This window comes from Bubalus bubalis, chromosome 1 (genome assembly GCF_019923935.1).
Source record: "Bubalus bubalis isolate 160015118507 breed Murrah chromosome 1, NDDB_SH_1, whole genome shotgun sequence".
NCBI lineage: Eukaryota > Metazoa > Chordata > Mammalia > Artiodactyla > Bovidae > Bubalus > Bubalus bubalis.
Genome location: NC_059157.1, coordinates 134894507 through 135038685, shown reverse-complemented (window position 1 = coordinate 135038685; position 144179 = coordinate 134894507). Strand labels below are relative to the sequence as shown.

The 144179-nt window shown below is 41.0% G+C and overlaps 1 long non-coding RNA gene across 1 annotated transcript; it reads left to right on the top strand.

Annotated features, from left to right (window-relative positions):
* Positions 1–132622: 132622 nt before the first annotated feature.
* LOC123334027 lies at positions 132623–134225 on the top strand. Its single transcript, XR_006551760.1, has 2 exons — positions 132623–133667; positions 133764–134225. It is a non-coding gene; the product is annotated as an uncharacterized LOC123334027 (long non-coding RNA).
* The last annotated feature ends 9954 nt before the right edge of the window (positions 134226–144179 follow it).

Sequence of the window (144179 nt, the reverse complement as noted above, 5' to 3'; positions counted from 1 at the left end):
GAATGAGTGAATGAGGAAAGAGTGAGTTATTTCCTATTAGCAGCTGCCTTTCTGAGCTGCTCTCTATCACCATGGAGACCCTCAAAATTTGGTGTTAGGGTGATCATCTCAGTTCAGCATAGAGTCAAAGCACTGCTCTGTCCCATGATCTACAGTGAGGCTGTAGCTGCAAAGTTGCAAGCAATCTATACTTACAGCCTTTTTCACGAGGGATGGAGGTGAATTCCCCCCTCACTTAGCAGTCCATGGGGCATGGCCAGCTGGCTTGTCACAACCACAGCCTGCAGTGAGGCTTGGCTGCATCTGCTCTGTGACTTGGAAGGTCCTGACCCCGTATGCCACATCCCATGGAGACCTGGAGCTGTTGGGTCATGGATGAAGGAGGCAGCTTTGGGAGATGAAAGGGTCGACTCTTCCAGCTGGCCCAAAAGAAGTTTGAAGTTCATAACTAACCTAGTACCTCACCCTAACAGACACTTACTGAATGTCTTAGGGTGAGTGAGTGAATAAATCCCAGTTCCAGACCGCTGACCTCATCTTAGACCAAAGCAAATTCATTCTATCCCACAGAGCACTCCAGACCCCCTGATGCTTTTGCTGAATTCTTGGCTGTTATTAACTATAGGAAACTAGTGTTCAACTTGCTCTGATATAAAACAGGTTCCAATGTGCTTTATGTGGGTAATGATACTGGGTATCAGGGGAAGCCTGACTTTACCATGTAATTTCCCCTTGGGTTTCTCATGGACTCCACTCTGTGCAGGCGTATCTTAGAGAAGGTTACGTCAGGCCTCTGAATAATTTAGAGAGTGAGTGATGCCAAGAGACGTTGGATTTTGTTTGGTGTCTCACTTAGGGATACTGTGCAGCTCAGCAGGGAACATCACAGACATGACGCAGGCCTAGCCTGGATCCCATGATCATTTTAGACTTTGAAACAGCTCTTCTGCTCAAAGTTCTGTTTGCTGCAGAAAATTCCTCCTCTGAACCTATCCTCTAGTTGTTTTCGACTCAAGGTTAGATGTTTTTGTGACATTTATTTATTTTTTAAAAAGGGTGTCCTCTCTATTATTTAATGAGAATGGCATGTTTAACGAAAAACTTGTCTTGTTTGTGTTAGGCCTTGAAGAACACCAAATGAAAGGGAGAAAATCGTACCTTGGGGCAAGTAACCCTGCAGATTTTCTCATAAGGTTGAGTTTGTTAATTGACTGGCTCATTTATAGAGAGCCTGTGTACAAAGCGCTAGGCAGGAAATGGGGATGCGGTGAGCGCTGGCTCTGGACTCAGCCCTCAAGGGCTTCATTGTTTAATACAGCAGATAAGGCATGGATATAAGTGACTATTTTACAGAACAGGTCATAATTGGGGCCAAAGACAAATATAAAATACAATGGAATTACAGAGAACACAGACAAAGCTGTCTGCTGGTAAAAACAGGGATGAGCCATGGAAGATATGGGCCTTGAAGGATGAGTAGAAATGGTAGGCAGGACGTTCCATGACAAAGTGGAAAAACAAGAATGCATGTTTTCATTTGGCTTAAGTTATAGTTTGATAGACCAGAGGGAAGAGGCAGAGAGAGAAAGACAGATGCACACACAGAGACAGGGTGAGAGAGAGAGAGAGAGAGAGAGAGAAATAGGGAGAGAGACAGAAATGAATCAATCTTAGGGCCCTGGGACCAGAACTACTGGATTAAACTACCACAAAACCCATCTAACTTCTGTTCTTCCAGTTACATGAGAAAATGTTTCCTTCTGTTTAGACCAGTTTGAGTTGGGATTTCTGTTAGTTGTTACAGAAATTATCCCAACTGATGATAAAATTTTATTGGAAAGAGAGATTGAAGGCAGAATGTTGAGGAATGTAGACAATATTTCAAAGGCTATGTGGAGCCATTTACGCTTTTGCAGCTGAGGAATGAGGTAATTAAAATTTTAAGAAGATTAATCCAGCAGATGTACATCGGCTAGTTTAGAAGAGGGAAGAGAATATCCATAAGGAGGTGGTACCCTCACTTAAAAAGTCTCCACGTGGAATTATAGTGATTAGAGAATCTAGTCTTCATCTTGCATCAAGTGAAATTTTGCATATGAAAATATAAAATGAATAAGGAGAGATCCTAGATAAGCAAACTTCCATTTCACCCTTTTCATACTGTTTGTGGGTTCTCAAGGCAAGAATACTGAAGAGTTCACCATTCCCTTCTTCAGGGGACCACGTTTTGTCATAACTGTCCACCAGGACCCATCCAGCTTGGGTGGCCCAACACGACATGGCTCATAGTTTCATTAAGTTACAGAAAGCTGTGGTCCATTTGATCATTTTGGTTAGTTTTCTATGATTGATGCAAAGAGCTGATTCATTAGAAAAGACCCTGATGCTGGGAAAGATTGAGGGCAGGAGGAGAAGGGTGCCACAGAGGATGAGATGGTTGGATGGCATACCCACTCAATAGACATGCGTTTGAGCAAACTCTGGGAGATGGTGAAGGACAGGGAAGCCTGGTGTGCTGCAGTTCATGGGGTTGCAAAGAGTCGGACATGAGTGAGCGACTGAGAAACAATAATGAGGATCAACGTAAGCTCCAATAAATTTAGTTGCATTGGTATTTGCTACTTGTTTTAATTACTAAGAGGCTTGGAATGGGAGATTAAAACATGTTTCCATAGGCAGCATGAGGTCTACTAGCTTGAATAGACTGGTGATTTTAGATACTGATTCAGTAGACACTGAGAAAACAAACATTATATATCTGATTCTGAAAAGGCAAACAAAAGAAACAGGTAATAGGTGGCTCAGACTGTAAGGAATCTGCCTGCAACACAGGGTTTGATCCATGGGTCAGGAAGATTCCCTGGAGGAGGAAATGGCAACCCACTCCAGTATTCTTGCCTGAAGAATCCCATGGACAGAGGCGCTTGGAACACTACAGTCCATAGGATCACAAAGAGTCAGATACAACTGAGCAACTAACACTTGCACTTCACTTTCAAAGACACTTTTGGAAATATTTAAAATATAAAGGACTTTGATCTTTAATTTTTGTTGACTTATGACTTGAAAAAAAAGATTGTTCAGATAAAAAAAGGAATTGAATGAATGAATTAGAATGGGGAAACTATGCTTTTGAAGAGTGACAATTCAAAAGAAAAATGTTGAATGTTGATAATATCTGTGAATGTTATCTGTGGCTGTGTGCTGAAAACTGGTATGCTATGTTCCCCTATGTTTGCTTTAATCTAATTTTAACATAACAAGTTGTAAAAGTAGTATTTTCTATTCAAATAGGAGAGGGAATATAGGACTGAGACTTTTCCTGCCTGGGCTGCTTTGGGGACTTCCCAATAATGCCAAACCCATGTACCTCAGCTTATCCCGTCTTGCTTTATTTCTAAACTTTTTATTTTTGAATGATTTTAGATATATAGTTAAGTTGCAAAATACTAATAGCATAGAGTCTCATATGCCTTTCACCCAGCTTTCTCTATATCAGTTTTTATCTTATATAACCATATAACAATTATTTAAACTGAGAATTTAATGTCACAACAATCCCATTAGTTCAGCTGCTAACTTTATTTGAATTTCCCCAGTTCCTCCACTAGTGTTCTTTAGTTCCTTGAAGAGCCAGTCCAGGAACCCCATTATCCTTGCTGTCATGTCTCCTTTGTCTCTTGCAGTCTACGAAAGTCCCTCAGTCTTCTCGTCTTTCACGACCTTGACACTCTTAAGGAGAACTGGTAGCCTACAGACTTTATCTTTCAATTTGAGTTTGGTGTGTTGCCATGGTGAGATGGAAGTCGTGCCTTTTTGGCAAGAGTACTGCAGAAGTCATATCGTGTCTCTCACATAGGATATCACATCAGAGTTCATTCATGGTATTCATGTGTCTCATTGCTGATCATGTTAGCTTTGATCATGTCATTAAAGTGCTGTCTGCCAGTCATCTCCATGGTAAAGCTACTGTTTTCCCCATGGTGAAAAGTGCAAGTGTTAGTCAGTTAGTGTCCTACTCTTTGTGATCCTATGGACTGTAGTCTACCAGGCTCCTCTTGTCCATGGGATTTTCCAGGCAAGAATACTGAGTGAGTTGCCATTTCCTTCTCCAGGGGATCTTCCCGACCAAGGCATTGAACTCAGGTCTCTCGCATTGCCCGCCGATTCTTTACCGTCTGACCCACAATAACTATTTTGAGGGATATCCTTTGAGACAATGCACCTGTTCTATTCTTGAGATTTCACCCACAAATTTGAGCATCCAGGGTGGATCTAGCCTGCAGCAGTTATTATTGTATTTTTCTGATTGCGACTTTTCTCTCCTCCTCATTTCTTCTGCATTATTACTTGAGATTCTGTTGTAAGGGATGATATTGATTTTTGATAATTACCTGATAAAATTTACCTACGACTTCTCAAGGGGCATTTGCACTGAAAGTAACATTATCATGATTTTTTTTTTTTTTGCTTATTGCAAACACAATATAAATTCAATACAAAAAGCCAAAGATACACAGGTTAAAAAAATACCTCACAAACAACAATCTTAATATATTAGAGTCCATCTTTTCACATGTTTTGCTATATATCTATGCACATGTATAAACAAAAGTAGATTATGCTGTGCATGCCAGTTTATAAACCTGCTTCTTTCCCTTGATGGTTCAGTTCAGTTCATTTCAGTCGCTCAGTCATGTCTGACTCTTTGCGACCCCATGAACCACAGCACACCAGGCCTCCCTGTCCATTACCAGCTCCCGGAGTCCACCCAAACCATGTCCATTGAGTCGGTGATGCCATCCAACCATCTCATCCTCTGTCATCCCCTTCTCCTCCTGCCCCCAATCTTTCACAGCATCAGGGTCTTTTCAAATGAGTCAGCTCTTCGCATCAGGTGGCCAAAGTATTGGAGTTTCAACTACAACATCAGTCCTTCCAATGAACACTCAGGACTGATATCTTTCAGGAAGGACTGGTTGGATCTCCTTGCAGTCCAAGGGACTCTCAAGAGTCTTCTCCAACACCACAGTTCAAAAGCATCAATTCTTCGGTGCTCAGCTTTCTTTATAGTCCAACTCTGACATCCATACATGACCACTGGAAAAGCCATAGCCTTGACTAGACAGAACCTTTGTTGACAAAATAATGTCTCTGCTTTTTAATATGCTGTCTAGGTTGGTCATAACTTTCCTTCCAAGGAGTAAGTGTCTTTTAATTTCATGGCTGCATCATGAATATCCTTCTATAGCAAAATGTATATATTTCCCTAACATTTTTAAAGGACAGCTTAATATTCATTATATGGATGTGTCATAATTTTTTAAAGGTATCACCTAGTATTAGTTTCATTGCATTTTAGCTTTTGCCTTTTACAAACAGTTGTATACCTTGCAGCATCATCTTTCAGCATCATGCTGCAGGCATTTCTATACTTGAGCTCATTTTTTTCTTTGTAACAGCCTTTTGCAATGGCTATTACCATTATCCCCATTTCACATCCAGGATGTTGAAGTTCATTTAGAAATTTGTCCAAAGTTTCATTCAGCCCATCAGTGGAATCAGGGCCTGAATCCAGATTCTATTGATTTGAAGGATTGGCTCTTAACTGCTATACTCTATTGATCTATTTAATACTACCTTATGGAAATTTTGAAACCTAAAATTTCTAGTTAAGAAGGTATGCACATTTTAAAGACTTTTGGTACATAGTATATAATTGCCTTCTAGAAAAGCCACTCATGTTTACTTCTATTCCCCATACAGGGGTCGGTGTGTGTGCTTATGCACAACGCCTAAGTACACATAAGTGCACAATGGCAATACTGGCTTTTATAGTTTCCAAAAAAAACTTCTTTGTTAAGGAAAAGTGAAAAAGTGAAGTTCTCAGTTGTGTCTGACTCTTTGTGACCCCATGGACTATAACCTGCCAGGCTCCTCCATCCATGGGATTCTCCAGGCAAGAATACTGGAGTGGGTTGCCATTTCAAAGTTTTGATTTATTTATTTATGGCTGTACTGGATCTTCGTTGCTGTGTGGGTTTTTCTCTAGTTGTGGCAAGCAGGAGCTACTCTTTGGTTGTGGTGTGCAGGCTTCTCATTGAGATGGCTTCTCTTATTGTGGAGCACAGGCTTTGGGGTGCAAGGGCTTCAGTAGTTAGCATGTGGGCTCAGTAGTGTGACTCCCGGGCTCTAGAGCAGAAGCTCAACAGTTGTGGTGCACAGGCTTAGTTGCTCCACAGCACATGGGATCTTCCTGGATCAAGGATCGAATCAGTGTCTTCTGAATTGGCAGGCAGATTCTTTACCACTGAGCCCCCACGGAAGCCCAAGGAAGTGTTTTAAAGGGGACTGTCCACTTAGAGGAACGTCTGGTGTGGTTGTTCTTGGCTTCCCAAACTTCTCCTTGGCTGCCTGATCCAGAATCCCAGGCTTAGAGGCGTGGAGCACAAAGAAGACAATTGTTGAGCATGTAAGTGAATGATGGAATGCATAGGTACACCTGCCTCTGCTGGTGGCCTCAGCTGGGCCATTTCCCACTGCAGTGGCTTTAGAGGGAGCGCTCAGGGAGTGGCCATTGCTTTTGGCTTGGCCTCAATGAAAGGAGGGACCTTGTCCACTTGAAGAGAAGAGAATAAACAAAGCCCAAGAGATGGCTTTTTCTTTCCCAGTCACACACTCAGATGTGCAAAATTGTCTTATCTTCTTACAATAAATGTAATTTCTGACGCAGCAGAAAGTTTTGAGTTTAGTCATTTCTGTGTAAACTCAGTCTAATTCAGATACTTCTTAGCAAGTTCCGGTTTGTAATTCAGTCACGTTCAAATTAGAACCCCTCAGAATTTTTTTTCATCTTCCTCCTTGTTCTCCCTTGGGTGGATTCCAATCACTTAGATGTTTGTGCAACTGCCTTGGTGATCTTGGAGCAGGATACTTCTGCCTCTTCATTTCGACTTCGTCTCAGACTTTTGCTGCCCATTCTCTACAGACACACCCCTGGATGACCCTGGATTGTCTGTCAGGTCCCCAGGGCTCCTGGGCTCTTCTTGCCCAGATGCAGTCTTATGTGCACCTAAATGTTGTATGATCCAGACCTCCCACCTTCTTCAGATGAACTTTCCTCCTTCCAGCTTTAGCACTTCCTGTCAGCATCTGTAATTTTGTAGCTTTTTTGTCCTCCTAGGAGCCCAAGGCATCCTTCCTTATAAATACATTTACAGCGCAAAGCGCAGAAAAAATATTTTCTCAAGTCACACGCTCTGATTTTGATTCAGAAAAATCTGCTCATTATACCTATCACTGACTTTGAAATATAGGGGGCTATAGAGATATTGTTTCAGAGAGTCAATGGATAGATTTTTATCCATCCAATTCACACATAAATGCAGCTGCACGTTTCTCTCAGTTGGACTCATATTGTCGGCACAAATATTCATTTTGATATATGAGTGCATCCTTGGCATTCATGGATTTAACATTTCCAGTTTGAACTATTTGCAGATGACCCAGAAGATTTATGACGCATAGAGCAGTTTGTTCTTCTGCTCAAGCGCAGATTTGAGGCACATGCTGTCTGGCTGCAGTGACCCAGGAGTCGCTGAGCTGATGTGTGAACTTTGCTGGTGGCCCAGCGTCCCTCTCTTGCAGGTTTACTCTTTCCATTTCTCCTTACGTACTCCATGATTTTCATTAAGCAGCTGATTACAATGTCTTAGTTCCTTTCACTGAATTTAACCGAGAAATTGTTATGTGCTGTGGTAGAATTCATGGATCTAGGTACTCGGTAGGTACGCGCATGAATTCCTTAGGGAAATAACTATGGGAGTTGGGGGGGGCTTCTGCACTATAGTTTACCCCCCACTGTCAACACAGCCCTCCTTCGGCCAGGAATCCTGGTGTGCTTGCAGAAACGCCCCCAGGAATGCAGGAATGTAGGGATGCAGGAGAGGCCAGTCTGAGCACCTGGGAGTGGCCAGAGATCATTTCGTGCTTCTGTGCAAGGTGAGGGGGCAGTCTGGGAACCCCACAGCCTGGGCTTCTCCCCTCTGAAGCCAATAAAGTGCCCAGAAGCCTGAGTTGATAAAGTGAACAGATGAGGGGTTGAGGGGACAGCCTGCAGACTCTAGCCTCCCAACCAGGAAATTCTGGGTAGCCTGTGGCCAAGGCAGAGCTTCTCAGGTGGCTCAGTGGTAAAGAATCCACCTGCCAATGCAGGAGTCACATAAGACGGGGTTCCATCCCTGGGTCAGAAAGATCCCTGGAGAAGGAAATGGCAACCCACTTCAATATTCTTGCCTGCTAAATCCCCTGGGACAGAGGAGCCTGACGGGCTACAGTCCATGGGGTTACAAAAGAGCTGGACATGACTTAGCAACCAAACCAAACAACAACAACAATGGCCAAAACCAGCTTTCTGTTCACCAGGACCCCACCTTTGACTCTCACTCCTGGCTCCTAGAAGGTACCCAAGTATTTCAGTATAACAGAGTGGGGATTAGAAAGCCCATCTTCACTTAGAAACATCTTGATTGAAAAAATTGGGGAGGATGACAACAGGGAGAGCAGTCTGCTCCCAGGTATCCACAGAATGCTTTCTAGATCTGAACCAAGACAGCTGAGAAGAGTCCTAATGGAACCTGCCTGCAGTGGGGAGCAGACGCTGTGACCTGAGCTTGTCAATGTTCCTCAGTGATTATATGCTGCTGAGAGAGCAGCTGTTTTATTTTAAATATATGGGGGGGGTGGGTGGGGGGGTGGAGAACAAAAATGTTTTGGCAATTAAAATACATGCTTCAAGGAACTGTTTCAAACCATATTTTCGGCTTCTCCTTTTAACTGAAAATATTAGAAATGATTATGAATTCTCACTAATGTCATTTTCCCATACTCTGCTCTTGACCGTCTTTTGTTTTAAATTGAATTAGGCAAGCTGCTGATTCAGAACAACACCTAATTATTTTTGCAGTCCTTTCATTCTATAAACATTTATTAAGCACTTATTAGTTGCAGGGCACTGTGCCAAGTATAAGCGGGAGGAAACCAAATGAATGAAATGAAGTCTCAGCCCCAGAGAGATTTGTGGTTCAGTAGGAGAGATATAAAATATGATTAAAAATAACAAATATTTAATACTGGGTAGAAACCATATGAGTATGTGTGGGTCTTAAATGTAAATCTGTTGAGATACTTGGGTTGTGGAGTGAGAAGCTGAGCCTGGATAATGCAAACAAAATGAACCTTCCTCACAGCTAGCAATGTGCCCCAATGAAAGGACCTTCTGAGCGTTTTTCAAAGTCTGGTTGGAAGAATACCCTCCCCATAAGAATAACATGGGGTGCTTGCTAAAAGGCACACAAGCCTCTCCATAGCCTGAAAGGGGATGTCCAAGGCAGGACCCAATGCTCTGCCCCTGCCTGTGGGTTTTTCCATAAAGTGGACTGTGGTGTCCTCTATTGTTCAGTCACTAAGTCGTGTCTGTCCATGGGATTTCCTCCCAAGAATACTGGAGTGGTTGCCATTTCCTTCTCCAGGGGATCTTCATCTTCCTGACCCAGGGACTCACGTCTCCTGCATTGCGGGAGGATTCTTTACCTCTGAGCCACGTGGGAAGCCCTTTTTAGACCCATGTATTTGGGTATATGGGATTTGGCATGGCAAAAGGTCTGCAGGCATCTGGAAACAATGCTCTGAGCATTCTTATCTGGAAACAGCCCCTGAACTTTGTCTGGTATACAAAGATTTTAAAACTTAAGATGCATCCCTTAAATCTCTAAATTGAATATAAATTTTTCTGAGCCCCCTCTACTTTGCTGGTGGAAGACTCTACCTCTGATTGCCTTTTCTCTGAGACTGCACAGAAATGGAGTTTATTAGAGGCTCACGGGGCAGAAGAGGTTGGCCATTGGTCCACGTGCTATCCTTGTTACTTCTCCGTGCTTGGGGCTTATCTTCTGGCTGTTTATACTAGGAGTTCAGGCATACATTTTCCTCCTAACTGCTTGGGGTTCCACTACCTGCTGAGCTCTCAGACTGTGTCTCTTCTACAGGCATACTGTGACGTAGGAGTGATGTATGAAGAAGGGCCTGTCTCTACACATGCATGAATTCCCTACCCCCGAACAACTCAAATCCAAAGAAAAAAGCCTTCTTCTTATGCTCCTCAGCTCTCATCTCCAGAATGCTGAGTCTTGCTGCCTCAGCCTAAAAAATATTAAGCAATTTTCTCTCTTTCCAAATCTTATCAACCCCTCTATATTGAGGGGAGATATCAGAGCAGTTTCTCTTCCTGAATGAAATATACAAGACCTGACACATTCAGAAGTACAGTACTCTCCTCTTTGGGGGACTAGGACTGAGCTGGGAGGGGTTAGGAAAAGGAGATGCAAATATCAGTGAATTTCTTTTGTAATAACACACCCATTTGTTTCCTTCTGTACCAGTTCCTGCAAGGGAATGCCCCAGCTGCTTCCTGGTTGACCTGAGTCCATCCTTCTTTAGAAACTAACTAGTTCTCTTGCTGCAGACAAAAATTAGGAAGGGATGAACCCTGCAGAAACAGTGGATGTCCATACACTATTTGAAGAACTGTATTGGAATCCTTAGTCTTTTCAAGTGAAATCTGTTTTTTTCTTGCCCATTGTTCTCCAGAGTGTTATTTGGATATGACAAGGTAGTTGACGGAACATTGAAGGGCCTTGCACTTAGGAGTCTGGACTGGACTGTATTTTCTAAGCAACAGAGAGCTTTGTGCAGGAAGTGAAACAAGTGGACTTTTATACTGGGTAACTAACTCAGGCAGCAGTGAGGAGGATGGATTAAAAGAAGAATCTGGAGGTGGGAGCCTGTTGTTAGCGACGGCAACAATTTACACAATCCTGGTTCAGATTCTGTAGGCACATCCCTGCCTATCTCTCTAGATTGGGATCTCCTCAAAGATAGGGATTATAAGGTTCAATTTTTATTTCCTCCTCCCCCAACACCTTAAAGTCTCAAATATATTTTCACATTTTTTGACACAATGCATATTGATTGAATTAGATTGCCCCCAAATGAGCTCTTTGAATAAGAACACTGAAAAATAGAGCATTTCCGTTTTCACAAAATTATCACAGTGGTGTACTGTTGGGGTGAAAGGAGGGCCCTTTATTTTGGCAGTAAAACGGATGACAGTTGTAAACCTTTCTTCTCCTCCCCTTGCTACTGCACCTAGAAACTAATTCTCTACTCTCTTTTATAATATATATTCATGACAATAGAATATTAAATCCACATTCCAAAGTTGTAAATATTATAAACCACATTTTTACATGGTATTGCATAGCCACTGTCTTTTGTAGCAATTTGGCATGGAATTATAAGTAGTGTGCATTAAATCTCATATGCTCTATAATTTTTTATCTCTTCATTTGTATGCATATATTTTATAATCATTCATTCTGGTAATAAACCCCACAGGATTTTAAATTGAGCTGAAGTCCCAGATGCTTTAAAAGAATTTATGTTGCATAATTGTACTGGTTTGCCTGAAAACAAACAATAATGTATGACTTAAATATTCTGCCCAGGAGGGGAGTCAAACTCTTCCTTAAAATTCCCTGCCTTCTATTGACTTGTGAGAAAAGATCCCACAAGCCAAAGTGAGTATAAAAATGATGGGGCAGAGGAAAGAGAGACAGTAGTGGCTTTTTGACAATTCCAATGTCTAGAACCACATGCATATTTCAAGTGAAAATATTTGTGAATTAGCTGTAGAACTTACTCCCCAGCTGGGGGTGAGGGGATTAGCATATTGACACAAATGTTTATGGAAGGCAAAGGAGGAAAACTGTTCTTCCAGTGGGAATATCTGAGTGGGCCAAGGTAGAAGAAATGTTTGTACTTTTGAATTTGTATCTATTGCTGTACAACATGGAGAAGGAAATGGCAACCCACTCCAGTGTTCTTGCCTGGAGAGTCCCAGGGATGGGGGAGCCTGGTGGGCTGTCGTCTATGGGGTCGAACAGAGTCGGACATGACTGAAGCGACTTAGCAGCAGCAGCAGCTGTACAACAAATTATACCTAAACACAGCAGCTTAAAATAACATTTTTTTTTTTCCCTGTGGGTGAGGAATCTGGGAGCAGTTTAGCTAGGGGTTTCTAGTCTTGGGTGTCTAACAAGGTTGCATACAAGTGTTTGCCAGGACTGCAGTCTCAATCTGAACACTCACTTGGCGAAGGAGTCTTTTCTAAGCTCACTTGCATTGTTGTGGATGGACTATTTCCTGGTTGGCTGTTGGCTGGAGACTTTAGTGCCTCACCACCTGAGCCTCTCTGTAGGTACCCAAGTGTTTTCATGACATAAAAGTTGGCTTCCCCTGGACTTTATGATCCAAAGATGGGGGAGGGGGCTAGTAATGCACTTAAGACAGAAATTGCATTTTTAAAATAACTTACCCAGACCAACTCAGGTACAGTGGGAGAGCGTACAACACAGGAATACGAATACGAGCAGGTGGGAAGCATCGGTGGCCACCTTAGCAGCTGTCTACCCCAGTGCTGGACTTGGCAGGGGCAGTGACTCAGGACCACATCCTGAAGATGGCTCTGAATCATGTGCTTGGCTGATGAAGGCCAGAGAAGAAGGGAGAAGGTTGAGGTAACAAGAGTGCTCTCAGCTGCCCTCCCTTCTCATCATCTATCCAGTGCCACACTTCTACGGCTTTCACTGTATGCAAGGTCTTGAAAATTTCATCACAGGCTGACACTAGTTGATGGGTTGGTATTCATCAACTGATTTGCATTTGGGAACTGTTGGTACAGTTTAATAGGAACACATAGGTCATAGAAGGTCAGAGCAAGTCATCAAGTGATAAGATGAGAAATCAGCATTATTTGATCATTCATTCATTAAACAAATATTTGGTGAGCAGGACTGTCACCCAGAGAAGGCAATGGCACCCCACGCCAGTACTCTTGCCTGGAAAACCCCATGGACCGAGGAGCCTGGTAGGCTGCAGTCCATGGGGTCGCTAAGAGTCGGATACGACTGAGCGACTTCACTTTCACTTTTCACTGTCATGCATTGGAGGAGGAAATGGCAACCCACTCCAGTGTTCTTGCCTGGAGAATCCCAGGGACGGGGGAGCCTGGTGGGCTGCCGTCTATGGGGGTCGCACAGAGTCGGGCACAACTGAAGTGACTTAGCAGCAGTAGTAGTAGGACTGTCACCAATTTATAAATATCAAACCATTTGTTCAAGATTACTGATTAATAAAGTTAATATTATTAAAGTTAGTTAATTGCAGAATTGGGTAAACAAAAGGCAGTAATCTTTCTATGTATACCCCTTTGCCTTTCAAATTGGACAGATTGTGGGAAATTAAATACAGTTATTAAACATGTAGAAGCAAGACTTCGTGAATTTTTCAAAGAAGGAGTCATGGCCAATTTAAACCTATAGCGGTAAAAAAGGTTAAGCTAGCTATGGCTATTCAAATTTTAAAAAATTGCTTTTGCCAAGGTACTAAAATATAAAACTTGAATCATTTTCATTAAATTAAATCTTTAAAATTTTTTCAGTGTTTTCTTCTTATAGACATGCCTTTTATAAATGCAGGTATATGGAAAACCCTTTTATTTCAAGGAAGACTGCTTAGATAGCTATGTTTCTGGTCACAGCAATTTCTCCCCTCATTCTTCAAGGCATTGTATCATTTCTGTGGGTGCCTGGAAATTTTCTAATTCTTAGGATTTCTGATCATGAACAAATTTCATTCAGGTGCTGCTCCTCCTCAAATAAAAAAGTTTGAATAAAACCTTTATCTTGGTTTGACAGAGAGGAAAAAGTAAAGGGAGAGGTGTCCCAATTCTCTCGGTTTCTATTAACTTGAAGCAGAAGCTTTGCCTGTGGAAAGGAAGATATTCTGATGGCAGAGACTGGGGAGATTAAGTGGCTTTCACAACACCATGTGGGATGTCATTCACCGAGTATCTAGATAACCCAATTTCCAGATGTGCACCGAGCTCTGTGCTCTACTCTGGGCTGTAAGTATAGCGCTGGTGTCCTCTGGGGCCCTCCCCTACTTACCGGCAACTTACAGTGCAAGTGATTTGCACTTTAATGGAGCTGCAGAGTCTGTGAACTTCATTCCTCTGCATTGCATTCCCATTGCCTATAGCTTATGTTTAAAGTTGTCAATGTGTCTCTGGGTCATTTCCTCCTTCTTCAATGCATTTATAGGATTGGAGGATTTACATGAATTATATTTGGCTTTAAATTATGAAAAATTTAACAAATACAGAAAAGAACATAAATACAAACTAAAATGACCAGTAGTTCCATTTCTCAAAGAAAACCACTGTTAGAATTTTGGCATATGCCCTTCTCCCTACTAAGACATTTCAGTCATGTCTGTCTCTGTGCGACCCCATAGATGGCAGCCCACCAGGCTCCCCTGTCCCTGGGATTCTCCAGGTAAGAACACTGGAGTGGGTTGCCATTTCCTTCTCCAATGCATGAAAATGAAAAGTGAAAGTGAAGTCGCTCAGTCGTGTCCGACCCTCAGCGACCCCATGGACTGCAGCTTTCCAGGCTCCTCTGTCCATGGGATTTTCCAGGCAAGAGTACTGGAGTGGGATGCCATTCCCTTCTCTGGCCCTTCTTCTCCCCACAGCTCTGCAAAATGGAAAGAAAAAAAAATGCTATTTAGAATAGCAGTGACTACAGAAGCTTCTGCATTCTATAGGAGTGGCATAGTTCATCTCTGGTGAGGGTTTTTTTTGTGTGTGTGTGTGTTTTTAAAATAGGCTAGCAGTAGTTCAGGAATAATTCTGATTCTGGACATTAGAATCCAAATCAGCCCCATATGTAAAAAAACTAAATTTAAGACTTGATATATGGTGGTATTGAGTTGGCCAAAAAGTTCATTCAGGTTTTTTTGAAGGAACTTTTTGGCTAATCCAGTATTAGTCTACAAACAACTTGCAAGAAGTAAAAATTAGCACTCCATTCAAGGGACAAAAATGAGGAACCAGTAATTCATTCAAATTGCAATATTGTTTCTATTTAAATTGCACTATTCTACAGCAGCTACCTCTGTTTATGGTCATGCCCATTCAGGCTATAGCAATAACGATGTTATTTTTTGTTGTGATCAAGAACTGAGGGGGGGAAAGGAGAGAGATTTACTGAGCTATGACACAATTAAGATTTTACATTGTAATGTCTCTTTGGTTTGTTGTGTTTTGTCAAATATGTCTCGGGTATCTATTGTTTTTATTATTTCCAGCTGTCCTAATTATTGCTCTCATTTGATTTTAATTCAGCTTTCAAAGAGGCGCTGGCTTGCCAGGTGGTTATTATTTTTTTCTAAACTCTTTCAGCTCTAATTAAAAACGATGTCCAAAGAAAGTCATTATTTCAACATTTACTTGTACCATGTTTATGACCCCATTGAAGAGGGGAGTCACGTGTTCCATATGCTGATTTCAATTGTTGGCACTGCCACCCGTGCCTAAGGAGTGAAGAAATAATACAACCTTTCAGAATGTATGTGCCTTTTTTCCTAAAAGAAAAATATTGTCTTCTTAATTGGAAATAAACTATTGAAGTAAGACGAATGTTGCCTATGAGTACCCTTAGAAAAATAATTCCAGCTGACATTCAGTGTTTGCTAGTACTTTTAGTTTTCACAAACTAGAGTTTTCTCTTGGTTGCCTTTTAATAATCAACAAAGTTAGTGAAAGAGGAATAAAAGACTGAATCTTGAGGCAAAAGGAATATGAGGCCAAATTCAGCTCCATAGGCTTTGATGGGTCAGTTATTTTTTCTGTGGGACGTGAAGCAAATGAAATGGCTGTTCTTCTTTATTTTTAAATAACAGAAAAATTAAAGTCCACACAGCAGTTCTCCTTTGGAAAACTTTGCTCCATCAGCATTCTTCCCAGACTTGCCTTGTTGGCAGGAGGAACCTAGGTCACCTCAGTCCCCTTTGGAGCCAAGTTCCTCGCTCTTTGCTCTGGGCCCTGCACGCCCCTTCACCCACTTCCTCTGGCCGCTCTGTCTCAATCGAGGTCAAGTTACCTTTCACCCCTCCTTCAAGGGATTTCCAAAGCTGGTTGCTCAATGGTGGGTGGGACTCTGAGACACGAGAATTATTCCTTTGAAAGTCAGGCTGCAGCTTCTCTGTGTGGGCAAACATTTTACGATGAAGTCCACAGCCATGTTACTCAAGAAGGGCAGAGTCTGCAGGACACATCAGCACTGCTTCTAATAATTAGACACATCTGAAATCTATCCCAAGCAGGTGAAAGTGAAAGTGAAGTCGCTCAGTCGTGTCTGACTCTTTGCAACCCCATGGACTGTAGCCCACCAGGCTCCTCCATCCATGGAATTTTCTAGGCAAGAGAACTAGAGTGGGTTGCCATTTCCTTCTCCAGGGGATCTTCCCGACACGTGAAAGAGCCAATCACATTTCTGATGCTTTCTGTCTGCCTTTCTCAGTGCACACATAATAAGAACGCTTTGCAAGAGGGATGTGTGTGAAGGTGGAGGCCCTGAGTCCTGGTGTCCTCCTCTGAACACCCGGCTCCTCTCAGAGGGGTGGATGTAATGGCTCATTGCATTTTCCAAAGTGCTAGTTACAAAGTAGTTGTCAATAAATATGAGTCTGCTGCCCTTCCCCCTTAGCTAAATATTCGAATCCCAGATCTCTAGGGCAGGCCAGGGAAGAGTGCATGTGAGTCTGTGTGTATGACTGTTGTCACACGATGCCTGTTCCGTGTGTGCTTAGTTGCTCAGTTGGGCTGACCTGCTCCGTGAGGTCTCTGCTAGACTCATCATTAGAAATGGAAGTCATGATTGAAAAAAAAGAAAAAACGGGCAGAAAGAACAGTTTTCTAGGAATGCTTGGGCTGTAGTGGCCATTTTATCCTTTTAAAAAAGAACCCTAAGGCTAGATTGGACTTCCCAGGTGGTGCATTGTTAAAGAACGTACCTGCTAAAGCAGGAGACCGAGGAGGCATGGATTTGATCCCTGGGTGTGGACGATCCCCTGGAGGAGGGCATGGCAACCCACTCCAGTATTCTTGCCTGGAGAATCCCACAGAGGAGCCTGGCAGGCCACTGTCCATAGGGTCTCAAAGAGTTGGACATGACTGAGCGACTTAGCAAAGCACAGCACAAGGCTGGGTTATGGGCGTGACCTCTTTCCTCTCTGAGAAATAGGAGCAAGTTTTCTGGAAGAAGCAGGGCAAAGCATAAAAATTCCTAGACCCAGAATTGTAAAATATATTTCAGAACTGGTCTAGATCTAGCTTTCAATACATGCCCTCTGACACAAAAAAAGTGTGCCTTCACTTCATACCTCCCAGACACAGCACAGCCATGAGCATCCATGGACACCCATATTTCCTGCAAGAGCAAGGCCAAAGTTGACCACCTCATCTGATCTCTTTGCTGTGTTGTGACCAAGAAGGTCTCGAAACTCTTCTTAACTGTAGAACTGAGAATCCTGCCTGCTCTCCCTCAATGAGCACCCACCACCCGGCCTAATGGATGCAGAGAAGGCCATAGTTGGGTTGGTTCCTGTTATTCTTCATTTATAGAACTTGGATCCTCTATATACAGAATAGCCAAGCACTTTGAAACACCTATCTCTTTAGCTTCCCTACTCTCATCATCTGGAAGTGAGGGTTTTTTTTTTTTTTACCAGAGTCTCTGGTTCCTGGCCCTGTGATCCAGGAGTGAGTCTTAGAGACTATTTCTATAGCACAGCCTGGGGAGAAATGGTTGCCTAACCCTGAATTTACATAAAAAGATAATTCTGTACTCCCTTGGGATTACTAATTTTTTAAAAGTGTGCTTAAAGCTATTTTAGCCCATGTTAATGGTACAACAGCCTTTGTGAATAAAAGTGAAGTGTAATTATTTAATAATCACCTGAAGCAGCTTTCCCCTCTGCCTGCTTACCTCCAGCACATCTTCAGGTCTCAGCTCTCATGTCCCCTCCTCAAGGAGGCCTTCTCTGACTCCCTAGGCCAGGTTACTTCCCTCTGCAGCACTTACCTTTATTAACATTAAAGACTTCCCTGTGTCAAAGAGACAGCAAAGAGACTTCAGAATCCTCTGATTCACGTTGGAATCTTGGCTCTGTCTCTTACTTGCTTTGTGATGCTGGGCGATTTATTTAACTTTGCTATGTTTCTGTCTTAGTCCATTCGGGCTGCTAGAACAGATCCCAGACCGGGTGACTTACAAACAACAAACATTTGGTTTTTGTAGTTCTGGAGCCTGGAGGTGCAACAGCAGGATGACGGCCTGGGGGTGGTTCTGGTGGAGGTGCTTTTCTGGGCCCTCCTCTTGCCTTGTCTTCCCAAGAGGAAGCAAAAAGATGGCTCTCCTGGGCCTCTTTTATCTTTATGCACTAATCCTATTCAGGAGAGTTCCATCCCATGACTTGATCACCCCTGAAAGGCCTCACTTCCTAAGGCCATCACACTGGAGTTTATAATTTCAACATGTAAATTTTGGAGGGAGAAAAAATAGTCTATAGCAATAGGCAGTCACTTCACTGTGTAATGGGGAATCCCTATTACATGTCATATGAGATCATGCTCGCCAGCCTGGCTTATACCAGAGACAAATAAACACATAAAGGACAATACAAGTTTACATTAAAAAAAATGCTTGTTTACTGGCAGGTATAGATTTCCTTTTTAAGAATTTGGCAATATGAATATATTATGATCTGAATTCCTACTGGACATTATTTTTCTTTTTTTTCTACTCATACTAATTAGCAATATTTTCATTTTTGACGTGCTCTTTTCCTCATACATCTCTGTCTTGTTTGTCAATTTTATTTCCCATATCTTTGAAAATGGACTTTGCCCTTAGCTATGGTGTCTCGGATGGTAAAGAATCTGCCTGCAGTGTAGGAGATCCAGATTTGATTCCTGGTTTGGGAAGATCTCCTGGAGAAGGGAATGGTTACCCATTCCAGTATTCTTACCTGGAGAGTTCCGTGTACAGAAGAGCCTGGTGGGCTATAGTTCAAGGGGTTGCACAGAGTTGGACATGACTGAGTGACTAACACTTTCACTTCTTTAGTTACTTTTCCAGGTCTGTTCTTTTCTTTTTTTTTTTTTTTTTACTTGTTTTATATAGAATTGTGTCTGCTTTTCTTTTTCCACTTCTTGACTTGTATTACTTTTCTTCATCAGAGCTCTTGAGCCCAATATACCATCTGTCTCCTCCTCCTATTTTAGCCATCTCAGATCTTTTATAGACTCATAGCCTCAACATGACAGAGTTGAATGGGACCTTAGAGAACCAAGGCTAGTGCCATCATTTTACAGATGAGAAAACTGAGCCACAGAAAGAGAAGTAATTTGCCCAGCATGGTGGAACTAGTTCTTGGAAGGGCTGGGGTCAGACCTCTGGACACTTAATCTAGTCCATTCTGCAGTGGGCCACGCCACACCACTTTGCATTCACATCACTCAAGTCTTTCCTTTTCTGTAACACATTATAAACTCTCTTTTACAAGAGAACATTAACATTTCCTTTAAGAAACTAAGATCAGCAAGATTTTTCTGCTCTCTTTTCTCTTAAGGAATATATTTAGGTTGCTTTTTAGGTCTGAACTGGGTCTATAGACTAAATTGTTTGGTGCGGTTAGACTCATATTCTGCTAGAAAATAGGCAAAGCATATTGTGCAATGCTCTACTCAGATAGTTGGCAATGATGCCCCCAGTTTCTAGACTACATGGAAACACTGAGATCCAACATTTGGCTTTTCTGAAATGAATTTTAGATAATCTTTCTCTGGGTCATTCTCTCAAAGATTACTTTTGTAGTTATATGGAAAAAGAAATGGTACAATGTTACTGATTTTAAGTGGAAGCTGGATTAAAAATCTGAGGCCTCATCATATATTTTGGCAGGCCAATTCACAAGCAGAGTAAGTTTGCAAATAGAATTAACTAACTGAAACGGATAAGAAACATTTACGGCTTTGTATCAAGCCTGCTGTGGTATAAAAGACTAGGCTGGCTGCCTTTTAGAGAAGTTATATAAATATATGGATGGACAAGGTCATTCATTCTCTCTGAAGGCTGCATAGTGGTCCATTCAAAAGGAAAAAGTCATCCTCCGCTTATGTATACAATATATCAGGAAGACGTTACATTTGTTAATCAACCCCAAATAATCACTAATGCATGCCATTATAAAAACCTAATGAATGAAACACCAAATGTGTAAAGAAAAAGGGAGCTTTATGTTCAAAGCATAGAATATGGTGCAAGCCAGAGATTGCTAAATTTATGTAGTAGCCATTTTTTAAACTTATCTAAATGTCACTGCAAAAACACTGTATCACAGCAGAAACTAGTCTTTTCCCATGCAAAATGTGGCATCGTCTAAGACTCCTTTATTAAGATCCCTGCTACTGGAGGCACTCGCTGATATTGTGGGTGTCTTCTTAAAGACTAATGAAAGGGGCACAATTCCAAGCCCTCTTATCATCCGATTGACACATACGTTATTTATTACAGATTTCGTCAATAGGCTGAAAGATTGGAAGGCTTTTTTTTTTTAATTGAACAACTGGTTTACAATAATGTGATTCAGTATCAGGTATGGAGCAACCCAGGGCATACCTCTCTTTTTATAGTTTCAGTTAGTGCAGTAAACAAGGTGTCAAACTCATGTGATGAACCAGATGGGGAAAGAACCTGCCCCTTTAACGGCTTTCAATAGTGGTTTAGCTAGTTACTTAAACTAGAAAGCAAGCATTAAAAAGGCTACTCTTGTCAGATTTCTTGTTCTTATGTGGCCAAAATTTATAGCTATGGGAAAAGAAAATAAGCCGGCTGAAGGGGATGGCTCTGTGGCTTTTATCAGAGTCATTTGAACTCTTCTCCATCTTACAGCAATACTTTGCTCTGAACAGTTGCAAATGTTGCCACTTGCGAGTGTAACTGAAGTGGTGGTGTGTGTTCGTGCAGCAATGCTCTGATGCCTGTAGGAACTCCCAGAAAGCAGGGGTGATGGTCAAAATATCTAACAACTGATAGCATCCAGGTTCTGACCAATTCAGCTGTACCCTGGCTGGGATGCTTTACGTGCAGGCTAAACAGAAGCCCTGTTGTGGTATCTTGGAATTCATGGGGGGACTGTCCGTAGCAGTAGCTGGGAGTCCTCCTTTCTGGGTCCACCAAATTTGTGATGATGCTCAGATGACTCAGAATATGGGGATTACCCAAGAGTTGCTTATTTACTGTGTAATTTTGTTTTATGATTAAAAAAGACACAGGGATAGCATGACATGTTGGCAAGAGCTCTGTATGAGATGACCACAAGATTCTGAATTCATGTTCTAATTCTGCTCCTCACCAGCTGCTTGACAGTGGATGATACACATGGTCTCCTACTTAACTGTGGAATGAAGGTGCTGGCCTAAAATTCCTTTCTGTTCCATGGTTCATTTCAGCTTAGCACTCATGCCTGCTCATAGATCATTAATAAAACCTTCCAGCTTTTTGAACTGTGAAAGTGCACAGTCTCCTTTTAGTGGAAATTTGTTATGCAAGTCACCCCAGAGATGTAACTTTTCCCTACCTTCATGTGATCCATAGTGTTGGTTATTGAGTACTATTAAGATTATAAGTAATATTATCAGGTTAGCCATTTAGAGTTCTCCTACATCTTGAGTCCTCAATATCATGCCACATGAAATCGGCACAATTTTTTTTTTTCAGTTGTACTTTTTTGATGTGGACTATTTTAAAAGTTTCTATTCAATATGTCACAATATTGCTTCTGTTTTGTGTTTTGGCTTCCTGGCCAAGAGGCATGTAGGATCTTAGCTCCCGGACTGGGGATCAAACTCGCATCCCTAACACTGGAAGGTGAAGTCCTAACCACGGGGCTGCCATGGAAGTCCTGACTCAGTTTCTTAAATACAAACTGTTGTATGTCTGGGGTTCAAACCATGTCTCTAGAGGAGAAATGACACATGGGCAGAAAGCTTTGAAGCCAGCGTGCTGGAGTTAGTTATCTCCTTTATATGCTGGGGTCTTATTGTGCAGATTGTGAAAGAGGAATAAGTAGACTAATTTCGTAATGTTTCATGCATCTCTTAAAAGCAGCATGTTTATCTTTTACTATAAGGAGGGGGATGCAGAGACTTCTGTTATTAGTGCCTTTTGTCCTGTTGCCATGCTGGCCACCAACAACCACCTCCCTTGCCCCTTCCTGCCACTACATTTACTGAGAGTTAAAAATGCCCATTTCCTAAAAATCGTGGCAAGGAAGAAACCTTGTCCCTGCCTTATTCACACGTGGGTAGGTAGACAGGACTTGCTTGCCAAGTCCAAATCTTTGTGTGGGGTAAATTACTCCTTACGCTGATCATAAAATAAGCATCTGACATTTCCTGCAAATGCTCTATTTCTTCATACAGAATTAACCTGCCAAAAACATTGTGTTTACAATCTAAATATTTGGATCATAAGCCAAAAGGGTGGGGGAGTCTGTCTTCCTCCATGTTTTTGCACAGTAATGTGTCCAATAAATGTTAATTATGATAATAATAAATAATCAAAAAAGAACATGTTGAGGGGGAAAGTGTGAGGAGTCAGGAATGGTAAATTGCATTAGTTTTGAGAATTATTTAAAGGAAAAAATGAAAAAATGCCTCCTGACTGCCCGTTCTACTGCAGACATGTTCCTAGTTTTTGAGCCCAGAGAACAAGAGAGGTGGGGATTGAAAAGACAACCAGAGGGCTTAGGCAGGCACTATTACAGTCAAGGGGTGTGCAGCCTCCTAAAGGTCTAATGGGTGTTACGTTTGGTCCAGAGACAGATCCCAGAGCACTGTCTCTGGAATTGGGAAGGCTTGGGTTCTGATCCCAGGTTCTAATAAATCTAAGTGCAGATTCAGATCCCAGAGCACTGTCTCTGGAATTGGGAAGGCTTGGGTTCTGATCCCAGGTTCTAATAAATCTAAGTGCTCTCTCTCCAAGCCTACTTCCTTATCTATAAAACAGGGTTGAATGGCTTCTGTCAGGGCTTTTATGGGTGTTCACTGAGGTTGTGCACAGAAAGTACTTGGCATGACCCCTGATCATAGTAAGCACTCAAGGAATGTAGCTGTGACGGTGATGGTCATTGGAATTCCCCCTTTAACTGACAGCTATGCTGGGCCTGCTCTGCTGCCCTGGGCAAGCCTTCTGTCACGCCTTCGCCCCTGTGGAGGGATGCCTGCTTCACTTCTGGACCATACGTCTCCTTTTCTGAGACAGTCTCAGTTTCAAATATTCTGACCCATCAACTCCACAAATCAATAAAAATAACTGAGAAATCCTAGTATTTGATAAATAGTAACTGAATGACTCAGGGCAAGTAATATAATAACAATATATGTGTCACAAAAATTGAGTCATAGTCTGAAGGAACTCAGGAACTAATGAGGATACATGTGCATGCTAGCCCACATCTCATACAGTTATGTGTATACATGTGCTGGTATTTTCAAGTTGGGGAATACTGTACTTATAAAATCCTGCTGACCTGGGGGCCATGGAAGGGTGAAGGGAGGGCAGTGGGGGTGGGCGACAGTGTCTCTTCCCAGATGCTATTAAATGTGGTTAGGAAACTTAAGTCAGTTCAAAATTGTTTCAGAGGGCTAGAACTATTTTCTTTTAAATTTACATTTTATTTTAACATCAAAACAAATGTGTAGTGAACCAACAAGGACTTACTGTATAGTGCAGTGAACTCTGTTCAACCTTATGTGGCAGCAGGATGGGAGGGGAGTTTAGGAGAGAATGGGTACATATATATGTTCGGCCAAGTTCCTTCACTGTTCACCTGAGACTGTAACAACATTATTAATCAGCTATATTCCAATATAAAAGAAGAAGTCAAAACAAATGTGAAGTGATGGCCACAACTTGATTGGCTAAGACATTTTATAAGAAATTATAAAATCAGAATTTTATAAAAAATTTCATCTCAGGAACTATGTCTGGAGTTTTGATTTGAAAATTATGGTTCACATATTGATAATCACATATTGAGAATTCACCTGGCTCAGACGGTAAAGCATCTGCCTACACTGTGGGAGACCTGGGTTGGATCCGTGGGTGGGGAAGATCCTCTGGAGAAGGCAATGGCACCCCACTCCAGTACTCTTGCCTGGAAAATCCCATGGACTGAGGAGCCTGGTAGGCTACAGTCCATGGGGTTGCAAAGAGTCGGACACGACTGAGTGTTCACTTCACTTCATTGATAATCAAAATTCCTGAAACAGAGGAGTCTGTCAATAACAAAAAAGAAGATGCAACGTGTTTATTTCTGCACTGATGGCCACAAAGTATGGGTAACTCATGTTCAACAGAATGATAATGGAGTTGCCTTCTTAAGCCAGTGACTAATTGCAACAAGCCTTAGAAAGCCACTTAAAAAGCTGTGCTTTGTTTATAGTATTTATTTCTTTGATTTAAAAATGGTTCTAATTGCAAAACTCTCCCAGGGCACATGTTCAAATTGTTAATACATCATTTATATGGAAAGTAAGCTAGGATAGCAACTGAATAATATTAAGAGCAAATAATTACCTTAGTACCAACCCACTGTTCCAGACCAACTAGAATAAAAAGAAGTTGAACTTGAGGACTTCCTTCTTGGCTTTGTGTTTACACATAGTGATAAAGGTAAGGGATCCATAGAACTTTGTGCTATGGCACCTCTCTGGGGGTTGAGGTAGAAATTTCATTAATAATGAATGAGACTAACCATCTTTAGTAGTTGTTATTGTTGTTTATTTGCTAAGTTGTGTCTGACTTTTTGCAACTCCATGGAGTGTAGCATGCCAGGCTTCTCCATCTTCCACTATTTCCTGGAGTTTTCTCAAATTCATGTCCATTGAGTTGGTGATACTATATTACCATCTTGTCCTCGGTCGCCCCCTTCTCCTCCTGCCCTCAATCTTTCCCAGCATCAAGGTCTTTTCAAATGAGTCAACTCTTCACATCACGTGGCCAAAGTATTGGAGCTTCAGCTTCAGCATCAGTCCTTCCAATGGGTATTCAGGGTTGATTTCCTTTAGGATTGACTAGTTTGATCTCCTTGCTGTCCAAGGGACTCTCAAGAGTCTTCTCCAACACCACAATTTGAAATCATCAATTCTTTGGCTCTCATCCTTCTTTATGGTCCAACTCTCACATTTGTACATGACTACTAGAAAAACCATGGCTTTGACTATATGCTATCTAGGTTTTTCGTAGCTTTCCTTCCAAGGAGCTAGTGTTTCTTAATTTCATGGCTTCAATTACCCTCCACAGTGATTTGAGAATCCAAGAAAATACAGTCTATCTTATTGGAAAATAAATAGACTAACCAAATAAAACCAGGGCCTCCAAAATATTGCTGTTTTATTTTTTAAATTTATTTTCATAAAAGACTTCAAAGAGTGGCTCTAATCAAAAATATTTAGAGACTATATCTTTTCCAATAGTTTTAGAATCACTAGCTAAGAACATTTTTCTGTGCTTACTTTACCTATTTACTAAAGTAAATAGATTTCTATTGCTTAATCGAAACTAAAAACTACTGGCATTTTAAATCCCAGTTCTACAGGTTTTGGAGATTTATTGAACTATAAGCTTTCTAGTTAAAAGGGACCTTAAACATCTTCTCTTTCAAATGAGAACAAAAAGAAGTATATTTTATACTGTAACCCAGTTCACACACATGTATATACAAACACAGATAGACATGCACTCATACACATAACTGAAATAAAGCTGAACAAAATAATATTTTACTTTCTGCATGATGTATGTGCTGATATTTCCTATTCTATTTTGTGAAAAATATTACTGGTCACTAACACACTAAATTGATTTTCTAGTCGATAATGGAGGGGTGTATGTGCCACGTGCTGAGTTCAGCCCTTATCCTCTGCTTGACCCATCTCCAATCCCTTGCATCCCCCAATTGTAGGAGCAGTGATCCAATGGGATGTATCCAATTATCTGTCACTGAAGCCGGGGTATTATGACGATTCAAGCAGGAGGGCACAAAGTAAGTTAGGAAGGCTGGTATGGAACCAGAAGTGGAGTGAGTGCCCGAGGGCAGAGGGAAGCCTGGTAGACAGCGATGCAGCCTTAGGCTGGGTTGGGAAGAATGTTTTGAGCATCCTTAGAGGTCTTCAGTGCTGGCAGTTTTCTGGGTGTCTTTGAGCTCCAATTCGCTCACCCTGAGCAAGACTCTCCAAGGGAAACCAATGCTGCTGCCTAAATGTCACGGCTGAAACCATGGTGTTCCCTCACCCCCAGGATCATATTCTTCCTGATATAGTAATTAATAGCAGGGATAATAGTAGCAATGATGATAAAAGCAGCAACAATAATAAAAACAACAAAACCTCCATGATTTCTTGGTTGATTTTGTTGTACAGTATGTTATATATGTCATCTAACTTAATTTTTGCACAAATTCTTTGAATTAAGTCAGGGGTCCCTGACCCCCTGTTAGGAACCTGACTTCACAACAGGAGGTGAGCAGCGGGCAGAAACCAAAACCTTCCCCACTCCCCTGGTCTGTGGACAAGTTGCCTTTCATGGAAACAGATCCCTGGTGCCAGAAAAGTTGGGGACCACTGAATTAGGCAGTACTTCCTCCATTTTACAAATGAAGACATGGAGGTGGGTAAAGATGAAACCAGCAAGGGGCAGAACAAGGATGTGAGCTTCAGTTTGTGTGATCCAAGGTATCTATTCCACCTCAGCACATTTGTCTTAAGGAACTGGCCGGGTGACCTTTTGATCTGAGGGAGTGTGTTCCGGAGGAAGCGTGTCTCCTTCTCATTTCAGAATTTCCTGTGTTTTCTGGAGTACTGCATCTAAAACCAATTTATATATCCTGTTTTTCCAGAGACATGTAGAGAAAGCAGACTAAAGATAGTAACCCTTCTTTCAAAGAATGTTTTTTGAATAGAGAAAGTATAGCATTTTCTAAATTGAAAGCACCTGTCTTTCTATTTGCATATCACCAGCAAAGATACAAGCTGATGTTTATGGGGGTCAAAAAAATCCATGCATTTTGTTTGCATGTCTATTTTCACAAGATATGATTTAAGAAAAATCTTCAGTAAATCAGAGTGTAAACAGAACAGAGCTTTTATTTTGAAAATGAAAAATGGGAAATTAAACATAAATTATGAAAGGCAGACATACTTTTATTTACTTAGTGCAGTATTATAATCACTGTGATTTAGGTCATAGGCTTTACTTAAATGAAAAACCTTGGGAATATAAGTGTAAGTTCAACTCTTTAATTTGCTAATTATACTTTCCCTTGATAGAATGAGGCTTATCATTTGTGTGGGTGGTGTTTTATTATGCTACTTTATTAATATGAGAAGAAGAGGCTATAAAATGGTGCAGTATTCCTGCTTCATATACAGATATTTTAAGCCTGGAGTTAGTAATTATGAATAAAATTAAAACCTATTGCAGATTAGTTATAGAAAATAATATATAGACTTAATTATATCTTCTTCCAGGTAGCAGTTGTTTATTCTGTTCCATACTATTCATCATTAGAAAATGAAATACTTGACAAAGCAGTAAATTTGAAAAAGAAAGATAGTAGTAGAATTACAGGCCTTTAGAGCTGGGACAGGGTATCTTAAAGGTAACCTACTTTTTGTTGTTGTTGTTTTATAAACAGGGAAACAGAGGCTGAGAGAACTCAGGTAATTCACACAGCTCACACAGCAGGAAAATGGAAAGCCCCTGCTCAGAGGGCCAGCATGTCCTTATGTCCAGGCCTCAGGCAGTTGTTATTCAACCAGTTAGCTTGGGCAGACTCTGGATCATAAAGCAAAAAAGGGCTTTGATAATAGCAATCAAGAGACAAAAAAGCAAAATCACATGTCCTTCCTGATGGAATCACACAAAGGTGTTTTCTCCAATGTTTCAGTTTACATATATCCTCTGGCACTATGTAAATCCAATATATTTTGGGACCTGAGAGGCGTTTCCTATGCCACACATCATAAGAATACCTGCTAATCCCATGAATTAATCGTGAAAGGACTACTGACCTCAGGGTGGCTTGACAATAAGAACCATTAAGCACCCCAACTCTTTGTAGTTATGCATATGAGCCTGGAGTTAAAATAAGGACCTTTTCTCTCTAAGCTGATGACCTGCTTGTAAATAAACAGAATCTCTAACAGTGAGCTTCAACACATGGTTTTCTAGACATGTGAGCCACTTGTTTTTGAAATAGAGTGACATACTGAAAGCCTCAGGGGAAAATAGCACTTAAAACATAAGAACACAGCAATTCCTGTTGAGCAATCCATTCCTATCCGTGAAGCAGAGCCGGAACCATATGTGTTAACGGCCTACGTCGTGCACATGGGGCTGTGATGGATGAGATACTGAACGCAAGTGCCGCTGAAAGAAATTAAAGATGAAAACACCAAGCCAACCCTGTCCTCCTAAGACACTCAGACCTTAAATGCCCACTGACTTTTTTTTTCTTTCATAAATGCCTCAGAATAATAGCTCCCTTTTTTGAGCAGTCTTCACTGTTCAAAAACTACCAGCATTGTGCTCCCTTTAGCTTGTTAAGTGAGCCTCTGAGAGAGTCTATTACCCCAATTTTACAGGTGAGACTTGAATAATTTGCTACAATGCTATAGAGCTGACTTAAACCCCCGTGTACTGAGAAACAGAATTATCCATTTGAAACAAATGAAAAGTAGCATTTTCACTATTATTATTATTACCTTTTAGATAGAGTTAACTTTATGACCATGGTTAGTGTTTTGCCTGACATTAGCTCACCAGCCTAGTCAGCAGCAGAGGAATTGATGGGATCTGGAAATGTGGCATTAATTCTAGACCTCTTTCTGAGTTGAAAAATGTTGACGCTCAGGCAGCAACCTCTATTTAGCCATTTGGATGAATGTACTGTTATTTTATAATAAAATGTTTATGTGCTTTTTTATGTCAGAAATGTGCTTAGTTATTTGGTGGCTTTCTGACTAGTGGATGACATAGTAGCTCTTCAGCTGGTTAAGGCTGATTATCTCCAGTTTATAGCTCTAGAGCCTAATTAATTTGCACATTCCATACAGAATTTGGAGGAGAAAATTCTTAAAAGTTAATGGGCTGGTTTTACATTTAGTCAATATATCTTTAGTACAATGCTGGGCAACAATGTTTCATGTTATATAGCTTAGTGCAATAATAATAGTAAAAGAGAAGTTGTTGATGGCTATAACTAAGGTTTACATTCTAGCTCAAAGCTTTTTCTTTCTCTTTCTTTATAATGAGCTTGATCTTCCTGAATAGAGGTGGGGGCGGTGGGTAAATAAGCTAGAAAAGTAGGTGATTAGAGTCTGATTGAGAAATTTGGTGTTGGAGTTAGTTCTGTGTTCAAATTCTTACATCGCCACTTTTTAGAGCTATTTAACCTTGAAGTTTGAACTGTCTGTGCCCAGGTTTCCACATCTCTAAAATGGGGATGACAATGACTATCAGGGTTTTGCAAAGCCTGAATGTGCTCAGTTTGGCCTAAACCAATGTCTCAGGAGCTTATATAAAAAATCTGGAAACTGCTTCTTAAAAGGGAGGTTCTGCCTTTGCCTGCTCCAGCATCTGAAAGCAAACAGCTTGGCCAAGAGTCCATGGTTGTTCTTAGGCTGTTTCCCTGGCCCCCTGCTCATAGAGCTCATTGTTTGGGCTGTACTTATCAAGGATACAAGGAAATACGATGTAGATTTTAAATTCTGTGATTTGGGCACAGATTTTTTCATTTTCATATCAGCTTGTGTTATATTGCACACACCATGGTTGCATGGTAAATATGTATTGATTTTATTTAGCTATGGTACAAGGCAGAGTTTTTGTTTCCTGCCTATGTGTTAGGGATGGTAATAGGTAGGTGAGTCTGCATGGTGGAGAACATGGGGCATATGGGAAGGGAAAAAGAAATGAATATTCCCAAGAACATGCTTGTGAAATAAGATTTCCCTATAAACCTAATGCTGTTATAAAAAGTAAACCTAATAAACATTAATTCAACTAACATAAATTTGAAGCTTGTGGAAATTTGATGTAAGTTGAACTATATTGTACTTTGGTAACTTTTAGCCTGTCCAACAGAACGAAGCATTTTTGAAGCAATTAGTTTCATATTAAAGCTGGGCTAATTGCACATCACTTTTATTCATTTCTCTCTACTTGGCAACACTCAAACTAAGCTAATTTGAGTTAGTGGATGCAGGATGCTAAAAACTTCTAAAGCTAAGTTTCTTTAAAATCCTAAAAATTATAGAGCCACATAACTTACAGTTTCTCTGTCAAAAATGAAGAGAGCCTAAAATCTTTTTTTAAAAACACGCTGATGGTTCAAGACAAAGCTATGAACACCTTTAGGGAAAAGCCAACAGATTGGGTGGAAGCCAGTGGATTTTACAAGTTTTTGTAAAGACTTCTTCAGGTGACACTTTATTGGAAATGTGTTTTTTTTTTTTTCTCTGACTAACAGCAGTGATAAGTTTGTAGATAAACTGTAGCTCAGATGCTTATTCATAGTTTAAACAACTTCTTGAGATACTATGATTGCCTTGAGAATAGATTTCTCCACTATGACATACTGAACACTTTCTGTTTTAGATTATAACTACCTTGAAGTGATCTATTAGAAAAATTTGGATTCTTCTAGTGCCAGAGGAAAGGACGAATAAATTAAACATATACACAAATGTGGAAAGAAATTGAGAGAAAAAGGAAAGAAGAGTAGATAAAGAAGAACCTGACAACCCCATTTTGAAATATACGAAAATGATGTTTTAGATTTGAGTGTGGTTTTGACTGAGCTCAAAGAGTTCTCTTATTCTTCTTAACAAGTAACCACTAGTTTTGGTTCTGCTGATGTTACTGCCACACACATGGGTAAGAGTTTGCAGAAAGAAATCATAGGGATTTCCAGGAAAGGTGACCTCACCACAGAAGCCAAGAGGCTGAGAAAGACTTCAGGGCTGGGCGGCTAAGTTCACGGCATGAATTCTTGTGGATATCCTTAATACTTAAAAAACAAAGCCAGACTTGCAACAGAACGGAAGCAATGAACAAAGGCAAGTAGGAGACTGTGGTTGAGTCCTGTTAATTGTAACTTTGGATGCATCATTTTACTTCTCAAGGCCTCAATTCCTTTTGACACAATGTGGCAATTGGACTTAACAGATGTCTAAGTGCCACTCACCTCCCACCTGCTGTGCTCTGGGGTGGCTAGGCCAGTAGTAACCCCATCACCAGTATGCAAGATCAAAGCTTAGAGTCTTGCACCACCACTTGCTGGGGCAGCCCCTTTGACTGTTAACCCTGAAAAAAGAGAATATGGAGGGAGAATTGCATAGCAATTGAGAAAATTTTGAATTAGACCTCACCCCTCTTCAATAAATTAGAGGATTTTTCTTTTATCTCCTTGTATACTTGCATCAGCTAAAAAAATAAAGTTCTTTATTATTAATAATAAAAGCAGTCAACATCTCTTGAGTGGTTACTGTGAGCTAGGAGAGATGCTATGGAATTTATGTCCTCCGTCTCATTTGTTTCTTTCAATAATCTTTTAAAGGAGACACTAGCTTGTCCCCATTTTTATAGACAGATAAATTGGAAACTTAGAGACAGAATGGTCAACCCAAATTCCCTTGACCATTAATGGCAGATCTCATGTTCAAACTCAGTTTATTTGCAGAGCCTGTGCTAGTAACCACTTGTTTACACTGCCTTTCAAAGTCTCCTGGTCTTATTTATATTTCTATTATATTCATTTTGATGTTGTGATACTACTAATTCTTAATAAGCCTACCGCTTTCAAGTCAGCTTTCTTTTTCTTGAATTTAAAAGTAGGACATATGTTTATTGAAGAAGATGTGGACATTATGGGCACATTAAAAGAAATAAAGATTGCTTGTAATCCAAAAACAAAAATAGTCTTGTGGTCCAACCAAATGCAAGTTACATAAATGGAGGTATGAATCACCTGACGCAGTTCCATCGCTTCCCACAAATGGGAAGATCATGTGTCCTATAAAGAAAATGCCTTTGTTAAGTGGAAAAAAAAAAAAAAAAGAATGGCGATGAGAAATTATATCTCAGCCCCAACAGGGCCTATGGAAAAATAATGCATGGGCACAAGCAAATGGAAATTCTTTAATTCATTAGATGGCAGGATTATGGTCAATGACCCTTTTCTCTTCCACTGGGTATCCCATTAATGTTGTTTATGTACTGAGAAAAAAAATAGATAATAATTAAAAAAAAAAACAAAGAAATGGAGTTCTTCATCATTGTATTCCTTGTAAGAATTGGGTTTCCTCCTGCTGAGGAAGAGCAGAGAAGTTGGAGTTACCTGTAACACACAAGACGGTGCTCATGTCAGAGAGGAGCTAATTCATGTTTCTCAAAGATCCCCGTGTGCCACGCTTTGTATGAATAAGAAAAGGAAGTGCAGTATTTGGATTACATTGCCTCGATTACTCCTTGTGTAAGCAGTATGGATATTTCTGACTGTCCTTTTGATTCTAGTTGAAGCTGCTTGCCACAGGCATCTCTTAGGAGATTGCTTTGTGATTTATGCAGGTCTAAAGGAGACCAAGGATCATTTATCTTCAAACCAGGAAAGAGATGAAAGCAGCTCGGTAGTAAAATTTCCTGTGGAGTTAGATGAGAGCATCAAAGGGAAAAATGTCATTGTTTCATGAAAAACTAGGAAACGTGAGTCAGTTTTTAATGTCACAGATATTTTCCTGTGAAGAGTTCACATTTTAAAAAATTCTCCACTGAAGGATAGAAACAACTGAAGCAGTGAATTAGCATGATTCAAAAGCTGCACAACAAAACATGGCCCTTTTCAGAAAGTTAAAATGAAAAGAGAGGATAAAGTGGTGAAAGCCATAAGCTGCCTTAACTCATTTATAATTATTTTTCCCATAGTTAAATCTATTTTCTGCCTTTGCTTAAATATTTGAGTAATGTTCTTACTTTAAAAGGAAGAAAATATTCCTCAAAAATGGATGCTTCCTGTAGCTTGCACATTCTTTGTTCCTTCACATTCCTCTTACTTCATGGCGCTGTGCGCATTGACAGCCTCTTTAAAAATGGTGCTTCTCCGACTGGTCCATGCTGTCTGCTAATTTGTACCATGGTCTCTGTGTTTGGTATGTTGAGGCCTAGGCTCTTTAAATGCATTCCGCAGATTCAGAGATATTTAAAACACTATGATGTCTGGAGAAAAAAAAAATGTTGTGATCAGGCCGTTTGTCACTGTGCATAGGAATATTAGATTCCCACCAGACAGAAAAGATATTATGGGTTTTTCTCTGGCTACTGTACATGCCATAAGTAAAACAACGATGCATGAAGTTGAACAGACTGCCAAAAATAGATCAGGAGGAAAAATTTCTCCCATGACAATTGGCTGTGATCCTAGGGATTTTCCCTTTTACTCTGAAACCTTGCATAAGAATATTTCTTTTTCTCTCTCTCTTTTCTCTTCCTTCCTTTCTTCTTTTCTTATTTCCTCCGCTCCTCCCTTCTCTGCCTTCATTCTTTCATTTTTTCTTTCTTTCCTCCTCCTTCCCTCTCTGTCTCTTTATCTTTCCTTCCTTCTTTCTTTCCTTTAACACACTGTGACTTTTGCTTTGAAATGTTCAGCAAACTAATAGCAAAACTGGAGTGTGGGTTCATCCACTTAGAATAAAGAATCACTGCATTGGCTTTCCAGGGAAACACGTTCTTCTCACTCCTAAATCTCAGATCTCCATTCCTGACTCAGAAGAGCCTGGCAGTCTTGGGCTGATGCCATTTCTAAAAGAAATAGAAATAATTGAGAAGAGAAAGGAGTTCTTCCAAATGTATATGCTCTGGCCAGAAATAGCATTACTACACAGCTCGAGATTTACAGCTAAACTCAGACATCAAGAACATCGAGAAAATACCACCACTACACCACTGTCATAACCAAAACCTCAAAACCAAAAACTCTAAAACTCCTCGGAGCATCAGTATAGGTCAGCTAGGCTGTGCTGTCCACACAGTTATCATTCATAAACATGTGGAGTGTCTAGAAGTTGACACCACCTGGAATCGTCCCAGCTATAGTAGAAATGTAGGAATTTGGGTGCAGTACGATATGTGGACTCTGGCAACCAAGAGAATTCTGACACAGCATGTTAACTTTTAAGCAAGTTACTCTTTTTTTTTTTTTTTTTAAAGCCTCAAGCTCCTCATCTGTAAAGTTCTTCACCCCTGCTCTGAAACCCTAGAGAAGTTGTGGTTTATACTATCCCACTGGCTCTCTTTTCCTGCTGGTTAGCTTTCTTTGCATTTATACCTTGTGTTTCAACTCATATTGTGAGAGCCTGTGTTTTTTGTACTCTTTAAAGGGCCTGGCATGGTCCTTTTTATTTAGAATGACAGTATCAGATGAGATCTAGGAGAGCATGGCTTTCAGTAATTTTAAATTGGGTTTGAAACTTCCAAACTGATGAAAAGGTGGGGATAGAATGTGAGACAGTGTATTTGTGTTTCTCCCCAACAGTGGCAGCCCCAGGTGTGCCTGGAGAAATGACGGAAAGGAGGTCAGAGGCCTCTATGAAGTAGTAGATAGAGAATTGACAAGTTGCGTAAAGGGCATGAAGGAAGAAGTGGGGAAAGATGTGTGCTAGTTTAGATCTGGACAGGGAAGATGCTAGTACCTTGAGCAGAAATAAGGACGACGGGTGGACACACAGGTTCTAGATTTGCAGTTCTCAACGTGGGGGTCAGGGATATGTGTGTGTGTTGCTGGTTGACAGAGAGTTAAGAATGCAATTAGGAGCTAGGGAAGAGACCATGGTTAGAGAGACTTAGGACTGACATGTATCAGGTGGGTGTTGAAGCTGTGGAATTAGATGAGATCACCTAGGGAGAGAGTAGGAAGAGAAGAGAGGTCAGAGAAAAGACTTTTGGGTGAGGCTTTTGTTTCACCAGCAAGAAGGAAAATAGAAGCCAGCAGAAGTGGTTTTGTAGAACAAAAATCTTGTAGAGATTTTTCTCTGTCTCTCTGGAGGGAAACTTAATAAATCCTTGGAGAAATGGTTTCTCTAAATTATTGTATGTCTCACTTACATACATGCATGTATGCATTTGCCTAAAAGACTATTTTGCAGGATGCAAATGTCAAAAGTGCAAAGATTGGGAGAGGCCTTGTGGTTAACTTGTAGAAACAAAGATAGTGCTGAACAATTTTTCAAAAGGCAAGAAAAACCAAAGGCAGAGCAAATGACCATAGAGGCATGGACACTTCCTACAAGATCTGGCTGTCATTGGCAGGCAGAGTTAGCCATGGACCATCATCAGGCACTTAAGTTCAGTTGAAGGACACTTTTTTTTTTTTTTTTGCCATTCCAAAACTACTTCCCACTTTTTTAGGGAGGAGGTTTGACTTTGGAACATTCTCAATTGTTGAAATGTTCCTTTTTTGGGGTACTGGGTATTGGGATTTTTTTTTAACCTACACTATTCTCCTTACTTGGGTTTAGTGTTACATCATCCATGTGAGAGAGGTGTCGCCACTCCTTTAAACAGGTGAAGAAACTGAAGTCTGGACAGCTGTCCAAAGTCTTATGGAGTTCACAGGTGGCTGGACTAGGATTATTCCTGATAACAAACTGTAGGTCCTTCTTTCCACCACACTTTCCTGAGATTCATTAGTGATAGCCCTTGGACTTGAGCATCCATTCAGGGTATTGCTAAGGTACAGACTTTAGTGCAAGTGAGAGATGGTTGGAAGCCCAACTTTCTCACTTATCAGCTGTTTGCATCTCTTGACCTCTTCAGGTTTCATTTTTCCATGTGTGTAAAACAGAATGATATTTATTTTGCAATGCTATTGTGAGAATTAGAGGTCATGTTTATGAAGCTCGGACAGTATAGCCCAGCAGGCTCCTCTGTCCATGGGATTCTCCAGGCAAGGAGACTGGAGTGGATTGCCATTTCCTTTTCCAGGGGATCTTCTCGACCCAGGGATCTAACCCAAGTCTCCTGCATTGCAGGCAGATTCTTTACGCACTGAGCCACCAGGGGAGCCCATTAAAAGGATAGGCACTTGTTTAAGGAAAAAGAACGAATTGGAAGGCACAGTGATGGTTTTCAGGGCAGGGAGCACTTTTCCCAATGTTTTACTCCCTCCGTGCTGTTTTCCCCCCTCCGTGCTGTTTTCCCATTTTTCTCATGTGCCAACCATCCACACGCCACTGAGGGCATAGTAGGTGCTCTGTAAATAATTAAATTCCATTAAGCTTCAATTCTATGCCATGGATGCAAGCAGGTTCTGCCAGCCATGGCCTTGAGTGTGGAAATTTCAGTGTGGCACAGGGTGGGACAAGGGGAGGGGGGAGGAGGAGCTGGCCTTGTTTACATTTGCAGCAGAGGCGACTGTGAAGAGGGAAGCACTTTTATTTCCCCTGTGAACTGGCCGTGCATTTTGCTGGAGCAGCTGCTAATGGAAAATAATAAAACCCATTTTCGTCAGGCAGTATCTGGAACACTTACAGGTCAATTCAATGCTCAAAACAGATTGTTACAGAGCACATTAGTTCGTCATCAACATCCACTTTGGTCAAGGGATTTTTGCCATTGGAAATTGAATTTATAGGTCATGGTCTGTTATGATTCCTGAAAATCATTGAATCTTTGTAAGTTAGGGGAAGCATATAACCAATTATTATAAATGAGCACACACAATCTTTCCATTTGTTAAAGTCACAAAGGTAGCAAATTAAGCTGTGGAAGAATTGAGAACTAGGGCAGCTGCAAAAATATGACTTCACTAATATTAAACCTATGTTCTGCCTATTAATTAAAGAATTTGGTCTCAGTTCCATAGTAAAACCCATCCCAGTCAGGAGGGAATGTCAGCCCTGTTTTTTTTTTTTTTTTTTAAACACTAAAGCCAGTGCATGAGATGAAATTCAAGGTGTGTTTTTTTGCTGCTGCTCCCATACTTAAGTGCACTTGTATTGTTTCCAACCAGAGTTAAATGAAGTCAGCTGGAATTTCTAAACACAATACCTATAATGTGGTTGCCTGGTCTGGTGGAAAGAACTCTGCCTGGTCATGAGGTGCTAACTTGTCTAACTGTTGGACTGTGGGCAAGTCGCTTAACTTCTCTGGACCTTAGTTCTCTCCCTTCAACGTAAGCATTTTGGACTGGATGTTCTCTAAGAACATTTTTCTGTCTATTTCAAACATTGTTCTTGTTTTCTTCTAATTACATGAAAACATATATGTATTCATGGTGAACCAAAATAAAGAACAAAAGAGAAAATCAAACATATAATGCTATAATGCAGAGATACATACAGTTAACATTTCAGTGTATATTCTAGCCTTTCTATGTTCACACACATACATGTACATATAGTTGTGTACATTTAAATATACACTAAAAATGAAATCATTCTCTGTACACACCATTTTGATATCTCCCCTTTTTCATTTAACAACGTGAACATCTTTGTGTCATGATTTTTCAAAATGAAATTCCAGTGTCTGAATAGGCCATTAAGTTCTTTACCAATCCCCTATGAATAGATAGCTCAGTATTTTTCAATCCCTTGCAGTTTTGCACAGTGTTATGATGAAAATCTTCATGGCTAAATCTCTGTAAATACTTCTTGTCTTAGGATAAGTTGCCCCAAACAGAAGTGGTGGCTTGAGAGGTACATGTTTCTTAGGTGTTGAATACATTTCTGAACTCATGTCAAGTTTTAATTCCGTGGTGCGCTTTGTCTTTGGAGACAATGAATTCCAGCTAGACTCAGGCATCCTCTGAGCATGAACACTCCCTTATAATTAGGCACGTCTGGGTGCACTCACACAGTTACATATTTACAGGTGGGCACTGTTGATATGCCATTTGGTGATTCCTGGGAAGAACTGCAGTGTACATTTATATGGCCATCTTTCTTGCTTTCTCCCTGGGGTTATTAAAGAAAAAAATGTCACTATACAGTTCTCAGTTTCCAGAGACTTTCCAATGGACTCTCTAAGACCCTTAGCTCCAATAGTTTGAGAGTATTCAGTTTCTCTTAACACATTTACTGAGCACCTACTATGTGATTAGTGATGAAGTCTTTGACATTAAGAAGCACAGTGTTTGGGAAAAAGAACTGCATAACTGACCCAGCAGACCTACAGGGTCAGTGTGAGTTGTATAGCCTTAGCAGCAGCGCTGTAGGCATTGACAAAAGTCTGGATATCCTGCAGAGAAGGGAGAAAGGGAAATGAATGAGGCCTCCAAAGATGCTGTGTTAGCCAGAAGTCTTTGATAGCCCTTGACAGAGAAGAACCACCTGACAGAGAAGAACCACCTCAAGTTAGCATAGCAAATAGGGTTACATTTACTGACTACTATTACCTGGAGAGGGCTTTCTTCTGCCTCTAATGCAGGAGATGGGGGTTTGATCACTGGGTCAGCAAGTTCCCTGGAGGAGGGCACGACAACCCATGCCAGAATTCTTGCCTGGAGAATCTCATGGACAGAGGAGCCTGGTAGGCTACAGTCCATGCTGTTTCCAAAGAGTTGGACACGACTGAGTGATTATCACTTTCACTTTTTACTGAATCAACGCCTAGGAAGACCAGGGATTCTTTTGTTTTCTTCTCTCTGTAGGTTGGCTTCCTTCTCAAAATTCTCTTAAGTTAGTGGCTGGAATTAGGGCTGCTAGATGCTTGTGCGTACATCTTTAAAGTCTTAAGTTCAGAGGGAAAAAAAGGCTCTTTCCCAGTTCTAGTTTGAAAAATCCTAAGCAGCACTCTTATTGGGGTGATGGGCCTGTGTGGGAAGAGGCATGGGGACAAGAGGAGAAATCATGATTGGCCAGCTTGTATCAGATGTCCATACCTGTGGTCAGGAGTTGTTGCTATCATCTTAAGTGACGGACAAAGGTCATATGGTGTAGAATCTAAAAAAGCTGAGTTCACAGAAGCAAAGTAGAATGGTGGGGCTGGAAGTTGAGGAGAGGGGATAAGTGGTGTACAGACTCCAGATGTAAGAGGAATAAGTTCTAGGGATCTAACATATAGCATGGTGGCTATAGTTGACAATACTGTACTGCACGCTTGGGACTTCCCAGGTGGCGCTAGTGGTAAGGAACCTGCCCACTAATGCAGGAGATGTAAGAGACCTGTGGTCAATCCCTGAGTGGGGAAGGTCCCCTGGAGGAGGGCACGGCAATCCACTCCAGTATTCTTGCCTGGAGAATTCCATGAATAAAGGAGTCTGCAGGGCTATAGTCCATGGGGTTACAAATAGTTGAACATGACTGAAGCAACTTAGCATGCACGCACCATATATTTGAAAGTTACAAAGAATAGACTTTAGATGTTCTCACCATAATAATAATCAAAATGGTAGTTAGGTGAAGGGTATGTTAACCTTATTGTGTAAACACTTTGCAATATATATTGATACATGTATCAAATCATATTGTAGACCTTCAGTTCAGTTCAGTCACTCAGTCGTGTCCAACTCTTTGCAACCCCATGGACTGCAGCACTTCAGTCTTCCCTGTCCATCACCAACTCCCCAAGTCTGCTCAAACTTAGGTCCATCGCATTGGTGATGCTATCCAACCATCTCATCCTCTGTTGTCCCCTTTGCCTCCCGCCTTCAATCCTTCCCAGCATCAGGGTCTTTTCCAGTGATTCAGTTCTTCGAATCAGGTGGCCAAAGTATTGGAGTTTCAGCTTCAGCATCAGCCTTTCCAATGAATATTCAGGACTGATTTCCTTTAGGATTGACTGGTTTGATCTCCTTGCAGTCCAAGGGACTCTCAAGAGTCTTCTTCAACACCACAGTTCAAAAGCATCAATTTTTTGGCACTCAGCTTTCTTTATAGTCCAACTCACACATCCATACATGGCTACCGGAAAAACCATAGCTTTGACTAGACAGACCTTTGTTGGCAAAATAATGTCTCTGATTTTTAGTATGCTGTCTAGGTTGGTCATAGCTTTTCTTCCAAGGAGCAAACATCTTTTAATTTCATGGCTGCAGTCACTATCTGCAGTGATTTTGGAGCCCCTCAAAATAAAGTCTGTCACTGTTTCCATTGTTTCCCCATCTATTTGCCATGAAGTGATAGGACCAGATGTCATGATCATCATTTTTTGAATGTTTAGTTTCAAGCCAGCTTTTTCACTCTCCTCTTTTACTTTCATCAAGAGGTTCTTTAGCTCTTCTTCACTTTCTGTCATAAGGGTGGTGTCATCTGCATATCTGAGGTTATTGATATTTCTCCTGGCAATCTTGATTCCAGCTTGTGTTTCATCCAGCCTGGCATTTATTTCACTTGATGTACTCTGCATATAAGTTAAATAAGCAGGGTAATAATGTATAGCCTTGACGTACTCCTTTCCCAATTTGGAACCAGTCCATTGTTCCACATCCAGTTTTAACTGTTGTTTCTTGACCTGCATACAGATCTCTCAGGAGGCAGTTCAGGTGGTCTGGTATTCCCATCTCTTGAAGAACTTTCCACAGTTTGTTGTGACCTATACAGTCAAAGGCTTTGGCATGGTCAATAAAGCAGAAGTAGATGCTTTTCTGGAATTCTCCGCTTTTTCTGTGATCCAACAGATGTTGGCAATTTGATCTCTGGTTCCTTAAAGTTATACAATATTGTGTCAGTTATATCTCAGTAAAACTGAGAAGAAAAAGAGGGAAAACAGTGCTTCTGCTGCTGCTGCTAAGTCGCTTCAGTCGTGTCCAACTCTGTGCGACCCCATAGACGGCAGCCCACCAGGCTCCCCCATCCCTGTGATTCTCCAGGCAAGAACACTGGAGTGGGTTGCCCTTTACTTCTCCAATGCAGGAAAGGGAAAAGTGAAAGTGAAATCGCTCGGTCGTTTCCGACCCTCAGCGACCCCAGGGACTGCAGTGTACCAAGCTCCTCCGTCCATGGGATTTTCCAGGCAAGAGTACTGGAGTGGGGTGCCATTGCTGGCCAGGCTAAAACATGAATAGCATTTAAGATGGGAAGACTTTATATGGAAAAAAATTTTAATAGACCATGTCAGTAGGAGGTGATCAAAATATATGAATTGAATAAACAATTCAATGAAAGGACGTGCAAAGAAGTAGAAGAGAAAGTTTCTTCTTTGATTGGCAGAATTTTACATTAGTTATTCATTTCATCTTCATGCAATCTTTCAGAGGTATGTTCACATTTTGCAGATAAAGAGAGTGAAGAGGTTAAATCAAAGCACTTCATTAATATGTAACATGATTCTAACATAACTGATAAAATTCTTCTAAAGCCATGACCCATGGAGCTGTCTTAGGCAGAGTTAGGTTAAAAAATCAAAGGAAAACAAAACAAGCAAACAACAATAAGCTAATATATAAGCAAAAAAAGAAATAGTTTCACAATAACTGAATCTTGGATTTCTCGAATGCCACAAAGATGAATCCCTGTGATGTTCTGTGACTTCACTGTGCACTTACTTGTTTTGAGCCTTGTCTCTCTCAGTGCTCCTGACCTAGTTTGTGGGCACTAGTCCTTCTCTGCCCTGCCCCCATGCTGAGTCTGCATTCTAAAGCCCCAGATAACTAGTCTTGAAGGGTAAGACTTTCCCTGGACTTAGCTGGAAGACAAGCTAGAATCTGTTTTAATGGGTGAGCAGGGAAAGACCGAAAACTTTTGCATTTCTAATTTGGTCATAGTACACTTTTTAGTGCAACTGTGATTCTGACTCAGATCTCTTTCCAAGATTTGCGTGCATGCGTGTGTGTGTATGTGTGTGTGTGTGTGTGTGTGTGTGTTTTACTCCCTTCCTCCATTTCGTCTGGGGAGAGCAGTGGAATGACATGAGAAAAGGCTGATTATCCCGGTCTGGCTTTCTTGATCTCTGCTGTACTAAAATACATAATCCCTGGCACTTCAGTTCAGTTCAGTTCAGTCGCTCAGTCGTGTCCGACTCTTTGCGACCCCATGAATTGCAGCACGCCAGGCCTCCCTGTCCATCACAAACTCCTGGAGTTCACCCAGACTCAAGTCCATCGAGTCAGTGACACCATCCAGCATCTTATCCCCTGGCGTCCCCTTCTCCTGCCCTCAATCCCTCCCAGCATCAGAGTCTTTTCCAAGGAGTCAGCTTTTCACATGAGGTGGCCAAAGTACTGGAGTTTCAGCTTCAGCGTCATTCCCTCCAAAGAAATCCCAGGGCTGATCTCCTTCAGAATGGACTGGTTGGATCTCCTTCCAGTCCAAGGGACTCTCAAGAGTCTTCTCCAACACCACAGTTCAAAAGCATCAATTCTTCGGTGCTCAGCCTTCTTCACAGTCCAACTCTCACATCCATACATGACCACTGGAAAAACCATAGCCTTGACTAGACGGACCTTTGTTGGCAAAGTAATGTCTCTGCTTTTCAATATGCTATCTAGGTTGGTCATAACTTTTCTTCCAAGGAGTAAGCGTCTTTTAATTTCATGGCTGCAGTCACCATCTGCAGTGATTTTGGAGCCAAAAAAAAAAATAAAGTCTGACACTGTTTCCACTGTTTCCCCATCTATTTCCCATGAAGTGATGGGACCAGATGCCATGATCTTCGTTTTCTGAATGTTGAGCTTTAAGCCAACTTTTTTACTCTCCACTTTCACTTTCATCAAGAGCACTTAATAGAATACAAATGATTTAGAGTAATCTGTACTTCTCATTGTTTCTGTTTTACTTAGGTTAGCTCAGCATATTCGGTTCCCTCAGCCTGGGTACCCTCTCCCTGCTTGTCGTCTGGTGGACCCTTACTCATCCCTGAAAGCCTGGCTGATGTGTTGTCTGCTCTGTGATGCCTTTTCTTAGGACTCACAGAATGCCATGCGTTTGTCTTTTTTAAACATAATTGTATTTGTTTATCTTTGGCTGTGCTGGGTCTTCTCTGCTGCATGGGCTACTCTCTAGTTGTGATGCTGGGGGCTTCTCCTTGTGGTGGCTTGTCTTGTTGTGCAGCACAGGCTCCAGGCGCTTGGGCTCAGTAGTTGTAGCTCCTGGGCTCTAGACCACAGGCTCAATAGTTGTGGCACATGGGCCTAGATGCTCTGTGGCGTGTGCGACCTTCTCTGATCAGGGATCGAATCCGTGTCTCCTAAAGTTATTTATTTATTTATTTTTTAACCACTGAGCCACCGGGGAAGCCCCGTGCATGTGTCTTTAGTGTTGACTTATCACGGTTTATTGTAATTATTGTTTACTCATTTGGCAACTCCAAGAAGGTGCTTCTCTAGGGTGGGGACTGCACCTTATTCATCTATGCGTTCTCCAGTGTCCAGCATGGCTCCTGCCACTTAGTAGGTATGCAGACATTTTCTGAATCAGTAAAAATTTACTCGGTGGTTCCTATATGTAGTGGAGGGCTGTGGACCCAAAGGAATGTTCAGTAACATTAACTGATTTATCCTAGATCAGGAGAGACATGCTGTATGTCCTTGAGCAGGGGATGACATGATAAAATTCATGGTTCAGAAATGGACGTGGCAAGTGGCAAGTGAGATTTTCAGGCCTTGAGGGTAGTTGCCAGTGGTTTTGATGTTCTTCTGTAGCTTTTGGGAAACAAATAGACCTGATGGGAAAGAAGCTTTTCTGGAACCTTCTCAGAGGTAGCTGGTACTGATTCAGCAAGAAAAGGCTTTGGAGAAGACCCTCACACATTACCTCCCTTGGCCAGGTTGGGAGAATAAGAAAGAAGGAGCTCTTTTTTTCCTGAATGAAGTGCCAGGAACTCTGTACTGACCTATCCTCTCCTTTCGATTTCTTGTGCTGTGTCTCCCTTCTGCTTCAGGTGTGTACTGGCCTACACTCCATGACTGAAGGTACTATTGACAATGTCCGACTCTGCAACCCCATGGACTGTAGCCCACCAGGCTCCTCTGTGCATGGTATTCTCCCAGCAGGAATACTACAGTGGGTTGCCATTTCCTTCTCCAGGAGGTCTTTCTGACTCAGAGACTGAACCCAGGTCTCCTGCATTATAGGCAGATTCTTTACCATCTGAGCCACCAGGGAAGCCCACTGCTGACAGTAGGGTCTGATCTACCTTATATTTACAACCCCACAAATTTTTCTTAATACGAAACTAGTTCTTTTATAATTGGCGCCATTTGACACAATAATTTCAGCCGTCCTGTGAGGACACTTTAGAGTCTCTAGAGCTGGATTGCTGTCACCTGGATCATCACACATGAGTCTTGCCAGCCTGTCGTGGCACATTCTAGAGTTCTGTCTTTTCAGGTGAAACCACCAAGGCAAAATTTATAGATGATGAAACAGAGAAAACTGAGATTCAGTGATGTTAAATGATTGCTTAAGGTTGTACAGCTCTAGGAGAAACCCCAGATTTAAAAAACACATTTCAGGAGAAACTGGAAAAAGGGATACCAGTGAAAAAATGATGAGGTTAGAATTGTTTAGGGTTATTTAAAACTTCAGAAAGAGTCTGCATGTCTACTACTCAGTATGTGCTGAATGATGCCAACCACTGAAGTCACTCAAGAAAATTCTAGGACTTAAGAGTTTTTGTTTGACACAATTAACTCTCTTGGCAGGAATTATAGTTTGTTCAGTATTAATGGCCTTAATTTACACAATTTGGGGTTGGTTTTTAGCTGGATATTGTTGTTTGCAAATGTGTAGTTTCCTTCAGATTAAAACATTAACATGACATAATATGATCTTAAGTTCCAATTTGCACATCATTTATCTGAGCATTTATTTATAAAGATGAAAGATTCAGTCTGGGTAATCAAGCTTTTATGGGGTATCATTATGTGTTACATGTGTTCTAGGGGATAAAGATACATCAGAGATCTAGACCCTGTCCTCAAGGAGCTCATGGTTCAGAGGAGGGTCAGAAAGTTCTCCTGTGGTTGTGGCAGTGGAAGGGTTATGCACAGGGAGCTCAGAGAAGTGTGGAGGAGGCGGAAATAGCCCTCCTGGGAAATCTGGGAGAAAACCGAGTTATGTCTTGAAGAATGTAAGAGAGTTATTTGGGTAAAGGAAGATGGAAAGACTGTCACATAGACAAGAACAGGGAGATAGATGTAAACAGATGCTATTTTAACATGAGTCATCAACCAAATTAACAGCAGAATGTTTTATCCATTTTGGAGAAGTTTTCATCTACTTCTAATCATATAGTTTATATGTTCAGGAAAACCTCTTTTTCCCTTATTTCTCTGATCTGGGTGCCTTTGCTCTTGCCCTTTCATTTTATTCGTATTAGATGTACATCATCAATTCTCAACAGGGAAGATAATATTATAACCAGGAAAAAAATAAAGCCAACATTGATTAAAATTTCATGCTGGAAGGATTTGAAGAAGTTTGTTTCAGATTCATGTTAATTGAATGTATAGAAATGATGTACCACAATGTCCAATGTGAAAATTCAACTGGAAAATGCTTAGGTTTAGGTTTTGCATCTGATATTAGGTTATTTCTGTTTTGTGGCTTACCCACTTCCCAAAGCTCATATTCCACAATAAGTTGACCATGACTATTTCAATACTAGCAGCTACAATTTTAGAGACACCCATAGAGTTTTGAATTCAGATAGATGTGACTTGTAATCAGTTTTACCTCACTTCTGTTTTAACTTTGAACTTATAGCTTCTCTGAACTTTAGTTTCCCTATTCGCAGAATGGGAGAGACATACTTAAGTCTGTTTTGGGATTAAGTGAAATCTTAGTAATGCTAAGTACAGTACCTGGAACATAATAGGTGATGAATGAATTTATATTTGCTACCCTGATTCCCTCGAGTATCATATTGCTTAGGGAATAAATACATGACCTCCAGAGTGTCCAACTTCATAGTCGAAATTACAAATTAGTCACCAGGGTGAAAAGCTCAATTGCTCTGTTGGTCAGTAAGAGCAGAAAGTTTAGAAGTCCAGTCTGCCCTCTCCAATGACTCAATTCTTTCTCAGTTATATATACAGATATTTTCTGGGTTTGTCAATTTCTCACAGGCCATCTGGTCCAGCTTTGTCCTGTTGTGTTATGCTTGCCTGGTGGCTGTGGGTGTCGGCTAAAGCTACCATGAATACACTGAATGTGAAGTAGAGGAGGCCTGTGAGGTTGTCAGCTGATCAAGTGGCAGTGGCAGCCCGGGAGGCATTACCCCTGCAATAACTGCAGTACCGCCGTGGGGCAGGGGTCGCTAACAATTCCTCGGTGTTCCTGGCACTTCTCTCACCAAAGCAGAGAGACCAACCAACCAACCAACCAACCAAACTCAGTTTTCCTCCTCACTAAATAAACAATACATTGTTAAAATATTTTGGTGGGCAAACAAGGTGCTGTAGGAGTTGCTTGGTCCCCCATAGCTCATGGCATTCCAGGGCAGCATAATTCTATTTAGCAGGGCTGAGAATCTGTCTCTCATCTCTCAGAGGGGAACCAAGTGCTAAGATGGCAGGGCTTTTCAGCTACATGAATAGGAATCACCAGCCCCTCCCTTAGCATGGTCAAGGGTTGGGATTCAATAGCAAAATTTCCTGGCAGGACCTTGACTTCATCTTTATCTTGCCAGCCCAGGGGTTATAATTGGAGGAGCACTAGTTCTTCCCTTGGCAGAACTGGGGCTGGGGTCCAATCCTGGCAGGGTTGGAGCTGGTATGATATGGTGAGCTTAAACTATAACTCACCAGAGTTCATGGTTGGGGAAGTTTTGTCTCTCCCCTGGTGCAGTTGGTAAGGGTGGGGTCCATGTCTTGTGGGTGACTGAAATTGATTACTTAAGTGCCCAGCAGTGACTGGTTACTGTGGCTATATGTGGGTGACTGATTCCTTTTTAAGAAGCCAGCTTGCAAGTAACCATGGATAAGGGAACCCCTACTACTTTCACGTACATAAAATACTGACATATATAAATACATGTACATCAAATATTGGTGTTACAGTTTTATATTAAAACTAGAATTGCTTGGTTCCATTTTAATAGCCATTAAATATAAAATTTATTTTCCTCCCTTTAAGCAAAATATAACTGGGGAGTTTCCTTGGCATCCTGATTTTGATCCCTAGGCTTGTAGTAGGACCTTGGTAGCTGCAATGGTAATAGATCTGATAATAATTCATAGCATCTTCAATAAATATATAGAGGCAAGACCCTGTGGACTTTAAGGTAGTCCATCCATCCACTCATTCATTCATAAAACCTATATTTACTCAAGATCTACAGATTACTTGGAGCAGACTTATGGACAAATACTACTTGAGGAATTAATAGTCCGCTTGCAGAGAAAGGAAGTTGAGCCCACAACTGTAACCAGCATAGTAATACATGCTGCAACAGAAACAACTGCGAAGTTCTCCTGGAGTATAGAGGTGGGAGTAACTCATGTGGTCCTGAATAACTGGGGAACACTTCTCAGTGCATATGCTATTCAGGTTAGGCCTTGAAATGTGAATAGGAGTGAAGAATTCTCTGCAAAGGCAGCATAATTTGTGCAAAGGTCTGGAGGCTGGGAAATTGACGATTTAGCTTTCCAGTCATTATAGTCAAGGAAGTCAAGTATGAAACTGGTTGAAAATGGGTGTTGGGTTAGCCAACCTGGAGGGCCTAACATGGTAGGTGTTGTTATTCCCATAGAGATGACACAAAGTTCAGGAGGCTAAGTTAACTTGCTTCTGGTCTCATAGCTGGTGTCACAGCTGGATTCCAAGCTCACTTAATCTAACTCAAAAATCTATATGGGTTCCACTACTCCACATAGTCCTCTTCTCAAAATTTTAGAGTTTAATTCAATTCAGTCTGTCTACTGAGCATGTACTAATACTCAAAACACTATATTGGGATCACAGAGGGACACATAGATAAACAAAATATTGTTCCTGCTTTCCAGGAATCAATCAGCTTGATGGAAAGAGATGTTCATATATCACCTATTCAGGGTAGATCTTGATGACTAATGTCACTGGGGCATATGCAATAAGTTGTGGGCTGGGAAGGGAGAAAGGGATTCTGCCTCCGTGATTCTGAGAAAGCTCCCTGGAGGAGGAGAGATTTTATTTGGGTCATCTGTTTGTAAATATTTATTTTATGAAAATTGTGGGTTTTGTTTTTTAAACCTTAGTTAACTTTAACATCATGTCTCAGCTCATTTCAGGTATAAATAGTGAGCAGCCGTTCCCGTCTCCAGGGGATTTTCCCAACCCAGGGATTGAACCTGGATCTCCTGCAGTTCAGGCAGATTCTTTACCATCTGAGCCACCAGGGAAGCCCTTAACTTTAACGTCTTGTCTGAGGTTATTTCGGGTTTAGTTTGTGTCTGGAAACTAATGCAGAGACATAATCTTTGAAAATAAATCAACTGACAATGTTTTCTGTTTTTATTTTAATATCGCCAAAATACTCCATGATCTTGTACTTTAAGCCAAAACGATATCTAGTCTACCAGATTAAAATTCATGAAGTTAAACATTCTAAAACAGTAATGAACACAAGGCAATTTAATATAAGTGTAACCCATTATATATTTTCCTAAACAAGTTAGAGTGTCAGGTTGCATTCCATAAAGAAAAGTTTTTATATTTAATTACACAAGAATAAAATGACAGAGGAACCATTTTTTTTTTTAACCCCGACACCTAAGATAATGTAATGTATTGTTCTTTCAGTGGGAGAAAAATTAGTTATAATGAACTTGTAATGGAAGTGAAGTGAGAATATTTTAATTAAAGAACTTAGCAAAAAAAATCAAAAGATAGCAGAGCAAAGGACATGATCAGAATGTTCACAAAAGAGGCAAAACAAATGCATGTAAAAAAATTGAGCAATAGAGAAATGCATGGTAAAACAAGAAGCCGTTAGTTTCTTTTTGTCTGTTAAATTAGTAAAGAATTAAAAAGGAGAAATCCTCTGGCAAGAATTTGGTAAGACTGGGAGCTCATATGCTTGTTGTAGGACTGCAAAGTGTTTTTATCTTCCCAGGAGCAATCAGATAGTATATATCAAGAACTGAAAAGCACAATATTTAACCCAGTCATTCTGTATCTAGAAATAGAAATTCTCCTAAGGAAATAATTTGAAATGTGATGAAGATGAATGCACAAAGATATTTTATTACAGAATTAATTATAATAAAAATAAAAATGCAAATATCCGCTAATAGGGGAGTGGTTAAGTATATTACAATATTACATGATATAATGATCTAGCCATTATGAAAAACATTTTGAAAATTTCATGATGTAATGAAATATGGGGAAATTCTGATGTAATGTTATATGTATAAATAGTACCATTACAACTGTAAAAAAAAAATCCTGTCTGGAAGGAGACATCAAAATGTTATTAGTTCTTATTGAGTTGTGGCATTTGGCAAATTTTGTTTTATATATATTCTAAATTTTCTACATTGAGTACATGTGATATTTATGATAGAAAAGAAGAATGATAACAAGCCTGGGCTCTGAGTCTGTCAGATGAGACCAGTGTTCTTAAATTTCTCTGAGAAACCAGCTTTGCTGCCAAGCCTCATAGGCAGATGACAGTCGGGGCTTGAAGGTGTCTGTTCAGAACTTTCTGTTGGGGAGGCAGTGGCTGCTGCCATTCGTCTTTAGACATCTGCCACCACAGGGTTCTTGAAGAAATTCTACGAGGATCGCTTATTTGAAAGGCGAGGCAAGACAGTCTATGGCAGCCACTACTGAGACCTCTCCTGTTTCTCCCTGCAGTTAGCATGCTGGCTCTCCTGGTCTGGTCCAGCAGTGGAGCAGAGTTGTGTGCAGTGAGCTCGGGACCCAAAAGCGCTGTGAGGTCTCTGTGCTGTTTTAGAAGACAGCTTTGCAGAGTGTCAGCACCCACAGCTGGAGGAGGGCATTAGGGTCTTGATGTGACTATTGCGTCGTCGAAGAGCCCTGAATCCCACCAGCAGGCGAACTCGGGGCTGGCTCTGAGCAGACGATGCTACCAGGGAGGTCAGACAACCCAGGAGCTGTGACAGGGAAGCAGGCCTAGCATGGGCAGCCTTGACTTCTCTACGTTACCCAGCCCTCCCAAGTCAGTCCCCAACAAGTGTCTTCCCATGTCCATCAGGCCAATAGAATGTGTCCAAGTTCAGTTCAGAAGCAAAACAAATCTTTGATCAAATGATGGCCAAGTTGGAGCTGTCTCTCTAAAGCATGAGGTCTCCCTGCAAGCAGTAGCGGGGGGTGAACGCGCGCACGTGTGTGAGTGTGTGAGTGTGTGTGTGTGTGTGTGTGGTGGGGGGTGGGGTGAATTCTCTGGCTGTGCTGCTCACGTGCCAGATTGCAGTGCCCAGCACAGCATCTCTGCACACGGCCTGCCTCCAAGCTAGGTGTCGGGTGCAGCCTCTCTGCACACAGCCCCTGAGCTGGGGTGAACCAGGCACAGATGTTTCACATGAGGAACTGAAATCACTGGTGCTGAGGTGCCCTGTAAGCAAGTGAAACTAGACAAGGACCAAAGGAAAAGAGAAAAGGTTAGATAGAGTTCATTTTATTACTCAGGTTCAAGGTCAAGTCCTTCCAGTTCCAAAACCTATCACACTCATAACCAGTACACTCATGTCTCCCAATCTTAAGTCGTTTTAAATGTGTCACTATTTTTACCAAAGCCATGTATCATTAATTTTTCTTTAAGTCAATTTATTTTTGTTTTCCATTAAATTTAGCCTTATCCTAAGCAATAATGGGAATGGGATCAGGAGTTTAATGTACTATGTGTGTGTGTTGTGTGTATGTTTCAAATGCTTAGACTTAAAAAAAAAAACAATTTCAACAGAGGTTTAATCCCTGAACCTTTTAAAATATGTGGAACAGCAGAAGATGTGTACCATTTGGGGAAAATACATTGAAGCTGCTTTCCTTAGACTGGACCAAAAGTGCTAATAGGCTACTAACCAGTTGCTGTTCTTATTAGTAGTTTTATCTTCCTGCCTTTGGTAGAATTGGCCCAGTGCTAATTGCTTCTTGACGTACTTATCCCAAGGCAGATGGCTGCTCAAAGGAAGCTGCCATCTCCTCTGGTTTTCCTTTCAGAGCTAGGATGTCCAGCATGGGCTGCACTCAGACACTCGCAGCCTTGCACGGGGGCATCCAACCTATGAACCAAGCATGTCAGGCCTTAAGAGATGAGAACAGTGGGTCTGGCTCATTTGTAAGCAGCTCGATGACTTCCATTTAATACTATAATTTGCAGTGTCATTTTGGGGAGGAGACGGGGAAGCCCCGAGGACCACTTTATTTTACTTTATTGTGTGGGACCTGGCAAGATAGCTGAATCCCGTCAGTCATGCACTCAGCCATGAAACATTTACCTGTGAGAAAGTCTCTCATGGAAAAATGAGTATCACTTCACCTCTATGCTATACATGGATGACACTTTCACTATGATAGTGCTCTATGCAGACAATCTGAGAAAAGTCTGGAAAGCTGCAAACTTGCTGCGTGTACAGAGCCTTGAACCAGGAATTGGTAGGCCTTAGTTCTTATACCAGCTCTTTTCATCTTCTCCAGGCTTCTGTTTCCTCCTCTGGAACAGTACCTCCCTCCCCAGGGTGCTGAAGTGTACCCTGAGGATGTGAAAGTGAACAGTCATCTGGAATCTCTCTGCTGAGGTCGTCACTATGTCTCATCTATGTCTAAAATCAGGGGGTCAGAGCCATGGATTTCGTACTGTTTTCCAGCCTGTGCACATTGCCTGGGCTTGTTGGTTAGCTGAGTAAATAAGATTGATGGTGGCATCTTCTGTTTTTATTAAGCTTCAGAAACTTGTCCGTGAGATATGGCATTGGCCACTGCACTGAGGCAGGATCAGGAGAGGAATGAAGGAACATGCAGGATAGGCCAGTCGTCTTCACCCTGAGGAAAATGGAAGGAAACCAGTGTGGCCAGGATGGGAAACAGCACCAGGGATAACCACCAGATATTTTTGTCATTGGTCCAAAAAACCCAAAATGTGCTGAAAAAATAGGCGGTTAAATTCAGTTATTCCAGGACTCTGTATTCTGATGAGATGGCAGTAAGGAGTCATTTGACCTTTATTTGTGGTCATCCTGTCTGGAGAAATTTAACTTTGGCGGCATGTTAACCCTGAACAGCCTCCTGATCTAGGCAATGACTTTAATAACAGTTACTATGCTTCTTCTAGGAATAGTTTATGTGAAGCACTGTGACAGGAAAATTAGGTCTCTGAACTCCTCACTACCGTGCTTTCGGGTGGGCAGCATCACTACTGTTTTACTGACGAGAAGATGGGCGGAGGGTTCAACCCCATTTCTGAGGCGGCTTAATCAGCAGCAGAGCCAGGATGCAAGAGTTTGGTCTGACTCCCACACTCATGCTTGTTGTACGCTACTTTTCTCTACACTCAGTAATTCTTCTGGAGGTGTTAAGGTTTAACCTGGCTTTTGTTGACCTGAGTGCCAAGCCCTGACAGTCCATTAAGAGAACTAAGGAAAAACATGTCACTGAATAAGAAGTCTGAAGTTTATTACATTAGTTATCATACAAATAGATTTTGGAAATCACTTATCTAATTAACCATTATGATTATTAGTCAGTTGTTTCTATGGAGACAACTCTATCTTATTACTCAAAATAGACACTTGTTTATGCACGTATTTCTGTGCATTCTAGACATCAGCATGTGCAGTTCTGGCAACGGGAGGAAGGACTCCTGTTCTTTGAGCGTGATGTCTGTAGGCTACCCTGAGTCCTATCTTGTTAATACTCCTAGTGGACCACCTCCGGCTCAGCCCTCCTCAGTGCCACAGCTGGAGAGCGGTGGCTCTCAAAAGTGGCTATACTTCGGAGTCATTGGGAAGTGATTGTCCATGCCCAGAACATCAGCATCCCGGCGGGTGAGAACCAGGGATCAGCACTCTTAAAATTCCCCAGGTGTCCCTAATGCTGAGTGCCAAGCGCTCTCAGTGTAATCGGTTGCAAGTATTTCTACACAAATACGCACGAAATTCTCCTCTGCAGGCATGCCAGAACATGAAACAGTGATTCTCTAACCAGGTTGTACACTGGAATCACCTGTGGAGGAGGGGCTCAAAACCTACATGGTGGCTGCGCCCCATTCTCACCAGGTGTTTTAGTAAGTGGTCCCTGGAGGGGGCAGCTCAAACATCAGTATTTTTAAAAAAGCCCTCCACGTCATGCTAATAAGCAACCGGGTTTTGAAGCACGGATTCACACCTACTAATCTTGGGAGGAGGCCTCTGGCCCAAGTTTATTGTGTTTCCACGACATTAATTTATAGTAAGGCCTGATGCTTTTCAATAGATATCTTCCAGGTTCTAACATTAAGAGTTGAATAGGAAAACATTAAATTTACATAAAATTTTTCAGCTGCATAGGGGTGAACATCTTGCCAGCTTAGCTATTGAATACTGGTACTGTCAATTATTAAGGAGGTAGTATTGGGTATCTGTGAGGGGCAGGGAGGTCTAGTTTAGGTTTTCTATTTGGCCTGTTTCCTATAATTTGAAGCCCATTTCCCTCATAGAAATGAAGAGCTTAAAACAACAAAAGCAACAACAAATCAATGACCATAGCACATTATGTTAGAAAGTTAAAAATGCTCAAGCTGTTTAATAATGTAAAATAACCATGCTTGTATTAACTGTTCAATAGTAAGCAACTATCTGTCATTTGAATTTCTTCCCATTATTTCGGCCCAATGGTAATTCTTTCACTTTTAGCGTGTGTAGCTTGCCTATTTATTCCCTTTCCCTCTTCAGATTATAATAGTTCTGAGTCCACAGTGGCTCCTTTATCATCGTGAGAGAGAAGTTTTCTAATGACTCAGATTTCTAAATTAAACCTAAAATGTTTACTGCAAAGATGCCAGGCACACATTATGCATCACTGTTGCTATACAATAATATAATTCAGATAGAAATTACTTTCGCAAACGGCAATCAATTTTTGCTACTATTTCTTGCTTTCTTGACAATCTGGTCAGTGGACTGTGGAAAGTGCTTTTACTTGATTATTTACGTTGTTGATAATCATTGTGGTTTTTGGCAGAGCTAAGGCATTATTTCACAGACCTGCATTGCAATGGGGAATGGGTGTAACTTTAAAACCCAGCCAAAGTTCCTGTGGCTTTAGCCAACACCAAGGAATGTACAAGCTCAAGCACAATTCTTATGAGACTTCATTACTTTTTTATGGTGGTTTGCCATGGGCCAGTCCACACAAGGAGGCAGGGTAAGCAAATATGGGACCATGGAGGTCTGAGGTTCCTCTACACCTCAAAGAGTCTTATACTGTGGAGGCCTCTGTTCTATATGGAGACATAAAGAACACCCTGTGTGTCTCACCTAATGCCCAGGACACATATCCTTTCACTTGGAACTTTGGATTTGAAAGGAAGGAAGCATGTTTAAAAATGTGTGTGTGTGTGTGTGTGTGTGTATATACACACACATACATATATATATATATATATATATTCCAAAACCTATGATGCCACTTGGCTATCTTCCAAAGACAGAGAGAACCATTACTTCAGGCCGAAGGCTTTATTTGGATCTAAATGTTGAAAAGGGAATAAAAGAAACAGAGACCTGAAATGTGGCAGATACCTTTTTTGGAAGTGACTTTATGAGAATAAAGAATGATGGAAAGAAGCAGAGCTATATTGAATGATTGCTTTATCACATTTTGTCAACTCCTATCCTTGACTTTTCAATTTTTTAAACATTTCAAACAAATCAGCTATTCCGTGGTTGAATTCTCTGGGAAGAAATTGACTCTGATTAGTCCAAAACCACCTCAGCAGCCAACTGAAAGACTAGAACTAGTTTAATTTCTTAAAAAATCAACAAGGGTATCAGTTATAAAGTGGAATATCTGTCTTGCTAGAACCTAAGCTAAGACCTCTAATTCCTTTTATATAAGTCAGTGAACAGCTGTCAGATATGTGAACAAATTTTGGACATTTGAGAACTGTGACTTTGAACCAGTGACCTGGAGGTCCTCTGTCCTTATTTGCACACCCCTGAGCCACCTGCTTTGGCACAATACACAGTCATCATAGACATGGCATCACCCAGTTGTGAGAATCCACTGGTGTGTTTTTAGAATTTCCAGTATTTTTCTAGTTCAGGTGGCATTTACTTTGGACTACTTTTGGTCTCGATGTCCCCATCCAATTTAGTGACACCACCATCCATCAAGTCACTAAAATCAGAAACTGTCATTATCTTTTAGTTGATAAGCCTTGTCCATCTACCTCTGTGCCTCATGAGTCCCTCGTCTTGTCTGTTACCATCACCTGACTTCAGGCTTCTTCTTGAATAGCCACATAGCTTTTTCACTCACCACCCCCCTCCCCCAGGCATCCTTTCTTCACCTTGCTGCCAGATTTTCATCTTAAACCAGAGATCAAATGTTATTGCAGTGCTTAAGTTTTTCTTTGTCTTCTTGATTATGTTCTGATTCCTTCTGTTATTCCTCACCCTGGTCATCTAAGACTGCTCTGGCCGCCCTGCCTTCCGACTGATGTGCTTTCTGACTCACGTGCCTCCTGATTCACGTGCCTCCTCTTCTCAGCTCTGGTTTTACTGGGTTGCCTTTTCTTCTAATAGCATATGTTTCCATATGTTTCCATGTTTATAGCCAGTTGCTCCTGCTGTTTGTTCTGCCTACAATTCCCTTCCTCTTTTTCTTGAGAGATCATAGCTCACTCCTCTTGCAAAGCCCACATCAAATATCCCTGCTCAGAAGTCTATTCTGCCTCATGAGACATGGGATACTCCTTTTAACACTTAGGTGTATCTGTTGTCATACTCCTCCCCAGGCCTACTCATTCCATAAATGTTTGTGTATTTATGTGATTTTAACATGAGTTCCCTAGAGACCAGACCTTTTTTTCACCCTTATCTTCCTAGTAATTGGCACTGCATCTGTCCATGGTAGAGGCTCCATCAATATTAGATTGAATTAGCATTATGAGGGCTCCCCTGCTAGCTCAGTTGGTAAAGAATCTGCCTGCAATGCAGGAGACCCAGGTTCGATTCCTGGGTTGGGAAGATCCCCTGGAGAAGGAAATAGCAATCCACTCTAGTATCCTTGCCTGGAAGATCCCATGGACAGAGGAGCCTGGCGGGCTACAGTCCATGGGGTAGAAAGAGTTGGACATGACTTAGCGACTAAACCACCAGAATTATGAAGCACAGCCTTTCTACATGGTAGCTCCTGGAAGCACTGCAGATTGGGAGATGGAGATTCCAGCCCAATTCCCTATCAGACCTGCCATTGTATCTTACATGGGTTGATCTGTATGCCCCTTGAATTCTTTTTGAGCTTAAAAATTGAGAGTAAGTCTAAAAGTGGCCAGCTACTTCTTTCCTGTGCTGTTTGCTCCATCTGGCCTCTTCATGAACTCTCACGTCTTCTATTAATAATCATTTCTTCTTATTGTTCTCACCTTTGCTCTTGTGTCGGTCCTGCCATAGCCACTCCAAAGGCCAGCTTACCTTGCACTTCTACTTCCAGTCTTGCCTGAACCTTCCAGTCTAGATTTTCTTTTGTTGAACCTCTCTAGGACTTTAGAATCTCTTTCCTACTATTCATGATTTTATTACATATAGATTTATACTGTTTGATAGCTATTTGACTTGGTAAGTTTTTTTTTCTGCTCAGTTCAACTAAGGACTACTATAGTGTATAGCATAGGGTTTTAAGACCCTGATGCTGGGAAAGACTGAAGGTGGAGGAGAAGGGGGCAACAGAGGATGAGATAGTTGGATGACATCATCGACACAATGGACATGAGTTTGACTAAACTCCAGGAGATAGTGAAGGACAGGAAGCCTGGCATGCTGCAGTCCACGGGGTCGCAAAGAGTTGGACACGACCTAGCTACAGAACGACAAGCTTGATGTTGTTGCCAACAGAGGCATTCCAGTGTCTTTCCTGGAGGCCTTGGATTTGTTGTACCAGATATGTACACATCTGCCTAAACTTCAAATATAAAATGGGAAACATAATAGCACCTATCATATAGAATACAGAAGAGAAAATATATCTGAAACACTTTTGTACCTGATGAATGTCTTGGTAAGTGATAGTTATTATTGTTAAGAACAGTTTTAATCAGAACCTGTTGAAACTGATTTATCTTCTACCCAAAGCCTACATAAGTAATGACTGATCCTTTGAGGTCTTTATCATGTTGCCGGATAATTATGATGACTAGTTTGGCAAACAGTCAGGTCATGCTTGGTTCTCCATTGCTCCACACAGAGTGCAGAATGGCCAATGCAGGTACTGACATCGTGGTTTGTGCAGTGGTGTCTTGTGGCCCAAATGAACCACAAGAGCTTATGAATTGTCCTAAAACACACAAAATGTGATTCATTAGACATTAACTAATAAACTGAGTATATTTTTGGTGCTATCATACCCAGACTATAAGGTAATTTAAATAAATCTGAGACATATCTCCTGAAAGAGGTCTACTCAATCTTCAGCCAAAGGAGGAAAAAAACCCCACAACCCTATCTCCTCAACACAATGACATAGGAAGTATTTGTTTTTAAAACCATTTCATTGTGCTTTCTTAATTTCTCATATCTCATCTCAGAAACTCAGAATTAACATGGCAAAAGTCCATTGCTTTGAGTTTAGGAAAAAACAATATAATTTTTCTCTATCTTTCATAGACTTTGCTTGTTGGGCCAGAAGCCCAACTCAATTGGACACAGCTGCACTCTGAACTTACATCACTAGTTAACATTTCCACTTCGAAGCATTCATTTGGCTTATTTGTTCCAGAAGGTTTTCTGTTCCCTGAGTAAATGTTTCGCTATGCTGTACCCACAGATTCATAAACTAGTTCAGTGGCTGATTTTTCAAGACTGTGATTTAAAGAGCCCATGACCTATTGAAAAAGCTGCATCTATTTTCACCATTGGATATGAGGCCTGCCCTATACACTGTTTCAGTGTAAGTTAGGTTTTGTCTTTGGCCCTGAATTTCCACCTGTGAGGCTATTTTCTACCCAGAGAGAGTTAAATCTGCAGAGTTCATCTGGTGTCTCGTTCTTAACTGTACCCTAGTCCTTCTTAAGGCATTAATAGTTCAGTGGTAACTCACTCCAGTATTATTGCCTGAAAAATCCCATGGATAGAGGAGCCTGGTCGGTTATAGTCCATGGGGTTGCAAAGAGTTAGACATGACTTAGCAACTAAGCAAAAGTCATTATGATTGCTCATTCATACATGAAGCTTGTGAGACTGAAATTTGGAACTATTTTAAGATTTTTTATAGAAAAAGGATGACCTGGGCGAATCAGGTTTTATGATAGAAATGATTTTATCTGTTATGGTATTTGAGGCAACAGGCTTTGATCCTTATTTCCCAAGTTGAATTTGTCTTTCTATACTTACTGTGGGCTTCCTTGGTGACTCAGACAGTAAAGAATCTGCCTGCAATGTAGGAGATCTGGGTTTGATCCCTCGGTTGGGAAGATCACCCAGAGAAGGAAATGGCAACCCACTCCACGATTCTTCCCTGGAAAATCCCATGGACAGAGAAGCCTGGCAGGCTACAGTCCACGGAGTTACGAAGAGTCGTACACGACTGAGCAACTAGCACTTTCACTTTCCACCGTGCCTAGCTGGGAAACCTTAATCATGTTACTGAAGTCCTCTGGGATTCAATATTACCATCTAGAAAAATGAAGATAATAATAACACCTACCTGTTAGGTGGCTGTAACACTGGTACCCAGTCAACACAAAAAATACTTTCTATAGGCTTCTGTTGGTGTGTTTCTCATGAAGAAAGACCACGATTCAAGTACTTGGTCCTTGATTTGGAGTTGTTCATTGACTAAAACCCGGGCAGTATAGAAGAAATAAGCCTAGCAGTAGGAGAGCAGCTAAATGCTGGAACTACTCACTGCAGGGGGGCAGGAGGAACTGGGGGTTGGGAAAGCTTGGGACAGTACAAGAGCACACTGCTTGACTGTCATTCTGTTGGTGGGACGCAGCACCTCTGTGTGCAAACACCCTCTATTTCACAGATGAAGCAACTGAGACCTTGTCATATGTCTCACTTCTCTGCTTCAGTGAGATTCAGGGTATGGGGAAGATGATTTCCATGCTTCCCTCCTTTTCACTTTAATCCCTATTGAATATTGGGACAGATTTTATCCAGTACACCAGACGTGTATATTACCTACCAGACATGCTTCAGAGGTGGCGAGAATTGTCCTCTAATGGACAAACAGGATGTGGTTGTGTGGGGCAGTGAGACTGGCTGGAGAACTCCCTGAGCTGCACGCCAAGCTGCCCTGCTGACACCTAGCTGAGGCCAGACAAGCCTGCCCAAGGCCAGGGCCCTGGCTAAGGAAGGGTGGGTCCTGGGAGCTTACTGCTCTGACACAGAGCACCCACATCACTGGTTCCTTGAGTCATGTTGCCACTTGTTCCTCCACTTCCAGTTCTCCTGTTCTCAGGCACGCCCAGCCAATGACTGGGTCAACAGTTGAGGTCTGTAAACCTGGCAGACCTTTCTCAGGGATTAAAGGGCGGCCCGTTCTGTGGCTACTGTGGTGCCTGGCGCATTCTCCAGGATGGCCGTGCATAGGAGATATACTTCTACAGTGCAGACTCTCTAGTATTTTATGCTGACAATGGTGTGTGGTCCCTATGGAATATTGGTAAGATGAGGAAAATAGAGGGCATGACATTCTAATACATGTCAAGACGTCTTTAAGGGATGAGAAAAGCCTCTAATTAGCTAGCACCTATTTGGAATGGTTCCAGATGTTATGTGTTACCTCTCATAAGACACTGTTGGAGAGCTTGGCCAGAGTTATACTCCTGCATTTTTAGAGTACTTGTAAAGAGGAGTGTTTTCTCCATGAGGATGTGAGTTACTTTGGGAGACTTGGTTATTTCTTCTTAAGAGTCTAATAGCATCGTTCAGTAGAACTTTTTGTGATAATAGTTACATTCGGTAATTAGCCGCTAGCCTCATATGGCTCTTGGGTGCCTTGAAATATGGCTAGTATGACTGCGAGTGGGATTTTTAGTTTCTTTAATTTTAATTAAACAGCCAGTGTGAATATTACCTACCATACTGGACCGCACAGGAGTGCAATACTCCTGCCTAATTTATGGGCGGCATACTCAATCATTATATGTTAAATTGAATTGAACTTACCATTCTTTAGGGCACTTGCTAAAGACACCTGTATAATATAGTTTTCAAATTTATAACATAATTTATTTTCAGTAAGTCTAGATTTTCTATTCATATATCACTTTAACTAAAAACTTATTCTACATCCAAACCTAAACCGTCATTATTACTATTGCAGTGTTTTCAGACCCCTGGGCTTGGGGAAAGGAGCATCCCGACAGTGATGCATGACTGTTTTGCTATTTCCATAAATATACTTTATAGATCCTCTCTGCCTTCCACAGGGCTTCTTAGATCATTTCCCAGTGAAACTGGGAAACTGGATATTTCATATCTCCACTTTCTCTCGGCTGCTGGGGAGGGAAGAGAGTGAGTAGCACTTGCCATTGAGAGATGTCTAGGTTTGAATCCCCGTCTGCAACTTTGGAAAAATCATTTAAATCTTTATAACTTCAGTTTTTCTTATCAAATGAGAATGAACTGAATTCTTTCAGCCCTAGGTGTCTTTCAGAGCTGAAGCATAAGAATCTTTGATTTAAAATGTGTGTAAATCTTTCTGAGCTGTGAAACACTATACAAATATTTATGGCCATGGCTATTGTTGTTTTTTATCTCAACTGAAACTGGAGCATTTATTTTGGCCTCCATGGCATATTTTTCCACTCCCAAAACTAACTATTTAGCCACTGCCTGTGATAGAGCCTTATCACTGAAAATATTCAGGATTTAATATACTATATTATATGCCTCATAATCATGAAGTATCATCTGTTAAATGCCAGTCTGCATGATATAGAGCTGATCTTTGTGTAGTAGATTGGTTAAATGAAGCCAACTTTTCTGTGGTAGGAGAAAATTTGAAGAGTTCCCACTCACATTCAATATTGGCTTGATGATATACTTGCTTCCTGAGATAAGAAGAAATCTTGGTTCTGGTCCTACCTACAAGGTAGATTTATTGCACGAACTGCAAAATTTATTTAACCTACATATAGATTGTCTAGAGAGGAAACTAAGTCTGTGATAGCAATTTTTGATCTGTCAGGCGATTGTACCTGGATTTCTTAATCTGCCTTTAAACTTGAAGATGAGGGGCATACCTACTTCTTCATTCTTTCTGAAAACCGTGCTCCTGGAATCAATTGTTTAGAAGTATAGTACATATATAGTGAGTTGCTATTACAGCTCATACTACATGAAGATATGGACTTCCTCAGTGGCTGGCTCAGTGGTAGAGAATCCACCTGCCTTGCAGGAGATGCATTCCTGGGTCAGGAGGATTTCCTGGAGGAGGGCATGGCAACCCACTCCAGAATTCTTGCCTGGAGAATCCCACGAACAGAGCAGCCTGGCGGGCTCTATCCATAGTGTCGCAAAGAGTTGGACACGACTGAAATGACTGAGCATGCACGCTCATGCAGATACACAAGGAAAAATGTAACTTCTGTATTTTTCTGTAGCTTATCTGAGCTTTCTCTTGAATTTTTAATCTGTTGGGCAATAAAGAATGTATCATTATCATTTGCTGTATAAAAAATTACCCTCAAGGGCTGCAGTTTAAAACAACAAACATTTATTATCTCATGACTTCTAGGTCACTAGTCTGGGTGTGACTTTGCTTGGTCATCTGGTTCAGGGTCTTTTAGAAGACTGCATTCAAGGTGTCATCTAGGGCTAGATCTAGGATGACCAACTGTATGGGGTTGCTCAAGACTGAGTGGTTTCCTGGGATGTGGGACTTCATTGCTCATACTGGGAAAGTCTTGGGAAAACTGAGATGAACTGGTTACTTTTGTTGAGTTTCATCTGACGTCTTGACTGAGGGACAATCTTTCAAGCTCATCCATGTTAGGTGGCAGGATTTAGTTCCTCATGAGTTGTAGGACAGAGGTCCTCAGCTCTTTCTTAGCTATTGGTCAGAAGCGTCCCTTAGATCCTTATCACACGGACCTCTGCATTGTGCAGCTTACAGCATGGTAGCTTGTTTCGTTAGAACAAGCAAAGGTGAGAAGAAAAGTGAGCAAACTGGAAACCAGAGTCTCTTTTAAATCAGATCTTTAAAATTCCAACCCAACACTTGTGCTGTATTGCATGTGAGAAGAAAGTCATTAGGTCTAAAGAATACGCAAGCACAGTGAATTATACAAGGCAGGAAATAGGGAGACATCTTAAGGAGCTGCCACTACAAGGGAAAAATAGTAAAATGTAGTCCATTTGGCAAATATGGGTAACAGTAATTTTGCGGTAATCATTCAGAATTTAAACTTTTCTTCTCTTCCTTTTCTGAGGTGGCTTCTCAGTATATAGCAAGAAGATCTACTGACCTCATGGCCATGGGAAAGAGGGACCTCAGACCATCTGTGCTGCCCTGGCTCCTCTGTTCTCTGCAGCAAGGTCCTTTTTATGCCTGGTGACTGCTGTTCAACAGCTGAAGTTGGCAGCTGGTGGACACATGCTCTGTAATCTCATGATTCAGTAGGGGCTTGACTGTCCTCTCTGCTGATTTGGTGTCATGTCCATTCTTGTCTCTCCCACCTGACCCTCTAGCCTAGCAGCTCCCCTGAGGCCCTTACAGTAACCCTCTGGTAAATTCTCCACCCAGTATCATCAGATGTAGCCTGTTTCCTTTCTCAGGGCATGTGGAAACTTCTAGATGGTCTTGAGGTCGTATGAGGGCTGAGGGCGACTCCAAGGGGCTAAACTGAGCTTTCCTTCCGGCGCCCCACCTCCGCCTTCCCTACATACTCACACCATTCAAACAGTGTTCCCTGGATGCAGCTATTCTGTGACAACTTGCTCTGAGTCCCAAATGAGAAAGGAGGCAAAAGCACCTCCCTATTTGCATACACCTCATTCTAGGCTCCCACCCCCATTCTGGGGGAGGGGCGGGCATAGGGTACGAAGGAGGCTGTGATGTTCAGTCACATGTGCAGGCTCCTATACCCCAGGCACATGGTTGGACTTGCCACTGATGGGCCAGGTCTGGCTCTTGCTGTGTTAAATGAGGTCAGGACAACTTGGAGTGGTTTTCTTTCCTTTCTTTTTTCCCTCTCTTCCCAAAGGTTGGCTTTCATGACTGTTGTCTTGAAGTGGATTTGTAAACGTCAGATTTATGACCCAAAGATGATCAATGGCCTCTTATTCCTTGCAGCAGTAAGCCTTTGGCTTGGCTGGTATGTCAGAGCTGCAGAGGAGCATAATTTAAGGGGGAAAGTGTATTCAAAATGCCAAAAATACTATCCCCATTATATGCTTTGGGTTTTATAGCTGCAGGTGACTTGCTGGAGTGACTGACAGCCCTGGGTTGAGGTTCAAGGGCCTACTCATTCTAAAAATGGAGGAATTATTTTTTTTAAAAATGCTTTTCTAGTGGCAGTGCTATGAATCCAATATTTTAGTGCCCAAAACAGAGGTTTTCTGTGGGGTTAACCCCACAGATTGAGAGAACTGAAAAAAAGTGTATGTTTGTGTGTGGAGATGAGGGGAGGGGTGCTTAAAAAGGGAACAAGGACCGAAAGTGAAATGTAGGCTGCAGGGAAAATAGAAAGCATAAAATGTACATAGTGGGAACAAAATGGTTAATAGTTCTTCTCTTCCTAACCCTCCCAAGCAGCTGCATCCAGGGAGGGAAGTTTGCCATGGAAACACAGGAAGTATCAGTGATCTGGGCAACAAGGGAAGCTTGTCTTGTTCTATCCAAACTGGAAGTAGCTCCCTTCCCACCAAAATGCCTGGGGCTATACAACACTTCTCTTTGAGGTGGCACAGGATGTAGAGACTGAGTGCTATTTATGGCAGCAGGCAGCCAGAGATGGCAGTTTGTAGAATACACTTGGAGGAAGAACATACTCTGAAAAATAGAGTTGATGAGGAATTTGAATTAAAGGTGAGCTTTGAGTAATTACAGATAGAGAGATAGCATTAAATAATTGACTTTATTTAACACAGGAGAGTGTCTTGACACAGAAGAGTGGCCGTTTTAACCCAGAGGAAGAGACACAGACACATACAGAGAGGGGTTCAGTGTCAAGCAGTGTAGGAGTTGGATCCGAAAGAGGAAGGACTTGTAAATAGGACCACAGCAGAGATACTCCCCTCAGCCACACCTGGACACGGATTATGAAAAATTTCTTAGTGATGAGGGATTGTAAATTAACATCAGCCCTACACTGAATTAAATATACATTAAACTGCTCATAACATTCAGTTTAAGGTATTTGAATATGAATGGTTTATAGTTTTTTTTCCACTATGGGATTTGAGTGATTCTCAATGCATTCCTTTTTATTTAATTTTTAAATGAAATCTGCAGTTAAAGACCCCTCCTGATAATGTTACATCTGTTGCTTCACTGGGAGTGTCTAAATAATAAATTTGGGTAAACAGTGTGACCCAACCAGGCTAACAGCTCCCTTTACAGAATGCAGCTAACTGAAGCTCACCCCCACCCTGATATACCATGATTTACAAATGCAAAGACAAAGGGAAAAAGGCACAAGATGAGAGAGGCTGACTGAGATACAAGATCAGAGGAGGAAGTGCAGAAGAGAGTGAGCAGGTAAAGGGTAGCATGACTTTTGAGGGTCGAGAGAATCTGTAAAGCCATGGATGGATCTGGGAGGAAAGGCCTTGCATAAGTTGGATGTGCTTTTGCTTTTGGATGAAGAATGAGGAAGGGATGTTTGAGGGATGAGGAATGGTTATGGTAGTGGGCTGAAAGGGCGTTGATTCTGTCCTGGCTTCAAAGACAGTTGGTACAAGTTCTCTGGAGAAAATACTAGCAAAAGCAGAAGAAACTGTTTTTCTCTGTGACCCAAGTGAAATGGTGGAGTGGGCATTCCTTCCAGTGATAGACTTGAATAGTGTTCCTCCCGGCCATCTTGGGCTTCCCTGATAGCTCAGCTGGTAAAGAATCTGCCTGCAATGCAGGAGACCCCAGTTTGATTCCTGGGTTGGGAAGACCTGCTGGAGAAGGGATAGGCCACCCACTCCAGTATTCCTGGGCTTCCCTTGTGGCTCAGCTGGTAAAGAATCTACCTGGGTTCGACTCCTGGGTTGGGAAGACCCCTTGGAGAAGGGAAAGGCTGCCCACTCCAGTATTCTGTCCTGGAGAATTCCATGGGCTGTATAGTCCATGGGGTTGCAAAGAGCTGGATACGACTGAGTGACTTGCACTTTCAGGCATCTTGAAGAATTGCTGCTGCTGTCTCATTAGAAGGCAGCCTTCTCCTGAGGGAGCACCTGTAACTGAAGTAGTGATGAGGCATTGCCCTTGGGCGACTTCTCGAGGCCATCTGCCAAAGTGGGGATGGAGGGCAGCTCTGGATCAGAAGAGGAAGCTGAGGGGGTCATCCATGGTGAGGCACTTGTAAGAGCTCACGTGGCACCACCTGAAAACACGTAGTTATAATTAGACCAAAGTTCCTGGGATGCTGTGTAAAAACATGGAGTCATATATCAATGGTATACTTTTGTACAGTATTTCTATTAATATACCCCTTCTGTACCAGGCTTCCCAGGTGGTGCAGTGGTAAAGAATCTACCTGCCAATGCTGCTGCTGCTGCTAAGTCACTTCAGTTGTGTCCGACTCTGTGCAACCCCATAGCCGGCAGCCCACCAGGCTCCGCCGTCCCTGGGATTCTCCAAGAACACTGGAGTGGGTTGCCATTTCCTTCTCCAATGCATGAAAGTGAAAAGTGAAAGTGAAGTCGCTCAGTCGTGTCTGACTCTTAGCGACCCCATGAACTGCAGCCTACCAGGCTCCTCCATCCATGGGATTTTCCAGGCAAGAGTACCGGAGTGGGGTGCCATTGCCTCAATCCCTGGATTGGGAAGATCCCCTGGAGGAGGAAACGGCAATCCACTTCTGTATTCTTGCCTGGGAAATCCTATGGACAGAGGAGCCTGGAAGGCTACAGTTCCTGGGGTCACAAAGAGTCAGACACGACTGAGTGACTGAGCACATAGCACATAGTTTCTGTACCGGGTTCTAGAAGCATGCTATTGTCTCCATTTCAATAATTAAGAAACTGAGGCTTAGCAGTCAAATAATGTGCTTACTGTATTAAAATGAAAAGTTTTAAAGCCAGGATTTAAATCACTGTTTATCTGCTTACAAAACTTATTTATGTTGCCCACTATGCTCGATGAGCCCTTCGGTGCTTCTCTGCCAGGCCAGTACAATCCCAGAAGCAGTTGAAGTAAGAACTTTAAAAGAGCAGGTCATTTGCCAGATGTCACACACTTGGGAGATAATGGCCAGATCGGCTGGAAATGTCAACAGAATCCTGAGGACAGTGGCTCTAGGTACAGATCACATAGTCTCTGGTTATGGGAGGAGGAATTTTTTGGCTAAGCAAAACTTGAATATGGGTAAGTTTGCTCATGGTTGTATGATCAAGTGTTTGGGCACTACATGTGTTAAGGGTGGGTATTGATTGGTTCACCATTGGTGGTTATCTTGGCCAAGTTGCTTAACTTGCCTAAAATCCATTTTCCATCTATAAGATGAAGAATATGAAAGCATGTGTTTTCTAGGATTATTGTGAGAATTCACCACAAATACATACTGTGGCAGATTATATTTTCCAAAGATGGCCACACCAGTATACATACCCCAATCCCACATGTGTTTCTTAAATGTGACTGACATTCTCCTACTAAAAGTTGAGGTCTATATTCACTGTTTGACTCTGGGCTGACCTGAGTTCTCTGGTCAATAGATATGGCAGGAGTGATGCTATGTGACTTCTAAGGCTTGGTCATAAAAATAATACAGTGTCCACCTGTTCCCTTTCTTAGGATACTTGCCTTTAGAACACAGCTATCGTGCTGTAAGGAAGCACAGACCAACTCACATGCAGAGGTCAACATGGAGAGCAAACACGGCCCCCCGTAGACAGTCATCACCAAACACCAGACATCAGTGAAGGAGCTTTCTGACCATTCAGGTTCCTAGCCTTTGAATCTTCCATCGGCAGCTCCAGAGAGCAGAGCCCAGCTGCTCCTACTGTGTCCCATCCAAATTCCTGACCCGCAGTATCAGTGAGCATGACTCATTACTGTTCTGTGCCACTAAATTTGGGGGTAATTTGTTACGCATCCATAGTAACTGGAACAGACTATGATACCATGTAAATCATACAAAAGAAAAATAAGATAGCTAGGGAATTTAAGTACCCCATTTCCTATTCATTAAGTTAATACGCATTTGCTAGAGCACGTGTACTCAATCAAGAGTCAGTTCTGGAATGTAACAACTTCGTAACCAAATTGTCAGGGATATGCAAGGAAAACAGAGAGAGAGACACAGTGATACTTTTTATCTACAGATTAAACACGGTCTCTGGGCCCTTTTAACTTTTTGACAGAGAAAACAAACTTCTGTTTGCTGATCTCTAACAAATATTTTAGCTGAGTGCTCACAGATTTACTTTTAACTAAAGCTCTGTTCAGGAATGAGGAAATTCTAATAAGTAGCTCAGGGGTGGCTAACCTTAGCTCCTGTAGTAATAATAAAACTTTATATTTACTTGGGGTTTTTACATCCTTAATCTCAAGTGGGATTTTTTAATTCCTTTGTACAGATTTAGCATAGAGGCATATAGTAGCCATAGAATATAATGTGTGTGTGTTTGCTTCTCCTTGCAGCTGTTGGGGTATATGAGTGTATGCGTACCAAAGAGAAATATGTGCAACTGAGGATGAAACAAAGAAACTAGTGACCACTTTTGGCACCTATGTACTTGTATTAAGAAATACAGCTCTGGGATAGAACCCTGAGAGGATTTGTAAATTGGGACTTGCCCAGTTGCTATGTGGTTACAAGGCAACCATCTCACTCTTGGAGAAATAAATACCATGGAAGCATTGGGCAGGCAAAGAAAGACATTATATAGTTGCTTAAAGATTCTGAAGGTCCAAGGTTTTACTTTAATTGCAAGCTGACAGGCTAGCCTGCAATAGTTTCAAGGATGCAGTAGAGTTGAGACTAAGTCAGAGGCAAAGGACATACGTACTCACTCACAGCAATAGCAGGAGCTGGAGAATCAGCATTTTACACCAGTTCCTAGGTTGTAGTTCTCGTGGGATGTCTTGAAGAGCACAGACAATACCTGTAAACACAATGAGTTTGTTATAGGAAAAGAACAGGGTTTGTTAGGGAACTTGCATCTGGTGTAATATGCAGTCAACATGCTTGATCTTTGCTTCAGGGAGAGGCATTTTCTTTATTATAAACTGGACAGTAAGCATGCCTGCCCTTTGCTTCATGGGGAAACACTATCTCTATCTTTCAAGGCTGTAAGTAAACCTGATCTTTGCTCTGGAGGAAGATACATCCATATTTTAAGGCTGTTTGCTATATGAATATGCTTGGAAAAATATTTCAAAACAAAGGGAAGTCAATATCTGTGCAAACGAAAAGTGCAGACATATTGAGATTCAAGGAAAATTGTCTCCCAGTAGTAATCCCCAGTCATCAAAGATCTAAAGAAATTGCAGAACAACTTATGCTTTGTTCAGTGATCAGAGGTCAAAAACATCTATATGCATTAGAGAAAGTATAGATATTAATGTGTGCACCATAATTTGGATTTGCATATTTTTTTCCCTCTGGACTGTCCTTCAGGGTGGTCCCCATCACTGAGACAGCAGACAGCCTTAAAAACATTGTTTCCTTTGAGTTCAAGTTTATCTTTGCCTATTGGTTTGGGGATTAGGTGACTGTTGAGACTCTGAACGTCATAATTCACAATGACACTGTGAAGTGAGTAGAGTAAGAGGACATTACTCCATGGCTGGTATGAGGAAAGAGAACACGAGAGTGACAGATTGGTGGTGGCAAATGCAGAAAGGTAGTAATAAAAGCTGCTTCTGAGACTTGCCTGAAAGAGTAAAGGAGGCTTATTGGGGCTCAGCTGCTTTGGGTTAAAGAGGATGTTAATTGCTCACTACTTTCAAATATACTTTCAGCCATTTTACTGCTCTGCTAATTGGCTGATCCTTGTGAAAAAGAAACTAGACAAACAGCTTATTGGCCCAGGGAGATGCCAAGAAAGATTGTTTATTTATTTTTTTTTTCCCTAAGCTCTTGCTGGAAACAAAAAATGTCCTTGACAAATTAACATCCAAATTATACCATATTTGTGGACTAGAAATCATGCTACTAAGAAATTTCATATGCAATAATCTCTGGCTAGTGAATTACCAGGGACCTCGGGAGAAGCAAATACAAAGCCACTCTGAATGACTGCTTTCACAGCCCAGGTTGCAAAGGATCCAAAGATTAGGACTCAAGATGAGCTCACAATAGAAAATTATAAGGTAAGAATCCATGATAGGCAGTAACTTGAGATAGAGACAGTAAAACAATTTTGTTTCAAATAATTAGATAAAAAGAGATAAAACCTATGAGAAAAGAATAAGATAAAATGAAATATATAAGAAAATTTGGAAAAAAATCAACAACCAAATAGTTGAATTCTGCTGCTGGCCAGGATGGGATTACCTGTTTCTTTCTTAGTGATAACAGCTGACACTCTGGACAAAGCATGACAAACAAGCACCTGAGAACCCTGGAGATTTAGCAGAAGCAGACAGATTGGGGAAAGGAGTCAAAATTTGAAGAAGTGACCTATGCAGAAGTAAATTTTCGATTTTTTTCCTCTTAAGTTCTCCATCTTGCATTGAGATCCCTGGTTGCAGAACTGTAGCTACTTTTTTTTTTTTTAAACTTTTTATTTTATATTGGAGTATAGCTGATTATACTTTCCAGGAGACTTAGTGATAAAGAATCCATCTGTAATGCAGGAGACTTGGGTTCGATCTGTGGGTTGGAAAGATCCCCTGGAGAAGGGAGTGCCACTCTACTCCAGTATTCTTGCCTGGAGAATTCCATGGACAGAGGAGCCTGGTAGGCTATGCTCCGTGGGATCACAGAGTTGTACATAACTAACACATACACATAGGTGATTAACAATGTTGTAATAGTTTCAAATGAACAGCAAAAGGGATAGACATACATATGCATGTATCCATTCTCCACCAGCTCCCCTCCTATTTGGACTGCTACATAACATTGAACAAGTTCCATGTTAAACACTAAGATAAGATCTTTCTGGCCAGTTCTGAAAAAGGGATACCAGAGAGGATGTGGAGAATGTCAGAGAGAGCTGAAGAAAGATCAGATCAGATCAGATCAGTCGCTCAGTTGTGTCCGACTCTTTGCAACCCCATGAATCGCAGCACGCCAGGCCTCCCTGTCCATCACCATCTCCCGGAGTTCACCCAGACTCACGTCCATCGAGTCAGTGATGCCATCCAGCCATCTCATCCTCTGTCGTCCCCTTCTCCTTTTGCCCCCCATCCCTCCCAGCATCAGAGTCTTTTCCAATGAGTCAACTCTTCGCATGAGGTGGCCAAAGTACTGGAGTTTCAGCTTCAGCGTCATTCCTTCCAAAGAAATCCCAGGGCTCATCTCCTTCAGAATGGACTGGTTGGATCTCCTTGCAGTCCAAGGGACTCTCAAGAGTCTTCTCCAACACCACAGTTCAAAAGCATCAATTCTTCGGTGCTCAGCCTTCTTCACAGTCCAACTCTCACATCCATACATGACCACAGGAAAAACCATAGCCTTGACTAGAGCTGAAGAAAGGGACCCCCTAATTATGCCTTTGAACCAGAACTAATTCCAGGCTCATGCTGGACCTGGGTAAGCATGGGGCAGATACCTAAAGCAGTGTGGCGGCAGCTTTGAAACCTGAACTCGTAGCGGAGCCACTGCCCAGGGAGAGTGAGACAGACTTGTGTTCTAGACCTAACCGAGTTGATTGTCTGTAAAACAAACAAATTTTCCAAGACTTTAGCAGGACCTAATGTTTTACAACAAAACTCAAAATGTCCAACATAAAGTTAAAAATTACCCCAATGCCAAAAACAAATAAAAAAGGCCCCGGGAAAATGTGACCAATTTTTTAGGGAAAAAGACAATAAACACAAAACCCAAGATGACCCAGAGTTTACAGAGCAAAGACTCTTAACTCAGCTATTACTATGCTTCATATCAAGATATAAGCACTCAATAAATGGAAAGATAGAAGTTCTATGCCAAGAAATAAGAAACTATAAAATAGAACCATGTAGAAATATTAGAACTGAAGTACAATATCAGAAATCAAAAAAGAATCCATGGATCATCTCAGCAGCAGAATGCAGATGACCAGTCAGTGAACTTAAAAGGTAGATCAATAGTAATTGTTCAATCTTTGTTGTTGTTGTTTAGGTACTGAGTTGTGTTCAACTCTTTTGTGACCCCATGGACTGTAGCTCACCAGACTTCTCTGTCCATGGGATTTCCTGGAGTGGGTTGTCGTTTCCTTTTCCAGGTTATCTTTTTGATTCAAAAATAGAACCCGTGTCTCCTGCTTGGCAGGTGAATTCTTTACTGCTGAGCCAACAGGGAAACCCTTCCAATCTTAACAACACAGCAAAAAAACAAAAACAAAAACAAAAACACATATAAAAAAAAAAAAGAAAAGAAAATAACCTAAAAATGAACAGAGGCATAGGGACTTTGGAGACAATAGTAATATGTCTAACATTTTCATCATTTGAGTTCCAGAAGGAAAGGAAAGAGATTGGTACAGAAAAAAAAAATATTGAAGAAATAATTACTGAAATCATCCCAAATTTGAGAGACAGAAATTTACAGATTTAAGAAGTTCAGCAAAACCCAAACAGGATAAGCACAAAGAAAAATAAGCCCAGATATATCATAATCAAATTGCTGAAAACCCATAATAGGAAAAAAATAAATCTTGAAATAATACATTCTGTGCAAAGAGACAACAATTTGAATAGCCAAAGATTTCTCTTAGGTCATGAAGGTCAGAAAACTGTGGAACTATATATTTAAAGTGCTAAAAAAAAAGAATACTGCCAATCCAGAGTTCTGCGTTCAGTAAAAATATGTCAAGAAGGATGAAACTCTTAGAAAAGAAGCAAACTATTAGAAAACTAAGAGTTTATTACTAGCAAAGCTGGTCTAAAAGAAATACTAAAGGAAGTTAATTAGGCTGAGGGGAAATGATACTGCAGGGAAACTTAGAACTTGAGGAATGAAAGAAGAACAATAAAAATAGTGAATATCTGGGGAAATTTAAGGCTGTCCTCAAGTTCTTCAAATTACAACAGTTGAGAGCAAAAATTATAACTGTGGTGGAATTATCAATGTATATAGATATAAAGCATATGACAGCTATAACGTAAAAGGAAGAAAGCAAACAGATCTATATGGTTGTACCATATTTTACTTGAAGTGCTAAAATATTAAATCAAAATAGACTAAAAATTAGATATGCTCTTTTGTTTGTATGGCAGCCATGAAAAATTATGCAATTTATGCAATTATAGTCCAAGCATCAATGCAAGTTTAAATAGAATACCAAAAAACATTAAAAAATAACCAAATAAGCTTCACACGATTGTAAAATAGTTATTGACCTAGAAACTCAGTACATGGCTTAATCATCTGGCTGACAACTGAAGAAAAAATATAATAAATTGAAAGCTGACTATAAGAAAATTGTCAGAGACACAGCAAAAAGAGATAAAGCAATCAATTTTGTTGACAAGGTGAGGCAAATGTCTTTTGAAAGGTTTAAAAAAGTATCTAAAGTGAAGTAACTGAGTAATGTAATCATTCATCAGTGTTTTCAGTTTCATAAGTGTTAGTTCACTGCTTATATTTTTAAAAAGTTTATAAAATATTTGTTAATGCCTTGAATTTGGACCCTCTGCATGGGATGGGATTTTTGTTTTTATGCATTTGTTTATTTCTATGCACTAAAAGGTGATAACGTAGTAGTGTATAGAAGTATACAACAAACTGTGGGAAATTCTTAAAGAGATGGGAATACCAAACCACCTTACCTGCCTCCTGAGAAACCTGTATGCAGGTCAAGAAGCAGCAGTTAGAACAGGACATCAAACAACGGACTGGTTCCAAATTGGGATAGGAGTACGTCAAGGCTCCTTGTCATCTGTATTGTCACCTGCTTATTTAACTTACATGCAGAGTACATCATGCGAGATGCCAGGCTAGATGAAACACAAGCTGAAATCAAGATTGCTGGGAGAAATATCAATAACCTCAGATATGCAGATGACGCCACTCATGGCAGAAAGCAAAGAAGAACTAAAGAGCTTCTTGATGAAAGTGAAAGAGGAGAGTGAAAAAACTGGCTTAAAACTCAACATTAAAAAAAAACCAAGATCATGGCATCCAGTTCCATCACTTCCTGGCAAATAGATGGGGAAACAATGGAAACTGTGACAGAATTTATTTTCTTGGGCTTCAAAATCACTGCAGATGGTGACTGCGGCCACAAAATTAAAAGATGCTTGCTCCTTGGAAAAAAAACTATGATAAATCTAGACAGTGTATTAAAAAGCAGAGACACCCACAAAGGTCTGTCTAGTCAAAGCTATGGTTTTTCCAGTAGTCATGGTTATGGATGTGAGAGTTGAACCATAAAGAAAGCTGAGCACTGAAGAATTGATGCTTTAGAACTGTGGAGTTGGAGAAGACTCTTGAGAGTCCTTTGGACTGCACAGAGATCAAACCAGTCAATCCTAAAGGAAATGAATCTGAATATTCATTGGAAGGACTGATGCTGAAGCTCCAGTACCTTGGTCACGTGATGTGAAGAGCTGACTCATTGGAAAAGTTCTTGGTACTGGGAAAGACTGAAGGCAAAAGGAGAAGAAGATGGCAGAGGATGAGATGGTTGGATGGCATCATTGACTCCATGGATGTGAATTTGAGTGAGCTCTGGGAGTTGGTGATGAACAGGTAAGCCTGATGTGCTGCAGTCCACGGGGTTGCAAAGAGTCAGACATGACTGAGTAACTGAACTGAACTGAACTGAGAAGGTGATAAAATGATACTGTTGTTTTGGGATCTGCTTTGAAGTATGAAGAAAACTTGGCTATGCTGTTTTCCAAGTTGTCCTCATTCTTGTGGGCACAAATATCTGTTGTTACTAATTTGAGGAAAGTGATTCTATAATTTCTGCATCTACCTAATGTGAATTGCAAAATTTCTTGGCAATACTTTAAATTCATTCAGCAACTCAAAAGGACATGAGTCACCAGGCTGAATGTGGAGACCAGCCAAGTCTTGGTGGGATCATAACAATGTGCTCACCTCTTGCTTTGAGGGAGCTGCCTGCTGGGAAGAGCAGAGGAGCCCCTGGGCGAGACAGCTCTCTGTGGATCTGGGGAGGGAGGCTGTGCTTAAAATGCACTGGAAACAGAATTTGGCAGTGATGGGATACTTGTAAATTTTAGAGAGTAAGAATTAAGGTTGCCCAATGTTAGCAGGTTACATGGTAGTCAAACAGGAACAAGGTCAGTTTTCATTCCAATCCAAAAGACAGGCTATGCCAAAGAATATTCAAACGACCATACAGTTGTGCTCATCTCACATGCTAGCAAGATTATGCTCAAAATCCTTTAAGCTAGGCTTTAACAGTACATGAACAGAGACCATCCAGATGTACAAACTGGGTTTAGAAAAGGCAGAGGAGCCAGAGATCAAATTGCAACATTTACTGGATCATAGAGAAAGCAAGAGCATTCCAGAAAAATATCTACTTTGGCTTTATTGACTATGCTAAAGGCTTTGACTGTGTGGATCATAACAAACTGTGGAAAATTCTTAAAGAGATGGGAGTACCAGAACACCTTACCTGCCTCCTCAGAAACCTGTATGCGAGTTAAGCAGCATCAGTTAGAGCCAGCCATGGAACAACAGACTTACTCAAACTTGGGAAAGGAGTGTGTCAAGACTGTATATTGTCATCCTGCTTTTTTAACATATATGCAGAGTACATCATGTGAAATGCTGGGCTGGATGAATCATAAACTGGAATCAAGATTGCTGGGAGAAATATCAGCAACCTCAGATATGCAGATAACACCACCCTTATGGCAGAAAGTGAAGAAGAACTAAAGAGCCTCTTGATGAAAGTGAAAGAGGAAAGTGAAAAAGTTGGCTTAAAACTCAACATTCAGAAAACTAAGATCATGGCATCCGGTCCCATCACTTCATGGCAAATGGATGGGGAAACAGGGGAAACAGTGGCTGACTTTATTTTTTTGGTCTCCAAAATCACTGCAGATGGTGACTGCAGCCATGAAATTAAAAGATGCTTGCTCCTTGGAAGAAAAGCTATGACCAACCTAGACAGAATATTAGAAAGCAGAGACATTACTTTGCCAACAAGGGTCTGTCTAGTCAAAGCTATTGTTTTTCCAGTAGTCATGTATGGATGTGTGAGTTGGATTATAAAGAAAGCTGAGCAATGAAGAATTGATGCTTTTGAACTGTGATATTGGAGAAGACTCTTGGTCCCTTGGACTGCAAGGGGATCCAACCAGTCCATCCTAGAGGAAATCAGTCCTGGGTGTTCATTGGAAGGAATGATGTTGAAGCTGAAACTCCAATATTTTGGCCACCTGATGCGAAGAACTGACTCATTTGAAAATACCCTGATACTGGGAAAGATTAAAGGTGGGAGGAGAAGGGGACAACAGAGGATGAGATGGTTGGATGGCATCACCGACTCAATGGAGATGAATTTGAGTAAACTCCAGGAGTTGGTGATGGACAGGGAGGCCTGGTGTGCTGTGGTCCATGGGGTCATGAAGAGTTGGACTCGACTGAGTGACTGAACTGAACTGATGCTGGAAAAGATTGTAGACAAAAGTAGAAGGGGGTGGCAGAGGATGAGATGGTTAGATAACATCACTGACTCAATGAAAATGAATTTGAGCAAACTCTGGGAGATGGTGGAGGACAGAGGAGCCTGGCATGCTTCATTCCATGGGGTCACAAAGAGTCGGACATGACTTAGCAACCGAAGAACAACAATAGCAAACAGGAGCAAATGCTGTAATAAGAAATAGAACAAATTTGTTATTTATCTAACCAACCACTGTTCTTCTCTTTCATCCTCTCAGCAACCCTGAATGGCAAACAATATCGTAAACATCTTAGTGATGAAGAAACTGAGGTTCAGGGAAAGATGAAGCCAAGATTCTGTGACAGATGTGTCTGGCTCCAAAGCCTTTCTGTTACAACCTATGTAATTCTTAGCATTATTGATGTCAGTGGACATCTAAATAGATAACACTTGTTTTCTGTTCAGGTGTTTGTAATATACAGGTGTGTGTGTGTGCTCAGTCACTTCAGTTGTGTCCAACTCTTTGTGACTCTATGGATTGTAGCCCACCAGGCTCCTCTGCCCATGGGATTCTCCAGGCAAGCTTACTGGAGTGGGTTGCCATGCCCTCCTCCAGGGCATCTTCCCCACCCAGGGATTGAACCAGCATCTCCTGTGGCTCCTGTATTGCAGGCAAATTCTTTACCACTGAGCCACGGGGGAAGCCCATATACATATAAACCTACCTATAGGAATTTTTGAATTATATCTGTGATGAAAAATGTTTTTATTTAAGTGAGACATAGTTCAGTGTGCAGTGCCACTACTGTACATGTCATAGATTCACTTTGATGGAGCGTCTTCTTAAGACCCTCTTACCTAGTGAAGGGGTCTGTGTCTAGCTTTAGGGAGTAGGCTTAGATTATATTCATTACCCTGTTTGTCAGGCTTTGTGTGGAAGTCTGTTGTTAGCCTATCCATCACAGTTCATTTTATCTGTGTGTGCACACACACATACATACTATCACTATCTCAGATTCTGTGAAGTTAAATAAGTCAGTAGATAGCGGAGGTTAATTATCTGTTTACTCTAGAGCTCTAGTAAGGAAATGCCAATACGTGATCATAAACCTAAGCCCTCCAGAGAACACCAGGCCTTGGTAAGCTGAGCAGCTGGTGGATCCATCCTGTGTTTGTGCGTAAGGCAGGGAGATGTCTAAAAGGTGTGTTTCAGGAGATTCTAAAAAGCCATTATATTGGCCTCTTTACAGTACAACACATACCATTGGACAAATATTTACCTAATGAGCCCTATGTATTAGGTACCCCACTGGGCTCTAGGACAGAGAAGACTGGCGTGCTGCAGTCCACGGAGTCACAAAGAGTTGGACATCACTGAGTGAACAACTGTGTACAACAGATGAAGAAGTCAAAGTCTATGACTTCTCAGCTCTCCCTATCCAGTGACAAAGAAGGACCAGAAAGAAAATAACCATCAGGGTTGTAGGCTGCGCAAGGACCCAGGTCAGCACATAGCTAATGCTGTGAGGTGAGGTGGGAGGGGAAAGCCATGGAAAACTGCAGGAAGATATTAAAGTTGGATGTTATGGTTCAGTTAGAATTCACCAGGGTTATGAGAACACAGGGCATTACAGGCAGAGGGAAGTGTCGGGGCAGAGCAGTGGAGTGAACTCTGCTCCTGGCCAGTGAGGAGTGCGTGGCTTGAGCTTCAGAGAGTTTGGAGAGGATGGGATAGAAATGTGGAAGCGGAGGCTAGAAAGGGTCAGAGGCCACATCACAAAGAATATAGCCTTGTTGGCTGCAGTTAGGGTGATGATAAAATTGATGGTTTAAACTGGGATGATTTTGAGAGTAAAGAGGAGATGCTAAAAATCTTTGGAATTTAAATTTTTGAATATTCATTTATCATAAACATGATTCTATTAAGTTTTTTGAAGAGAAAATCCCTTATTAAAATATGAAAAACATTTGTTTTTGAAAAACAAAAAATATGAAAAAAATCTTGTATATTAAAGTAAAAATTAAAAATTGCTTTATGTGAACAATAAAAATAACATAAGAAAAAGCAAAAATTATTCTTACTATAGCCACATATTTTAATCTGCCTGTTTATAACTACCTTGAATACCATGCCATTAGTATTTTTCTGAGGATATATTTTTCCATATAATCTTATTTTTAATGTTTTAATAAAACAGCAGTGTTTAAAGCTCTATTTTATGGTATGTAGATTACAATGTTTGATAACTCCAATGAACTCTTCTCTTTTTTTAATTGAGAAAATACTTTCCCTGCAGGCACTGAGAAATGTTCAAAACAAATTATGCTAAATGGAGGATATTCTCAATTCAATTTTTTTCATATTAAAATGTGTAAACATCTCTGGCTGTTTTCTTCTATTCAGTGTATCTTTCTTCAGCAAATTTTTTATGAGATAAAATTCATCAAACAAGTTGTTTCTGTTTATGATGTTTTTGAATTTTTGCCAAATGTAAATGTTGCAAATTATCAGCTTTCTGAAATTTCATTATGTTTCAGAACAGAATAAAATTTATTCAATGAAAAATAGTAGCTTACCAAATGACACTCCCTACAAGAAATACAAGAAAGGACAATTATAGAATTTCAAAACAAACCTACATACATTTAAGCCCTTGTCATTTAAGTAATTCAGTTTTTGCTTTGCTTTTGGAGGGGAAGTTTCAATGACTTCCTTGTAAGCTTTGTCTTTAGAAATCAAAATTCACTAAAAACTTCAAAAACTGATTTTTTTTTTTTTTACATTTTCAGTACTTTATTTTCAACTAGTTTTGATTAAAATGCAAACAAAAATTAGACCGCTTATTTACAATAAAGTTCAATTCCATTTTAGGTCACTTAGGTTAACATAAAGAAAAAAGACTATTCAAAGGCTCAAACATTTTTAATATCCAATTGAATGCAGGCAGCAAGGCAAAAAAGTATGTATTGTCATGTGAAATAATGATTTTGTTTTCATACCTGTCATTACAAATTTTTATGCAGTTAAATCATTTAAACAATGTATATAAGGGTACAGTTCAGTCGCTCAGTCGTGTCTGACTCTTTGCAACCCCATGGACTGCAGCACGCCAGGCCTCCCTGTCCATCACCAACTCCCGGAATTTACCCAGACTCATGTCCATCAAGTCGGTGGTGCCATCCAGCCATCTCCTCCTCTGTCATCCCCTTCTCCTCATGCCTTTGTTCTTTCCCAGCGTCAGGGTCTTTTCAAATGAGTCAGCTCTTCACTATAAGGGTACATACATGCATAAAATTTGAGAACTACAGCTCTCAAATACTATTGTGTTTTGAGGAGTAGAATACCAGCTTATTTTGCAAGCTTACAAATTATATGTGTACCACAGCCAATTGCGAGTTCCAATCTTTTTAGTATGTTTCTTTAGATCTTTGTTTATGCCATATTACAGGGTCCCATCAGTTTCTGTTTTACCACAACAAAAGTAATATGATTACTCTTAATATTGAAAAATTTACTTCAATATACAATAGCAAAAATGTCAGTTGTTTCACCTGTGCCTGAATGAACTGCATTTATTTCATAAGTTGGTGAAAACAGTTGAACCACTTTTGAATTACCTGATTTTTCTGTCTGAAGCTGAAGACTCTGATGCAGAACTTATATATACTATTTAACTATTTGAGTTTTTTATTCTAATATAGATAGCACACTGACAACTATCACTTTATTTTTATACTTACTTATTTTTATTCCAAAGAAACTTGGAATAAAAAGTGAACAATATTAATTTAGAAGAATCATGTGATCTTAAAGAAAAGTGATGTCTTACAGTATGTTACAGAAACTCACCTTCTATGGCTGCATATATTAAGTTCACTTGTTTTGGAAGAGTTGCTAGTGTTTATTCAGAAGTTTTGAGTTTTCTGGTTTGTGTGTGGCCAGTAGCTCACATGAGGATGATAGTTCTCAACAAATATTTGGTATGAGTTACTTTTTATCATCAACTTTCTTAAGAAATGAAAATTTAGTCTTAATTTTTCATTAAGCTTGAATTTTCTTTTTTAGCTATTACCATAGAAAAGGTTTATCACAAAATAAGAATCCACTGTTGTTGTTCAGTTGCTAAGTTGCATCTGACCCTTTGCAACCCATGGATTGCAGCAGGCCAGGCTTCCCTGTCTTTAACTACACCTCTCAGAGTTTGCTCAAATTCATGTCCATTAAGTTAGTGATGCTATCTAACCATCTCATCCTCTGCTTTCCCCTTCTCCTTTTGCCCTCAATCTTTCCCAGCATCAGGGTCTTTTCCAAATGACTCAGCTCTTCGACCAGGTGGCCAAAGTATTGGAGCTTCAGTTTCAGCATCAGTCCTACCGATGAACACCCAGACTGATCTCCTTTAGGATGTGCTTGTTGGATCTCCTTGCAGTCCAAGGGACTCTCAAGAGTCTTCTCTAACAGCACAGTTCAAAAGCATCAATTCTTTGGTGCTCAGCCTTCTTTATGGTCTGACTCTCTCTTGACTACTGGAAAAATCATAGCTTTGCCTATACAGACCTTTGTCAGCAAAGTGATGTCTCTGCTTTTTAATATGTTGTCTGGGTTTGTCATAGCTTTTCTTCCAAGGAGTAAGTGTCTTTTAATTTTGCAGCTGCAGTCACTGTCTGCAGTGATTTTGGAGCCCAAGAAAATAAAATCTGTCACTTTTTCCCCTATCTATTTGCTATAAAGTGATGGTACCAGTTGCCAAGATCTTCGTTTTTTGAATGTTGAGTTTTAAGCCAACTTTTTCACTCTTCTCTTTCACCCTCATCAAGAAGTTGTTTAGTTCCTCTTTGCTTTCTGCCATTAGAATGATATCACCTGCATATTTGAAGTTGCTGATATTTCTCTCAGCAGTTTTGATTCCAGCTTGTGATTCATCCAGCCTGGCGTTTCATTAACAAACAATAAAATATACATTATAACAAGCAATAAAATACATTATACAATAAATGGCAAACTTTTGCAATAAGAATATTCAGACTGTTCTTTATATGTTCTTTGTCAGAGTTGCTCAGTCTCTTTTTCCTGCACGTATTTTCATTTATATTTATTTATTTTCATGTTTCCCACTTGACTATCCATGTGTTAGTCTGTGACATCTTATACCTTGAATGCAGTGTCTCTGAGCTGGAAGGAGTTAACTAACTTCCAAATATGTCAAAGAGCAGTTCAATTTATGAATGAATTATGAATCCTGTCTGCTGGCCTTGGAAGGGAGATATTTTTTAAGTTGGGTTTTGAAGGGATTGGGAATGGAAAGTTGGTTTATCACTGGTTATTGCTCAGATTTAACCAAATGTCGAGGTAAATCTTCTCATTGCATGTGATTCTCACATAGAACCAGAAGAGTCTCTGGGTTTATAAAATTCAATTTAGCCACTCAGTCATGTCCAACTCTTTATGACCCCATGGACTCCAGTATGCCAGGCTTCCCTGTCTATCACCAACTCCCGGAGCTTACTCAAACTCATGTCCATTGAGTTGGTGATGCCATCCAACCATCTCATCCTCTGTCGTCCCCTTTTCTTCCCGCCTTCAATCTTTCCCAGCATCAGTCTTTTCAAATGAGTCAGCTCTTCGCATCAGGTGGCCAAAGTATTGGAGTTTCAGCATCAACATCAGTCCTTCCAGTGAATATTCAGGATTGATTTCCTTTAGGATGAACTGGTTGGATCTCCTTGCAGTCCAAGGGACGCTCAAGCATCTTCTCCAACACCACAGTTCAAAAGCATCAATTCTTCAGCACTCAGCTTTCCTTATAGTCCAACTCTCACATACATACATGGCTACTGGAAAAACCATAGCTTTGACTAGATGGACCTTTGTTGGCAAAATAATGTCTCTGCTTTTTAATATGCTGTCTAGGTTGATCATAACTTTTCTTCCAGGGAGCAAGCATCTTTTAATTTCATGGCTGCAGTCACCATCTGCAGTGATTTTGAAGCCCCCCAAATAATAATAAATTATAAAGTAGAGGTCCATTAAACATGTTATGACTTATTTTAATACAATTATTAATATCAATTTGGCAAAAAGTTCAAATCTAAGACTAGTGCTTAACTTGATGGGACACTCAGAGAGAGAAACCAAGACTGTTTTCAGTAAATGGAAGCATATTTTCTCTGTCTGGAAAGTACTGCTACAAGTTTTAAGCAAGGAAATCCCATCATAAGATTTGTGCTTTATAGGATAGATTTGGAATTCAGGCAGTGAGCAGTAAAGTTATGGTAGAAAGAATTTATAAAATGCAAGTTCAAAGATTTTGGGCAATAGTAAGCAATTGTATGCTTTTAATAACTTTACTGTAGTTAATTTGGGGCTTCCCTGGTGGCTCAGATGGTAAAGAATCTTCCTGCATTCAGGAGATCTGGGTTCGATCCCTGGGTTGGGAAGATCCCTTGGAGAAGTGACTGGCTACCTACTCCAGTATTCCTGCCTGGAGAATTCCATGGACAGAGGAGCCCTGTGGCTACAGTCCATGGGGTCGCAAAGAGTTAGACATGACTGAGCTACTAACACTTTCACTTTCATAGTTAGTTTAGTGTGTGGTTAGTGTTACCTGGAAACTGGAGAATAGGATTGAATAGAAATGTAACTTAGGCAGGAACATTTTAACAGAGACTCAAGGTGAGGTGGCACTAGAGTACATAGCAGTCTTAACAGGAGTCAGAAATAAAAGGTCTCTGTCAGAGATGATTGCCTTTTGATCCCCAGTAACCATCTTCCTCTTTCTGTAATAGAATTCCTGGTTTTCAGCTGCACATGTGTTATCTCAACCTCTTTTGAAAGGGGGTAGTGCAATATATCTAGCTTTTGGCTAATACATGCCACCAGGAATTCAGTACAGTTCTTGGAAGCATTTTGAAAGGGAGAGTAAATCCCCCATCCATCCTCTTCCTCACTGTCTGGGATGCAGAAATGATTGCAGAGCTCAAGCAGCCAACCTGGGTCATTAGTCCAGGAAGCTGCATGCTAAGAATGGAGGAGCATCAAGAGAAAAACATCAGAAGAGAGAAAGAGTTTGAGTCCTTGTGTTCTGTGACCCTGGACATCTTCCTCCCAAATTTGTTTCACATGAGAAAGAAATTAAATTCTGACTGTGTCATAGATAGTGTTTAAGCCATTATCATTTGGGTTGTCCTTTACATCTGCTGCAGATGGTGACTGCAGCCATGAAATTAAAAGATGCTTACTCCTTGGAAGAAAAGTTATGATCAACCTAGATAGCATATTCAAAAGCAGAGACATTACTTTGCCAACAAAGGTCCGTCTAGTCAAGGCTATGGTTTTTCCTGTGGTCATGTATGGATGTGAGGGTTGGACTGTGAAGAAGTCTGAGCGCCAAAGAATTGATGCTTTTGAACTGTGGTGTTGGAGAAGATTCTTGAGAGTCCCTTGGACTGCAAGGAGATCCAACCAGTCCATTCTGAAGGAAATCAGCCCTGGGATTTCTTTGGAGGGAATGATGCTGAAGCTGAAACTCCAGTACTTTGGCCATCTCATGTGAAGAGTTGACTCATTGGAAAAGACTGATGCTGGGAGGGATTGGGGGCAGGAGGAGAAGGGGACGACAGAGGATGAGATGGCTGGATGGTATCACTGACTCGATGGACGTGAGTCTGAGTGAACTCCGGGAGTTGGTGATGGACAGGGAGGCCTGGCGAGCTGCGATTCATGGGGTTGCGAAGAGTCGGACATGACTGAGCGACTGAACTGAACTGAACTTACATCTGCTGAACTTAATTCTAACTGGCATGAGTTATAATTATTAATTATAACATAATAAAATATTCACTTAAGAAAAGCTTTATATAACTTTATATTTGACCTTTATAAAACTTTTAGACAGGTAGAACAGATGAACTTCCTTTTAGAGAACAAACTGAGGTTCATATGCGATAATCTGCTTAGGGTCACATAGCTAGATAGGAATAGATCTAATATGTAATTTGAGGCCACTCACCTCAGATTCAGTTACCTTGTTAAATGTGGAGTTGGCACAGCACTGATAATGAAGAGAGGAGCTTTGTAAGGGGAAGAGGGAAATCATGAAATGTGAATTTTATTCGGGACTAGTATAAAAAATATGCAATATATCAGATATATAAAAGTTAAAGGGTATATGCAAAGTGGTATAGTTCACTTAATGCCTTAAGTGCTTAATAAATAATGAATAAAAATGTCTTTGTTGGTATTTTCATGACTTATATCAATACTTTGAGATTCTGAGACAGAGCTTCATGGCACGTTAATGTAGGCAAGTGGGTATTTTGTAATTTAAAATTCTTGAGGGTGATGAACTTCCTGCAGCTTGGAGTTTTGTTTTTAGGCGAAATTCCATTAATATGTACTTATTAGAGTAGCAGTCACATTAATTTTTTACCTTGAGAGATTAAAAATGAGCAAGGGAATATGAGTCATCTTTCTGTACTAGCATCAAACCTCAGCTGTGCTAAAATATGTTAATCTAATGGTAGGTTGGGGGATCTAAAAATCCAATACATTATTGGTTGGAAGAAATTCTAGTTATCTCTTTTATAGGCTCCAGTAACCTGAAAATATATTCTGGTTTATATTTACATATCCTTTTTTAAAACCAATTTGATTCAGTTATGAAGCTAATTCTCTACAGCATGAAGGCAATTATTTTCATTGCCAGTAAAATTTATTTAGAAGAATTAGTAAGTTCAAACTGAAAGGTTTGTTTAGAGGCAAAGTTCTCATCAAGTCTAAGATAATTACATGTTTTTAATGTTCTGTAAGCCAAAGGGTGGAAGGGGACAAGAAGAGATCTTATGTTAGTCTTCTCAGTATTTTATGGAACATTCCAGGGGTTTCTTTAAGGCCCCCTCAACATGCAGTTTCAAAATGTGATAACTATGTAACACTCAATAATAAGTGGCCTGCAAAATACTCACTTTACTTGACTAATCCGTCTAGAGACACTTGGGATGACAGGTCATGAATTGATCTTCTGGGATTCTGTCAGTGTTTAACCATGCCAACAGATCATGTAAACCCACTGAGAATCGAAGAGAAGGAAAAATATAAAAGTTTCTAATGTTGCAAAACAACCATTGTTATATTATCAATTTTAAAATTATTTTTAATATGTGTATTTACTATGTTAATCACTATATCTTATGACAAAATTTTTGACATGTTGGAAAGAATATTTAAGTGGGATGTACCATTATTTCTCGTTTGAAATATATCCTGCTGAATATGTCCCCTGTGCTTTATAAAACCATCACATTCCCCTGTGCTTTATAAAACCATCACATGTCCATGCTACAAGATAGTTTTGAAAGAGTTAAAAGCTCCCCAGAGAAGTCCAGAGGCTACAGTTAATTATTAGCAAGTTCTCTTCTTATTAGATGCTTTTTTAAGATGAAGAAAAATCACTGCTCCTATTTTCCTGTGATCAAAAGTCATATAAAGACTCGATGCCTCAGAATGCTGATGGTCGCCTGTGGGGAAATACAATGCCAGGACTTGCAATTTTATCATGTATTTTTTATGTATACTCAAAGGTTACATTGTGAGCTTAAAGGTCTGTTAGTATTCGCAACACAGGGGACAGCTAAATCACCAATATTACCTAATTCTAAGTTTTCCTTCTGTTATAAACAACTCTGAGAACATAATGTTTCGGTGCTATTAGCCACAGAAGTTGCTCCTGGCCCTTTGCTGACATTTTCCAATGATAGCAATAGTGACGACAATTGGAAATAGGTTATTTTTAAATTTTAGAGCAAAATATTGAAATGATCCTAAGAGACTAAAACTTATATGTGAGGTGGTTCAGGGAAGCTAATTCCCAGAGGAGTAAAACCCTGAACTTGTAATAGAGCTATGGAATTGGTCACTTTCTAGCTAAAGCCGTCGGACCCAGTCTGCAGCATTATTGGAAATGTCACAGACATTCAAGATTTATTTGTGTTCTATGGAAAGCCTCAAGTCTTTGAGCATCTATGGAGCACCTGCCTCTCTTAGAGCAGAGGACGTGCAGACAAAGAACTGGGATGATGCTCTCTGGCACTCAGTGAGGGCCTTCTGGCAAAGTGTCTGGTGCCCAAAATGTGGCTGAAGTACCTTTACCTTTGGTCCTGATGAAGCCATGGGTACACTGGTGGCATGGTCAGGGATAGTCTCAGTGCTTATATGAAACAAGGCAATGGCATCTGGGAGCATCTGGAGGATGGTCCTTTGAAAGAGTGCTGACTTACTTAGGAGGAAAGAAAGTCCCAGTTGGAGTGTTTCTGTCTGTGAAGTTGAGGGGAAGCAGCACTTTCAGTTCTCTGCCTTTTCTTCTCATATGATCTGATACACATACGTGCATTCATGCTCAGTCGCTTCAGTTGTGTCGGACTCTGTGCAACGCTATGAAGTGCAGCCTGCCAGGCTCCTCTGTCCATAGGATTACTTCAGGCAGGGATAGTGGAGTGGGTGGCTGTGCCCTCCTCCAGGGGATCTTTCTGATGCAGCCATCAAACTCATGTCTATTACTTCTACCTGCATTGGCAGGTGGGTTCTTTACCACTGGCACCGTCTGGGAAGCCCTCTGATACACACACACTGCAGGTGGATTCCCTACTGTTTGAGCCACCAGGGAAGCCCACACATGTTTGCTCAAATACAAAACAAGCATAAAGAATTCTAATAGGGGAACTTTTTCGCCTGTCTTCTTTACTGTCTCCCCTAACAGAAAGTAGACAGCTAGATAAATAACTGTAGGCTCTTGGAGATTCACAGTGATTGCAGTAGTGTGCTGTGGTCCTAGCGAGGCAGAGGTGACAGGGACGGAATCAGGTGATGATGCAGGAATTGCTATGAGGTCTTCTCTAGATAGTTCCAGAGAGATGAGGTCAGCTGGGAGGTGGATCATCTCCACTGAGCCTTGTGAATAGGAGTTGGGGTTTCTCTGATGGTTCTTTCAGCCTCTCAAGTGGTTGAGGGTTGTGATTTATGTTGTGTGATGCTTGGAAAATCTCTAGTCATCACAAAAAACAGTACTTTTTCTCCTTTGTTTTCATGAAGTGATCATCTTAAACATGCTGATAAAGATATTTCAGCAAGGCCTGAAGCCAGAGGGGCATGCTCTGCCTGGGAGCCATTACCTGACTCAGGCTGTAAGCTTCTCATGAATTCATCTCTGTTCAGCTTTCTTAACACTCATCTGGTCCTGTGGGGTTAGTTATGTCTGCCTCTGTGTTCTTGAAGCACTTGCCGCATTGAACAGTAACTTTGTTTTTTATCTTTCTCCTATTGGATTGTGAGCTGCTTAAGATCAGAGACTTTTGTTTTATTTATATTTATATAAATTATAAATATATTAGTGCCTAGCAGTGCTTACACAGAGTTGATGTAAATAAGTGAATGTTCCAGAGTAACCTTTTGATATAGGTTACTTTTGATATAGTTTGTAGTTTTACTTATAAAGCAAAGGGCTTACCATAGAAATTTTGGAAAATGTAGATAAAGAGAATAAAATAAAATAATATTATACTATTACTCAGAGTGAGCATTGCAAACATTGATACATATCCTGCCAAGCTTTATTCTAGGTTTGTGACTGTAAATTTAAAAATAAAAGAAAAAGAAAAAAATGGCATTATATAACACAGTCTTACAAGCTGCTTAAAGTACCATTATATCATGAATATTTTTCCATATCACATATTCCTCTCTTAGTGCTCTTCTACTATAGGGTTCTACTCAAGAGTTCTTGACTTCCTTTTTATGAATGTACGATAACTTACATGACCATTCTTCTATTTTTGGAAATTTGGAATATTGAGTTCCAATATTTCTCATGGACAAAGATTACCACAGTGAGCACCCGTGTGCATCCCTAGTAACTTAGGATAAATTCCTGGTAGTGGAACTGCAGACAGAAATACCCAAATTGCAGATAAATACCCCGTGGTGGGTCACTGGATCGTATGATAGCTCCATTGCTAATTTTTTGAGGAGTCACCATACTGTTTCCTATAATAGCTGCATTCCTGTTAACATTCACATCAACAGTGCACGAACATTCTTGCAAATGCTTCTTATTTCTTATCTTTTCCGTAATGGCTGTTCTAACACTACATGTGTGAGTTGCTATCCCTTTGTGTTTATTCATTTCCATTTCTGATGGTTAATAATATTGAGCATCTTTTGCTCCACCTGTTTGGCATCTGTATGTCTTCTTTGGGATAAAGTCCATTCAGATCTTTTGCCCATTTTTAAATTGGATTGTTTTTTAACTATTGAGCTTTATGAGTTTTTTATATATTTTAGATTCTAGCCCCTTATCAATATATGATCTGCAAATATTGTATCCCATTCAGTAGGTTACCTTTTCAGTTTGTTGATTGTTTCCTTTGCTGTGCTGAAGCTTTTTATTTTGACATAGTCCTACTTATTTAATTTTTTGCTTTTGCTTTTGGTGTCGCTTAAACAAACAAACAAACAAACACTGCCAAGTCTGACATCAAGGAGTTTACTATTTATTTTCTTCTAGGAGATTTATGATTTTAGGTCTTATATTCAAGTCATTTATTCATTTTCAGTTATTTTTGAGTATAATGAAATGTGTACCATAGTGGTTGAATTTCATTCTTTTACATGTGATTGTTCAGTTTTCCCAGTAACATTTATTGAAGAGATTGTCTTTACCCCAGAGTATGTTCTTGCTTTCTTTGTTGTTTTTATGCCAGTACCAAAATGTTTTATAATAGTACCATACTGTAGCTTTGTAATGTAATTTGAAATCAGGGAGCATAATGTCTCCAGATATTTTCTTCTTAAGATTGCTTTAGCTATCTGGGATTTTTTTATGATCCCATACAAATTTTAGAATTGTTATATTCCTTTGAAAAATGCCATTGGAATTTTGATAAGGGTCAAATTGAATCTGTAGATTGCTTTAGGAAGTATGGAGTACTTTAACAATATTGATTCTTTCAGTCTATGAGGACAGAATATGTTTCCATTTATTTACATCTTCTTCAATTTCTTTCATTAATGTCTTAAAGTTTTCAGTATATAGATCTTTCACTTCCTTGGTTAGATTTATTCATAGATGCAACTAGGAATTCTTTTTATTCTTTTATTCTTTTTGATGCAACTCTACATGGGATTGTTTTATTTCTGATAGTTATTAATTTATAGAAATACAGTAGATTTTTGTGTATTGATTTGTATATTGCAATTTTACTGAATTTATTCCAACAGTTTTTTGATGGAGTCTTTAGGGTTTTCTGTATATAATATGATATCATCTGTGATTAGTGATAGTTTTACTACTTCCTTTCCAATTTGGATGCTATTTCTTTCCTTCCTCCCTCCCTCTCCTTCCCTACCTAGGACTTGCAATACTATGTTGAATGGAAGTTACAGGATGGGCATCCTTGTCTTGTTCCTGATCTTAGAGGAAAGGCTTTGACTTTTCACTGCTGAGTATGATGTTAGCATTAGGCTTGTCATATGTGGCCTTCATTATGTTGAAATACATTCCTTCTATCCCACTTTGTTGAGAATTTTTATCATAAATGGATGATGAAGTTTGTCATATGCTTTTTATGCATCTATTGAGATGATCACAAGATTTTTATTCTACATTCTGTCAGTGTGTGGTATATCATGTTGACTGATTTATGGGTGTTGAACCATCCTTGGATCCCTGGAATAAGTCACACTAACATGAAGTATGATCCCTTTAATGAACCATTGAATTCAGTTTGCTAACATCGTGTCAAGGGTTTTTGCATCTTTGTTCAATAGGGATTGTTGTTGTTTAGTTGCTCAGTCATGTCCTACTCTTTGCAACTCCATGGATGGTAGCCTGTTAGGCTTCTCTGTCCATGAAATTCTCCAGGTAAGAATACTGGAGTGGATTTCTTTCTCCAGGGGATCTTCCCAACCCAGGGATAGAACCCACATCTCCTGCATTGGCAGGAGGATTCTTTACCACTGAGCCCTGGGAAGCCCATTCCACAGGGATATTGACCTGTAATTTTCTTTTCTTTGATATCCTTGTCTGGTTCTGTTATCAGGATAATGCTAGGGAGTATATATATTTTAAAAGTATTTGGTTACATTAAATGTATAATAACTTACATTCTTACCAGTAGCATATTTCCTGATCATTTTAACTGAAACTGTTACCAGTAGCATATTTACTGGTAAGAATGTAAGTTATTATAAATGTAATGTAACCAAATACTTTTAAAAATATATATATGCCCCAACATTATCCTGATAACAGAACCAGACAAGGATGTCAAATACTAGGTGTTGTTATATAATATATACATGTAAAAGTGGAGTCACTCAGTCGTGTCCGACTCTTTGCGACCCCATGGACTGTAGCCTACCAGGCTCCTCTGTCCATGGGATTTTCCAGGCAATAGTGCAGGAGTGGATTGCCATTTCTTTCTCCAGGGTATCTTCCCGACCCAGAGATCGAATCCGGGTCTCCCGTATTGTAAAAACAGACACTTTACCATCTGAACCACCAGAAAAGTCACGTAAAAATTTGTCAACTTAAAAGTCGAAAAACCACGTAGAATTAAGATGACAAAATGTTGTATCACTGAATTTATCCACAAAGACTTAGCATTGCTGGAACCTGGGAGTATATCTGGGGGCACCAGGCATCAGCTTAAAAATCTATTGATGGTATAGCTACTGACAACAAGGAAGAAGGATTTTCCAGTAAAGGGCTGGTGTAGCAGGGTCAGAGACGTTTAGGAGGAGAAGACAGGGAACATCTCTGGGAAGTCTAGACCCTAAATGGGCCAGATGGTGACTGTGGCGGTGACCATCTCTGAGCCCAAGGGAGAGATGAGTCAGTTCAGGGAACAATTTGGGCAGGAGTGAGGAACCAAAGAAAAGACATGTTATGCCAAATATTGAGAAGTCAGGATCAAGACTGGAAATGTATGAAAGGAATAAATCTGGACGATAAGGCTTTAGAAGTCTACACTTGAGCTGAAAGTAGAAGTTGGATCAGGGCTTCTGAGCAGGTGGAATGTTGATCTTGTTCTGAAGACAAAGGAGACATGACCTTTTCATCATATCAGTCAGGGCTGGCTTAGAGTTTTGGCTTTGCCACCCCCTGTGTGACTTTGAACATGGCATAGAGGCTTGGGTCTCAAGTTTCTCTCTATTTAAAAAAAGGATGACTTAACAGTTCAGTTAAAATGATCTCTAAGATTTCTTCCAGCCCAGAAACCCTCTGCTTCTATTTCAAATGAAAACATTGTGGGGAGGTGAGGGAGGTATTGGGGTGGTGAGGACGTTGTGCAGCCATGGATTTAGCTTATATTTAGATTTATGCTTTGGAGTTATTACTTCTGACAACAAATCATCACCCAGAAGTCCACTAATACATTGAAATGACTGCTCTGTTTTGAAATTCTAAACTGTGATGCTGCTCAGTTTACTTGAATGAACAGCAGTGATATAATCAGCTGCAAATATTTCTTTTCTACGCAAGACATCTGTCATGTTCAACTCCTAACAGTGATCCATAAATGCGGAAAGTTGTGCCGTCAAGCATTTTCATTTCTCTGTAGTCCTTGTCACTAATGAGAACTTTGAGTTGAAAGGGACTGGAAAGCTAAGGAAAGTGTGGGACCAAAACCCCGGCAAATGTAAAGCGACAACTGCTTAATTTGAAGCGACACTTTTCCGTGTTTGGATTTTCCGGCACTATGAGTGGAGATGTTTGCCACTGGAAAGTCAAAATGCCTGCAAAAACAAATGCCCAGTTTTCAAATATCTGGTCTGTACCATTTATTTTTAATACTAAATGTGACACAGTGTAATGTCCTATCGATTAAATTAAACTGCATGGGTGAGGGAGATAGAATTTCAATCGAATTCTTAGATGAAAAATGAGCTGCTTGTCGCAGAGTTTTCCTGGCAATCGTCTAACATCCTGATAGATATTGGCTGGCTCCACTTAAACAGCTGGAACCTTGCAGCCATCAAGCTATGTCTATATGAGGGGCAACCCCCACACATACACAGGGGAAAAAATCTTGGGCCTTTAAAGAAGAAGGAAAGGATTTCTTGGCTAGTGGGGGCTTTAATAATTTTTTTTTCTGCATGTGATTGACATCTTTTGGCAATTTTGCATGCTTTTTTGGTGAAGTCATTATGATGTGCTGCACAGCTGCAACGTATGTTTAGAAGATGCATTTTACACTCAATTCTTCTACCACCAACAGCCTAGGAAACAAGGAAGCCTATTCATCTTGCTATCTCCTGTTTAAATAATGCTACTGTGTTTGGGGCTGCTTGTGTGCTAAGTTGTTTCAGTTGTTTCTGGCTCTTTGTGCACCTAAGAACTGTAGCCCAGCAGGCTCCTCTGTCCATGGGATTCTCCAGGCAAGAATACTGGAGTGAGTTGCCAGGCCCTTCTCCAGGGTATCTTCCTGACCCAGGGATCGAATACGCGTCTCTTAAGTCTCCTGAACTGGCAGGTGGGTTCTTTACCACTAGTGCCACCTGGGAAGCTGGTGTCATCCAAATAGGATGCTGCAGGAAGGTGTTAACAAAATGTAATATGCTAAGAAGACATTTCTGGTGGGATAACAGCAGTTCAAAGGGGAATGATACTTGCTGTGTTAGTGTCATTTATTTTGTTCTTTGTCCCCACGAGGTGGGATAAGAATAATGTTTTGCACAGATCTAGGTTTCTGCACAAGGAGGATGGGGTAGGGTGAGAACCTCCTTAGTGACTCTTAGCTCAGAAATTCTTCCTTTGTGGAAACTTAGCACAAAATGAATAAACTTCCTCTGGAATGTGATGATACCTGGGAGACAGAGACATAGTGTGAGGTCATTTTGGGCCCAGCAGTTATGGTCAATTGAATTAGAGTTATAACCAGTGAGGTCATTGATTTTGGACCAATGCTGCTAGGGTGTGGGTCCCTAGAGAGTACCCAAGGCCTACTACCCATCTTTTGGGATATGGTCAAAGATGAAATACAGCCTGGAGAAATCAGACCAAGATCATCATGGGAAGGGAGCACAGCCTGCAAAGCCAAGTGACAGTGTGTATCTCTGGAAGCAGAGCCCAGCACAGAGGTATGCATGCATGACATGCAGGAGACAGAGGAGGCATGAATTTCCCTAGGAGGACAGCACGGAGGGCCTTGTCAGCTGTGTAAAGCAGTGCATGAAGTGCAAAAGCAAAGAGACAAAGATAGATTGAATATGCAAAAATACAACCAGTAATAGCAATAGCAGTGATAGGAACAACTAGAACAGTCAGCTCTGTGCATTGGCAACTGAGCTTAAATAAATTCAGGAGTAAACTATGATAAACTTGGACTCCAAAGAAAAGATGATGCAAAGAGAAACACAGAATAGATTATGATATAGTTATATAGAGAATACCAGGCAGTCATTTAAAAGAAGATATAGTTGATAAACAAAATGAAAAGACAATCTGTGGACTGGGAGAAAATATTTGGAAATGATGTGACCAACATAGGCTTAATTTCTAAAATATAAAAACAGTGCATACAACACAATATAAAGAAAAACCCAAGCAAAAAATGGGCAGAACACATAAACAGATGTTTCTCCAAAGGTATACAGATGGCCAACAGACACATGAAAAGATGCTAAACATCACTAATTATTAGAGAAATGCAAATCAAAACTGCAATGAGGTATTGCCTCATACCAGTAAGAAGGCCATCATCAAAAAGTCTATAAATAATCAGTGCTGGAGAGGGTGTGGAAGAAAAAGGAACCCTCTGATATTGTTGATGGGAATGTAAATTATTGCAGCTACTATGGAAAACAGTATGGAGGTTCCTCAAAAAATTAAAAATAGCACTACCATATGATCGAGCAATCCCATTCCTGGGAATGAATCCAGAAAATGCTAATTTGAGAAGATGCATGCACCCCCAATGTTCATTGCAGCAATATTTACAGTAGCCAAGACATGGAAGCAACCTAAATGCCCATTAACAGGTGAACAGGTAAAGAAGATGTGGTATATATCTACAATGAAATATTGCTTAGACATAAAAAAAGAATGAAATAATACCATTTGTAGCAACATGATAGTCTTAGAGATTATCATACTAGGTGAAGGAAGTCAGATAGAGAAAGACAAATATATGATATCACTTATATATTGTTGTTCAGTCGCTTAATTGTGTCTGACTCTGTGACCCCATGCACTGCAGCATGCCAGGCTTCCCTGTCCTTCACTATCTTTCGGAGTTTGCTCAAACTTGTGTCCATTGAGTTGGTGATGCCATCCAACCATCTCGTCTTCTGTTGTCCCCTTTTCCTGCTGCCCTCAGTCTTATCCAGCATTAGGGTCTTTTCTAATAAGTCAGCTCTTCATATCAGGTGGCCAAAGTATTGGAGCTTCGGCTTCAGCATCAATCCTTCCAATGAATATTCAGGGTTGATTTCCTTTAGAATTGACTGGTTTGATCTCCTTGCTGTCCTCTCAAGAGTCTTCTCCAACACCAGATTTCAAAGGCATCATACTTAGGAGCTCAGCCTTCTTTATGGTCTAACTCTTACAGCCATACATGACTACTGGAAAAACCACAGCTTTGACGAACCTTTGTTGGCAAAGTAATGTCTCTGCTTTTTAATATGTTGTCTAGGTTGGTCATAGCTTTTCTTCCAAGGAGCAAGTGTCTTTTAATTTCATGGCTGCAGTCACCATCTGCAGTGATTTTGGAGCCCAAGAAAATAAATCATTTATATGTGGGATCTTAAAAAATGATACAAATGAACTCATTTACAAAACAGAAGTAGACTCACAGACACAGAATACAAATTTATGGTTACCAAAAAGGAATTGTGGTGCTGGAGAAGACTCTTGAGAGTCCCTTGAACTTCAAGGAGATCAAATCAGTCAGTCCTAAAGGAAATCAGCCCCTAATATTCATTGAAAGGATGATGCTGAAGCTGAAGCTCCTATACTTTGACCACCTGATGTGAAGAGCCGACTCATTGGAAAAGACCCTGATGCTGGGAAAGATTGAGGGCAGGAGAAGGGGGCGACAGAGGATGAGATGGTTGGATGGCATCACTGACTCAATGCACATGAGTTTGAGCAAGCTCCAGGAGATGGTGAAGGACAGGGAAGCCTGACATGCTGCTGTTCATGGGATTGCAGAGTCGAACACAACTGAACGACTGAACAGCAACAAACAACAACAGCAACAAAGGGGAAAGTGGGAGGGGGAGGGATAAATTAGAAACCTGGGATTAGCAGATATACACTACCATATGTAACATAGACAAACAATGAGGACCTGGAAGACACTGTATCCAATATCTTGTAATAACCTATAATAGAAAATAATCTGATCAATAATTTATATAGATATATATGTAATTTGTATATGTATAACTGAATCACTTTGCTGTATACCTGCAATTAACAAAAATTGTAAGTCAACTATTATTTCAATTAAAAAATCAAGATAAGAGTAAAAAATTGTTTGTTTTCATATAAATGTCAGACATATTTCAGTTGAAAACATGTTACAGATGGTATACTATGATCAATTTGTAAAAATCTCTATGTATATAAGTTTGTGTACATGTGTTGTATGAATACATGTGTGATTATTCATCTATGCACATCATGTTTTTCTATGTGTATATATTTTTAAGTAATATAAGGAATATTTTTGAAATTTCCGCAGCCTGCCAATAGTGATTTCCTCTAGGAAACAGATCATAAAAGATCAAGCTGGGCTGGAGAAAGGATAGGAAGGAATAAGAAAGTGTTGCTTTTAACTTTTTCTTATATTGTTTGCATTTTTTTTTCCATGAGCATGTAATGATAACAATAATAATGATGTTGATAATGGCAACAATAAATTAAAAGACCTAGAACCTAAGTTGAAACTGTTTCTTATCTAGTCAAAGGAAGCTAGAAGAATTTAACAGGCACTTGGTAACAGACACATAATTCATCCAGCAGGTGCTGCTCATTAGAAAGTGCTAGAGAGTGGGTTAAATTATGTTTTGAGGGTACTTGGAAATGATATTCAGTGTTTTCATCTCTCAGTAAATTTTTTTTTTTTAATTAATTTCCAAAGTCCTAACTAGACCTCACATGCCACAATTATGAACACTTTGGCAGAGTTGACCCTGGCCAACTTTGTCACATTGATGTGTGTGGCCAGATAGGGCCTTGTTGATCCTGTCTGGGGTGTTTGGCATCATACAGATTCCAGCCACATAACTGGTGCCTGAACTGGGGCTGGCTCTTCAGTCAAGTCAGTATTATATAGGGAAGAGGGGGTGCTGCCAGCTCAGGAGATCACTGAAACGGGATGTGAACACAATGGAACACTTTGGCTGACCTCTTATCCTTTCAACGCAGGAATATCTCACTCAGTGTATCAGTGGATTTGTGTCTCCGCTTTAAGTGTGAAAGAACATGAACTACTTTCATAGCTTCTTAGGCAGGAAGGAGGGAGACATTTCTTAAAAGCTATTCCTGAATGTCTTCCTCTTGTGATTAGAAGGGAGGAGGCAGGCTAGGGCTGGGGGCGGATAACATTCTTCAGCGTCTGGCTGGGCTGCCAGCCCAAAAATCTTTTTTTTTTTTTTCCTTCTCCTGCACCATATGGATACAGGAAAAATATAAAGAATGTGTTCCCTGCCCTTGAGGAATTTATAATCTGGTTGGGGGGCAGCCAAACCGCTGCTGGGTAGCCTTGGATCAACCAACTGCACCATGAGCTGGTGTGAGGCTTGTGCTGTCCCAGCAGGCCCGAGCTGTTCCCTTTCTGGGGGTCCAGCCCTGAGCCAGGCCACAGGTCAGTGGGCCGCAGGGGGAGGCACTATCACATTTCTCTTGTTTTGTAACATTGGTTTTGGCCACAGTTATAGAAATTTCTCAAACTAAAAGCTTCTGGTGAACTCTCTCTGGTTCAAGTTAGTAAGCTACATCATTAATAAATGGTTGTAGGACCCTGTTTTTCTTGAGAGATATAAAGATACAAACAAATACACACACGCATGCATGCACAGACTAGAGATTATAAAACCGATCTTTTTGGTGGTCGCAGCATCTTAGAATTGGAAAAGATTTTAGAAATCACCAGACAAGCCCTGTTGTTTTAACTTTGCAATAATGAAGCAAAGGCACGTGGTTTACCCATGGTGGACATTTAATAAATAGATGGTATTTCTAGTTTCTAAAGCAGTATTCTTTCTCATGGTAGAATTTGGGAATGCCTGGTAATGTGGACTAAATTCGTGTTTTGTTGCTGTTGTTCAGTCACTAAGTTGTGTCTGCCTCTTAGTGATCCCATGGACTGTGGCACGCCAGGCTCATCCGTCCTCCACTATCTCCCAGACTTTGCTCAGATTCATATCCGTAGAGTCAGTGATGCTATCTAACCATTTTATCTCTGCCACCCCCTTCTCCTTTTGCCTTTCATCTTTCCCAGCATCAGAGTCTTTTCCAGTGAGTCGGATCTTTGCATCATGTGGCCAAAGTATTGTAGTTTCAGCTTCAGCATCAGTCCTTCCAGTGAATATTCAGGGTTGATTCCCTTTAGGATTGACTGGTTTGATCTCGTTGCTGTCCAAGGGACTCTCAAGAGTCTTCTCCAGCACAATTCAAGACTCTCAGTTCTTTGGCATGTGGCCTTGTTTACTGGAAAAACCATAGCTTTGACTATACAGACCTTTGTCAGCAAAGTGATGTCTCTGCTTTTTTATATGCTGTCTAGGTTTGTCATAGCTTTTCTTCCAAGGAGCAAAGATAGTTTGATTTTGTGGCTGTAGCCACTGTCCACAGTCATTTTGGAGTCCAAGAAAATAAAATCTATTGCTGTTTCCACTTTTCCCTCTTCTGTTTGCCACGAAGTGATGGGACCAGGTGCCATGATCTTAGTTTTTTTAATGTGTTTTAAGCCAGCCTTTTCACTCTTCTGTTTCACCTCCATTAAGAAGCTCTTTAGTTCCTCTTCACTTTCTGCCATTAGGGTGGTATCATCTGCATATCTGAGGTTGTTGATATTTCTCCCTGCATTGTTGATTCCATCCTGTGATTCACTTAGCCAGACATTTTGCATGATGGACTCTGCATATAAGTTAAATAAGCATGGTGACAATATATAGCCTTGACATACGTCTTTCCCAACTTTGAACCAGTCTGTTGTTCCATGTCCAGTTATAATTGTTGCTTCTCGACCTTCAAGGAGATCCAACCAGTACATTCTGAAGGATATCAGTCCTGGGTGTTCATTGGAAGGACCGATGCTGAAGCTGAAACTCCAATACTTTGGCCACTTCATGCAAAGAGTTGACTCATTGGAAAAGACTCTGATGCTGGGAGGGATTGGGGGCAGGAGGAGAAAGGGACGACAGAGGATGAGATGGCTGGATGGCATCACCGACTCGATGCACGTGAGTTTGAGTGAACTCCAGGAGTTGGTGATGGACAGGGAGGCCTGGCGTGCTGCAATTCATGGGGTCGCAAAGAGTCGGACACGACTGAGCGACTGAACTGAACTGAACTGACCTGCATACAGGTTTCTGAGGAGACAGATAAGGTGGTCTGGTATTCCCATCTCTTTAAGAATTTTCCAGTTTGTTCTGACCCACACAGTCAAAGGCTTTAGTGTAGTCAATGAAGTAGATGTTTTTCTGGAATTTCCTTGCTTTCTCTATGATCCAGTGGATGTTGGGAATTTGATCTCTGTTTCCTCTGCCTTTTCTAAAGCCAGCTTGTACATTTGGAAGTTCTTGGTTCATATATGGCTGAAGCCTAGCTTGAAAATAGTGTCACCTTGCTAGCATGTGAAAGGAGTGCAACTGTATGGTAGCTTGAACATTCTTATGCACTGAGCTTTTTTGGGGTTGGAATGAAAACTGACCTTTTCCAAGTTTGTGTTAGTTCAGTGTATTTCAAATGAGGAGAGATGAATTTCCAAGTGATATCTTCATTTTTACTTATGTGACTACTTATTGTCAACATGGGCAGCTGGCAAATGAAAAGTTAATCTCCTTTATGTTTTCTCTCTCTCAGGCAGGAGAACAGAGATAAAATGGGCTGAGTCAGAGTTGGGGAAGAACAAGGGCCTGGATCTAGAAATTAGACAACCAGTCAGAACAAATTAGAGACTGACATAGGCTTGTAAGTTGGAGAGAGGCAGGTAACAGTAAGTGGAAGGGGAAGAGGGCAAGCACTGGTAGCCATGAGGTCCAGCAGAGACAGCAGGGAGCAGGGATCTGACGTGAAGACAGCCAGCAAGACTCCAGCTCAAAAAGGAACTATGCCCAAGACAAGGAGTCAGCCATGGGGAACCAGGCAAGTCCCCAGCTCCTAAAGTGGTTGCTGACATCGGGGCTTAGTTATGGAGTTGAAGGGGCATAGAGGCCTTCCTACATCAACAGTAAGACTGACTTGATAAGGAGTTTAGAAACCATCAGCCTAAGATTCTTTCATTTCCTCTAGTCCCTTAAAAGCTTCTGGTATAAGGTTTAAATCAGCAGGGATTCCAGGCTAGGGCAGAGGGGATAATGCTCAGAGTTTGGAAATGGATGAATTAAGACCACCTGACAATTCAATACAGAAGAAATGAGAAGAGAACAGGTCCAAGGTCAGTAAGATTTGACTTTGCAGCCTAGTTCTTCTCTACATTAAAGTTTCTTTAAAAAATGTTACTAATTTGAATGGCTGTTGGTCAATGTATAGACAATGGAACAAACTTTGGAGGTAAGATTGTTGTAAGTGCTATAAAAAGGGTGAATCAGAGTGCTTAACTTGGTGGGGGGATTAGTGAAGGCATCTAAAAGAAGGGCAGATTCTCAATAAGGACCCAAAGGACTTGTTTGGAGTTGGGGAGAGTGGTGTCAAGACAGGGGGAGCGATAAGGATGCAAGAATTTTAATGAGAAGATTGAGTGGGAGTATAAAAGTAAGGAGCTGCTGCTGCTGCTGCTAAGTCACTTCAGTTGTGTCCGACTCTGTGCAACCCATAGACGGCAGCCCACTAGGCTCCTCTGTCCCTGGGATTATCCAGGCAAGAACACTAGAGTGGGTTGCCATTTCCTTCTCCAATGCACGAAAGTGAAAAATGAAAGCGAAGTCACTCAGTTGTGCCCGACTCTTAGCGACCCCATGGACTGCAGCCTACCAGGCTCCTCCGTCCATGGGATTTTCCAGGCAAGAGTATTGGAGTGGGTTGCCATTGCCTTCTCTAAAGTGAGGACAGCAAGCCTTATTAAAACTTGGCTCAGAAGGAAAGAAAAAAATGAGATAGGGAGGTAGTTTGAAGACCTATTTTCCTTCAGACTTTTGACATAATGAATACTCTGCTGTTGCTGTTGCTAAGTCGCTTCAGTCGTGTCCGACTCTACGCGACCCCATAGATGGCAGCCCACCAGGCTCCGCCATCCCTGGGATTCTCCAGGCAAGAACACTGGAGTGGGTTGCCATTTCCTTCTCCAATGCATGAAAGTGAGAAGTGAAAGTGAAGTCGCTCAGTTGTGTCCAACTCTTCGCGACCCCATGGACTGCAGCCTACCAGGCTCCTCTGTCCATGGGATTTTCCAGGCAAGAGTACTGGAGTGGGTTGCCATTGCTTTCTCCTACATCAGTTCAAAAAGCTTATTTCTCCTGCTGGGTTGGTCGGTGTGTTTGTAACCCCTTCTTGGGGAGTTACTGATGAATTACTCAGTGAAGGGGGGAAGGGCTTGTGTTTTCTCAGGCTGTTTTCAAATCCTTGAAAGCCCAGAGATTTGGCCTTTGCTTCTTTCTATCTTGGGCTTCCCTTGTGGCTCAGCTGGTAAAGAATCCACCTGCAATGCGGGAGACGTGGGTTCGATCCCTGGGTTGGGAAGATCCCCTGGAGAAAGGAAAGGCTACCCACTACAGTATTCTGGCCTGGAGAATTCCATGGACTCTATAGTCCATGGGGTTGCAAAGAGTTGGACAGGACTGAGCGACTTTTACTTTTTTTATATCTAACACTTTTCTTCATCACTGAAGAATACATATGATAGGTGATGAAGAACTGGTTGCTAAGTATGTAGAAAATAATTTTTTTTCATCCTTGAATTAGAAAAAAGAAAAAAAAACCTAAAATGAAGGATCTTGGAGGGATTTAGAAAAAGAGTTTCTACCCACCCCCCATTACTTTGGGGTTTATGAAGTCTGTGAGTGGTTCATTGTCATTGAATGCTCTTTGCAAAAAGGGGTGAGTTGGTGAAGGATATTTCAAGGAAAGATGGGTAAAGAAAAGTCAGCAAATGCCTGAAAGTAGATCTCAGCACGTCCATGTCTAGGAGGGTCATGAAACTATATCAGAACATGTACATGTTGTATTTGGTTCTGCATACTTTCAGCTATTAGTACTCACATACAGATTGTATGCTGTGATATAGCCAGATGATAGAGAGAGGCCAAGTGGCCCTGGAAAATCAATCATCTGAGGAAGCTGACAGCAAGAGTTTTCCATGTCATGGAGCTTAGTGGTAAAGAACCCTGCACCTTTTTATTTTTTAAACTACATTGACAAATATCCCTTCAAATAAATTAGCATTCCCTCTCTGACTCATCTGATGGGAAGAATCAGTTCGCAGACCAGTATGTGGGCTAATCCACATGGTCAAAAATTACAGGGAATATCTCATTTCCCCATAAGTTAACAAGTGATGGGCAGAAGGAAGTCATTCCATCTATCCCCCTACCCTGCCTTTTAAACACCATTTGCCCTACATTCTTGGTGTAGGGTAATCATAAAAGTGAAAGTGTGCGACCCCATGGACTGTAGCCCACAAGGCTCCTCTGTCTATGAGGTTCTCCAGGCAAGAATACTGGAGTGTATAGCCATTCCCTTCTCCAGGGGATCTTCCTGACCCAGGGATTAAAACCAGGTCTCCTGCATTACAGGCAGATTCTTTATCGTTTGAGATATCTGAGAAGTTGGGTAATCATAAATGTGCTAAATATGCACTGAAATAGTAGTAAATAGAGAATAGGGGAAAGGGGGCTAGGAAGAGGAAAGGATTGGGAAGATACTTCATTAGCCAACATATTTTGCCTAAAGGTCACGGAATAAGTCCAAGCAGAACATTTTCCATCACAGAGGCAATTATTGGACACCTTGCATGTGTGCTCAGTTGCTAAGTTCTGTCCCACTCTTTGTGACCCCATGGACTGTAGCCCACCAGGCTCCTCTGTCCATGAGATTTTCCAGGCAAAAATACTGGAATGGGCTGCCAATTCCTCCTTCCAGGGTGTCTTCCTAACTCATGGATCGAACCCAAGTCTCCTGTGTCTCCTGCATTGGTAGGCAGATTTTTTTTTATCACTGAGCCACCTGGGAAGCCCAGGACCATTGGACATTTTATATTCAATAAAAAATATTTTAAAAATACAATTTTGAATACATTTGCACAGGGATAAATGTTAAAACGATGAATTATTTATTCATATCTGTTCCTTTCATGAAGAGCATTTGTAACCCATTAGATAGAGATTATTTCTCTATATCATAAGCAATTCACCAGGTAAAGACAGTAAGTCTTAGCTAACTTGGATGAGGGAAGAAAATAATGTTTATACAAGGCATTTAGTTTATGAAAATATAAATCTTTTGCTTTACAGCTCTTATTAACTATTATTGTCCAACAAAATGAATCAATTGGCTTTAGCTGTAGGTGGATTGTTTACCAACTGCTTGTTCTTCTCCTGACAAATGTAATTTCAAATGAGGATTAGAAATAACTGCCCTGAAATCCATGTAATTTGGCTTTGCTTCCGGTAAAGGTTATGGTATAATTAGCTGATTCATGACACACTGTAAGTATCATATCAGAAAATAAAACCCTTTGGAAACAAATGACAGATGATGTACAAATAGATAGCCTAGCAATGTAAACAGTAGGGGGAATTCATAAAGTGTCTGCTAAAAGCATTTGATTTAATTTTGCCTATCTTTTATGAGATTTTTTTTTAAATGTATAAACCAAAATGACAAATGATAATTATCTTGAAGGCATGTGGCATGATAAATCCAAAAATACATGATGTATTTTCTTATTTTTTTTAGAGACTCTTTTTGGCTTATTTGTTGTATTACAAAAAGATATGATTTTTTTCACCCATTGATTATTTCCTGGGAGGTACCATAATTAAGGTCTCAAGAATTAAATAGACTGGCACAATCATCAAATGACAATAAGCCATCCATGGTGTTGGGACATCAATCTAATAACATAAAAACTATTGGTTTTGAAAAATCTTACTCTCTTTCAGTGTAATTACCATTTCCACTTGTATAAAACTGAGGTTAATTTATGATGGGTTTATTTCTAGCCAGTTTTGCTAATGTTCCAGGACTTTCCCTATTCTGTATCATTTGATATGTATTGTCATAAAGCTTTTATATTTTTCAAACACTTCAGCAGTTTTATGCATTGAGTTTGTTATTAAATGTCATTGTGTCACTTTATGGGATCCTATTTAAAGAAAGTTAGTAGCTAAGGAAAGAAATGAGAAACATTTATAATTCGACCCCAACTAAACTCAAGGGCAATATGGGACTTGGTAAAGAGAATTTATAAATTTCTCAGGTACTCTTCATAAAAATAAAGCCAAAGCACAAGAAAACAAAAAGGAAACCAAAGATGAAAACAAACCAAATAAAAATTTTACTTGGTAATCACTTAATACCAGATGCTGGGTTTTATGAGTATGAAATTCTAGACAAAGTATCATGTTCTGGAACAGCCCTTCCTATATTTCAGTCATTTAAAGGCTAGCTTGAATATTCCTTTCTCTACCCCTGAGGCAGAATTAGGGACATCCATGCCCATATCATAGAATTTGTTCATACTATTTTTTCTCACATGGTCATTTGTTTAGTTTTGTATTTGACTGACACCCACTCAGACTGGAATTCATAAAGAACAAAGACTTTGCTTTACCCATCCATGTTTTTCCAGCGTCTAAGACCTGGTACGTGGAAAGAGCTCAGTCAGTTTTGAAATAGCAGTTTTTGCAACTTCAGGTCTTATGGAATGATGACACAGTTTTTAATAACATGAGAAAGGAAAGGTTTAATTGGATCATTCCCTCCCAATAACTGCCTAAGTGGTTTAGTGACAGTATGGTTGTGTGTACTAGCAGAAATGGAGGAGAGATTTGTCATTAATTTAGTGTGTTATAAATAATGCAAGACAAGGAATTTATACAATACAGATATGTGAAGCCTTTTCCATTTAAGACTTTCCAGGATCAAAGAGATTTTGTGCAAAATGAATTATTATCTATTATTATTATAATTTTTACTGGAAATCCCCATTTCCCTAATTGTTTCAGCTATCTTTTTTTCAAATCAGTTGTAGTTGATGTCTTCCCTGAGAAAAGGCAAGTTGAACTCTCTTTCATTGGCCTCAGGACAAGCTGTGTAAGCAGTCACTACTGTGGTATATACTCTGAGAAATATCAAAATACTCTTGTCCCAAAATATTTCCTGGGATTCGTCCCTTTGTGATGTCATGCTCCTCTTTGAGGATAAAAATGGAGAGGTTTGGGATATTTTTTCTACTGGTCTTCAGAATCGGTTCCCCAGCACTTGTTTGGCTCTGGTTGCTAGGTGTGGCCCCTTCTGGCAGAAGATTTAATCCTGATCTGAGAGTACCCATCTGACCCTGGAGCTTCTCTGTTCATCTGATTTTCACTTTACACTTCTAAGAAGGAAGGCCTCTTGTTTCCACTCAGCCACTATCACCTCTCACCTGGGGTGGGAGTGCACCCCCTAGTTCCTCCCAGGGTCGTATCTTCCTATTATCTCCCCCTTGGTTTGCCTCACTCTTTAAGTTACTTTCTGGGCTCCTACAGGCATTTGGGTTAGTACTCTGCAGTGTCTCTCTGACTCGTCAATCTGTTCTTTAGGACAGTCATGCTTTCCATATGATGATTGCTGCCATTCATAAAATAATATTTAGACCCCAGCTGGTCATACTGAAAGTGAGATAATCAACTGTTGTGCTCATAGTTGAGCTTCACAGGAAGAGTATATCCTTTTATTGTTTTCTTTTATTGAAGTAATGGTTAACATAAAGATGAGGCTACAGTTGGCAACTGTACATGAAGATTATGCGGTTTCCGCACTCAGTTGGGTGAAGCCAAAACCACAGATAGAAATAAACACAAGTTGTGAGAAGATGGAACTTCATACAGTGCTTGGGGAGGGTTTCCAGGGAAATTGTGTCAGCGACACCCTAGACCTTCTTTAGGTGGCTTTAATTCCCTCAGCCCTATTCGTGAGCCAGAGAGCATCTTGAGTGGATGCCCAGCAGCTCCTTTTCATCTTCTTCCCCAGCAAAGAAGATACAGGGAAGAATTAGGAGGCGCATATTTGCTGGTTTTCTTTTTCTTTTTAAAGTCTCATTGCAATCTTAAGAAGTACACTTCCTGTCTTTGCAAAACACAAATCACTTTGCTCTCTTTTAGGAATGGCCTATTAGGAGAAAAAAATTACAGGTCAGTATTCTACTTTTATCTAAGTTGTAATAGTTACTCTTGGTATTTAAGGAGAATAGTTAAAGAAAACATTTTTAAATGGGCATACAGGTTAAAGAGATAGATGCTTTAGCAATGAAAATGAACAAAATGATTTAACACTTTGAAGAATCACGTTCTGATCTCATTCTTATACATGCCATCAGTAAATGAAGTTTGAGATGCATTCTGTTTATGACTGATTTGTTCACAAAGAACACTAGAGCCTTGAAAGAAATTGTGTTTTTGGTTTGTTTCTTTGCAGCTGAACCAGAGGGGATGAGCACAGGGAACAGAAAGACAGTTCAGGTGTGGTTCCATCATGTCCTTTACACTGCCTTGTTCTTACATGTGGTGTTTATAAATTATGAGGAAGGTAATATTTAGACTGATCCTTGGAAGACGGATCAGCATGTCCTTGGAAAAGTTCACTTCTAAAGAACTTTGTAAGTTGGCCAAAGAAAAGATTACTGGACTTTAGGCATCTTGGAGATGAGGAAGTGGCCTCTGTGGTCAACAGCAAGACACAGTTTTGATGGGTGAGGCTGGTGAATGCTGTCTGGCTTCCAGAAAGTCTGGACAGAAGAGGGCAGATGCTTTGAGAGAAAAGAGAATGGAGACAGTCTTTCTGTTTTTCTTGCCTTCACTGCTATGGAAATTGGGTGTTTATTGGGGAACCCATGTGTCATATTTATGTACAGCAATAATGGTAGAGAAGAATTAGTGGCATCAGTAGTAGGGAGCCTTGGGCCTGGGGAAGTACTCCAGACAGTACCAAATGCCTTTTGGTAAACCATGACATTGCCACAAAAGTGTTGTGCCATAGAACCTTGAGAATCCTCAGCTGTATCAATATATTTTTTTATGGTTAATTTCACAGTTTTTAAAATTAAAAATTTTTCTTGTTGCAAGAACAAGTTTTTATTCTTTGAATTATACATGTGAAAGTACAGAAAAAGAAGGCTAAAAACACTTGTAATCCCACTCAGAAGAGTTAAGTTTGGAGTGGATATTTCCCTGTTTGAAGATACCTTTGTTAACGTTCTTCATTTAATAATATACCTTGGACATAATTCCTATGGATCATTGCTCACCTAAATTATATCTGAGTGCTCTATAGTTTTTTGTTTGTTTTCTTCTGCAGAATTCAGAAAATGTGATCAACACTCTTAGATGAGTGTAGGTGGACCCATGGCCAGGGCAGAAAGTTGGAATAGAGGACCATTGAGGTATAAAATGTTATTTTGGTGTTGATTTTATGATGAATATCTTGTTTTTAGCTATCCAACCCCAAAACCCTAAGTAAAAAGAAAAATAAAACAAAAGCACCCAGTTCACAATGGGGAAATTTGGTCTTTTATTTGGAACAAGTGGTTACTTGGAAACTTGAAGGGAGAAAGGAGGAGTTGTAGGGGAAGGGGAAGCTCTTCCTCTGGGTTTAGCCCTTTGCAATCCATGCTTTCTCCATCTCACTGGCCACTTCTTTTGTTCCTTTCACACAGACCACTTGTCAACCTCCTGTCCTTGAGTTTCTCTACAGGCGGATCTGAACTTGGGCTAATTTCCAAATTGATGCAAAGCTCAAATTGCATCCCTCTCTTGATAGTTTTACGTTGGAGAGGGTCATGCTGCTCACAGAAGAACATCCCATCTTGTACTCTGACATTCAAGGGTTTCTAAAGCCTGTCTCTTACTGGTCTTTTCCAAATTCATTCATTCATTCTACATGTTTTTGAGCACCTGTTCTAAGTACTGGAGACAGACAGACAATGAGCATGACTCGGTTTTGTTTCTTACCATTTGTCTAAGGCCCTCAGAGACTCATGCTCTAGCCTGCTGCTCTCTGGACCTTATCACCTGCCATTTTCTCTGCTCTTTTTTCAAACCCTCAGTTAAAATCCCTTAGAATACACCTTAAACTCCACCTCCTTCATGAAGCTGTCTGTGATACTTCTAGCCAGGATTATTCTTGCCTTCTTCTGAGCTCCCTTAAATGCCAGTGTCTTCTCTTTGATGATTGACTACACTTTACCTTGTATTATAGTCTTTTCTGAATACGTGTCATCTGTCCTGCCAATCAGTAAGCTCTTTGAGAGCAAAAATTACCTTTCATTTATCTTTCCTTTTTCTCTTCCTAGAGGATAGTAAAGCCCAGTGATTAAGAGTTGGGGCATTATGGTCAGATAAATCTGGACTTAAATCTGGGCTCTACCAGCTTATCAGCTGCATTACCTTAGGCAGGTTACTCACTCACCTCAGTTTCCTCATCTGTAAAATGGGAATACTAGTTGCTCAGAAATTTGCTTGTAAGAATTAAGATAATTTATGTACAGTGATGAACACTTTCCTGGCACAAAAGTTCCTGGTAAACTTTGCATCGTTGTCCCTCAGTGTGTATTTGCTAAGTGACTGAGTTAGCAATTGATCTCTTAAGTAGCTCAGGATCAGTACCTGCCGTGTACATGAACCTTTCTGTATTCATCTTTGTTTATAAAGTATTGTTTGAAAAGTTGAATTATCTGAAATCTTGTTTCTTCATTTTTACCGTCCATAAATAGACTGTTCAACTTTATTCTTTCTCACATATTCCCCTTGTGTTTGGATGTTAAGAGTAAAACCAATGCTAAGTGGTGACTGTAAAATGAATATAAGCAGCCAACATCTCTATAGAATTTTTTAAAAGATCATCTGATAGCAGTGCTTTTGCCTACATTTCCCCTGGGAAAAGAACTCAGCCTGAAGAGTGACAAGGCTCTTCTTGGAAACCCCAGAGACATCACAGCTCTGACAGAGATAGACGCAGGTCTCATGGTACAACCTAATTTCACCATGAAGCAGAGCAAAGACACCTTCTTCCAGTTTGTTCTCTTTCGAAAGGCAAGACAGCCATGTCACAAATATTCAACAGTTTTTACCAATGGGGAAAAAGTCTGGCTCTCTGTCCCATGAACACAGGGGAGGGCCATGGTGTTGGAATGAAGACAGTGTGAGTTTCTGCATTAAGTTAGTAGAGATGACAATGTGCCTAAAATCTGGATGAGGTGTCAGAGTGCGAACAGGTTGAATGATGATGTAATCCAGGTTCTCAGTTTAAAATGAGAGGAGGTTAAGGGACCAACATCACATGCTGCTAGCAAAGGGCAATACAGTGTGGTTGTTGGGGTCACACAGCTGGAAGCCAGACTGTTGGGGCAGGAGAGCCCTCCATCTGTCAGCTATGGACCCCTGGGTAGTGACTTACCCTCTTTGTGTCCTGGCTTCCTTCCATGAAAGAGAGGAGTAATAGTACTTACTTCATAAGTGTGGAATGAGGGTGGAATCACTTAATGTATGCAAAGCATTTAGAACTTAGGCTGCCCCATGGTGATTATTCAGCATGTATTAGCTGTTGGTGGTGGTGGAAGATGGAGAAGAGCCCAGTGCTATGCCCTCTGAAGCAGGAGATAGGTTACCCCTGGTGCACAGAGAATTGCTATTTGGGGATTATGTGGCAGTGAGGGGCTAAGGTAGGGTGTGGGATGGGAGGTATGGGCTGGAGGTGGTCCTTTAAATGAGTGGAGAGCTATGCGCATGGTGCACTTTGAAGACTCGGGGAGACATCCTCCATTAAAAACTTTCTAGTGTTATAGTCCCTGAAATCCCACCTTTGAACAACTTTTTTGGTCCAATCATGGTCTCTTCTTGGCAGTTGTCATTTACAGTGAAGACCCTTGGTCATGGGGTTAAGGATGACCTCAAATTATTAACATATTAGCACAAAACTTAAACTAGTTTATTCAAGGCTTTGAAAATTTGAGACTTCTGAGGGAGTGCTGGATGCTAGAAGAGTACAAAAAAGGAAGGGTCGAAGTCAACATCAACCCCATCTTAATTTTTTTCCTGGACTTGAAGGACTGAGAAGGGCAAGGGTAGGGCATGACAGGCCTCCTGGATGCTGGGCTTAGTCTTTCTTACTATGACAGAGACAACTTAGAGTGGCCACCCCCAGACTCAAGCCCTGACCACCACTATGCTACTGAGACCATGATAATGACTCCTGATGCCTGATGCCTGGAACACCAGAGATTCGTGGAAGTAGAAGAAACTGCCTCAAAACTGAGGGGAGTGTATAGTTCTGCCTTTAAAACTTGCTTGCTATCAGCATGTTATAGGTGAGTAAATTCATATAGTTGCTTTATGGTGCACAAAATGGTATTTTAGCTGCCACAATGGATTAGAAACCAAGAATCTTCTTATTCATTTTTATAGTACATTTTAAAATTGCTAAGTCAATGCATATTCTAAATTAAGACTAGAAAGAAAAGAATCTTTGGGCAAAATTCTGTATGTCAGACTTGATCAAGAATGGAAATTGTATAGAGTGATTTGGAAACATCTGGTAATGTGTTATTAATAAGCTAGCAGAAATGAATCAACAGTTCTAACTGAGAAACATTAATTTGCATAAAACACTAAATAAGAGTGCATAATATACATTTTTCATCATATACAATAATTGTGCAATCCAGACATTTAAAAACATACCAACCAAGCAGGAAATTTGTACATTGTTGAAAACTAGATTAAATTTATAAATGAAGAGAAAAATCTGTTTTTTTAAGCATTATGTTTATTATATTTTGCAAATAAATTACAATATTAACTGTGGTACAGAAACAGCAGAAATAAATCAATTCTACATCCTCTTGAAGTGAAACAATTGTTCCTTTCTGCTAATAAATAGAACATGAATGCATTGTTAATAACATACCTCAGACCTCTATTCAGACTTACATATTGAAACACAAGCAAACTCTGAGTTTGAGTTTTATAATCTGAGGTAGATGTTTTATAAGAAATCTGCATATCATTTGGTATGCATCCTAAAGTGTCAAGTTGCAGGAGAACGACTGGACATGCCATGGAGAGTCAGCTGAGTGGCAGTGGAGTGGGCTGCTCACTTCACAACATCCTAACCATATGTGTGGTTAGGAGCCACACAGAACGGCCAGCTGTGCTTGTGTCTTCCCAGCTCTGTGTTCAGTGCAGATGCCCATTGGTAGCTTGGGGTTGGCTGTGATGGAAGGATTTACACCAAGGGAAATGTCATCATGCTATGAATTAGGGCTTGTATTCATGAAGAGATAATTGTGAAAAATTTTTAAAGATTTATTTATTTATTTATTTTTGGCTGCACCGAGTCTTCATTGCTGTGCTCAGGCTTTCTCTAGTTGCAATGAGTGGGGGCTACTCTCTAGTTGCGGTGTGAGGGCTTCTCATTGCGATGGCTTCTCTGGTTGTAGAGCATGGGCTTGAGGCCCGTGGGCTTCAGTAGTTGTGGCACATGGGCTTAGTTGCTTCATGTCACGTGGGATCTTCTAAGACCAGGGATTGAACCCATATCCCCTGCAGGGGAATTCTTAACCACTTGTACCACCAGGGAAGTCCCTACTTGTGAAATATTAAAAAAAAAACCTGTTCTGTGTGACCATGAGCAAGTTGCTAAGCCTCTTTGGTCCTTTGTTTCTTTATCTCTAAAATGGAAGAATGTAATATTTCAACCTTGTATGATTTTGATGTGATCTAAATGAGATAATTCATACAATTTCTTACTATCTGCCACATGGTTCTTAATAAGTGTTAGAGTGATTATATTTGGGACCACCAATGTTTTATGTCTTCTAGTGGGAAAATTAACCTGGCAAGTTCTTTTTTTGGTAAATGAGGATGAATCACAAGAGTTAAATGTTTATTGAATATTTGTTATGTACCAGGCACTATTCTAAGCACATCCTATATATTATATTATTAAATCCCCACCGCAGCTCAATGAGAGAGGTACTCATTTTATCCCCATTTCTAAAATGATGAGAGTGAGGTTTGGTAAGGAACTTATTCAAGATGTAAATAGTAAGTGGTAAATCTGGGATATGAACCCTGGTAGTTTAGCTCTGGATTGCATGCTCTTAAGACTATATACTCTTATGCTGCTAGTAAAGTCTCATAGGACATTAGAAAAGGACAGGACCTTAGTTCAGCCTGGTCCAAGGCATTGTGTTTACAGATGAGAGGAAGAGACAAATAGACTTGCCCAAGGTCAGATACAAGCTTTTGTGTTTCCTGATTCCAGTTCAGCCCTCTATTTGTTTAAAAAGGAGATAGCAAGACAGCTGGGGCTTCCCAGCTGGCACAGTGGTAAGGAGTCCCCTTGCCAACACAGGAGATGCAAGAGACGTGGGTTCAATTCCTGGGTGGGGAAGATCCCCTGGATTAGGAAATGGAAACTTGTTCCAGCATTCTTGCCTGAAAAATTCCATGGATAGAGAAGCCTGGTGGACTGTAAGTCATCCCGGTCGCAAAGAATCAGACACGACTGAGTGACTGAGCACACAGCACAAGACACGGTTATTGATTAGTCACTCAGTTGTGTCCAACTCATTTGCCACCCCATGGACTGTAGTCCGCCAGGCTTCTCTGTCCATGGCATTTCTCAGGCAAGAATACTGGAGTGGGTTGCCATTTTCCTTCTCCAGGGGATCTTTCTGATCCAGGGATTGAACCCACATATCCTGCTTGGCAGGTAGATTCTTTACCACTGAGCCACCTGGGAAACCCAGCAAGATAGTGCTTACACTCAAATATAAGTGGGAAAAGCATGCATGCTGGACTGGAATCTGAAAAAACAAGGAATATGTGGAAAAATACCTGGTATTTTGTGGTCTGTCTCATTCTGTGCATGCTAAGTCACTTCAATCATGTCTGACTCTTTGAAACCCTATGGACTGTAGCCCACCAGGTTCCTCTGTCCATGGGATTCTCCAGGCAAGAATACTGGAGTGGGTTGCTATGCCCTCCTTCAGGACATCTTCCCCATCCAGGGATTGAACCTGCATGCCTTAGGTCTCCTGCATTGGCTGGTGGTTCTTTACTGCTAGTGCCACCCATCTAAGGATTAGTTTTCCTTCCCTGGGCTAGACAATGTGTCTCTTAACAGCACCAATGAACTGGCATTGTCATTGTAGCAAGAGTCAGGAGCTGGTTAAAGGGCTTCATAGAAACTTTTAAAGATGTTTCAGAGGAATTGGTGGAAATACTCAGACCTTATGTAGGAAGAAAATGCACTGCTTTTCAGTCCCTTTGGCTTGAAGGAGGAAAACTTCTCGGTGTCAAGCATCCTCCCCTGCCAGCCCTCATTCCGTCTGATACTGGAGCTGCTTGTTTATGTTGGCCTGAGTGTGTGTGTAGTAGGGGGTGGGATGTGAGTAGGTGGATGGACAGCTTGTTTTCAGGACCAAGAAAGCAGATGTGACACCTTGATGGCAAAACTTTGATCACAGTCTGACGTGGAGATGAATCTTATTAATCCTTACTAGGCAATTGTCCCAGCCCAGGTAATCTTATTAGATGTTAAGCCATGGGCAGGCCTGCTGCTCTTCAATGCCCTATGGGAAGGAGGCTTCCTAAACTAAGACATAGTCATTCTTCCTAGTATACAATCTATAGCTATGTCAGTAGAACAAAATCCAGTAAACTTTTGGTATAACTTGCTCAGGAAAATAAGTGGTAATTATTTTCTATTTTTATAGGTGGGGAAAATGTTATATGATGATTGCAGATACTGCATGACACTTTGTATAGAAGTTTGGTTTGGGTCAGGCTGAGGAGTCTTAGGCAGGGGAGAGTCTAGAGGCAGAGGGTGGGATGAGGTAAATGCAAAGAGACCTAGTTCTATAAGGGCAGCTAAGATCATTATCTTAGTTTCTAGAAGCAGAGCCTGAGACAGGGATTCTTGAGCACATGATTTACTGAAGTGGTACTCTCTATCTAAGAAGGATATACTTAGCTGGAGTCTAGCCTCATGGGGACCTGTGATGAGCTGTGGGTAACAAATTGCACCCCAGAGATGGCTGCCCCTCAAGGCAAGGAGCTAGCCTTTTGTGCCCCAGGTACTCATTCATTGGCCATTGGCGTAACTTCCATAACTTCCAAGGGAGGCAGCTCCATTTGGCTAGGGCAGATCTCTGAGGGGATTTCCCTCATGGTTCAGTGGTAAAGAATCCGCCTGCCAATGCAGGAGATGCATGTTCAATCCCTGAGTTGGGAAGATTCCCTGGAGAAGGAAATGGCAACTCTCTCCAGTATTCTTGCCTGGGAAATCCCATGGACAGAGGAACCTGGCAAGCTACTGTCCATGCAGTTGCAAAGAGTGGAACATGACTGAGCAAATGAACAATGACAGGTTCTCTGAGATGGGCAAGCTGTGCATCTTTTGTATCCATTAGTCAATAAGCCAGGGCTGGATGTATCACCTGGCGCAAGAATTACAGGCACACAGCCAGGAATACCAAGATGTGTAGTTTTGAGACTTTGTGTCCAGTCAAAATTGTGCTAGGGAAAAGGGTTTTGAGGTCCCCACTGGGAATCCTAAACAGTGGAACAGACAGGTTTCGGAGCAGACTGCAGCAGCTGGAGTCAGCCAGCCCCTAATGGGATTCAGGTTGCCTGGGTGTTGGCAGTGAGTGGCTGGAGGGTCACACAGGACTCTGGGCTCAGGGGTTGCCCACTTATCTCCTGCTCAAGTGCTGGCTAGAAAACCCTCTTGGAGTTTGTTGGCTACTAAACGGATCATTACTGTTTGAGGATTTGGGAATTCTCTAATGTTTTGTCAGCAGGGAACCTGGGGACTGAGTGAGATTCCGTTTTTCCAGGGGGCTGTGATGGTGGTCTCAGGGAGTGATGGTGCTGGTGCTGTGAGTGTGAAGTGGAAGGGGGAGGAAGGAAGATGGAGTCTCAGCTCTGGACTTAAGCTTCACCCTTGTCCTTCTGAACAGAGGCTGAAGTCTCTATCCTGGCTGAGTCTGAGTCCTGGCCACCTAAGGATGGTACAGCTTGGGACAAGTTGCTTAACCTATCTGTGCGTCTCTTTCTCCACCACCAAAGTAACATAAAAAATAGTTAACTTGTGGTTACTGTGAGGACTCTATAAGCTAATATATTTGAAGTTTATTGCATGTAGTCAGTGCCAATAAATCGTACAGATATTATTATTAGCTGTTAATGGATTTTAGTTAGTAGTGAAAAATTGAATCTCTCTCTCCCCTTCTCTCCCTCTGCTTCCTATAAATCATATTCTCTGAATGTGTTCACATTATAGTTTAATATCTAAACATAAGGGAACTCCGAAAAAAGAAAGAGAATTTGGAACGTCACAAAATAACAGATATTTAACGTACATTTTCCTGCATATTTTATTGCCATTCAGTGTGGTAATTGTCTTTTATTCTTTACGCTTGCATTTGTGAAACCAATTTGGGGGTCATGAGAGCCCAGGAGATGAAGAAAGTGCTCCTTAGTTACCATGTAAGGGGCTGGCAAAATTTGACTTTGAATTAGCCAGGTTAAAATGAGCTTGTATTTTAATAAAATAACAATAAGACAGTCTAGGCAGCTAGGGAGTGGGAATTGTTTTGAATTACATACTATTTGGAGAAAAAAGAGCTGTGATCAGAATAACAAGGTTTTACTGTACATCACATATTGTATGAATTCTGCTGTCTCTTAGAAATACCCTTTGTGTCTTTAGTCTTTTATGATTGTCGTGCCATTCTGGGAGCCACTCAGTCCTTTGTGTTATTCTATTGTCAGCCATCATGAAATAATTGAGATGACAATTATTTGCTTGTTTGGTTTCAAAAGTTTTCTGTGTTTAATCCCTTCTATTGTCTGTCTCATGGTACCATGGTGTGATATATCATGTCTGCCTAGATTATAAGAACAAAAAGAGTCATGCTTTTATGCTTCCCCCCACCCCGACCCCCCCAGGAGAAGTACCTTCTTAAACAGAGTTTACTGGAGATATATTAAAAGTACTATGAAAGTGAAGTCGCTCAGTCGTGTCCGACTCTTTGCGACCCCATGGGCAGTAGCCTGCACCAGGCTTCTCTGTCCATGGGATTTTCTAGGCAAGAGTACTGGAGTGGGTTGCCATTTCCTTCTCCAGGGAATCTTCCCCACCCAGGGATCAAACCCAGGTCTCCTGCATTGTAGACCGATGCTTTACCATCTGAGCCACCAGGGAAGTCCTAAAAGTACTATAGTGAACATTAAAAATAGTTGCAGCTATCCATGACTCAGATAGTTTATACATACCAAGATGGTAGATGAGGTCAAAGTCTCCCATGGGGTTTTTCAGTCTAATTTTATAAACCTCAAATCAAAGCAGATAGATTGACAGTGAGAGATAGGACTTGAGATTAGACTTGTTAGAAAACTCAGGAAACATGGTAGGTATTGCAAACATTACCACTTACCAGTTACTTAACTCTTCTGAGTCCCCTTATTTGCGTAAAAAAAATACCCCCAAAACCAAAAAGAGGGATTGGGAAATAATAGTTTTTGCCTCATGGAGTTATTTTGAGACTCCAATGAGATGATGCGGGTAAAAGCACTAAGCCTGGTACATGATAAGGGCTCCTTAAATAGTAGTGTTTTATTTCAGGATGGTTTCAGCCCTGGCTGCATTCTCCAGGGTGTGTCTAACTACCAGCATTTGCTCAGAATCAGAACTCTGGATTGCAGGTGATGGGAAGGTCTGTTTCCTTCCTTGGCTTTCTGGGCTGACCTCCCAGTTCTGCTCCCTCGCCTGACTCTGAGAGGGTTTCCTTTGTGGCTCAGCTGGTAAAGAATCTGCCCGCAATGCGGGAGACCTGGGTTTGATCCCTGGGTTCGGAAGATCCTCTGGAGAAGGGAAAGGTTACCCATTCCAGTATTCTGGCCTAGAGAATATATATAGTCCATGGGGTCGCAAAAAGTCAGACACTACTGAACTACTTTCACTTCACTGACTTTGAGAGTTGCATGGGCACAGATGGGAAAGAGCCATTGATTGTTACAAATGTCCATTGGGATGTGAAGGAAGAGTCTGATCCTGAATTTTGCATTTGAAACAGTTGCTTAAATCTGTTATTTTAGAGACACATGTGCTTATGTAAACACGTGCATGTACTATGCACATCCACATGTAAAGCTCAGATATTGTCCACAGGAGAACAAAATATCTTGATGAAAATGAATAATTCAGCTAATCACCCAGATGTGTTAGCTATATGGTGCTGCACAGCTGGGTGATCTGAAACAGATAGCTGTTTGGTGACTTGCAAATAAAGCATGAAGATAATAGAATCTCCCTTTTTTCCTCCAGATTTTTGGCATCACTTAGACATAATCTAAATGATATGGCAACATATGGTAAAATCTCTCACATTCAAAGGCATACAAGCAGCTAGCTAACACTTTCTACTAAAAAAACTTGCTCATAGATATTTTGATGAATCTAGAATTCTTACAAAGCACATCGTTTGAAAGAAATATGGCAGCGAAACAAACTGCTGCATTCAAAGCAGGGGTATTGAAAGGCGTCAGGCAAACACTTTTAACCTCATGTTTGTGTGCAGTCTGGTCAAAATAGAATAGATTTTCTTTTATGGAAGGAGTTTCAAAAGGGGTGAAAAGACAAAGATTTAGTGTTTGAAGGAAATCCTTCAGGTTTGCCTAAACTTTGGCATCTAGCTATTCTCATTAAATAAGCATTTTTGGCTTCTGATGTGTCCAGTTTGAAGGAACCAGTTCAATGTTATGCTTTGAAATTAATTACTGTGGAAAGTCTTTGTAAATGTGACTGTGAAATAGAAATCAAGTTGGACCGGAAGCAAAGTGAATGAGCGGGAAGCTAAAATAAATACCATGGCAGCATGTGAGAGGTGGAAATTAAGTTTTTAGACCATCAGTATGTTAGTTTTAATTCCCAGATTCAAATCTTTAAGAGCTTTTCTGAAGCTAATGGGATGATTGACGTTCCAGGGCAAGAAGAGAAACAGTGTGCTGGATTTTTCATTCTAGGTGCAGAGTTTTAAAGAATTATGGAGTGTAAGAATTGAATGAGACTAAGAGAACAGCTCGGAGAAAGCAATGGCACCCCACTCCAGTACTCTTGCCTGGAAAATCCCATGGATGGAGGAGCCTGGTGGGCTGCAGTCCATGGGGTTGCTAAGAGTCAGACACGACTGAGCGACTTCACTTTCACTTTTAACTTTCATGCATTGGAGAAGGAAATGGCAAGCCACTCCAGTGTTCTTGCCTGGAGAATCCCAGGGACAGGGGAGCCTGGTGGGCTGCCGTCTATGGGGTTGCACAGAGTCAGACACGACTGAAGCGATTTAGCAAGAGAACAGCTATCCAGGGTCACAAATATAGATGCTCTAGAGCCCATGCAAGTAATTCACGGGAAGGAAGCCGGGCAGAGAGTAGGTACATAAACACACAATGAGTAGCTCCACGCATCACTCGGGAAAGGTGGGAACATTCTGGTGCAAAGAATCAGCTCCAGTTTATTGCTCCCATGCAGGAAGCTGACCCAACCTTAGCAGCTGCTCCAACTTTTCAAGAAAATCTGGTATTCTAGGTTTTATGGAATGTTTCCACAGTATTTATGATTTTTCTCATTCAGTGATCAGCCTACTGATCTCCAGCTTGCTATTTTTCATCTAGTCTAACCACACATCTTAATAGATGTGGAAGCCAGCCTGAGAGAAGTGAGTGCCTTGCTGAAAGTCCAATGGCTAGGTGGCAGCGCTGGAACTCGAACCCGGATCACCTCCCTTTTGTGCTGCATTACTGCCGTAGTGAGCATAGCATTCTACCCGTAACAGGATTCAACAAGGAATTGCTAGATAATTTCCATGGATTAGTAAAGGTTTTCATAACTATGCTCTAGTACACCCCTGAAGGGCTTCCCTGGTGGCTCAGTGCTAAAGAATCCTCCTGCCAGTGCAGGAGACACCAGTTCAGTCCCTGGGTTGGAAATTCCCCTGGAGGAGGAAATGGCAACCCACTCCGGTATTCTTGCCTGGGAAATCCTATGGACAGAGAAGCCTGGTGGGGTACAGTCCATGGGGTTGCAAAGAGTCAGACACAACTGAGCGACTAAACAACAGCAACAGCAATAACACCCCTGACACTATCCCTAAGATACTTAACAAATTTTTGTCATTTGTCTTTCTTTTTAAATGTTGTTTCAATTTTTCTTTGTATTACTTCATTCAGCTCATTTTTTCTTTAATGTATTTAATATTTTTTTCTTCATTGAACAATGCTTCCATACTCTCTGTATTTCACATATATCATCCAAGTTTCTGTATTTGGCTCTTATTCCTTAGAACTCAGTCTCTCAAGGTCTGAAAGTATCTTTAATTGATTATATCTTTTCTGTATATTGCTATGCACTCATTAGAGGGGATAAAATTTAAATTTGTAAATTGGAACATTAGGCTAATGGAGTCAGTTGTTGTTGTTGTTGTTGGTCAGTTGCTCAGTTGTGTCTGACTCTTTGTGACCCAATGCTCTGTAGCACACCAGGCTTCCCTGTCCTTCCCCATCTCCTGGAGCTTGCTCAAACTCATGTGCATTGAGTCGATGATGCCATCCAACCATCTCATCCTCTGTCAGCCCCCTTGTTCTCCTGTCCTCAATCTTTCCCAGCATTAGGGGCTTTTCCAATGAACTGGCTCTTCGCCTCTGGTGGCCAAAGTATTGGAGCTTCAGCTTCAGCATCAGTCCTTCCAGTGAAGATTCAGGGTTGATTTCCTTTATGATTGACTGGTTTGATCTCCTGGCTGTCCAAGGGAGTCAGTTAGCAAATCCATTTTCCATGAAGGATGCCACTATGTATTCCTCAGAGAATATGAGGAGAATGTCCACCTGTCTTCAAGCCTTCAGATCTTGAATTCAGTGCCTGTAAGAGAAGAAGCACTTATACAGAGAGATAAATATATACTCTGGCTGGGACTTCTTTCTGGGACTTCAAATAATTTTTGGAAAACTTTGTTTCCAAAGGCATAAGGTACAGAGAAAGGAAAACTACTCTTGTGAAGACATAAGGGTGAAACAGTAAGGAGTCTATTACTATGGAGCTGTTAGCCACACCCACACACGTAGCACCAGACTAGGAACTCCATTGTTCACACTTGTATTTAGGCTTGATGGGAAACTATGCTGTGATTCTGTTACTGAGCATCTCCTCCATTTGAAGAGCACTTAGTTCCCAAAGGACTTCCACATGGTACTTCTCTTATTTTATCCTGGGAAACCTGAGGCTCAGAGAAGGTGAGTTTTTGTCATTGCTCGATACCTCACAGAGCAGTCACAGAAAGAGAGAGACTAGAACTTGATCAGCTCCATTGCTTTTTCTCTGAGCTCTCTCTCAGCTTTGGGGTTGTTCTCACTAGCCTCCATGTCATGACGATCCATGTTAGATGACCTGCTGAAATAATTGTGCACATTTCCCTACCCTAGGTAGTGCCATTAAAGACAATGGCTATCCATGGAAGTGATTAAATATATTAATAAAAGATCTCTAACTCTCAGACTCAATTCTTTGTGCATGAGGACTGTTATGGTAAGAAAAGGAAGAAATGTTTCCTGGGTGGGATTTTCATACTAGCAAATTGGCTGTTCTGTCTTAAATTCATATTGTTACTAACTGGCGTTAGAATTTGTGTTCTGGGCTGTGCATATGCTAAGTAGCAATTTTCCCTACTTGTTTGGTTATGGAATAGCACACACATTTTACCTTATGAAAGAAGGAAACAGCTTGTGCTGCCTCAGGAGGAAACATCTCATCTAATAATTATGCTTTGAGACATTGGCATAGCTAGATGCTGACCCAAGAGCAGGCCAGGGAAAGAAACATGGAAAAAGCAGTTTTGTTCTGGGCTTTTTCCTCAACTGGATTTAAAAACAAACATCCTTAGAGCAAAGCACTGAAGGGTGAGAGGCCGCAAAGAGGCAGATTATTAAAGCATTCATCATACAATTGCAGGCAGGCCCAGGAAGGGTGCCAGTCCTGCCAGGGCTGTCTGGATGAAAACTTCTTGTAAATGTTCAAGAGTCCCCAGAAGAAATCTCTAGGCAGGAGAAAGGGAAGGGCTGAGTGACTCCCTTGCAACTCTGCTTCAATAGTTTCTGAACTGTAGCTTCTGAAACCTTTCAAGGAAAGGGTCAGTTACATGTGGGAGGTTGAGCTTTGGGGATTGGAAGACTGGATATTTAGCATTATTTCAGTGATGGTATCCTGAGCATGGATTTTTATATACTTGTTCATTTATATGATTGAGAACTAAGTGTGTACAATGTCAGGTGCTTTTTCTTGTCTGATGAAATGATGGAATATGTCTTTTTGTATTTATAGATTCACTTTTAAGTCTGATTAACTTATACTGTAATTCAGTCCAGTTCCTATAAGAATGTAGTAAATTTTTTCTTTAGTCTCAGTACAATGTCTGGTCAAATTGTCTATTTGGTTTCAACTTTGGCCTTGACCTTTAAGGCTAAGTAACCAGGGTCTTTAATGTTGCTGATGAAATCTCTGAAGTTGGGATGATCAATGATTGAGTGACTGTATTAGTTATCATCATGTATAATGTACATGATAAAATCAGTAGTAGGCACAAAGCATGCCTATCTGAATAACCTCATTAAGATACAGATAAGTATGCTATACATAAGGGACTTTATATATTGAAATTTCCATTTAAAATACAAGTGTATGTTAATTATCATAAGAATATTTCAGTTATTGATCATAAATATTGATAATTTCATGAACAAAACAGCTAAGAACCTTCCAATAACTAGGGCTATAAATTGACAGTTAATAGACAGTAGATTAGCTCCCTGGCTTTAAGGATTTATATGCTATTTGAACCAGCATGTGTTTATAGGCAAATAAATGATACAAAAAAACATAAGAATAAAGGTTGCATTATATCATAGTTAGCTTCTTTGTAGAACTGTTTGCATTGCAAAAACTAAACAAAACTTTAACAATGGTATTTGATTTTTAGTTATTTCAGTTCAGTTCAGTTCGGTCACTCAGTTGTGTCCGACTTTTTGCAACCCCATGAATCGCAGCACGCCAGGCCTCCCTGTCCATCACAAACTCCCGAAGTTCACTCAAACTCACGTCCATTGAGTGGGTGATGCCATCCAGCCATCTCATCCTCTATCGTCCCCTTCTTCTCCTGCCCCCAATCCCTCCCAGCATCAGGGTCTTTTCCAGTGAGTCAATTCTTCGCATGAGGTGGCCAAAGTATTGGAGTTTCAGCCTCAGCATTAGTCCTTACAACGAACAGCCAGGACTGGTCTCCTTTAGGATGGACTGGTTGGATCTCCTTGCAGTCCAAGGGACTCTCAAGAATCTTCTCCAACACCACAGTTCAAAAGCATCAATTCTTCAGTGCTCAGCTTTCTTCACAGTCCAACTCTCACATCCATACATGACCACTGGAAAAACCATAGCTTTGACTAGACGGACCTTTGTTGGCAAAGTCTATCTAGGTTGGTCATAACTTTCCTTCCAAGGAGTAAGCGTCTTTTAATTTCATGGCTGCAGTCACCATCTGCAGTGATTTTGGAGCCCAAAAAATAAAGTCTGCCACTGTTTCCGCTGTTTCCCCATCTATTTCCCAGGAAGTGATGGGACCAGATGCCATGATCTTCGTTTTCTGAATGTTGAGTTTTAAGCCAACTTTTTCACTCTCCACTTTCACTTTCATCAAGAGGCTTTTTAGTTCCTCCTCACTTTCTGCCATAAGGGTGGTGTCATCTGCATATCTGAGGTTACTGATATTTCTCCTGGCAATCTTGATTCCAGCTTGTGCTTCTTCCAGCCCAGCATTTCTCATGATGTACTCTGCATAGAAGTTAAATAAGCAAGGTGACAATATACAGCCTTGATGTACTCCTTTTCCGATTTGGAACAAATCTGTTGTTTCATGTCCAGTTCTAACTGTTGCTTCCTGACCTGCATATAGGTTTCTCAAGAGGCAGATCAGGTGGTCTGGTATTCCCATCTCTTGAAGAATTTTCCCCAGTTGATTGTGATCCACACAGTCAAAGGCTTTGGCATAGTCAGTAAAGCAGAAATAGATGTTTTTCTGGAATTCTCTTGCTTTTTTCAATGATCCAGCGGATGTTGGCAATTTGATCTCTGGTTCCTCTGCCTTTTCTAAAACCAGCTTGAACATCTGGAAGTTCACGGTTCACGTATTATTTAAATGTGCATTTTTTCCAGAAACAGTCCTGTTTAGGAAATTCTTCAAAGAGATATCATTATTTCTGCCAAATTTTAAAAGTCTGATTAGTAGCATTTTTAAAGTCAAGCTTATTAAGGTATGATCTATGTATAGGGAAAGCTGCCCATTGTACATATACAGTTCAATGTGTTTTGACAAATGTAAAATAGTCATGTAATCATCATCACAATAAAAATCTAGACCATGTCTGTAATTAGTTTCCTCAGGCTGCCACTTCAGAGTACCACAGATTAGGTGACTTAAACAGAGGAAGTGTGTCTTCTCAGTTCTGGAGGCTCTTCAACACATTTGTGGTAGGATAGTTTAGCTCATCATTTTTCCATCAGCCCAAAAAGTTCCCTTGTGCCCCTTTCCAGTCAGTCCCCTTTCCTGAGCCCAGCCCTTGACAGTTCATTGATATTTCCCATCCCTATAGTCTGTGTTTCCCAGCCGTCTGTCCTGAGGCTTACTTGCCTGCCACATGGAAGCAGTGGCAGCATCCTGGTGCAGGGGTCTCCCTAGTGTAGGACCATGCACTTGCAGATGGGGGTCCAGACCCCAGCACTGCGAGTGTTTTCAGAGTTGGCTGGGTTGCTGAGCTGGACACACACGCACACTATCACCAGGAGCAGCTAGCTGTGTCAGCCACATGTCTACCTCCTGGGTTACTCAGCACAGAGCATCCCTCCTAGTGTCAAGGTACCTGGAAGAAAGATGGGGTGATGACAATAAGGTTGCTAGGTGAAGTTGAGTAGCTGATTCAGGTCTAGGCAAGAAAAGCCTAGTGGTCAACCTTTCTCAAAAAGGTGCACATTTCCAGTATCCAGAGGGCTGGGCAATCTTCACTGACTGCCCCTTTCCTCGGGGCCAAGGATATCATCCTCCTTGTAAGAGGTCTTTCTTCAGATAAGGTGATTGATGAAATTATATCTTAAATAATACTAATGGCCATTGCCATTTGCAGACTATTCTTAACATGACAGATATCAGTTCAAATGCTTTTAGGTAAGTTATAGTGAATTCCTACAATAGTATAATTTTTCTCATTTAGCTGGGTCTTATTAAAATTTGTTGTTGTTCAGTCATTCAATTGTGTCTGACTTTTTGCAACCCCAGGGACTGCAGCATACCAGGCATCCCTGTCCTTCACTATCTCCCAGAGTTTGCTCAAATTTACGTCCATTGAGTCAATGATGCCATCCAACCATCTCATCCTCTGTCACTCTCTTCTTCTCCTGCCCTTAATCTTCTCCTGCATCAGGGCATTTTCCAATGAACTAGCTCTTCGCATCAGGTGATCAAAGTATTGGAGCTTCAGCTTTGGCATCAGTCCTTCCAACGAATATTCATGGTAGATTTTCTTTAGGATTGGCTGGTTTGATCTTCTTGCTGTTCAAGGGACTCTCAAGGGCCTTCTCCAGCACAATTCAAAAGCATCAATTCTTAGGCGCTTAATCTTCTTTATGGTCCAGCTCTCACATCTGTACATGACTACTAGAAAAACTATAGCTTTGACTATATGGACCTTTGTTGACAAAGCAATGTCTCTCTATTTTTGTATGTATGTATTTCTCTGCTTTTGGAAACACATAAATGGAAGTTTAATGTGCTTAAGGCATTTGCCCAACTCTTATATCCTTTTTATATTCAAACTTATTTTCTGATACAGACAACCTAATGTGATATTGGACTTCCCAGATTTTCTCATTGTTTACTTTGTCATGTCATGAAAATCATCTTCATGAATTCCCCCCATCCTTGCCTTCAACAGAGGTCAAGCTGCCCTGAGCCTATGACGAGGAAGAATATGGAGGATGAGATGCTAATGATGATAAATGATAAACATAAAATCACTTCCTGCCTTTTTTTCTAGAACATACTACAACAAATAAGATATTTAAAAATTTGTGGTCTCATTTTTTCCCTCTAAGCACAGTTTGTATTGATCTTTCTAAAGGAAACCCTCCAATATGGGTCCTGTGTAACTGGAAGACACCAGAGAAGTTCCTTTGTTTTTAACATCATAACATTTCAGAGAGAAACATCTTAGACTGAAGACAGTGGAATTAATAAAATTATTTTTTTTAAAACAAATGAAGAAGCTGAAGCCAGGGAAATTTCCATAACTTGATCAGAGTCATAGAAACTGCTTCCTGACCGACTGGTTCTCAATTTCCTGCCTGTTCTATGCTTCCATCCCACCTCTCAGAAGTAGAGGCTAAGTCGCTTCAGTCGTGTCCGACTCTGTGCGACCCCATAGACGGCAGCCCACCAGGCTCCTCTGCCCCTGGGATTCTCCAGACAAGAACACTGGAGTGGGTTGCCATTTCCTTCTCCAATGCATGAAAGTGAAAAGTGAAAGGGAAGTTGCTCAGTCATGTTGGACTCCTAGCAACCCCATAGACTGCAGCCTATCAGGCTCCTCCATCCATGGGATTTTCCAGGCAAGAGTACTGGAGTTGGGTGCCACTGCCTTCTCCGTCTCAGAAGTAGAGGTAGGTGAAATTCCCGCCATTGGAGTTAAATTTTTTTTTTCTGGTCTAAGGCAGCATTGACATATGGGATTCATTTTATGTTCCAACTGGAATATATTTGAAATGGTTACCAAAAGCACTATGTTGAGCAGAATTTTGAATGTACACCTGGGCTTAATGTGAAAGGGTGTCATAATCGTTTTCTGGTGTCTGAGTATAGGTTGGGAATAGTGGCAGCACCTGTATCTGCCAATCCTGGGTTAAGGCAGTGCCACGCCAGTTTTTTTTTTGTTTTTTTTTTTTTTTTTAAGAAACATCTTTCAGAATAATACATTAATGTTAACTTGTAAATATATCTTATCATCTGTTAGTAACTACTGGAGCTAGGTGAGATTTGAAGAAGAAGGAGACCTATGGATCTGGCACTTGGAGTTGCTCTCAGATGACAGACTCAGTTGGGGAATGGCAGAAGTGATGGGTGGGAGTCTGGGCCAGCAAGAACTGTCAGTGTGGAACGCGTGCCTTGGTCTATAGCAGAGCTGTGGCTAGTGCCAACAAGCAGAAAGGATTCAGAAATCAGAGGTGGGAAGGTGCTAGAGTGACCGATTGTCCCAGTTTTAACACAGTGGTAGTCCTGGGCAAACTAGATGGATTGGCTATATTGGAAAGCACAAACAGAACTTTGGCCTATGTCATAGCTTAAAGTGAACATATACTATTTGGTCAGTGTATTATCAAGCTATTGCTGTGATCATGCTACATAACAAACAACTCCCCAATTCTTAGTGGTTTGCAACCACCAGCATTTCTCTTTTTTGGTTCTATAGACCTGCTACAGTTTGGACTCAGGCAGACTGTAGTTTGAGAACTACAGGTTTCCGCTGTGTGACTGTCATTCTCTTTGCACCTATGACTTTTAGAACAATTTCTTCTTATAGAAATGGATTGGACAAGAGGCCAATGCAAATTGTGCAGATATGCTTAAAGCCTTGGCTTGTGTCAAATACACTGAAGTTCCATTGGCTTAAGCAAAGTCATGTGGCCAAACTCAGTATCAATGGGGTAGAGAAACATACCCCACTTTTAATGATGCCATATCCTGTTTAGTCATGTGGCAAAGTTCATGGATGGATATTCCTTCAATAAAGAGGGAGTAAGGCCTGGGACCACTATTCAATCTATGAAGTCAGTAAGTAATCTGTGTCCAGACCCAAACAAGTGTATCCATATTTCTCCAGCACCGGCATATTAGGTGCCCCATAACTGTGTGAAAAATGAATGAATACCTCTAAAATAGGGTTTTCTTATAATAAAGTGGTTCATGTTCCCATTTTTTCAAAAGTTGTCTGGCCCCTTTATTATTAGATGTTAGGAGCCTCCTGAGGGATGCTGTAGGTCAGATGTCCTAAATGGCTGTTAGGAAATCTTTCCTTCTCTGACCTACTATTACCCCTTGTCCAGGAGTTTTTTTCCCTCTGCATTTCTCGTCCTCCAGTTAGATGTCAGGCTCCTGGAAGCCTGGAGAAGTATGAGAGGTGTCCTGGCCCTTTCCAAACCAGGAAGACATAGTGACCTGCGTGTTCCAGGGACTGGTGCTAATTGTCCCCTCCAACTCTCTTCCTCAACACCTTACCTCCCCCCACCCACCCCCAGGGGTTCGCACATGGCTGGCTTGTGTTCCCAGAATACTGCTTGACTTGAAAATGAGGCTTGTGATTTAAAACCTTTTTATATTTCAGAATTAAATGCAGACATAATCACCACCCTTTCTTCCCCCACCGTCTGTCCCCACAGCCATCGTGTGTGTGTGTGTGTGTGTGTGTGTAGTGTATTTGCTGAAATCATTTTAAATGTTTGCTATGATCCTGGTACATTTCCAATTTTGGATACTTTTGATTTTTTTTTTTTTTACTAAGCAATGAAAAGAACTGTTAGATGTGGAGAGAAAAATACTTGAAAAGTTAGCCTAATATTAGACGATCTTGTATGGAAGCTGAGCCTTCTCTGGCACACAGAGGAATTCAGAAGTGTCTGTGTCCCTTAGCAAGCATTCAGGTATTCTTTTATATTTAGGATCCAAAGTACCCAGGAAAGAGTCTCAGATCACCTTAGGTCAAACCTGGCTTTCAGCTCTGAAGACTTCCAGCACAGACATCTGAGCTTGTTGCACAGCAGAAGCCACAGTTTCCTTTCAAGCTTAAAAATGTATTCAGCAGCTCAGAATGAAGCCACAGGACTGAGCCAGCTGTGCTCCATGTATAGGCACAGGGCACTCCTCTTACACAAAGCTGAGGGGACATGGCTGAACACAGAGTCTCTCCTATTTAACATAGACCCGTTCCTGAAGAGTTTGCTGTGCCAACATTCACTTTTAAATTTTGAAATTGTATTTGGAATTAATTGTTGCTGTGCGCTAAGAACTTGGCCTAAAGAAAATCCTCCAAAGTCTTAAAAAAGAAAAAAAGACTTGGCTGTGTCATAAATTTCATCATGTAGAATTGTCCTTTTTCACTGACTTCAATAAAAGACTGGAAGAGACTTTTGAAAAAATGTGTGGCCTCTAAATGATGTAATACCACATGACAGCAAGAGAGAAGAAACAGGATGTTAATAGCACTTAAAAAGAATTACAGATTGTAAAGGCTTTCCTTGGATGCTGATCCATAGATGTTGTTTTGTGACGTATTGCTGATCTGTATTAAAATCCCAGGGACAAAACTGGGGTAGGGTCAGCCCAGGGATTTGCTTTCCTGCTATTGAAGTGTTTCAGAATTTTGATTTCTCCTTTCTCTTTACCTCCCATTGGTCCAGCCAGGTACATTGCAAGAACATTTCTGAGTTCTTTTCAGCACTTGTGACCTTTTTTCTATCTTCAAACCTTAAGGAATATAACACATTCTTGTCATTATCAATAAATCACAGTGACTGATTTTTCCCTGGGTGAATGTCTACAGGGGGTTCCTGTGTAGTTAGAAAAGAGTAACTTCCCTTCCCCCACCACATGTGATCTCTGTTGTTGACATGTATAAATCATTTCATGTTTATTTTGTATTTGATGCAAAGAGCCAACTCATTGGAAAAGACCCTGATGCTGGGAAGGAGTGAGGGCAGGAGGAGAAGAGGGTGACAAAGGATAAGATGGTTGGATGGCATTACCAACTTAGGGGACATGAGTTTGAGCAAACTCTGGGAGATAGTGAAGGACAGGGAAGCCTGGTGTGCTGCAGTCCATGGGGTCACAAAGAGCTGGATATGACTTAGTGACTGAACAACAACAGTTTGCTTCCACCGTCTCTGTTCTCTGATTAACTTGGTCAGTCACTCTTTATACCTTGTAAGATGGACCTAATGATACCTGCTGTACCAAATAGTGGGGTAGTTCTGTGTCCTTCATGGCAATTGGAAATGTGGGATGTTGTTGAGTTGTTCCAAGGATTGGGTATCTATTGGTATTAGTGGGAAGGGGCCAGAGATGCTTAGTATTCAGCAATGCACAGGGCAGTCCCACATAATAACTGGTTGCACTCCAAATAAGAACATTGCGAACAGATATGAACATTTTGTGAAAGTCTAGCATGGCATTTGAATGCAGTTCATAGCTCATGTCAAGTACTGATGCCTTGTAATGAGACTGACTTCAGTTATGCTCTTACCCATCTGCAAGAGGACACCTCTTTCTTGCTACTTGTTGTGAGACCAGTGGGTTCATCTTCTATTCATCTAAGCTCATTTAAGAAAACGACACTTCTAGTAATCACTATGATAAAGGTAACTATTCTTCAAGGAGCACTTAATCATTCTCTAGGTACAGAACAAGGAAATTTTCATGCTTTAACCCATTTCTTCCTCAGGACAAACCTTGGAGCAGATGATAAGATTATCTAGTGCAGATGAGGAAGTTTTGGCTACCAAATCTTGCTAACTTTATTTCCAATCAAGAATCAGAGTTTCAAGGGGTGGAGAGGGTGGCTCGTTCCTTGGGTGACAAAGTGTGGTTCCTCTGCTCTCTTTGCTTCCCCTACTAAAAACAAACAAGATTAAGCAAATAAGCAAGAAAACCAAAGTGTGAGCTCTTTAATAAAGGCATTCAGGGCCACCAGTTTAGTCTGCACACATATAGTGTTCTTTCTGTTTCTGGAGATCACCCAATATGTGAGGCCTTGGTTTGATCAGGGCTCCCTGGAGCAGTGTGGTGTGACATTCCCTAGAATCCCTAATGGTATCATTTGTCTGAAATGTACCAGGTTTCTGACTCCAGCACGTACTGCATGATGTATCACGATGATGCTCTGGGACACTCCCAGCCATACTGTGGAGGCTGCTTGAAGCTTGGTCCTGATCTGGCAGATGGGGTCAAGATGGCTCCCAGAATCTTCATGTGTTAAATATAACAGGAATCTGTAAACATTCCCTTTGAGTGTTTTGCTCTAGAAATTTGTAAACTAGGAGATGTCTGTAAGATGAGTTATTTAATCTTATAAATATTTTTCTCTATGTAAAGACGAACTGCTTTATATAAAGATCAACCTTAATTAGAAGAACATATGATGTCATTATGGTATGGGTTTGTTGAAAGCCTAATAATTGGATTATCATTGTGGGCTGTCATTAAGTAGAACATCGCTCTAGATTACAGGGATGACTTAACTTGAGTCAAAGAGCATTTTCTGAATTTGTTTTTCCCAGAGAGTCAGGCCACCCTCTTGACTGAAGTAATGTTTTTTTGTGGTTTGTATATAAGGATGTGTGCCATGTCCACGTTTATCCATTTTTATTCCAATGAATAAGAAAAGCTGCTTTTTAATCTATTTAATTCATTTTCACAGATCAGTGCATTTGCAAGAGTGGAGAGCAGAGACATGAGGTGAAATGGGGAGTCCTGACAAAAGCAATTGACAAAGGCACGGTTTATAATAAATGAGAATCTTGGAATTCTACTGCCAAATTATGCAGACCTTTCCAGAAAGAGTAAGTCAAAGCGGCTCGGATAACTGGCTCACAATTAACAGTGACAAAGAGCAGCATTGCTCCAGTCCTGCCCCTTCTATTGGTTTCCCTGTGGGTGTCCCTTTTGGGACTTCTCAGGTGGCTCAGCAGTAAAGAATCTGCCTGCCAATGCAGGAGATACAGGTTTGATCCCTGGGTCGGAAGATCCCCTGGAAAAAAAAAAAAGAAGAAGATCCCCTGGAGAAGGAAATGGCAACCAACTCTTGCATTCTTGTCTGAAAAATCCCATGGATAGAGGAGCCTGGTGGGCTATAGTCCATAGGGTCACAAAGATTCCAACATGACTTAGCAACTAAACAACAACAACAAAGCCAGGAAATGTTGCAAAAATACCTTAGTTGGACCCAAGTGAGTTAGAATGATTAGTTCAGTCATTATCAGGACTTTGACAGCAAAAGAGGCACTCAAGGCCACACAAGGAAAAATATTCCATGGTAAAAGGAAGCAAATGTCAGTAGTACAATCCTTACGATTTTGCACCTGAGAGTTCAAACAATGAGACCTGAATGACTCAAAGATGCTCTTATAACCACACAAATGTGTACTCTGGGGTCCTGGGCATAATGAGACCGTGGCCAGTCCGGTGTTCCAACCCCGTCCTGGATCTCTGCCCCTGGTGTCCTGTTGAGCTTCCGCCTGGATCCATCCTGCCTCCTTTCATTTCTGGCACAACACTGTTGTTTTCCAGTCCAGAACCCAATACAGCCCTTGCAAATCAGAGTGCCATATGGATAGGGAAGAAGGTAACATTGAGCCATCTCATTTATCCTCACAGCATTAGTTTGAGGTAGGGAAGGACAAGAGTTAAAAAATGACATCATAGAGAGACACAGTGAAGCAGGAAGAAATCAAGGACTGAGATCAGGAAATGGTGTTTGAGAACAAAGCCCCAAGGCTTCTAACAGCCAGTCTTAGGCTCTTGGACAGGATGAAACTGCTAGCATACTACAGGGAAACAGAAAAACTACGTTAGTAGTTTTTGCTTGTTTGTTTTTAATAATCCGTAGGCCACATCCCAGCTAAAGTTAGTGGGTAAATAGAACCTATTTCTCTCTTTGTAGCATTTGTCAAGTCAGATTTTTTTTTTTTTTTTAAGCACCTTGCTTGGTCAAAAGCACCTGGAAAAGTGGCCAAACCATTTTTTCTCACCGTTTCCCTTTAGTTCTGACAAAATAGGATTGCAAACTGAGAAGGAGGATTGCTGCTCTGGTCCCCAGGTCCCCAGGACTGCCTTGCAGGACTGAGCCAGCTTTGTCTGTTTAAGATGAGTGCTCACCTGGGTGCCACCAGGGAAAAGATCTTGTGACATAGGTGAGACAGCACAGCCCTCCCACCCAGGCTCCATCCCCAAGTGCTCAGCTCAAGGGTTCTGTAAGGATTCCTAGAGATGGAGCATTTGCTGGCAGAAATATTGTTGACATGAAAGAGCCGGTGCCAAGATTTTAGGATGCTTATATAGCTCATGTCCATTGCAGTGGTCTTAGATCTCTTCCTCTTAATTGCCATTCCTTGTCTCTCGCTAGAAGCCTCTTACATTGAATCTCTTGATGGTAGAACATTGTAATGCAAAGGAACAATCTTTGGGCTGGGAGCTCTGAGACCAACATTCTTTTTGATGGATTAAATATATATATTTTTTCATTGTTAGGCCATTTGTCTGGTAGGTTGAGAGATGGCTCTTGATTTTATCTTGGGAAATTTCCTTTTTAATTAAAAACACTGGTCCTCACCTTAAAGATCTTCCTATTTTAAGGAAAAAAAAAAAAACAGACCTCATTATTCTTTAGTTAATGTTTGCAGAATGACTTGGGTGATTAGTGGAAGAGTTCCTTCTGCCTGTCAAGTTAATACAATTTCAGTGACTTATTTTTTTAAAACTCTATTGAATCACCTTGTTTTGTCTTTGTGGCACAGTCATTGCTAATTGTAGACTCTCAGAGCTAAGGGGACTTGGAGTTGAGTTCTTTTTGTAGATAAGGACATTCAGATCCAGACACATTGCTGCATTTGCTGGTGTGTAAGAGACATCCTTCCCCAGTGTAGCAAGCAAAAATTTCCTCGCATCTTATGAGTCATGGTTGCTGACTGAAGGAAGATGTAAATATCAAATTTGCTTTAGAGCAGTTATGTCATCAGAAGAGAAAATACGTTTTTTTTGTTCACATAACTATAGTATAATGCATTTCCAATAGAAAATTAGAAGTTGTGAGTATATATGCTGCTGCTGCTAAGTCACTTCAGTCGTGTCCGACTCTGTGCAACCCCATAGACGGCACCCCCCCAGGCTCCCCCGTCCCTGGGGTTCTCCAGGCAAGAACACTGGAATGGGTTGCCATTTCCTTCTCCAATGCATGAAAGTGAAAAGTGAAAGGCAAGTTGCTCAGTCATGTCCAACCCTCAGCGACCCCATGGACCGCAGCTTTCCAGGCTCCTCCGTCCATGGGAGTTTCCAGGCAAGAGTACTGGAATGGGGTGCCATTGCCTTCTCCATGTGAGTATATATAGTAATATGTAATCTGAAAAAGGTAAATTCTGAAAAACAATTATGTTCATGCATGCTGTTGCTTATCACTTCCAATAAATATGTAATGAAAGTACAGAAAATACCCCCTCCCTGAAGTCTTCAGTGACATTATGCATGCATCGTGCGCATGAGCAAATGTGTTCAGTAACCTTTTAAAATCTCACGTAACCTGACTGTGCTTTGCAAACACCCAGGGCCCCTTCAGAAAGAGTCACTTGTAAACAAGTTTCAGAATTGTGAAAAGGATTTCAAAGGTTTTCTTTTCTCCTTTACCAAAGAAAGCCATGTGAGAGGAGGAGGAGCAGGCGGGGGTGGGGAGTGTCAGAGATAAGAGCTGCTGCTGCTGCTGCTAAAACCCCACACCCAGTGGCTGGTTAGTGATTCAGTGTAGAGAGCAATTGAGAGAGAAGCTCAGCTGGTGCCTTGAAAAAAAAAATAGAGTGCAAGTCTGTTCTCAGCAAGTAATAGCCTCCATCATTTTAACCTGGGCCAAGTGGGTGGAACTGCCCCTCCCCCCTAGCCCCCGCAGTCCTCTGGCTGCCCTTGACTTTCATTCATTCTGATTTTACCAGCACAGAACAAAGACAGGGCACTGGGAGGCGAGGTGGGAACTGCCCCAGGCCGCACTCTAGGCCCAGATCTGAATGGGAAGTGGGCTATTAGTCCCAGAAATTGCTCTCTGGGTTTTCCTTGGCCTGTATGGTTCTTTTTTGTACTTATATACTTTTTTCTTTTTCTTTTTTTTAATAACTTGGTTTTGAATTGACCAGCAGACCTGTCTGTTTGCTCAGCTTGATCTAAATTGGCTTTTGGTTCAAACTTCAGGTGGTTTTTCAGTTTGACTCCGCTCCTCTCTCTCCAGGAAGACAAGTTCGCCCATATTTAGCATCTTTGCTGACAGAGAACCAGCAGGCTTGCTGTTTGAATCTACATCTGAATGTACCATTTGGCCAAAAAAAAAAAAAAGATCACTCTTTTAGGTTCGTGGAATTTGGTTGCTTTATTTTTGGCCACAGTGCTTCTCTGTCATGTTGTTTTACATTTCTCTGGAATTCTGTCTTTTGTGGCTCTTTCAGCAAATTTTCTCTGCATTGCCAGCTTTTATGAACAAATGGGAGACAGCTTGAGTTCTGCAAAGAGTGTTCATCCATCACAGTACTGGAACCTGAAGCACCTGTGGGGGCTGCCCCACACAGAGATACTCTCTCTGGAGGACTGCGTCTTGAAAACAGAATTATCACTTACTCTCCTAAATCAGTCAATCCTGCACCTGTAGCAGTGTGTCAATGGTGAACCTGTGTATGCTCCTAATAAATTAATAATCATTACCACTCAGATGCAGTATCACATATTAAAAGGGGTAGTTCAAAACAATCCACAGAATGTTAAGGATAAAAGCCAGTAACTCTCCTTCCCATAAGATAATTTCAAGGAACATTTTTCTGTAAACTTAATTTTGGGATTCTATATTTGATTTCATGTTGATAAATTTGGGAGAACAGAGGTTCACAAAAATTGTGCTTTAGAGAATTGCCCGAGTAATTGTGGTTAGGTATTGATCTAGGTTAGAAGTTGTAACTGAAACCCCGTGGCGCGAGCGGATGGACAGAGAGAGGCAGTGTAAAGAGTGACTGCTGCTAAAGAGAAAGCACAGCTTGACAGGAAAATGGCCCGAACAGATTTTATTCAGCAACTATTGCAGTAGGGGTAAAGAGACCTCAATATAGAACTGGGCTCAGTTCTAAAGACATCATGGACAAGGCAGGATTTATAGCCAAGGAGCAGGGTGGGGTCAGTGGGTGGAAAATTACTGAGAGCAAGCCTGGGATGGGGAAGATGTTGGTTAAACAGACCTGACAGGATTCTTGAAGGCAGGCCAGGGCGATCAGGTATCACTCAGGGAATGAAGAATTTGATCAGATAGAGAGGGTGATCAGATATGAGGATGAGGGATTCTCTAAATTGACTTAAGCAAGGCTCTTGCTAAAGCTGATGATTCAGGCATGAGGAGGAGGGACGCCAGGGCTGAGGCCCAGAGGGCTCAGAGGAACCCCATTAAAGTTTCATCAAGGACAGAGTTTTGTCGCTGCAAAGAGGTCTGATTATGGCTTTAACTGGGCTAGATTGCTTTAATATATTGTGGTTAAATTTTTTTTTTTTTCTTTCTTGCTGACCTTTGTATGTGGGTGGGAAAGGAGAAAGTTGGTGTATACAGTCACAGAACTTAGCAGATAAAACCTTTTTCTTTTTTTATTTTAATTGATTTTTTTTTTTTTTTTTTTTTTTTTTTTTTGGGCTGCACTGTGTGGCTTGCAGCAGGATCTGAGTTCCCAAACCAGGGACTGAACATGGGCCATGGTAGGGAAAACGCTGGATTGCCAGGGAGCTCCCTACAATCTTACAACCGCATTTTCTGCAACAGTCTCTCCCCTTTGGTTCCCAGGGCAGGGGAAGAGACTAGAGAGCTGTGCAAAGGCTTTTCATTGACTCACCCAGAAGGGACACGGCCACTTCCTCTCACAACTCATTGGCTAGAACCAGTTACATTACCCCACGATGGCACTCCACTCCAGTACTCTTGCCTGGAAAATCCCATGGACGGAGGAGCCTGGTAGGCTGCAGTCCATGGGGTCGTGAAGAGTCGGACATGACTGAGCGACTTCCCTTTCACTTTTCACTTTCATGCATTGGAGAAGGAAATGACAACCCACTCCAATGTTCTTGCCTGGAGAATCCCAGGGATGGGGGACTGGGCTGCTGTCTATGGGGTCACACAGAGTTGGACACGACTGAAGTGACTTAGTAGCAGTAGCAGTTACATCACCTCACCTAATATTAGACCTGGGAGCTGGGAAGAGTATGTGATAGTGAAAGTCCCTCAGTTGTGTCCAACTGTTTTTGACCCCATGGACTATACAGTCCATGGAATTCTCCAGGCCAGAATACTGGAGTGGGTAGTGTGTGCTGTGGTGAGGATTCATGCCTTTTTAGAGAAGTGGGGGCTTGCTAATTACCAATTGGATCCAAAAAGTCGACCCATGGCAATGGGGCCTCCTCCAACTCCACATTTCAATGTGTTAGCTGATACCTCCTCGGGGCTTGTTCCTCTACATCTTCGATCACCTCAGGTAAATTAATACCACCTATTCTTCAGGTCTGGTGGTTCACATGGTAAAGAATCTGCCTGCAATGGAGGAGACCAGGGTTTGATCCCTGGGTCCAGAAGATCCCCTGGAGAAGGAAATGGCAACCCACTCTAGTATTCTTGACCGAAGAGTCTCATGGATAGAGGAGCCTAGTGGGCCAAAATCCATGGGGTTGCAAAGAGTCGTACATGACTGAATGACTAACAGTAACAGCTTTTCCCTTCGCCAGGGGATCTTCCCAACCCAGGGATCAAACCCTGGCCTCCTGCATTGCAGGCGGATTTAGAAGTTCACTTAATGAAGATTGTTGTGTGTTCTATATTTACACTTACACATGTATGTTATACATGCCTTCTGTTGCCTTTAGGAGCAAGGTCAAAAGAAATATTGCAAATATGGAGCACAAGAACAGGAAAAGGCTTAATTCTTAGATGTGTCTTGTTGTAGTTTTAATTCAGAGCAATTATTAGAACATATTTAAAACATCAAGCAAAATAGTTATATGGACTTTCCTTACCCCAGGCACAAAAGCTTTCAAATAATGGATGTGGATATTTCCTATTTCCAGGAATGTCCTTTGAACTTTTGTTCCGAGAACATCTTGAAAGGGAGCAATTTAGGGATATTCTTTTCAGAGTGCCCACTTTGCCAGGAAGTGCTCTAGGAAGGGATCATGAACTGTATCTGGGAGGTGCATTAGTTTAGCAGTAGTGGTTAAGGGCTTCCCAGGCGGCTCAGTGGTAAAGAACACGCCTGCCGGTGCAGGAGACGTGGGTTCTATCCCTGGGTCCAGAAGATCCCCTGGAGAAGGAAAGGGCAACCCACTGGAGTATTCTTTTCTGGGAAAGCCCATGGGCAGAGAGCCTGGTGGTCTACAGTCCATGGGGCTGCAAAAGAGTGGGACAGGACTGAACGACTAAACAGCAACAGTGATGCTTCAGGCCACACTGATACATGTAGACACATATATGTATACGTGTGTATGTATATGCGTGTATACAGTTGACCCTTGAACAACATAGAGGTTAGGGGCACCAGCCCTGCATGCAGTAACCCCCTCCCCCGGTATAATTTATAATCAGCCTTTCACATCCCAGTTCCTGCACACCTGCAAATTCAACCAATCCCAGATCATGAAGCACTTAGCACTTAAGTACTGAAAAAAATTCACATATGAGTGGACCCATGCAGTTCTGTGTTGTTCACTGGTCAATGGTATATGTGTGTATGTATCGTAGGCGCGTGTATAAAGTTGTAGGTGGGTTGTGCTTCCTACAGCATGGCACAGCCCAGTGACTCCTGATTTGCCCCAGTTCGTTTACTAATTTTGTTATCTGATGGGACTCCTGGACTTGCTAACCCTGTGGAAATGGGCGACGAAAGCCCCTCCGTGGGGCTCTTGCTCTAAAAGAAACTGGTTGCGTTTTAGTAGTTTCTCAGCAAACAATGAAGAGATTTACTAGTTATTTCAGAGAAATGAGTGAATAAATTGGACATGTGGTGCGAATTATGCTAACTCTGGCAGCACTGGACATTTAAAAGGTCAAAAAAAGTCTCTATTATGGTAAAAGGAAAATTACAATTATGTAAATAGGGAGTTTCACTATATTACTTGTGTTAATCTCTTATCCCCAAAGGAGTAAATGGTTTTAGTGTATGGTATACAACACAGAACCATTAAGTCCGTGAAAGCAGTATTTACTGAGAGAAATAGGAAAGTCTAATTTAATTTAAAACCAATGCATCCTGGGGAGCATCTGGCTTTTCCATATCATGCTTCAGAGCCTGAAGTGGAGCAGACAAGGGTCCCCTGATGCATGTGAAGCAGTGAGGCCCACTCAGAGATGAGCCCTCAAAGACCTACAGGGTAGTATCCATGTTCTGATGCTTTTGGAACGAGGCCATTTTCTCTTGATCCAAAACACACGATTGGGAACAGAAAAAATTTTGATATCCACATGTCAAGTCGGTTAGAATTAACTAGTTTGCTGAGCAGCTGAGCCAGATTTTACAAACTTGAGCTCGTTTGGGGTCCTAGATTCCTTCCTGGCATGCTGATTTTCAAGCTGGTGCCCATTATGCTGCTCATATTAAAATGCTATGAAAGCAAAGCATTTTGTGTTGAGTAGTTGAGCAAACTCTATTATACGGTAATTATACTATCAGTATAGAATCTAATTTTATATGGAGGAGGGGGTTTTAACCAAATGCAAGAGGAAAACTAACGAACAGAATTTTTTCTTTATCACTATGGGATGGTAAAATTACAGAACTGTGCTCACTTGGGAGGCTATTTTTAAACCTATTTCTACTAAATAAAATTAACTCCAATTTTGCTGTATTTTAATAAAACTTAGCCACTGTAAAAATAAATGTAAATTCTAGGAGGTTGCCTCTATTTGATGCTTGTTGACCAGGGAAAAATGCCTCTGTCAGTGACCAATCATAGGTACACTTGCTCCATTACACATACTATTTTAAGCGTCATTGGGATATTAGGCCTCAGGTTACAAGTGAGTAGGACCATCTCAGATGTAATTTCTTGCTACCATTGGTGACTTGGAAGATGTGGAAGGGGGAGGGGAAGACCTTGTTAGCTATGGAATCAACTGAGAAACTCAGGTTACTTATGAATTAATGAGATTGGTTATATCATTTATTGGATTTAATTAAATACTTCTTATTAAATGCCTGCCATGTGCAGGGCATTCCATTAGGGACTGGAGATGAGTAAGAGTAGGGAATATATAATCTACTGTGCATCATTTGTATTTGTTTATTGGTTGCTATATAAGTATTAAGAATTAAAGTAATTACAAAGAAAGGGATTATCCAGTACATGGATTATCCAAGCTCTTTACAGCTCCTTTTCCTCTGACTACTTTACAGCTCACATCTACCTCTTCAGGGAGAAAGATGAAAAAATAAATGAAAACAGAACAGTAAAGCTTGTTTTCTGGGCAGTTGGGAGCAAGAAAATGTACCAGTTAAGAGTTATAAACTTAGTGGTTTTTCTTTGTTGTTTGATGCTATTGACAGATAAGTAATGTACGTATGTATTCATTTGTTATACACATGATATATGTCCAAAGATATTCATGTATGCAAACATATGGATATTAAGAATATACAGTACACATCCTGCACATGCTTAGGGCTGTGTGATGCATAACGTCTGTTCTGTTACAGCTAATGCAAGAGAAAAAGCAAATCTAGTAATCAGATTTCAGTCTGCATTTCCACAGTAAAGGGCTGTTATTTGTTTGAAGCTCTACACTTGGATGCAGAGTCAACAACATGAATTTATGGTCCTGGAAATGTGTGGCTTGCACAATAAAACATACTTATGGAAAGCAGATTTTCATTTATTTAATAAGTATTAATGGGCTTCCCAGTTATTCAGTGCTAAAGAATCTGCCTGCCAATGCAGGGGATGCTGGAGACACAGGTTCCATCTCTGGGTCGGGAAGATCCCCTGGAGGAGGAAATGGCAACACTTTCCAGTATTCTCGCTTGGATAAATCCATGGACAGAGGAGCCTGGTGGGCTACAGTCCATGGGGTTACATGAAATCAGACACAGTTGAGCATCTGAGCATGCACAATGCACAATGCATTAATATACATTGGGAAACTTAGCCAAAAAATCTTTATAATAAAATAAAATTGAAAACTAGATGGACTCATACACTACATTGTCCTTTTCTGACACACATCAGTGGTGGCAAGTCTTCTGCCAAAAAATAATGCCATTTTTTTTAGTGGCATCATCAATACTGGATTTTACTTTTTTTTCCCCTCAAACTTGAAACTCTACTTCCAGCAGGAATTTTGGCCCCCCAGTTGGCCAGAATCTCAGAGAAGGGGCTACCCCTGGGGAGAGGGTCAGGCCAAAAGGGGAGGTTGCTATTTCCTACCCTTTTCTTTTACATCAAATGGCCTCCTCCCCTCATGAGGAAACTTGATAAGTCTTGTAGTCCAGAGCTCTTCCCTTCAAAATTTGATCCTCTTATCTTAAGCCAGGGGTTTCCAATCTTTTGAGATATGAATGATGCACTTTTCAGCCTAAAAATGTTCATGAATTCCTAAATGATAGCAGATTTCAGATTTATATCATCCTTTCAAGCCATGATCCTAGAGAAAGAACTCCCTCCTCCCCATACTCAGGAAAGTTATGGGAAAGATTCTTATTAATTTGGGTCATATACCCATTCATTCCTTAAAAGTCAGATTCAGCTCTCTGGGCAGAATCAGCCCAAACTGAACCACATAGAATGGGGCTCAGACAAAAAAAAAAGCAATTCTTTTAACCAGAATAAAGGAGATGTGATGATGAGCTGGCAAAAAAGTGTATGTTTACCCACATTCACAAAAGTGCTTTGAAAAATGATGTAACAATATACAAATGCATAGCATTGATTTCCTTCTTTTGTTCTGCTATAGATTTAAAATAATGCTTAAAAATCAAGCAATTATGTTCAATGTAGCACACATGTTAACATCTACTTTCAGTTCAGTTCAGTTCAGTCGCTCAGTTGTGTCCAACTCTTTGCGACCCCATGAATCGCAGCACGCCAGGCCTCCCTGTCCATCACCATCTCCCGGAGTTCACTCAAATTCACGTCCATCGAGTCGGTGATGCCATCCAGCTATCTCATCCTCTGTCGTCCCCTTCTCCTCCTGCCCCCAATCCCTCCCAGCATCAGAGTCTTTTCCAATGAGTCAACTCTTCCCATGAGGTAGCCAAAGTACTGGAGTTTCAGCTTTAGCATCATTCCTTCCAAAGAACACCCAGGACTGATCTCCTTTAGAATGGACTGGTTGGATCTCCTTGCAGTCCAAGGGACTCTCAAGAGTCTTCTCCAACACCACAGTTCAAAAGCATCAATTCTTCAGCGCTCAGCTTTCTTCACAGTCCAACTCTCACATCCATACATGACTACTGGAAAAACCATAGCTTTGACTAGATGGACCTTTGTTGGCAAAGTAATGTCTCTGCTTTTGAATATGCTATCTAGGTTGGTCATAACTTTCCTTCCAAGGAGTAAGCGTCTTTTAATTTCATGGCTGCAGTCACCATCTGCAGTAATTTTGGAGCCCAGAAAAATAAAGTCTGACACTGTTTCCACTGTTTCCCCATCTATTTGCCATGAAGTGATGGGACCAGATGCCATGATCTTCGTTTTCTGAACGTTGAGCTGTAAGCCAACTTTTTCACTCTCCTCTTTCACTTTCATCAAGAGGCTTTTGAGTTCCTCTTCACTTTCTGCCATAAGGGTGGTGTCATCTGCATATCTGAGGTTATTGATATTTCTCCCAGCATTCTTGATTCCAGCTTGTGCTTCTTCCAGGCCAGCATTTCTCATGATGTACTCTGCATATAAGTTAAATAAGCAGGGTGACAATATACAGCCTTGATGTACTCCTTTTCCTATTTGGAACCAGTCTGTTGTTCTATGTCCAGTTCTAACTGTTGCTTCCTGACCTGCATATAGGTTTCTCAAGAGGCAGGTCAGGTGGTCTGGTATTCCCATCTCTTTAAGAATTTCCCACAGTTGATTGTGATCCACACAGTCAAAGGCTTCGGCATAGTCAATAAAGCAGAAATAGATGTTTCTCTGGAACTCTCTTGCTTTTTCCATGATCCAGCAGATGTTGGCAATTTGATCTCTGGTTCCTCTGCCTTTTCGAAAACCAGCTTGAACATCAGGAAGTTCACGGTTCACATATTGCTGAAGCCTGGCTTGGAGAATTTTGAGCATTACTTTACTAGCGTGTGAGATGAGTACAATTGTGCGGTAGTTTGAGCATTCTTTGGCATTGCCTTTCTTTGGGATTGGAATGAAAACTGACCTTTTCCAGTCCTATGGCCACTGCTGAGTTTTCCAAATTTTCTGGCATATTGAGTGCAGCACTTCCACAGCATCATCTTTCAGGATTTGAAATAGCTCAACTGGAATTCCATCACCTCCACTAGCTTTGTTCGTAGTGATGCTTTCTAAGGCTCACTTGACTTCACATTCCAGGATGTCTGGCTCTAGGTGAGTGATCACACCATTGTGATTATCTTGGTCATGAAGATCTTTTTTGTACAGTTCTTCTGTGTATTCTTGCCACCTCTTCTTAATATCTTTTGCTTCTGTTAGGTCCATACGATTTCTGTCCTTTATTGAGCCCATCTTAACTGTTTTTAATGCACTAGGTCAGATGCCAACTAGCTTTTAAGAAGAAAAGTCCCAGTACATTTCTCTTTGATTTCCTATCAATCTTGATTTGTCCAGAATGTTCCAAAATTGCCTCTGACCAAGGAGAGTCAGTCCTCGATATCCTTAGGTATTCTTTCTTGCTTTTTCTCTTATTACCATATAGTGTTATTATGGAGGACTGGTCCCGCACAAACCAGTGATATTTGTCTCTTCCTTGTATTAAATCTGCTGCCTCACCCTTGCCAGAGCTTCAGTGGGTTGTCTCGGACTCCAGAGTTCCAGCTCACATGCACAAATACTACTTATCAATGCTTAGGCCAGGAAGGAATGATTTCCAATTTCAGTTTAATGCCGTGCAGGAGCTGGGGTTTCCTATGGGGTTTTTGGCCAACAGGGTAGATTATAATACCATAGCCTCTGTTTCTGGTAAGTTCTCCTTTGGGAATCTTGGGGTCCTACCTTGATACTAGACCTTGAGCATGCCCTGCAATCTTTGTCCAGTAGTGTCTATACCTTTGAGTTTTGGTAGGAACCTGAGTAATTTTCTCTCAGAAGGCATTTTTAAAGTGAATTGATTTATCTTATCATATACTCAAGAGAGGAATTGCTTTTCCTTCTCAGGTCTTTGGGAAGGGGACATTTTTTTCTCAGGGCAAGGGGATACTTTTTAACTTTAATTTTTGTAGAACAGCCAGGCTACTCTTACAAGAACAACAACATTTTCCCTAAGGAGAGTTTCTCTTTTGAGATGGTGGAAGACTGGCATAATTCTTTAAAAAAAATCTCCCTCTCTGGGCATCCTCTTAACACAAAGGTAAACCTGGATTTCTGCCTCCAGGTTGCACCCCCTGACGTGTTCCCCATGTTTATGAATGAATGGTACCTATGCCTACCAAGATGACCAAGGCAAAAGCTGGAAGTCAGATCTGAACCTTCTTTCTTTTCAACTTCCTAACTTCATTCAAGCCATTAGCAAGTGTTGTCATTTCTTCTTCCCATTATCAACTGATTCCATTTCCTTCCATCCCCATTCACACAAACTTAATCTCTCCTCTGGATTGCTACGACAGGTCCTTCTGACCTAGTGTCCATAGTGCAGCTGGGCTTTCAGTTCAGTTCAGTTTAGTCGCTCAGTCATGTCTGACTCTTTGTGACTCCATGGACTTTAGCACAGCAGGCTTCCCTGTCCATCACCAACTCCTGGAGCTTGCTCAAACTCATGTCCATCAAGTCAGTGATGCCATCCAACCATCTCATCCTCTGTCGTCCCCTTCTCCTGCTTTCAATCTTTCCCGGCATCAGGTGGCCAAAGTATTGGAGCTTCAGCTTCAGCATCAGTGCTTCCAATGAATATTCAGGGTGGATTTCCTTTAGGATTGAGTGGTTTGATCTCCTTGCAGTCCAAGGGACTCTCAAGAGTCTTCTCCAACACCACAGTTCAAAAGCATCAATTCTTCCACTCTCAGTCTTCTCTATGGTCCAACTCTCACATCCATACATGACTACTGGAAAAAAAACATAGCTTTGACGAGACAGACCTTTGTTGGCAAAGTAATGTCTCTGCTTTTAAATATGTTATCTAGGTTTGCCATAGCTTTCACTGAAGTGCAAATGTGGTCATGTGATTTCCTTACATCCAACTTACAGGTGGCTTCTCATTTTCTTCAGGCAGGATTCCAGAAATAGTGCAGCGTCTTTCTCATCTCTCTCACCTGTCTCTCACTATTTCCTTTATCACAATCATTGTTCTGCTTATACCAAGTCCTCACTTTTATATAGGGCCCTGGACTGACTTCTGGACCCATTGCTTGTGCAGTTCTATTCTCTGGAAATGTCACTCCTCAGATCCCCTTCCTTCACGTTATATATATTTCTACCTAGGTTCAGATTTCTGACATCCCTCAGCTGGGCTGAAATGCCCCTACCATGGATCCTCTGTGTTCTCTACCACAACACCCTGTTCATCATTACTCTTCAAATTGCCTTTCCTGCCAACAAGACAGTGAGCTGCATGAAGACACCAGCTATGTCTGCTCCCGCACTGTCGTGCTCCCAGAGGTTAGAACCCGCCTGGTACATAATGGACACCCATTACATATTTACTGTAGCACATACATTAGTATGTCTTGGAAGGCAGCATG